Source organism: Myxocyprinus asiaticus, chromosome 31 (genome assembly GCF_019703515.2).
Source record: "Myxocyprinus asiaticus isolate MX2 ecotype Aquarium Trade chromosome 31, UBuf_Myxa_2, whole genome shotgun sequence".
Classification (NCBI taxonomy): Eukaryota; Metazoa; Chordata; class Actinopteri; order Cypriniformes; family Catostomidae; genus Myxocyprinus; species Myxocyprinus asiaticus.
Window position 1 is genome coordinate 29,601,672 of NC_059374.1, and position 144,179 is coordinate 29,745,850.

At 39.0% G+C, this 144,179-nt stretch overlaps 4 protein-coding genes and 1 long non-coding RNA gene across 8 annotated transcripts in view; all 5 read right to left on the bottom strand.

Moving 5' to 3' along the window:
- Positions 1-9,367: 9,367 nt before the first annotated feature.
- On the bottom strand, positions 9,368-13,760 carry polr1g (RNA polymerase I subunit G). The gene is made up of 3 exons (XM_051665890.1): positions 13,575-13,760; positions 13,346-13,469; positions 9,368-10,503 (listed from the first exon to the last, which is right to left on the bottom strand). The coding sequence occupies exons 1-3, from the start codon at positions 13,588-13,590 to the stop codon at positions 9,816-9,818; spliced, it is 828 nt and encodes a 275-aa protein (XP_051521850.1). The 5' UTR covers positions 13,591-13,760; the 3' UTR covers positions 9,368-9,815.
- A 16,432-nt stretch (positions 13,761-30,192) lies between these two features.
- LOC127422395 (G-protein coupled receptor 4-like) lies at positions 30,193-66,210 on the bottom strand. Its single transcript, XM_051665887.1, has 2 exons — positions 65,916-66,210; positions 30,193-34,550 (listed from the first exon to the last, which is right to left on the bottom strand). Exon 2 carries the CDS (start codon positions 34,109-34,111, stop codon positions 33,020-33,022), a length of 1,092 nt encoding a protein of 363 aa, XP_051521847.1. The 5' UTR covers positions 34,112-34,550; positions 65,916-66,210; the 3' UTR covers positions 30,193-33,019.
- A 9,802-nt stretch (positions 66,211-76,012) lies between these two features.
- LOC127422386 (echinoderm microtubule-associated protein-like 2) lies at positions 76,013-91,356 on the bottom strand. The gene is made up of 19 exons (XM_051665875.1): positions 91,231-91,356; positions 89,164-89,192; positions 88,674-88,803; positions 88,142-88,291; positions 84,949-85,018; positions 84,574-84,684; positions 84,304-84,399; positions 83,399-83,533; positions 82,094-82,193; positions 81,714-81,868; positions 81,270-81,395; positions 81,042-81,173; positions 80,759-80,826; positions 80,204-80,292; positions 79,921-80,018; positions 79,674-79,761; positions 79,496-79,591; positions 79,133-79,263; positions 76,013-77,298 (listed from the first exon to the last, which is right to left on the bottom strand). Exons 1-19 carry the CDS (start codon positions 91,245-91,247, stop codon positions 77,173-77,175), a joined length of 1,947 nt encoding a protein of 648 aa, XP_051521835.1. The 5' UTR covers positions 91,248-91,356; the 3' UTR covers positions 76,013-77,172.
- Positions 91,357-93,650: 2,294 nt separating this feature from the next.
- On the bottom strand, positions 93,651-106,072 carry LOC127422403 (echinoderm microtubule-associated protein-like 1). The gene is made up of 4 exons (XM_051665896.1): positions 105,763-106,072; positions 95,566-95,751; positions 94,762-94,888; positions 93,651-93,725 (listed from the first exon to the last, which is right to left on the bottom strand). The coding sequence occupies exons 1-4, from the start codon at positions 105,830-105,832 to the stop codon at positions 93,695-93,697; spliced, it is 414 nt and encodes a 137-aa protein (XP_051521856.1). The 5' UTR covers positions 105,833-106,072; the 3' UTR covers positions 93,651-93,694.
- A 21,422-nt stretch (positions 106,073-127,494) lies between these two features.
- LOC127422406 (uncharacterized) overlaps positions 127,495-144,179 on the bottom strand; it is a 29,113-nt gene continuing 12,428 nt past the window's right edge. For 2 of the 4 annotated variants that reach the window (XR_007894160.1, XR_007894159.1), the window contains 2 exons: positions 139,404-139,443; positions 127,495-127,768 (listed from right to left, as the gene is read on the bottom strand). This is a non-coding gene — a long non-coding RNA (uncharacterized LOC127422406). The remainder of the gene's footprint in view (positions 127,769-139,403; positions 139,444-144,179) is intronic. The other 2 variants (XR_007894158.1, XR_007894161.1) reach the window with 2 other exon arrangements.

A 144,179-nucleotide genomic window follows, 5' to 3' on the forward strand; every position in this document is an offset into this window, starting at 1 on the left:
AATTCCCATCCTCCAGATGATGTTCAGCTGCTGAGGTGACGCCCACTGAAGACAGGACGAATGCCAAGGGGAGTCATTTATCTCTTTTACTCAGCCACAAAAGGAAGAAATAACACATCTTGTGACCTTTCTAGGCAACTCACCATAGCACTTTGAAGGACCATAGAAGGAACATTTTATGGTGAGTTGAAAGGGGAAAAGACTCACCAGGACCCTTTGCTGCAGAAACAAGCAGCCGATTGACCTTGAAAATGTCACTTACTGCAGAATATACACACACTATTTTTTTCTTTCTCTAGATTTAACACATGAGCTTCTTTCTGGTTAATATACTGATAATCTATCAATGCTAATCACAAAGCCATCACCCAACTTTTGCAGTTTGATCAATTACATGTAATTCCTTAATGCTAAAAAAATCCATACTAAGAAATTGCATTTTAAGTTTTCACTACTCTTTACAGATTAAACAAAATATGACATAAGGATCTCTCCAGTGTTAGGCAAGCTACTTAAAATATGTATCTGGCTAATAAACTGACCAGCTACACTACAGAAAAATTAGCTAATATGAAAGCAAATCTGTCAAGAAAGTATCTTAACTCTACATGCTACAAAAGCAGCTTGCTTTATTTCAGCTACTTCATATTCTTAAGAAATATAAAAATGTAAATACATTGAAAACATGCATTGCCTGGCCCCAAAAAAGTTGCAGTTTGGATTTAAATAAGCAGATACTTAAGAGCCTATGTTTGGATCATTATTGCAGTGATTAATATGTTTCAGCTGGCCATAAATTTTTAACCCTAATTGATGTTAGTGTGTAACTTCTCATTTCTTAAACAACCATGTCGGAAGATGTATCCCGTGGTTGTGAAAAAGATGTTATTGTGTTTCAGAAGGGGCAAATTATTGGCCTGCATCAAGCAAAGAAAACAACTAAGAAGATTGTTGAAATCACTGGAATTGGGTTAAGAACTGTCCAACGCATTATTAAAACCTGGAAGGATAGTAGCGTAAAAGTAGAACATAGAACAAATGTCTATGTTTAATAGTGAAAGTAAGAGTATTTTCACATGCACAATGCAATGTGAATTTACAGGATTGGGAATAAACAGCTGCCACAAGAAAGCAATTTTGTTAGTGAGGCTAATCAGAAAAAAAACACTTCAATTTGCTAGGGAGCATATAGATTTGACTGTGGAGCAATGGAAAAAGGTCATGTGAGGTCTGATGAGTCCAGATTTACCCTCTTCCAAAGCGATGGGTGTGTCAGGGTAAGAAGGGAAGCATATGAAGCGATGCACCTGTCATGCATAGTGCCTACTGTACAAGCCTCTGGAGGCAGTGTTATGATCTGGGGTTGCTTCAATTGGTCAGGTCTAGGCTCAGCAATGTTATGTGGCAATAAAAAGTCTGACTGACTACCTGAATGTACTGAATGATCAGGTTATCCCATCAATGGATTTTTTCTTCCCTGATGGCACAGGCATATTCCAGGATGACTATGACAAGATTCAGCAGGCTCAAAATTGTGAAAGAGTGGTTCAGGGAGCATGAGGAATCATTTTCACACATTAATTGGCCACCACAGAGTCCTGACCTTAACCCCATTGAAAGTCTTTTGGATGTGCTGGAGAAGACTTTACAGAGTGGTTCGACTCTCCTGGCGTCAATACAAGATCTCAGCCAAAGATTAATGCAACTCTGGATGGAAATAAATGTTGTAACATTGCATAAGGTTGTCTAAACAATGCCATGACAAATGTTTTGGCCAGGCAGTGTAAAACTCATTACAAGTGTGTTTTATTCTCATGACAATCAAAGTTTCTCAGAATTGCTTTTCAAACAAGTGCCGTTACCATGGTACAGTCAGTGATTGTATTACCATGACTGCATTATTACCATTTTCATATTCTATATTTACATTGTATTCCAAGTTACTACAAAAATTAACAATATTAACAGGTAATGTTTTCATGTGCCGTTTTTATGCTTCTTTGGTCAATAGTATGGAAAATGTCTTTAGTTGAGTCATTCACAAGCTGCCAGCCAGGTGTTGATCTTACTGTATTAAAGACCTTCTTGATCATTGCCATACAATAAGATGCAGGTTTGGTTTTTTTAGGTCATTGTACTGTAGGTAAATATAACCGTTATCCAGGGTACTTTTTGTTCTTTAGGTTCATATATGTTACTGCTTAAGGAGCAGGTTTTGGAGGGTTACTGTTTAAATGTATTCCACTACAGATTACAGAACACATGCTGTAAAATGTAACATATTATTTTAAAATACTCAAAGTTACTTACATATGTAATCTTAATACTTTGGATTACTTCTTCAGCAAGAGAACAAAAGCTGCCAGTACATAATACACTTAAGTATATTAAAAATACATTCTCTAAAAAAAGCCTAATCTCTTATGCAGTGTTGCTTCTAAAACAAGATAAACAAGTAAATGTATCTTGTATTAAGGATTTTTAGTTACTGTTTTACAGGAAAACCATACACAAGTTCTAAAAAGTCTTTGCAGTACATCTTTGCCCTAATATAAAAGGTCTTACTAGAGAAAAAATATATAAGTGTCATTCCTGGGATTCAGTAATATTTCAACTTGGAAACAAAAACTTTCTGACAACATTTGATTAATTTTTTGAGTACTCCAAAATATCAGGCACATATGAAACCTCCAACAAATCATATTTTCCCACATCAGGCATCAAATCACTTTTATTATTTCCTATTTTTTTCTGATTTGGACACCTTTTTTCAGAACCCCGTCACGGACATAATGGAAGTGGTTTGAAAATGATTCTATGATCCTTATACAAATTTAATGACAACAAATATCAAATTTATGTCAGTTTTCTTTTTTTATGTGATAAAGCTACAAAAAGTCAAATTGTGTGTCTGTGGCCTCATTGTTTTTTGTAAAAAAAACAAAATTAAATTCAGATATATCAGCAGTTATAGAAATACTCAAACCAGCCCATCTGGCACCAACAATCATCCATGCGATTATCTAATCAGCTAATCATGTGGCAGCAGTGCAGTGCATAAAATCAGGCAGATACGGGTTAGGAGTTTCAATTAATGCTCACATCAACCATCAGAATGGGGAAAAAATTTGATCTCAGTGATTTGGACCATGGCATGATCATTGGTGCCAGATGGGCTGGTTTGAGTATTTCTGTAACTGCTGATCTCCTGGGATTTTCACACACAACAGTCTCTAGAATTTACTCCGAATGGTGTCAAAAACAAAAAGCATCCAGTGAGCGGCAGTTTTGTGGGTGGAAATGCCTTGTTGATGAGGGGGACTTACACAATATTAGGCAGGTGGTTTTACTGTTGTGGCTGATCGGTGTAAGACGTGTCTTCTCAGATGTCAATCAGACATTCAGCAGATTTCTTTGAGACGTTTTTGATTTAGAATGTTTCAAATCAGATTTTTGTAAGATGTTCAGTAGATGTTTATTAAAATGCAATGCTTTCCAGATGAAAAGATCTAAAAAAAAAATGGTGTTTTTAAATCTCGGAGGTTTACGTGTGATATCTGGGTTATATCTTCTGAAAACAAATTTTGTCAGCGTTTAGTAGTACACTAGAATATAGATAATCGTAAAGCTAATAGATATGGACTAAAGCAGCAAAAGTTTCATTTTGATTTCACATCTTTAAGCTGCAAAGGGAAAGTTCCTCATATCCACCTTTTCACTCATAAAAGTGTGAATGTGCCCTCTGTATGCTCATAGGAATGTAACACTTAAAAGAAATATTGCACCTCTGTTTAAACACTCCGCGGATCGCATCACCTATATATATATATATATATATATATATATATATATATATATATATATATATATATATATATATAAATAAATGTTTTCCAGCTGAATAGACTAAATATGAAATGAAACAAATGACAATAAAATGTGGAGTAATCTCCAGTAATAAAAATACTTTTTGACTTTAACTGTATTCTTATTACCAATGATTTAAATTGTAACTGTAGTGAAATATAGTTACTAATATTTTGTATTTTAAATACATACTCCACAACCCGATATGGAGTGAGAAAACGCTCCAAAAGATTCATGAGTGAGTGAGCTGTTTGAATCATTCAGACTGAATCATGAATCGTTTCAGACCTTTTTGCAAACCCGTTTGACCAACTCATTAAAAAGACTCAAAAGAGAGATTTATATACAAATCAAAAGACTCAAAAGAGTGATTCATTCACAAATCAGACACCGCTATTTCTAATTCTAAACAGCCAACAGGAAATACCAGAAATAAGACTTGACTGCTGAAATATGGTAGTTCAGAATGGCATACTACCTATAGGCTACTAATCTTACTATTTCTGCCCTGTTTACGTAGTGAGAAATAATATGGTGGTATGCCATTCAGATCTCGGCCATTGTCAGGGAAAATGTAATGTTCTAGCGAGTGTACTCTACCTTGCTTCTTAATAAATTAAATATAATAGTGGGATTTTGGCAAGAACGTGTGCTTGAAGCTAACAAAATGGTGGAAGCTAAGAGTAGCAAAATGGCTGCAATAGGGTAATTTCAGCTAAATTGGACCACTTTTTGACATTAAGATTGCTGGCAAAACTGATTGAATTTAACTGATTTCACCATGCCTTCTATTTACAACAAAAAAAAAACAAAACAAAAAAAAAAGTCAAAGGAAATAAATCATTTAAACCTACAATGATTTGTATATATCTCGTTTTGAAATCACAACTAAATGACATCATCACTGATAATTTTTCCCAAACACAAGTGTAATGATACTCCAAACATTCAATACACTCTACAGAGCTAAAATGTTTCCTCTTGTTGGTTAGAATATAGGCACAAACCTCAAATCACTGTATTTTAGTACCAGTAGAACTACTCTAAGTAATTCTCAGTTTAGTCCAAGCTACATTTCACGACAGGGAAACCCTTAATAAATTTCATTCGAATCACACATTCAACTCAGCTTCCAGTTAGCCTAATTTACCAACAACTTCCCCCTCATTTTTCCACAATTTTAGCAACAGCAGCTAACACCTGAAGGTTAAATCTAACAACAATTCCATGAGGTTATACAAAGCTCTAGTGTCCCAATTTCCATCTGCACTCCCCCTTTTATCTAGACAAGCTATGAAAAAGAGGCAGAAACAGTGAATATGTCAGTGTTGTGTGGCGGCAAGTATGCATTTGGCACTACTAGGGAGTAAGTGACCCTTGGACAGATGGTAGCACAGCATGCCTGGCAGAGATAGTGTCGGCCTACCCTAATGGGTCATGCAGTCTACCTCTGCCACTATGAACCCTGGCCCCATACAAAATAAGGCAAGTTGGGTTTTTATTGGGGAGGATTCCAGGGGGCACAGAGAGACATTTGTAAAAATATATGCAGCTAAGTTATTTAAACTCTTTGAGAGTATCTCTTTAATAGCAACGCCTGCAAACACAGCCCAGTGTTTCAGAGAAATAGATTAGCCACACAAACTGTGCCCTACTTACAAAACCATATGCTACAAATTCTCAGTGGTAAATTTCAAAATGGAGATAGCGAGAAATGTATAATGTAGGAACAAACAGTAAATCAGTATTTATTTCTGTCCATATGAAGCGAGTGGTGGGCAAGTTGTTTAAATATTTATTTGTGTAGGGCGAACGAACACTGGCATCTGTTGAGTTTGGCCAGTTTTCACTGGTTTAACTGCAGAGCCAAAAGCTGTTTTGAAATGCTGTTTTTTTAATTTTTATAATATGACCCTAAAACAATATTTCCGTCCCGGGTGTCACTGTATCCACTCCCCTCCGTTTTTGTATCCACGTGCCTCTGACAATGATGCCTGCCCACCCCCGACAGAATTTCTTGGCCACCACAGACTGATCACTGGCCCCTGCCCGGCCACACCTGTGAAAAAATCCTGGAACCACCCCTGAGTGACAGGAACACCACGCCCTTGAGCGCTTTCATGATACACACACATTCACAGCAGTGGGTAAGTTAACAATGAGGAAAAATTGCATTGCGGTTGTCATGGTGACCAGCTGAAAGACCTGCTGCTTTTATAACATATGTGTGAATTCACTTATGTGCCCATAGCAACAGTAGAATCAGACTTATTGTTTTAATGCGATGCAGAAGCCAAATCATCCAATTGCATTCTTGCAGATATGGTACAAAATGAATCAACAAATAAATACAAATACCAATCCTCAATTTCTGACACCCTCATGCTGAAATGTAAATGGAAGACTGATGTGGTGAAAATGGACAAGCAGTTTAAGTTAAAGGGACAGTTCATCACAAAATGGAAATTCTGTAATTATTTACTCACTCTCATGTTGTTCCAATCCCATATGACTCAGTGGAACAAAAAAGATGCAAGGCAGAATGTTAGCATTAGTCACCTTTCACTACATCTTAAGTCTATACAATGCAAAGTGAATGGTGACTGAGACTGTCAGTTCCAAAAATGAGCCTGACATCACCTTTTGTGTTCCATTAAATTGTTTCATCTTTTACTCACCCTCATGCCATGCCAGATGTGTATGACTTTCTTTCTTCTGTTGAACACAAACAAAGATTTTTAGAATAATAATTCAGCTCTTTAGGTTCATACAATGCAAGTGAATGGTGGCCAGAACTTTGAAGTTCCAAAAATCACATAAAGGCAGCATAAAAGTAATCCATAAGACTCCAGTGGTTTAATCCATGTCTTCAAAAGTGATGTGATTAGTGTGGGTGAGAAACAGATCAATATTTATCATTTTTTAATCACATTATGAAAGTGAAAGTAAAAATGTAAAATAAAAAAGTATTTAAAATATTGATCTGTTTCTCACCCAAAGTGATTGCATCGCTTCAAAAGACATATATTACACAACTCCGGATTATGGATTACTTTTATTTTGTTTTTATGTGATTTTTGGCACTTCAAAGGTCTGGTCACCATTCACTTGTGCACTGTTGCATTGAGTATAAGATGAGAAATATTTCTTTTTTAATGAACTATCCCTTTAAATACAGAAAGTTATACAAGTTTGAAAGGACATGAGGGTGAGTAAATGACAGATTTTTCTTTTTTTTTTTTTTAATGCCGGCCAGTTCATTGGAGAGCTCGCAGAATTCTTTTGTGCTGCAGAGGAGGTTCAAATACGGATTTTGGAATAGACTGCTTTGTGTGCGCCATGTCAACACATTAGTATGCAATCAAGTTTTTGGTGCAGTAATTCATCTCAGCAAACACTTCAGTGCCAAAATCATCAAGAAAGCATATTGAGCACCATTGCTTGAGACAGAGAATGGGAGAAAGACAATTGTGTGTCTTTCGTTCGTCACTGAAGGATGGTACGTAAAGGATGTGTGCTGAACCTCATTCCGAAAGTCGTGCAGCTCCATAGTCCTTGGCAAGTCTGCGTTGCTATGGTAACCCCCCAACCCCCCACCCCCCCCCCCCCCCCAAATGCTGCAGGCCGCTAGGAGCACACTGAAGAGGGAGCGAATGAGTGAGAGAGATCACGAGAGTAAGGAAAGGCAAGAACTGCTGCAGTGAAAAGGAGAGGGTGGGCACCGACGAGATTGGCTCAAAAAATGCATTACTCCCCCTCCAAACCTTATCGTTTGCATCAGTTTAGGGTGCACAAGGCCCATGTCTGCTTTGCAGTCTGGGCACGTTGCTTCCAAACTTCAGACTGCATTCAATTATTTATCTGCCTCACTAGACATCCAGCACTGTTCAAGCATCTCATAATGCCTATGGCATACCACGAAAACAATATTTGACGAGTTGGGGAACGGAACAATAAACTCCAGGCAAACAGGTTGTCCAAGTCTTTGTCTTAACGGTTCCACTGTGATTACCGTCCCCGATTCTGTGATAAAGTCACTAGTGACAAATCACTCGCCTTTCTGTGACTCAGAACTGAAATTATATGGCAAATGATGCAAAGTGTGGGCGCTGTTAAACAGGTGCACATTTGTGGATGATACATGCAGTCTCTTACACAAGTTTCAATATAAATTAAGCTCAGTCGACAGCATTTGTGGCATAATGTTAATTACCACAAAAATGTATTTCGACTCATCCCTCCTTTTCTTTAAAAAAATAAAATAAATAATAATAAAATTTGGGTTACAGTCTTACAATGGAAGTGAATGGGGCCAATCCTAAAATGTTAAAATGCTCACTGTTTCAAAAGTATAGCCCAAGATGTATACAACATGATTTTAGTGTGATAAAATTACTTACCTTTTCTGTGTAAGGTTATAGCCAATTTTACAACTTTGTTGCCTTGATGATGTAATGTCAACAAAGCCTAAAACGTCTGTAAGAACAATGATTTAAACAACTTCACGGCTCAAATAATACATGAGTTTAAACAAAAGAATTGATGTGTTTCACATTTCTGCCTTTAAAACCTCAAATAATTGGCACCATTCACTTCCATTGTAAGTGCCTCACTGTAACTTAATTTTATTGAACCTGGAATATTCCTTTAATATATTTCACACAAAAAAATCTGTCATAATTTACACATCCTCATGTTGTTCCAAACCCTTGATTTAGTTTCTCCTGTAAAATGCCTGTGGAAGGCAAAGTGACAACCTCAGTCACCATTCACTTTCATTGAATTAAAAAATAAATAAAATAAAACTCCAATGAAAGCAAGCTGCGAGTCCCTGACATTCTACTGAACATCTAGTTTTTGTTCCGAGGAATATGGATTTGGAACCACACGAAGTTGAGTAAATATTGGGTGAACTACCCCTTTAAATTAGTGTAATAACAACTTGGGATGAATTAATTGCTTGTTGGGTTAGGCAGTGCCAATTATCTTTTTGAGTGAATACAACTCAATTGCATCACCATTAGTAACTTTAAGGGTTTTTACTGTCCCTACAGTAAACACAATTTTGCCACTTATAATAAAGCAAATTTAAGTTGTCAGTTTCTTCCAAGTCCTCATTCTGCTAATCAGCAGGTGCAAATATTCGTAAAAAGAAAAACCAATACAAAGCAGAATCGAACAGCGCTGCATGTGTGATTTGACGTTATCCCATTGGACTCTGGGATGTTGAGCGATACCCGCATGTGCGCAGTGGGAGGGGCAGAGAAACAGAATTTTCAGGCGACTGACGTACCGGGTGCTCATTAGAAAACATGACCATACCTCAGTGCAGAACAAGTGGGCAAACCATCAGCACTCCCACTAGCCAAAGGAGATCTATCGCCACCTAACTGTGATCTGTAAATACTGCAGAACTGCAGTATTTAATGCCTGCATTAGAATAACATTCTCTGTATGGGCAGTGCAATTTCTATACAGAAGCTAGTAGTATAAAAATGACAATCAAGAATTTGATTTAAAGCAGGAGATTCTTTAAGAATCAAAACTTTTGAGCTAATACACCATGTTGTACAGAAGTGTAGAATTATTTGATGGCATACAGTTAAAGGCACAGTTCAGCCCAAAATAAAAAATTTGGTCATTATTTACTCACCCTCATATAGTTCCAAACCTGTATGACTTGTTTTTTTCTGTGGAACACAAAAAGAGATGCTAGGCAGAATGTTAGCCTCAGTCACCATTCACTTTCATCGCATGGGAAAAAAGATCCTTAAATCAAAAAGATGCATCTACTTTTGTGTTCTTTGGAAAAATGAAAAAGGTTCGGAACCACACGAGGGTGAGAAAATGACAGGATTTTCATTTTTGGGTGAACTATCCCTTTAAATATCACAATAAGCATTTATGAACATGACAAGTAATTTGAGATTTGTAGTTCTGCTGACAGTCTACTCATTACGAGCTTTCTTTTTCTTCTTTTTAGATTTCCCTGGGGTGTCAATGTCGCCATAAGACGTATCCAGTGGCTCCATTTTGAACATGAAACTTGCATCGACTGTCTCTTCACTCCGTCTGTCCTTCTCTTTCTTCATCTTTTTCTTCTTCCTCCTCATCTCTGTTGATTGATTCTCCATAGGTTCAGGGAACTGTATCTGACCACACTCAAATGGTTCCTGTTCTTGTTTAATAGAATTTTTTTCACTATGCACTTCCCTGTTCCTCTTTTCTTTCTTCCTTTTCTTTTTTTTTCGTTCCTCACCCTCATTCAGATCTAGCCTTGTTCTTTTGGGTGCTGTAGGAGAGACTATGGTGACTTGATCTTTCATGTGAGCTGCAATGGAACTACCAAAGGGCTGGAAGCGTTGCTTGAGGCCAGGTGGGATGCATGGAGCCGGAGCAGTTGGGATGGAAACAGGGCCTTTGTTCTCACTGCAGTTTCCATAGCTTTCGGAGATGTTGAGGACACCAGCGAAGCCAGAGGTTGAGAGGGAAAGGGCTTGACTGTTCTCATTGGAAACGAGCAAATGGAGGTCTGAAGGTGCCATCCTACCACTTAGAACACTGTAGTTCTGAGGTGTCTTGCCACAAGACTGGACCATCTCGACGCCTGATAAGGGCACTTTGAGTGTTGCAAAGCTGTGGAGGAAACAAAACAATTTTTGCTCAACTGATCATGTTTTACTCCTCATAAGCACTTACAGTACAAAGAGCAACATCAAGGTGATGTTTTAGAGCAAAATGAATATAGACAATGTATTTGGTGAACTGGTCAATGACGTGACTCATTTTTTGGCCTAGATCTTTTACATTTTTAAAAAAAATACATAAATACAAATCACACAAAATAATTACTTGAATACAACTCAACTATGATGAAAATGTTTTACATGTCTTGTTACGTTTATAGTGAAAAGGTAATAAAAATTACATTTTTATTTTGATATTTTGTCTAGGCCTTAAAGTCAAAAATGTTATGTGGTGTAACCCTCTAGAGACAGTATAAAAATGAAATTCTTGAAAAAGGAAATGTTGGCATGAATAATGCAGAATAATCTTTTATAATATTTCTTAAAAAAAAATAAAAATAAAAAAAAAGCAGAGAAATAGTCTGTTGTGGTGTAAGTAGTCTTTTTGTAAAAAATAAAAACAAACAAACAAACAAAAAAAACATAAAAACGACCCCTTAGACAATCAAGACTAAGTGTTAGGTTTTAAAAAATATCAGATGTTTTGACATTTTTATGAAAAGGTATATTATGTTTAGGTCATGTGGTGTAACCCTGAGAAAACTTCTTGACTCTTGAATATTTTTTAAATTCACAATGGTTTGAAAACTTTTTTTGAAATTCAAGATGCAAGGAAAGAACTCTAATAACTTTTACGTAACTGATGGTTACACCACATGACATTAAAGCGTGGTGCCTGCGAACTGCCAGACACATCATCGGAGGTGAGCTTCCCTCCCTCCAGGAAATATATACAAGGCGGTGTGTGAAAAAAGCTCGGAGGATCATCAGAGACTCCAGCCACCTGAGCCATGGGCTGTTCTCACTGCTACCATCAGGTAGGCGGTATCGCAGCATCAGGACCCGCACCAGCCGACTCCATGACAGCTTCTTCCCCCAAGCAATCAGACTTTTGAACTCTTGATCTCCCACGATCAAAATACATCAGCACTGCACTTTATTACCCTTACTCTTATATCTCACACCGGACTGTCATAAATTATATTATTATTATATTATATTATGTTCTCTCTTAACAACTGACTATCAACCGAAAGCCTGAATGTCAAAACAGTACAATACTGTACATTCTATTTATACTATATATATATATATATATATATATATATATATATATATATATATATACGCATATACACTTTTTTTTAATATATTTTTATTTTCATTTTTTATTGAATAATGTGTATCTATATAGTGCACATTGTATACTGTACAGTGTATGTTATTATTTGTATATTGTTGAGTGTAATTATGTGTATAACAGATGTTTAAATTGTGTTGTGTTAATTTGATGTTATTGTAAATTGGTATATGTCTCATCACTGTCACGACTGCTATGTTGATCGGAACTGCACCCAAGAATTTCACACACCATTGCACTTGTGTATATGGCTGTGTGACAATAAAGTGATTTGATTTGATTTTATTTAAAGTCATTAAAGTAATGTTTTTGTAGAAAATGCAATAAATGTTTTTTTTTACTTTATGAAACCAAATTAGACACAATAATTACATTTCTACAAATGTGATGTGTGTGTGTGTGTGTGTGTATATGTGTTTAAAAAATATTTCTAATTTTTATCACCTTATTTGTCAGTGACTCGAATACAGATAGAGTGGGACACTTTCAGGAAAATGCCGTTGTTTTTAAAATATGATCCAAAGACTACATCTTCATTCCCATATTAGTCAAAGGGTTAGTTCACCCAAAAATGAAAATTCCCTCATTATTTACTCACTTTCATGCCATCCCAGATGTGTATGACTTTCTTTATTCTGCAGAACACAAAAGAAGATTTTTAGAAGAATATCTCTGTAGGTCAATTCAATGCAAGTGAATGGTGATCAGACCTTACAAGCTCCAAAAATTACATAAAGGCAACATAAAAGTAATCCATACGACTGCAGTGGTTATATTCATGTCTTCAGGCAGATCAATATTTATTTACCATAGATTTTCAATTTCACTTTTGAAAATGTTAAAGAATGTGAAAGTAGAGATTGACAGTAAAAAAGGACTTAACTATTTATCTGTGTCTGAAGACATGGATTTAACTACTGGAGACTTTAGGATTACTTTTATGTGGACTTTATGTGATTTTTGGAGCTTCAAAGGTCTGATCACCATTCACTTGCATTGTATGAACCTAAAGAGCTGAATTATTATTCTAAAAATCTTTGTTTGTGTTCTGCAGAAAAAAGAAAGTCATACACATCTGGCATGGCATGAGTGTGAGTAGAAGATGAAACAATTTAATGTAACACAAAAGGTGATGTCAGGCTTATTTTTGGAACTGACAGTCTCAGTCACCATTCACTTTCATTGTATAGACTTAAGATGTAGTGGCATCTGGGATGCCATGAGGGTGAGTAAATGATGAGAGAATTTTCATTTTTGAGTGAACTATCCCTTTAAGAATCAACTACTATTGCTTATTTTCAGTTTAATATACACATAATGATAGATAAATCGTTCATTATTTCAGAAATGTAGTGTCGCACTTACATGTCTTTACCCTATTTACTGCAGTAAACTCCATGACTACTGCATGACTGTTTTTTTTTTATTTGCATTAATGTTTCAAGCGTGAAATGACGTTTATTATTATTATTATTATTATTTCCTGAAGTTTCTAGATTTTCTATGTTCTAAAACATAAACAATCACTGCAAATATCAATTCAGCATTGCCAGTTCAATAGCTCACAAGAGATTTTCATAGAATCTTTTACCATTGTGGTTCGAAACGAGCTGGGGCTTTGATGAGCCATAATTCCTTATTTACATCGTCATCCAACAAGGCACCTCCATCATGCGAAAAAGGCACAAAATCCGCTGGGCACTGATACTTAGAAACTAGGCGGAAAAAGATGGTGAGAAAATAAAGTTATCAGCATACTAGACATTTTACATTTCGGTGCAGTTTGAGTTGAGCAATGTTAGCTAGTATTTAGCACCAACCTCTTTTCTCTGCCATTGAAGTCTGTTCGTTACTGGACGACACGTCACGCGATATAATCTGGTGGCCGTTTTCTCAACTTTGCCAGATAAAATGCATTCATACGCTAGTGTCACCAATATGCTGCTCTGAGTACAAGTAAACATGTGAATCACATGTGGATAGAAGGGAATCAACTTCGACCCGGAAGCACTGCGGCTACAGCAGGAGAGCGTGTGTCTGTTATACATTTGTGTGACACCAGAGGGCGCACTTTGACAAAACGTGGTCAGAGACAAAGTAAAATGTTCTTTTATAAAAAATATATTATATTATAATTATATTATAATATAAATGCTAAATTACAGTTTTTCTCAATAGTTTTGGCTCAGTTCTCGAATGAGATTTTATTAAATTTTTTTCAACAATAAGTTCAAATATCTGAACAATTAGATTCTTGTTCACAGCAGATTTTAAATTTGTATTCATTTAAGCAAATTGTGTGCAAAAGAGTAAGTACAATTGTCTACAATTTGCACAATAACTAAATGCGCATGGCTTACTGAACAAAACTGATGAGTTGATTCTTAGTGAAATTGTCATACTCTTCACAACTTCTAAACATTCTCTCATCGTGTGAGCCATCACATGCAAAATGATCCATTCAGTTATCAAAATCTGTCAGAGATACATGTATATTCTATAAATATCTATGACATGGAATGTTTGTGATGTCCGCTAAATCTCTGGCCACACCAACAGCATGTCCACCAAAAAGATGGGAACTTGTAGTGTTACGCACTGTGAGGAGGTACAATTTAGTGTTTTTTTAAAGACATTCTTGTATAGTACAGTAAGCAGTCAGTGTCAACAAAAAAGTAGAACAAAAATTAAATTTGTATGTATCAAACATTTCCAGTGTTGACTGCCATGGTGAAAAAACATCTAAACATTTTTACCAGTACGGCTCACATGATGACAAAAAAACTTTTCATTTCGTTGGCATTGGCCAATTTATTGACACGATAACTAGGTTTTGAAGCATGAATTAAATGTTTTGGGTGAGTTACTACATTTTGTAGACATGCAATAGAGTTGTGATGTCCCATAAAACAGTTGTGACAATTGCACTTACAGTTTAGAGAATGTTAAGACTGTTTAAGGAAATGAGCCAAAGCGATTGAGAAAATCTGTAATACAGATTGCTCATTGATAGGGGAAACTGGAGCAAGTTGTCACATGAGGAAGCTGTCACTAGGGCCATGCCTCAGTAATTATACTTTTCTGAGTCAAACGTATTTTTGTGTGTGTGATTGCTTTTCTTTGAACACATAGCTATTGTGTAAACAACTGAACACTATTATATCATTCTGCTGAGTCTGTGTTCTGTCAGGTTGTGACAGGTTTTGGTGAAAAGCCTACAGACTTTTTTAATGGATTGGGTGATAAAAGTGAAAATGTTCACAAGACTTTAAGGTTTATGCCTATTCAAATAAATAAATAAAAACTACCTTGAGAAATATTAATTGAATTAAAAAATGTGACAGCCAGCCCAGTCTTCCCTATGATAAAAAGATTAATATATATATATATATATATATATATATATATATATATATATATATATATATATATATATATATATATATATAAAATTTAAAGAGAAAATAAAATTTCAAATTAAAATGAAATTTTTAGGCTGTATATGAAGATATATTTGATTCCTTGGGGTAAACATCATTTTAATGTAGCACAGAGGGTGTGGACTGGTTAGTGAAATTTTGTTGGAAGGCATAGGGCTGGTATACTCTTATACCCTGCTGCGTTTATTTTCCCAAGTTCATCTCTGGTTCAATACTGTGGGAAAGCTCCCCAGTGCAGTACAGTGCAGTTGAAGCATTTTGTAATTGGAGATGCTCCTGCAGGAAAACTCAATGCCTCCTCCAGTGCAATCCATTGTACAAGAGCCTTACAACAATATCACATATAGCAGGTCACTGAGCAGGTCGTAGAGGCCATGAAAAATAGTCTGAGGGTCAAGACTGAGGTAGATCTTGCAAGTTGAGTTAATGTTGAAATGTGTGTTTGTGTTCTGGTTGGAAAAAGCAGATTCTGTTGGTCTAGTTTTATTTTAGAGCACACATGAAAAGTAAATAAAGAAATATTGAATGAATAATAAAAAATGCCTGCAAACAAAATGTAATTAGTCCTCTCAATTTTGTCTGCACATTGGAGAAGGCACTATTTTGGAAATTTGTTTATATGGATTTTGTTTTATTTTGTTTTTCACTCTTTTATAGGATCCAAATGTTCTCAGTTGTCAGATGCATTTATCCTCCTCAGTTAGAATGGTTGGATGGACAAACAGAAGTGTGATAGATAGATAGATAGATAGATAGATAGATAGATAGATAGATAGATAGATAGATTGATTGATTGATTGATTGATTTGTGCTCAAAAGTTTGCATACCCTGGCAGAAATTGTGAAATTTTGGCATTGATTTTGAAAATATGACTGATCATGCAAAGAAACTGTCTTTTATTCAAGGATAGTGATCATATGAAGCCATTTATTATCATATAGTTGTTTGGCTCCTTTTTAAATCATAATGATAACAGAAATCACCCAAATGGCCCTGATCAAAAGTTTAAATACCCTTGAATGTTTGGCCTTGTTACAGACACACAAGGTGACACACACAGGTTTAAATGGCAATTAAAGGTTAATATCCCACACCTGTGGCTTTTAAAATTGCAATTAGTGTTTGTGTATAAATAGTCAATGAGTTTGTTAGCTCTCACGTGGATGCACTGAGCAGGCTAGATACTGAGCCATGGGGAGCAGAAAAGAACTGTCAAAAGACCTGAATAACAAGGTCATGGAACTTTATAAAGATGGAAAAGGATATAAAAAGATATCCAAAGCCTTGAAAATGCCAGTCAGTACTGTTCAATCACTTATTAAGAAGTGGAAAATTCAGTGTAAAAGTTATCGTCCAATTTCCCTGATCCAGCTAGATGTAAAAATTCTGGCTAAAATTTTGGCTAACCGATTAAGTAAAGTTATGACATCTCTTATACATATAGATCAGGTGGGGTTTATTCAGGGTCATAGCTCTTCTTATAACATCAGGCGTCTCATCAATATTATGTGGTCAGTTTCGAATGATCAGACTCCGGTCGCTGCCATCTCACTTGACGCTGAAAAGGTGTTTGATATGGTAGAATGGGATTATCTTTTTAAGATTTTGGAAATGTATGGGTTCGGGAGTACATTTATTGGTTGGATCAAGTTACTTTATAGACACCCTGTAGCAGCGGTACAAACAAATGGATTAATTTCAGATTATTTTACTCTGGATAGGGGCACCCATCAGGGTTGCCCTCTTTCCCCATTATTGTTCTGTCTTGCCCTGGAACCATTAGCAGCCGCGATAAGAAAAGATGATGATTTCCCAGGGGTGGTTGCGGGAGGTGTGGCGCATAAGCTTCTACTTTATGCAGATGATATTTTATTATTCGTCTCCGACCCCACTAGATCTATGCCTTGCCTCCACAGAATTATTAATTCCTTTTCCAAGTTCTCAGGATACAAAGTCAACTGGTCTAAATCCGAAGCTTTGGCTTTGACAGCATACTGTCCAGTAACGGCCTTCCAGCCAGGTGCCTTCCAGTGGCCCAAACAGGGTATTAAGTATTTGGGCATTTTATTCCCAACAAATTTGTCTGATTTAGTCAGAGTTAATTTTGACCCTTTAATAAAACGGTTTTCGAGCAATGTAGACAGGTGGGCTTCATTACATTTATCGATGATTGGGAAGGTTAATGTTATTAAAATGAACTGTATTCCAAAATTCAACTACTTGCTACAGTCTCTCCCGGTAGATGTCCCCCTCTCTTATTTCAAGCAATTTGATAGCATAGAGAAGTCTATGAAGTCTAGTGGAGTGGTAAGTGCCCCAGACTACATTTCAATAAATTACATAGACCGATTGACAAAGGTGGGCTAGGCCTACCCAAGATTTTGTTTTATTACTATGCATTCGGTCTCAGACATTTGGCTCATTGGTCACTTCCACCTGAAAGAGCCCCTCCCTGGTTCTGCATTGAACAAGAACTCCTTGCCCCTATTTTGCCATTGCACAGCCTTTCCATCAAACTAAATATGGAAGTTAAATCACACCCCATTATTTCACATTTACACTCAGTATGGACAAAAGTGTCCAGAGTGTTTAATTCAGATGTTTATCTAAACGTTGCCTCGAGCCTATGGCTAAACCCCAAACTATGCATTAATAAGTCCCCTTTTTGTTGGTCAGAGTGGATTGCGAGGGGGGTTAATTCACTCTGTGATTTTTACGAGAGCAGTGTGATGAGATCCTTTGAAAATCTGGTTCAATATTTTGGGATCCCCAGATCTCAGTTTTTTAGGTATCTTCAGTTACGCCATTTGCTCTGTGTAATATATATATATATATATATATTATTTTATTCTCTGTAAATGTGTGTACTTATGTAAGACCCCTGGGATGTTCATTTGGGGTGGGGTTCTTGATCGGGGAGGGGAAGTAGTGGGTGTTAATGTTGAATCACTGTATATATGTTTTGTTTTTATTTGTTTTGAAAATTAATAAAAATGTTAATCACAAGAAGTGGAAAATTCAGGGATCTTTTGATACCAAGCCAAGGTCAGGTAGACCAAGAAAGATTTCAGCCACAACTGCCAGAAGAATTGTTCGGGATACAAAGAAAAACCTAGAGGTAACCTCAGGAGAAATACAGGCTGCTCTGGAAAAAGACGGTGTGGTTGTTTCAAGGAGCACAATACGACGATACTTGAACAAAAATGAGCTGCATGGTCGAGTTGCCAGAAAGAAGCCTGGTTACAATATGCCCGACAACACCTTGACACGCCTCACAGCTTCTGGCACACTGTAATTTGGAGTGACGAGACCAAAATAGAGCTTTATGGTCACAACCATAAGCGCTATGTTTGGAGAGGGGTCAACAAGGCCTATAGTGAAAAGAATACCATCCCCACTGTGAAGCATGGTGGTGGCTCACTGATGTTTTGGGGGTGTGTGAGCTCTAAAGGCACGGGGAATCTTGTGAAAATTGATGGCAAGATGAATGCTGTATGTTATGGGAAATTACTGGCAGACAATTTGCATTCTTCTGCACGAAAGCTGCGCATGGGACGCTCTTGGACTTTCCAGCACAACAATGACCCTAAGCACAAGGCCAAGTTGACCCTCCAGTGGTTACAGCAGAAAAAGGTGAAGGTTCTGGAGTGGCCATCACAATCTCCTGACCTTAATATCATCGAGCCACTCTGGGGAGATCTCATATGTGCGGTTCATGCAAGACGACCAAAGACTTTGCATGACCTGGAGGCAATTTGCCAAGATGAATGGGCAGCTATACCACCTGCAAGAATTTGGGGCCTCATAGACAACTATTACAAAAGACTGCATGCTGTCATTGATGCTAAAGGGGGCAATAAACAGTATTAAGAACTAAGGGTATGCAGACTTTTGAACAGGGGTCATTAAATTTTTTTCTTTGTTGCCATGTTTTGTTTTATGATTATGCCATTCTGTTATAACCTACAGCTGAATATGAATCCCATAAGAAATAAAAGAAATGTGTTTTGCCTGCTCACTCATGTTTTCTTTAAAAATGGTACATATATTACCAATTCTCCAAGGGTATGCAAACTTTTGAGCACAACTGTAGATAGATATCTTTAATGTTGCTAGTACACAGGATCATTTACTAAGGGAATGGGAACATGGGAAATTCAACCACATCAGTAGCCCAGTCAACTGGGAGCGTGTCATTGCACTGACCCTCTGTCTCATACTGGACCCCCAGCAAACAGCATGACATCAGCAAGAAAGCAGACGAACCCTGCAGCGGTCATTTTGCACCTCCCCGCACAGTCCTCAAACTACCCCTCTCCCCTCACTCGAGGAGCACAATGAGGTGTGTGATACCAATCACTTAAAGTTATCTTGGTTACGAGGGTAAAATTTCATGTTCACTTCTTCCAAGTGATTGTCTTTAACCATCATTGTGGTGATATCTTAATATCTGTCTGATAAAGCTTACAAAACTCCCACACTGTTTGATTATTTAGTTGCAAATAGTTTTACCAATTCAAACAATGTTACCATTAGGTTTGTTACCCTATTTCTTCAAAATACACAAAACTACACTGTAATTTTTTTTGTCAGATAGGAAGTGTAATCTAGCTTGAAATCATGATTGCCAAGGAAACTGCTGTCAAGATGTACAGTGAAAAAGGAGTTACATTTTGGTCTGTTCTCACCCAAAACCCGCAGGAACGCTTCTAAAGATATTGATTAAACCACTGGAGTCATATGGATTACTTTTATGCTTATTGTATCTCATTTTTGGAGCTTTAAAGAGGTGATTACATTTACTTGCATTGTATAGACCTACAAAGCTGAGATATTCTTCTAAAAATCTATGTTTGTGTTCAGCAGAAGAAAGAAAGTCATACACATCTGGGATGGCATGAGGGTAAATGATGAGATAATTTTAATTTTTGGTGAACAACCCCTTTAAGTCAAAGTTATTATTCAACATGACTAAATCAACCTATTTACATTGTTACATCAACAAAGGTAAAGAACATGTAGATCGATCATTACCGAAAAAAAATCAATTAAAAAAAAATATCCCCAACTGGATGATCAAATGCCTGATGTTAAGCATTTTTATCATGTGAGAAGACTGTGGTGCAATATCAGAGATATAACTTGCATAGTTATGTAGAAAATCGGTTGCCTGGGTCAACAATCAAAAATACTTCATTCGTTTTCTAGTCACCACCATTAGGTACAACTAAAAGACATATGACATTACATAACATATTGGACTTGGCATATATTGACCAATCAGAACTAAGTTTTCCGGAGAGCTGTTTAATAAAGAATAAATGTTTTCCTCATGAAACAAAACCTTAGTTAATTATAAAATATTAGTTACTTATATCATTATTTCAAATAAATGCTCATTAGTTGTAATATATTACAGAGATGATTATATTTAACCTGTTACAATGTGTAGGTCACACTGAGTGCAGTCTAATGACCAAATACAAGAGTTGAAGGTGAACCAAGGTCACATGAGTCAACTGTGACACAAGGTCCCAAAATATTGCTTTAACCATTGTTCAAAGTGCAGTCAAACAAATTTTGATTATAGTTCTTAGCCTGTCAAGCATAACGATAAAAATACAAAACATCTCTTTTACACACTGACGCCTTTTTCTCGGAATACACCATTTTACATCTTTCCCTAATATCATGCATTCAAAATGACACAATAAGTTAATTCTAACTATGCAAGATATCCCATTCTCTACAGTGTTTTAAATAATGCATTACTGTTTCTCTTGCAATTTGGATGATGCTCAACCATCGACATGTTTTACTGCTCAAAATGTGTCTGCTGTGGTGTTAAATTGGCCCTCTTTGCTGTAGTATTCCTCTGGAGGATGGCAATGAGCGGGAGAGAATCTCTCATAGAAAATAAGGGTTTCACCTCCCAATTTGCTCTGCTGATTACTGAAAACCAACACAGTGTGTCAATAAATCAGTGACTTGTAATGCTCAGATTACACAAGTGCATTCATAAAAAGTAAGGGGGTTCATGAGATTTCAATGTCATTTTAATGCATAAATAAATACACATCGGCCAAATAAGTATATTCATTAATGAAGAAATTAAATACAAATTTTTTAAATTGCTTTAAGTGGGGACTTGAAGATCTGTTTTCCTTGAGCACGCCATAAAAATTTAGCCATCTTTTGTCTGTGGCAACAGTGTTTTCTGATAATAATATGGTAAATTTGATGTCCAGTGTCACAAAAATGTAATAAAACACAAATGGCATCTTATGCAACATACAATATTATAGTGTCTCAATGAGAACTTTCCAGTATTTATTAAAAAAGTTGTAACAAAAACAAAACAAAGGCAAGAACAGAACTAAAGACTGGACTGGACTGGACTGGAAGAAACACATGACTGACTGGACAGGATACCAATGTAACAATAACAATACTCGACAAAGCACAATGGCAAACATGAGGGTTTAAATACAAGGACATGGGCAAACAAGATAACAAGAAAACCAATGACAGGACAGAACTTATAACGAGATAACAAGACAATAAAGCAGGAACCAGTGAAAAGACAAGACTAATAAACTAAAGACCAACCATAACAGGACACATGAAACATGAGGGTAACATGACAAGACAAGGAAATCACATGACAAAACATGGAAAATAACCAAGACAAGAAACCAAAACTATATTTCAAAATAAGAGTCCAAAGATACAGACACACAGAACATGTTACAGATCCCCCTCTTCAAGGGCAGCTCTTGACGCCCTAAATAAGAACCACAAATGATCTGAGGAATCAGGAGTGGGCAGGGACCAGGGCGGACCAGGAGACCAGAGTGGACCAAGAGACCAGGGCGGAGCTGGCAAAAGACCTGGAGACCAGGGCAGAGCTGGTGAAAGACCTGGAGACCAGGGTGGACCAGGAGACCAGGGCAGACCAGGAGACCAGGGTGGACCTGGAGACCATGGCGGAGCCAGCGGAGGGTCCGGAGACCAGGGCGGACCAGGAGACCAGGGCAGAGCCACTGGAGGTACAGACTCAGGGGGTGGAGCCGCTGGAGGCACAGACTCAGGGAGTGGAGCAGCTGGAGGCACAGGCTCAGGGGGCAGAGCCAAGGCAACAGGGGGCTCAGGGGGTGGAGCCTCTGGAGATGCAGGGGGCGGATCCAGGGCAACAGGGGGTCCTGGGGGTGGAGCCAAGGCAATTGGAGGTTCAGGGTGTGGAGCTAAGGCAACAGGTCCAGGGAGCGGGGCTGCTGGAGGCTCAGGGGGTGGAACCAAGGCAACAGGAGGTCCAGGAGGCGGAGCTGCTGGAGGATCAGGAGATGGAGCCGCAGCAACAGGAGGTCCAAGGAGTGGAGCCCTTGGAAACTCAGGGGGCGGAGCCGCTGGAGGCTGGAAAGTCAAGGCGGCTAAGGACTCGGGTGACAAGTCATGGCCGCTGAGGACTTGGGCGAGGTCAGGGCAGCTGAGGACTCGGGCGAGGTCAGTGCAGTTGGAGATGTAGAGGGCTCAGTGGTCAGGGCAGCCGTGGCATGGTGGACTCTAACATGGCGACTACTGTAGGAGTGCTGAGTTCCTCTTCAGCCACTTTAACAGTGAAAGACGAACCGCTCAGCACCAGGGCATAGTCCATGAACTGAGCCAGAGTCCATGGAATTCTGCCTCCTGGCATCATGAAGCATAGAGGCTCCTTTAAGCTACCACGGAAACAGTCCTTGAGAGCGACATAGTTGAAATCCACCTCGAAGCCCAAAGCACAAAGTCGTCCACATAATCCTGTATGGGACGTTCTCCCTGGCGTAACTGCAGGAGGCAAACTGCTGGGTTCATGTTTGGTAGGGTTGAGTATTCTGTAATCAGGGTTGGAGGGTTACTTTTGAAATGTATTCCACTACAGATTACAGAATACATGCTGTAAAATGTAATTTGTAATGTATTCCGTTAGATTACTCAAGGTCAGTAACGTATTCTAAATACTTTGGATTACTTCTTCAGCACTGGTAGATTTTTTCACTTGTTTTGATAAAAACTCTGCCAGTACAGTAAGACAAAATACACATGTTAAAAATACATTCTCTGAAAAACCTAAATATCTTATGCAGTGTTGTTTCTAAAACAAGATAAATCAAAATGATCTTGTTTTAAAGGATTTTTAGATATTTTTACAGGAAAACAAAACAAAAATTATTATGAACATAATGTGAATTTTCTTGATAAAAAATCATGATCGTGCCTGGTAACATGTGCATGTAAAATGGCAAGAAATAGCATTTTAACTTAACGTAAAGCTGACAATTTACACAAGGTTTATTTCTATTTCTTCTGCTCCAAACTTACTTCAAACTTTCTTCTCTGTGTGAATGTAACACATAATAAGAAAGTGTTTCACTGCTGTTCAAATGCATGTATAAATGTTTTCCATCTGAAAGGACTAAATAGTAAAGTAATCTCTTCAGTAATCAAATTACTTTTTTAATGTAACTGTATTCTAATTACCAATGATTTAAATTGTAACTGAAGTAGAATACAGTTACTTATATTTTGTATTTTAATTAAATATGTAATCCCGTTACATGTATTCCGTTACTCCCCAACCCTGTCTGTAATGTACAGGCAGGCAGAGCAGGAACAGTTGAGGACAAGATGATGATGTTGTGAGAACCCAAGTGCAGTATTTATTAAAAAAGGTGTAACAAAAACATAAAGGCAAGAACAGAACCAAAGACTAGACTAGACTGGAAGGAAAAAATTACTGACTGGACAGGATACAAATGTAACAATTACCATACTCGACAAAGGACAATGACAGGGGGCAGAGCCAAGGTAACAGGTCCAGAGGGTGGGGCCGCTGGAGGCTCAGGGGGTGGAGCCGCTGGAGGCTCAGGGGGCAGAGTCAAGGCAACAGGAGGTCCAGGGGGCAAGAACTTATAGCTTATTGACAGGACAGAACTTATAATGAGATAACAAGACAATAAAGCAGGAACCAGTGAAAAGACAAGACTAATAAACTAAAGAACAATCATAACAGGACACATGAAACATGAGGGTCACATGACAAGACAAGGAAGTAAGAGTCCAAAGATACAGACACACAGAACATGTTACACATATACTGTAGCTGGGAAAAGGTCAACGGCAACATCCTCTAAGGAAGATATTGTCTTATTACTTATAAGGAAGTTTCATTACATGAAATCTGCTTTTGCAGACCACCTGAAAAACATAATTACACTTACAGCACTGACAATACAAAACAAAATACTACCAGTCAGAAGTTTGGATACACCAAGTCATTCATTATGATTACCATTTTCCTTCTTTACTATTTACAACATTACTATTTAATTTTTTTTTTCTATTTATGCTTTTTAAACAATATTTTGGGCACTTGTTGGCTGCTTCTCCATCCGGTTCAACTCATACATAAAAAAAATAATAACAATCAAAATTTTATAAAGAAATAAATATAGTCTGTAGACTATTTATATTTGTATACACTAGGGGTCGGGAACCTTTTTTCACTAAGGAGCCAATTTTTAAATTTTTGGTTGATGCATTTTTTTCAAAAGAGCCATAGCACAAACGAATAATTTACTATTTTCAAAAACAAAGTTTTTCAATAAAATAAAATGTTTATGTTGCCCATAGACTACTCAAAAACACAAAAACAAACAAATATGCAAAAATAAATAGGTAACGTTGCAATATGGAATTGAGTACACGTGTTTGTGCGGGTCTTCCTAAAATTACTTCATTTTACAATTGTTCATGAAAAATGTAACTTCCTCTTTGGGTTGGGCGATATGTAAAAAACATTTTAACAATAATCGGCTTTAAAATATCGCGATATCTGATTATTTGGTCAAACCCCCTGCCAAGGGTTGGTGAATATTTTTGCTTTATTGATTTTGCTTTAAAAATGTTATTAATTTATTGAAACATGAAAATCTTAAAAAGACATTTCTAAATTCAAATGGCACTTTAAACAAAATGAAAAAAGCAATTAAAATAATGAAGTGATTAAAAAATCTTATAAATAACCACCTCTCCAAATCTAAACATTTACCATCTGGCAAGCATTCGTTAACGACAACAGGTGGAAATTACTAATAGCCTACAAATTAAGATCTAAAGACAATTATAAATGTGAAGATAATAATAATAATAATAATAATAATCATAATCATAATAAATAAGCCTAATAAATTCCCTTGTGTTCCCAAAAAATGCTGCCAAATGTGTGTTCTTATCGAATATGTTTGTATTGTGTTTTGGTTATACAGTTAATGCTGCCTAAAGAAAATAAAATAGAACTCAATTTTAGGTTCAAGGTGAACGTGTCTTATATTACTTTATGATTGAATCACTTTCGTCTTTGTTTCTTTAATACAAAGATACCTGTATATATTACTGAACCTGCAGAGTTGCGTTCACAATGTGTAAGAGCGAACTGCTCCTTGGAAATAAAGCAAACTAAACTCACAGCACCTCACGAGATGATCGGAGATCATTTGCAGCATTCTCATAGACCACATTATTCTTGCAAACAGTTTTCAGTCGAATGAAACCGAGAAAAAGGAGTGATAACTCTTTACACATGCTTGTTCCACGAGACAGGGTCCCGTTGCACGCCTCTGAACAAACAGCGAATCAGACACAAGCACTGATGGCTTTTCTGTTCTCTATTCTTAAAAATATATTAAAGTGTGTTTCTTCAAGTGCGTGTCTTTGTGACTTACAGCATTTCTTGTCATGTGTCACTCCGAGACATCTTACAGGTCACCCACCTGTTGCGGGCAGATGAGCAAAATTACTACACTACACCGACGCAGAGCCAAAGTGCCAAGGCATTGTGTTTCCATAAGAAGAAATGTGACCCAGTGAACACTGACCTTGGACAGACAGGTGTTGTGCTGTACATTGGTGAGTAAGAAGGAGCATAAAGTCATGACTTCAGTCAAGCAGATTTTAAAAGGCAAATAAGTAAATATTGGCAAGAAAAGCAAGTGCTATTGAACATACTGCATCTATAAATAAACACATGGGTGATGAAGCTTAAAGGGGATTTTGCATATTTTCACTTACACAAAGACATCAGTATACTAAATCATGACACAAATTTTAACTTCATTACATAACATTTATGCATTTGGTAGATGTTTTTTTGGTCCCCCAAAGTGACTAACAGTGCATTCAAGGTATACGTTTATCAGTAGTGCGTTCCCTGGTAAATTATTTAGCCTTTTACCCATCACAATTTAAAATGTAGAGTTATAATAACTGCCCTGGTTTGATCTTGTTGATATACAGTAACTAAATTTTCTAAGTTATTGTTGGCTTAACTTGTGATAAGTTATTGAACTATTCATCTGAAATAAAAATATAAATCAAGAGAACTATGCACATTACGCTCACATATTCGGATTACCAGCATGCAATGTGGCATGAATAAATTATGCAAATGTAAGTGATACTGTCTTTTGTTATTTTTTATTTTTATTTTTTTTTTGCTGCTTTTTTTATGCTGTTGTTAGTTGTGTTTGTTGTCACTTTCAGTTATTTGTCATGAAGCAATAATTCAAAACTCATCTCTTTACTTAATGATTGTGTTTGATGATTGTGACCATCATTGTAATTTGTGTGTAAAGTGTTGAGTAGTAAGTGTGAATATGATACAGGGATCAGATGTTGGTCTGTGATCATCAATTGGCCATTTACCATCAAATGGCAATTTATTTGACCTCTGACAATGGGACAGCCCTAACTACTTCTGTGGTTATCAATAATATTACATTATAACATAAGTAATTGAAATTCTATATTCAGTTTGAATTGAATGAATTTGAATTTTGAATTGAAGTTGATTGAACTAAGAAAGTCAAGTTTACTTAAAAAAACATTAAGCTCATTTAACTTTAAATTTAATTTACTGTATATTGATTTTAGTCAACTTTATGTTCTGTTTAAATAACTTTCTTAAGTTGACACAACTGAAAATTGCAGAATGAACACTTTTTAAAGTTGAAATAACAATTTTTTTTTTTAACAGTGCATGACCTTAGGGTTGCTCATACCATGCTCTAGCAGTCGAGCAACACCAAACAATAAAATATCATCATATACTTTACATTTTATGTTTATACATTTAGCACATGCTTTATCCAAAGCGACTTACACTGCATTCAGTTTGCGTGATCACTGGGAATCGAACCCATGACCTTGGTGTTGCTCACTAATATTTGTGCAGTCAGCGTTGTTTTGAATGCAGTAGGTCCTCTAGGAATGCCTAATGCATGCAATACTACACTGACTTACTGTGCCATTATTAGTGGTGAATATCTTGACATAAATGTCCTTGACAAACATTTTTTAAATATATATATATTTTTAAACCTAAAGTGATAGCAAAACAGATCATTGGGACAGATAGGTTTTAACTTGGCTGTGTATGACATACTGGAATCAGTGGATTTAAATGGCATACATACAGTGCATACAGAGTGTATTCAGACTCCTTCATTTTTTCACATTTGGTTGCAGCCTTATGTTAAAATGCTTTAAATAAATTTTTTCCACATCAATCTACACTCCATACCCCATAATGACAAAGCAAAAATCAGATTTTTGATAACTTTGCAAATTTATTAAAAAGAAAAAATGGAAAAATCACATTGACATAAGTATTCAGACCCTTAACTCAGTACTTAGTTGAAGCACCTTTGGCAGAGATTACAGCCTCAAGTCTTTTTGGGTATGATGCAACAAGCTTTGCACACCTGGATTTGGGGATTTTCTGCCATTCTTCTCTGCAGATCCTCTCAAGCTCTGTCAGGTTGGATGGGGACCGTCGGTGGACAGCCATTTTCAGATCTCTCCAGAGATGTTCGATTGTGTTCAAGTCAACATTAAGATTCAATTACATTCACAGAGTTGTCCCTAAGCCACTCTTGCGTTGTCTTGGCTGTGTGCTTAGGGTCATTGTCCCGTTGGAAGGTGAACCTTCAGCCCAGTCTGAGGTCCTGAGGGCTCTGGACCAGGTTTTCATTAAGGTTATCTCTCTATTTTTCTACGTTCAGCTTTCCTTCAACCCTGACCAGTCCCCCAATCCCTGTCGCTGAAAAACATCACCACAGCATGATGCTACTGTGATGAGCAGTGCCTAGTTTCCTCCAGACATGACGCTTGGAATTGAGGCCAAACAGTTCAATCGTCATTTCATCAGACCACAGAATCTTGTTTCTCACAGCCTGAGAGTCCTTTAGGTGCTTTCCATCTGGCCACTCTGCCATAAAGCCCAGATCTGTGGAGTGTTACAGTGATGGTTGTCCTTCTGCAAGTTTCTCCCATCGCCACACATGATCCCTCGACTTCAACCAAAGTGACCATCAGGTTCTTGGTCACCTCTCTTACCAAGGCCCTTCTCCTCCGATTGCTCAGTTTGGCTGTGCCGGCAGCTCTAGGAAGAGTCCTGGTTGTTCCAAACCTCTTTCATTTAAGAATAATGGAGGCCACTGTGCTCTTGGGAACCTTCAATGCAGCTGAAATTTTTTGTAGCCTTCCCCAGATCTGTGCCTCGACACAATCCTGTCTCTGTGCTCTGCAAGCAGTTCCTTTGACCTCATGCCTTGGTTTTTGCTCTGATATGTATTTTCAGCTTTGAGACCTTATATAGACAGGTGTGTGTCTTGCTAAATCATGTCCAATCAATTTAATTTGGCACAGGTGGACTCCAATCAAAGTGTAGAAACATCTCAAAGACGATCCAGAGAAATGGGATGCACTTGAGCTAAATTTCAAATGTTATAGCAAAGGGTCTGAATCCTTAGGTTAATGTGATATTTCAGTTTTTTCTTTTTAATAAATTAGTTTTTTGCTTTGTCATTATGGGGTATGGAGTGTAGATTGATGTGAAAATAAATAAATAAAATTATTTAAAGCATTTTAGCATAAGGCTGTAACATAACAAAATGTGAATAAAAATGAAGGGGTCTGAATACTTTCTGAATGCACTGTAAATATTTTGGTGACAATATCTTGTGCTTACAGAATATGTGAGAATACCCCCCTGAGCATTTTTTAACATCAACTCAGTGTTCTGCTCTATTAATCAGCTGAGACACTTCATAAGCAACCTGCTTCTTCTTTACAGCATGGTGGGAGTCACACGGATTAATCTGTGATAGTACATATTGAGTTGTTCACACAAATGTAAGTTGCCTTAATGTTTGGTTGTTTATCCACTGAGTAAACCTAATGACCACATGTAGAAACTCTAAAAGCATTTTCTTTCATAAAAGCCTGGTGTTATTACCCTTGTCTGTGGGTAAGAAAAAAGTCAGAAATGAGATTAAATGAAGTGTTAATTGAAACTTTTAAGTCTTCTTCTTTCTGCTGAGAAAAGAACCCAGGAAATCTCATGTCACCACTGGAGTTTCAGAAGAGATCTCAACAATGTCACATACTGTGCTCAGATTTGCCAAAAGTCTGCAATAAAGTATCAGAGATTTTAATATAATCTCAAACATTTCTCATCAAATTCTCCAAAACCAAATAATCTGAACTAGGCTATCCTTTTTAATTTTATTTAAGGAATTGTAAGAAAAACATCTGAAATAAAGTTGATACTTCAATGAAACATGAATGTTAACTCTATTAAAGGGATAGTTCACCCAAAATGAAAAGTCTGTCATTATTTACTCACCCTCGTGTTGTTTCAAACCTGTATGACTTTATTTCTTCTATTGAACACAAAAGGAGTGTCTCAGTCACCATTCACTTTCCTTGCATCATTTTTCCATATAATGAAAGTGTATGGTGACTGAGGTTGTGATTCTCCCTAACATCACCTGTTGTTGAAGAAAAAAAGTCCTAAAGGTTTAGAACAACATGAGGGTGAGTAAATAAGACATTTTTTAATTTTTATTTTGGGGTGAAATATCCTGCTACATTCACTTTTCATTGACATATTTTTTTGTTTTGTTTTGTTTTTTGCTTCCCTTTACATAATATTTTGTGCAAGAAAGAATTAACTACAGCTTTCTAAAGAAAAGAGCTGTGCACTATACAACAAAAGAACTGAAATCATTTATTTTAGTTTGGCGTAACAGCAAATCCATTACATTGCACTTTTTAATTGTTGACATTCAGGACTTACAGTTTGGTAGGCTGAAATAGGGCAGCTGTAAAACTACTAAACAAAAAATGTAAACAACTGCAAAGCCCACCGTTTGGAAAAGTTTCCATTTTGGGTTTCTCTGTGTCACTGATCAGAAAGTATGATGTCAAACGAGACAGCTGAGAGAAACGTGTTTCTCTGGACATGGTGCTGTTAAGCCACTCAAGGCTTTATTTATAGAGTGTATTAGGATGCAGTCTTTAATATTGACATATCATAAGGCTTGTCATAGACACCATTCAAAAACAGTCTCATGTGATAATATTTGGAAAATAAATAACCAAACTTGCTACGAGCAACAATGCTTTAGTAAGTCAAAACAGGGATAGCAAAGTATATTTCCTGCAAAAACTTAAAGAACAGACACGTACATATAAAACATTCAAAAGCAGAAGGGAACATCAACATTTTGCTGTCATTGATTAATCCTCATTTCCAATTAAAAGACATCAGATTTTATCATAGACAGTGTTTCTGGGTAAAATTTGAGGTACACATCTGTTGTTAAAGTACTCTTCAGAAGTGCACCTTCATATGCAGTGGGCCTAAAACCTATTTACAATTAAGCCACGCTTAAAAATGTATATATATCATTGTATTATATAACAAAATATTGAACCAAGTGCCATTATAATATTGTTTGATATAATGTTAAACTTTCTGGTTGTCAAACCAGACATAGTTGTGATGCATCTGTGTGAACTTAACTACCTTCATACCTTCACTAATGGTGCCTTCATGTGCTATCGGAATTATCGTAAATATGAGTTTCTCACTCAGAAGTTACACACGAAAGACCTCTCAAGCCATAATTACGATTGGTAAACTCGGAGATAATTTTGATACCCGAGTTTCTAAGATGGGAGGAATCGTAAACTTTCAACATGGTGGAGGAGACTACGGTTTCTGTAGTGAATGACAGGTTTTAATAATTTTTCTAAATAAAGCTAATTGTTAATGCTTGCCGTTTCGGTTTTATATATTTATGTATATCAGTAATCATTTGATGCATGCTGTACATTTTTACACTGTGAAAATAGCTTGTAGTTGACTAAAATTCCATTATCGTCAGCAAGTTAATGAAGTAATATGTATTATAGTGTTAAAATAAAAGTTCCTTATGAAATATGTATGAATAAACCTTTCGTCATCCATGTTTCCTGTTCTTTCTGACAACAAAGCACTTGAACTCGATGTACTTCTAACTACCAGTTCAGAAGTGCGAAGTAGGATAATTCCAATACCACATAAAGGCAGCAAAAAAATTACCTTGGGAACAGTTGGTTAAAAGTTGTAAAAATGAAGTTAGAGAAGTTAGTTCTGAGGAAAGGACTTGCATTATTTCTTTGCAGATGCCACTTGGTTTAATATTTTGGTTCTAATTCAATGAAATTCATACAGTTTAAAGTGTGGCTTAAGTGTTGAAATATTTCTTGGGACCCCTTAAAGGGATAATTATCCATAAATAAAAAATATGTCATCATTTACTCACCCTTATGCTTATCAAAATTACTTTCTTTCTTATGTTGGAATACAAAAGGCAATGTATGTTAGTCCCAGTCACAATTTACTTTCATAGCATCTTTTTGCCATACAATGAAAGTGCATGGTAACTCAAGGCCCAGATATACTTCATACGAAATTGAAGAACGAACGGGTATGAAGTCATTTAGAACAAAATCGAGCCAAAAAGAAAGTGTTTTTGGATTCGTGAAAGCTCGCCTGTGCAAACTATTAGGAAAACTTCTAACTGGCTGCTAAACACCTTCTTAATGCCATTGGTTCAGTCATCGGTAGGTGTGACCTGAAGCTCCACCTACTACTTTGTTTCCATTTTTCAGTTAGTATTCAACATGAACATCAGTACGATTGTTCACGTCAAGACATTTTTCAAGAATATGTCATGCATTTTTTTTTATTAATCTACAAAAGGAATAAAATCTACTCAAATACTCTCGTGCCCATTCACTCATGTGCCATCTGCAGTGAAAGCCATTCACACATCTGCCCAAAGTAATATATGCCTTCATAACCATTCTTTTGTCTGTATTCTCTTTTATAAACCTATCTTTGCAGAAGTATCAGTGTCATCATAAATTACAATAACAGAGTGTAATCGGCCCATATTATGTCCGTGTGTAGCATGTTAGCACATTAGTGTCAGAATTTAATCAAGAAAAAATGTAACATTTTCTACTGCATACATATCACTTTAAATCATCATTGAGTGGTCAAAACAGCTTCTTTTACTGACCTCATGTGAATTCTGCTTATAGAATGAAGCATAAAGTCATTGATAACACATTTTAATGTCACATTAGTTAAGGATTTACTGAGCGTTCTTATATTTATATGCTTCTCTAAACGCCTCCCACAGCAGTGTGGCGGTTGTCTGAATGTTTGGAAGCAGTGTACCGTTGCTCGGCTGTTTAGAACTTCTTTTTACCCCTGAACAAAGAACAAATAAGATCTTCTCCGGAAGTATATCGGGGCCATTAGGCTGTCATTCTGCCGCACATCTTCTTTTGTGTTCCATGGAAGAAAGTCAGTTTGAAACAACATGAGGGTGAGCAAATGACAGAATTTTTCATTTTTAATTGAACTGTCTCTTTAAGTTCACATGTAATTTCACTTCTTAACACTGAGAATGGTCATTTGAAGGCACTCCTCTTTGAGCACTTCAATGTCAGATTTATAGGCATTACTCTTGACCTCACCATAGAAGTCTGGCTTCTTCATTGCCAGGGGCGTCTCCACGGTGATGGATGCCCCCATCAGTGCATCTTTCTGACCCCGATGGAAGAGACCCAAAAGGGTGGCCAGGGCCCGGCCCACATCATTACGGGCCCCTTCATTGACAAAGCAGTATAGTATAGGGTCTGCCACGCAATTGAGGCTGGTGAGCGCTAGAGTTACATGATATGCACCAAACAAGTCCTCCTCGGCACCGCAGTCACAGGGGTTGCTGAGGAAGATCACACTACGCCACAACAGTAGGACGTGGTAGGGAGCAAAGCAGAGGAGCACAATGAGGATCAAACTGAGGGCCAGCCTCTTAATTTTGGCCTTCTCTTGTGGCTCGGTCGAGACGTTACCTCGCACAGCTCTCAGAATACCTCTATATGCCGCCAGCATCACACCCCAGGGTGCCAAGAAGCCCAGAAAAGTGCGGTAAAGGTTCATACCAGCCACCCAGTCCTGCATGGGGTACTTCTCAAAGCAGAAGGTGTGGTTGAAGCGATCCTTGAAGAGTTCATCGTGGAATAGAGGTGCAGAGTTTGCCACTACTTCCATGACCCAGACGACCGTGCTGACCAACAAAGCTGTTTTGACCCTACGAACTTTGGCAAATTTAAGGGGATGAGCTACTGCCAAATAACGATCCACTGATATGCAGCAAAGGAAGGCAATGCTGACGTAAATATTGGTGTAGAAGATGAAACCAAATAGCTTGCATGACCCCTGGCCGTGGATCCAGTTGTCATGGTGAAGAAAATAGTCTATCCAAAGTGGCAACGTGGCTATATACAGAAGGTCAGCCACAGAGAGGTTCATCAAGTAGACACCCAGCTCATTCTTCTGTTTGACCTGCATGTAAGCAGCCCACAGGGCCATGCAGTTGGTGGGGAAGCCAAGAACAATGACAATAATATACAGCGCTGGCTGGAAGAACTGGTCAATGTTCGAGTCAACATTGCATGAGGTTGAGATGTTACACATGATCTCATTGGTTCCTCAGAGACTTATATAATCATTAAGATTGGCTGAGCTTCCTAAGGTCCAAACTCAAGCCATACTTATGAATAAGAATAAAGGGTCAAGAGGTTTATTTTTAGCTTACATGTGTTATGTTGCGATCGTAACACTGTAGCCCACCCTGTTTTAGCATGGTGGGTCTGACGTGTCATAAATCTCTTTTACATTTCATGGCTAGTCTTGTAACCTCTCTTAGAGCTGTACTTGCAAGTCAAGGATATAAAGTCAGTGCTACAAGGGCAAATGCAAGCTAGATGGAGAACATGCCATTAATCGTTGTGAAATGATCAGCAAAGGTTTTTCAGATGGAGGTCGGGGCTTTTTTTTTTTTTTTAGAAGTTTGAAACAGTCACTTCCACCATTCCCTCAGACAATGTTCTTTGGTCTGTCCAGGAACATCCATCTGTAAAAAGAGGACAAAGAGCAATTATATGAGGTTTGCACAGCACCTAGTGAGTTCTGAAGTGGCCTTTGGTAGTATTTCTCATTATTTACGATTTTAAGTTTCAATGCAATATTTGTTATCTTGGTAATTGCAGAGAAATCCTCAAGTTTCTGGGGCAATACTTGGTTGAAGAACTGGATTTGTTATGTGATACAGTGTGGATTAGAGTGTATGTTTTCATATCCCCGCCTGTAACCTTGGTCATTCCCTCATTAGCATCTCTGTTTGTTTGTAGTTCAACAGAATTATTATTTCTTTCAAAGCTCCATCTTGTTCTCCTAGGTTTGTATCTACTGGAACAAATTATCTAACTGAATTGGGCTGAAATATAACAAGTATGTGAATGCAGAAGTTTCTTACCACGCAAGCTCAATTTCGTGCATTATTGCATTCCAAAATGTTTCAGACCGCAATTCATAACATCGCAATCACGCATTCTCAACGTTGCAGCAAGGGGCACTATAGTGGATATTAGTGTGTGAACTACCTGCATTGTGTTTTCTCTTTCAAGCCAAATACTATTAAGGTGGAGCAACAGTTTGAAGAGAATATTGCTGAGCTTAAAGTCAATATATTTATATAAACTTACCTCAGCAATGACACATCCAGTATAATGACAGACTTCTGAAGGTAACTCTATCGCCCCATTGAATATTGAGGTTTGCACAGTAACGCAACGCATGTTAAGCATGTTCAACCTGACAAAGCCTTGGTTATAAGCTTGCATCTGCATAGATGTACTTGCAAGTTTTACCTTAAGGAGCTTTTTCTACCTGATTTAACCCTTAACGTGTGTTTTGTTGGTGTAACATAATGTATTCATGTTGGTTTTGAATAACATTTTTAACTTTTGACAATTTTTTTAATGTGGAAAAAAGAGAGGTTTCTGCAGATCTTGGTATGTGAAAAGCATTTTTTTCTGCTTGGACAGATCAAACCAACCATAGGTACCTGTTAAGAGTAGGGGTATGCAATAAAAAATAAACAGAATACATCTTGCTGAAACAGGTGACCTACATGCTCCTCACAGATGCAAGCCTCTTTTACAAAATGTTTCAGCTTCATAATCCTGAAAACAGAAACTATATATGGAATTAATTACAGTGTTTGTCTCAGTTGGTTTATTTTGCAATAACGACTGGCTGACTGTACATTATCCTCACACAGTGATGTGTGGCATAGCTACAGTGCCTGGAGGGAAACCAAGCTTGCTGTTCTCTTAGGATTGTTTATAAAGTCTCAGAGAAATGGATAGAGGCTTAAAAAGAAGAGATAAAATGAGAGAGATGCAAACAAACTGAATAGAAATAAGCAGGGGATGCAAGATACTGTATGTGACAACATAATCACTGACAACATGATGGAATTCCTCCTGACACTAGAATTCACTGGACAATACTATTTCACACACATTTAATAAAAAGCTAAGAATTTTTGTGTTACACAAAATGTAGCAGTTTCTTTTGTTGTTATGTGGGGCTTTACTGTAAGTGTAACAAATTGTATCATTTCAAAGCATGTCAGTATCATTTTAAACTTAAGAGGAAATACAGTACCTGAACAATGTAGAGAAATTACTCAACATGATTCAGGCTCTGAGGATAACAAGGAAAAACTCCACACCCTAAACCAGACCAGTTTTCTCTGAACCAAATCATTCTGCATTCTGCTTAATTTAAAATTACTTTGTTATATTAACAAAAACACTTTGTGTAGAAAAAAAACACACAACTTGGGTAAACACAACAAAATTAGACATGTCAATGTAATTCAAATAAATATACACTACTGGTCAAAAGTTTTGAAACACTCATTCTTTATTATAATTTTTTTTCACATTTTAGAATAATAGTAAAGTCATCAAAACTATGGAGTAACATAAATGGAACTATGGGAATTATGTTGTGACTAAACAAAATCCAAAATAAATCAAAACTGTTATATTTTAGCATCTTCAAAGTAGTCACCCTTTGCCTAGAATTTGCAGATATGTACTCTTGACATTTTCTCAACCAACTTCTTGAGGTATCACCCTGGGATGCTTTTTAAACAGTATTGAAGGAGTTCCCATCTATGTTGGGCACTTATTGGCTGCTTTTCTTTATTATTTGGTCCAAGTCATCAATTTCAAAACCTTTTTTTTTTATTATTAAATTTTAGTTTTATAATGAAATAAATTAATATGGTGGCACAATTATATTTTTGTCTACAGAACTCATTTCAAACATTTAAGCATACGCCTTCAGATCAAAAGATTTTTAAGATCAAGAGAAACATTTCAGTCAAGTGTTTCAAAACTTTTGACCGGTAGTGTGTATATATATATATATATTTTATGTAATAACTAGTAAAATTGAATGTTATCATCCTAAATACTGTTTAAAAGCACTACATGGTGTAGTTTAGTAACTATGCTATGGTTAGCACAGTAATTGCTTAACGAAGTGAGCTATCAATTTCATGTGTGACATCGACCCATCCTCATCGTTATTTCAAGCTTCATTCTTCACCATAAAGATAACCTCCAAAACTCTGGATGTCTGATCACATAATCAATTAAAGTTGAAGCTCAAATTTCGCTTATGGAGCGAGTGTTACACCTCCTTTTTAAACCCCCAAAACTAAACATAACAGAAACTATTCAAAATGTTAACATAACAAAACATTAAACACAAAAAAATATCCCCCTTTATATTCATCTTGCACAAAACACATAAAATAACACTTAATTTTAACACTGACTCTCCCTATTAAGTCCTCATCATGCTGAGAAACGGAAATTCCCTGCCCAGTTTCATCAGTGCTACACTGAAAACCCTAATAAGTTGACTACTCATTGGATTGAGTAAACTCATTCCCTCAATTGAATTAAATAATGGCCTCTCCAAAACTTGTCTAATTAAGTTAAATTAAATTGGTGCTCATATAGAATGATATTAACTATACAAGTTGAGGTAACTAGATGCAAGTAGACTTAACTCAGATTTGCTATTTAAATATTGTTGTTTCTGCTGTTGTTAATAATTGTAATCAAATTGGTTAAATTTTAGATCAAATAATAGCACATCTCAAATAAAGAACATAACTGATTCTAGGTCAGTCAGTAGTGATGGGTCGTTCGCGAACGAGTCGGCTCAGCCGGCTCTTGTAGATGAACGTTGGGAGCCGGCTCGCATATCAGAAGAGCTGAATCTATTTATACAAATATAAAAAAATTAAGATATGAATAATCAAAAGACTTAAATGAATAGAATTAACGAATTCAAAGAACGAAAAAAGAAATAAAATAATATCGGCCTAAATGCTCAAGCGCACACATTCATTCTGACTGTCTGCTCAGACTAACAGCCTCAACTGTTGTTCCTGTCAATCAGACACGCAGTGTCAACCAATGAACCAAAGATGCGTGAGGGAGGGCGGAGCCAACTTATTATGTTGTTCAGGTTGTATTCATTTGAATTGTGACATTTATATGCACTTTGTTTATATACATTAAAAAAGTTATACTTTAAATGCACATGTGTAATAGCATCCTTCTTTTTTACATTTATTTCAGTTTGTGGGATGCTGCAGTTTTGCAAATTGTTATTTATTTTTCTTTGATATGGTGCAATATTCTATTATGCTGTTCAGATTGTATTAGTTTTGAATGGTTAGATTTATATGCACTTTGTTTATGTACATTAAAAAAGTTATACTTTAAATGCAAATGCAAACTAATGCATTTTTAAATACATTGTGGTTAAGGTTGAGTATGATTTCATTTAATCATTTAATTAGAATTGTTTTATCACCAATCATAGTCAAACTATCGCAAACTGTTTGACTTGAAAAAATACAAATTTTTTTATTTTTATTTTAAAGAGCCATTTGGGAGCCAAAAGAGCCGGCTCTTTTTGGTGAGCTGAGCTGAACTAGCCAGCTCACTGAAAAGAGCCGGAATACCCATCACTATCAGTCATTAAATAAACTTAATTCTCCAAAGAATGCATATATACCTGCACTTTAACTGCACATGCACATGCAGTTAACAGGGTCAATCTTGACCACATGGGACACTGATCACCCTAATGGTGACATCACACGAAACAACCATTTGCAACAAAACAACATAAATAATACAGTAAAAGAGCTAAAACCTCTATAAATTCTTAATAACAGCCTCTATTAATTCTTAATAACTATTTAAATGCCCACATAACTTCCCTTTGACCAAGGAAACATAATTAAATAATTCAAGCACAAAGCATTGTGGGTATTCCCCATATCCTCAGTTTTGTACTCAAAAGTTTGAGCTATTAACACTTAAAATCTTAAGTCTATGGATTTTTAAGATATTTGAGTTATGTGCCCAAAACCTGATATTTCAAGTAATACTAAATTAAGACAACTTGATATTTCCAATAATGACAACTTTAGGGTTTACAGTGTTAACACCACAAAATGTATTTATGTCGTCCCAACTAATGGATTAAGTAAACTTCCTTTTTATGCATTTAAATGGATAGAATGCAATGAAATCAAGTTGTGACAAAATGTTCTAGAATTGTGTTGCTTTAGTTTAATTAAGTAAATTGAACATGCAGCAATATATATATATATATATATATATATATATATATATATATATATATATATATATATATTTCTGAGTGTGTATGTGTTCACAATATTTCTTCTTTATCAATTTCAACCTTATACTTTAGAATTCACATTGCCATTTCAATGATATGGTCAAATTGTGTTCATCAGTCATGTAGAAATATTATGATTGTGTCATATTTGTCATTGTTGCAAAGTCCTAAATCAAACTCTTGTTTGACATAAAATACACAGTTTTCACCTCAACTAAGATGGAATCAAATACCTTTACTGTTAACCTGATTTTATAGAAGAAATCTGCACTGTATTTTGAACACACTCTCTTACTGTGGTACACCATAAATACTAACAGTTCAAATTAAACAAATTTGTTTAATTTATTGCTATATTACTAGGTCAACATACAATCTGTAGTTCACATTACTTAGGCCAAATAAGTAAGCTATGTTTACTTTGTTTTTATGATTTTTAAGGCAGTTGGTTGGTATGCTCATGCTTTGTTTAAGTATGGTCAACTAATTAAATTTAACAGTCTAGTGAGATTGAATTTAAATGGATATTTAAATTGACTCATCCTTTCAGCTTCAGTCACCATTCTATTTCATTGAATGGAAAAAAGATGCAATGAAAGTGAATGGTGACTGAGACCATCATAACATCTCCTATGTGTTCCATGAAAGAAAGAATGTCATAGGGATTTGGAACAACATGAGGGAGAGTAAATGATGAGTAAATTGATGAGTAAACTATTCCTTTAAGGCTTGCATTGTGGAAAAAAGTCACTCACCATGCCATCAGATCAGTCAAAAACAGAAACAAGTAGGTCAGGTACCGTGTGCCCAAGTGAAACAGCACTTCCCTATTTTTGAGATATTTTGTGTATGAGTCTGATGCTTTCAAGCAGTAGGAAATATGAGATAAAAGCAGTGGTCTGCTGTCCTGCCTGGGGCCAATAACGGTGACGGATAAACCAACAGGGGCCTGAAAACCACATCCCTAATCTGATCTGTCATTCTACTGCAATATCAATATCTCATAGTGGCAGATAACAATGTATCCTTTAATGCAGATAAATGGAAAGCACCACAGGCTAAAGAGACTTGAAGATGATGGAATGTAAACCTCTGGAAAGTTGTCAAGCCGCCCTCATTTTCATTTGGGTAAGAACATAAAAAAAAAGGGAGGGGGAACAGAGCTGGCTGTGACAAAGCAAAAACGTTATCGCATAAAAAACTGAGTTTGTGTGCATTTTCAACTCTGATAATATCACAGTTTGCATTACACAAAAGCGGCAGACCCTTTAACACTGTTTAAACAAACATATCTGGTCTTGATCCATGATCACTGCGGTGACATCAAACATAGAATAAAGACCTGTTACTCCCCTTTTCCCTCTGTAGGCAGGTGAACATAAAGAACAAAGTGCTCTGACATTGGATCCAATCTCCAATAACCCTGGAAATGTGCCATGAATAATCAGAGACACCTGTGCCTGAGTGGTCAATGATATCACCACGCTCATCTCAATATTGACAATCTGGTGCACAAAGAAAGGAGTTTCTATAGTTCTTAATGAGACTTGAAACAAGGGCGAATTAAGGATTTCAGCTTTTAAATAAATTATTTCTTTCTTTTTTTTAAATAAAGCAGTTAAAACTGCATCTGTTTGTCTGTAGATGTATACAACATATTCACACAGGAAACCAGTCTTAGTTCCAAATATTTTTCAACCCAAATTCGGACATTCCAGAAAAGCGCCACCATTGGTGATTGTTCATGGCCCGAAAATCACCTGAGCTGTGCCTTTGATGTCACATCCCTTTTGATCTCCAGCTAGCGAGATTAGAGACTACATTTGCATGTAATTAAGTGAAAGAAGCTGTTTTGGTCTCAGTACTTTTAGGGTTATGTTTAGGGTTTGGGTAGTGGTTAGGACTATATTAATGGAATTACTACTCAGATGTTTCCAAAAATCTGAAGTGCTGTGATGTTCGGACATTCGGAAAGCATAGACTTTATAATTAGATATAATTAGATTGAAATTATATTTAAGTGACCCAAGAGAAAAATGATCAGCACAAGTAAAAAATTTTAATTTATTTTCTCAGCCCTATAGGACAGCCCTACTGGGGTTTGTTTTGCAATGATGACCGGGTGACTGTACAGCATCCCTTACATATCTTGCAGCCACTGTTTTCAGCAAACGTGAAGAGATATCACATAATCACAGATTTGAAAGGGACTGACAACTTATTTGTTTGCCCATATAATCTTTAATCTAGTAAGGTTAAAATTATTTGGCTTGCTGTCCACAGTGGAAGGGCTCGAGGAAGCAGCTTCAACTCGAGCTCTAAATTCCACCCCCCCCCCCGGGATTAATAATAGGAGATGATTACGTAGGGCGAGATGCTGAGGGTAAAGGTGGAGGGATGTTGGAAACAGCTGAGACCAAAGAGAGGTAAGCAGCTGCTTATATACTCTGGCTGTTAATTGAAAGATTAGATGGGCTCGCTCCTCCCGATATTTTTATTTTATTTGGGGGGGGGTGCTGAAATGAAAAAAGACCAGGAGTCTATTAATGCCTACAGTATGTCTTTAAATAGCGCCACGTTAGGAAGTCATCTGATAAACATCTCACATGAGAATTGATCAATGGAACCCACCAAGTCAGGAAAAACCTGCATACAGTACAAGTAAAAGGTTTAAGGTAACATTATGGAACAACATGAGGATGAGAAATTGTACAGGGCACGTGAGACAACATAAGATTTTCAATGATTTCTGATTACCTATCATCTCTCCAAGTCAAAGGGATGGACAAGCATGGAAATTTGGCTCTTTGATTAAAATCTGGCTTATCTGTTGCACTATGGTTTGACACACCAACCGAGTGAATAAGCTTCCCTTGTAGCCATGCTGACAATGACCAGGGCTGCGTTTCCCAATAATGATTGATCTTTGCTGTTAAGAGTGTTTTCTACGAGCGATTTTACGAACGTTCGTTATTTTTTACGTGTGTTTCCCAAAACTGCACTTAACATGAATATGCGAGGACGCATTTTAAGTGCTACTTAAGAGAGATGCTGTCCATAAATGTGAAGTGCTGAAATGTGACCGTATTGTGCTGCTCGTCACTGCAACTTCATTATATTTGTTGCGTAACTTTAAAAACGTTTGTAATTGACCTCACTGGAAATAATTTTCTTAAACGTACAACTTAATTCACTACATAATTGCATTTTGTTATGCAACCGTTTTGTGCAGAACAATATATTTCTTTTACACAATCACTGCTTCGCTCATCAGATGTGCATTTTAATATTTTGTTTTAAAAAATTGCTCTGTGGGTTGAGATTAAAGCTTCCAGGAGCAGTGAAGACAGCAGAGACCCTGTGTGTGGTCCTGCTAATGACAACAAGCATTAATTGACTATAACGAGGTTCACCGTTATTGCGGAGTGCAAAATAAGGAGACACGTGGAAGCTGCGCTTTAAGGACATTCACCAATCAAAGGGAGATCTGCTCTTTACTCCCAAAAGTGATAATGGTTACAGCAATGCTACGCAACATGTGCGGTACTACACAACACATGGTGCGGGCAGCGCCCTTAGGTGTCAGAGAGAAAGAGGAGAAGAGGATGAGGAGCCAATATACTGCACGGACGATTTTCATGCACGGCAGCAAGTTATTGACTTTTTTCCTTCTCTCTCTGATAGTAATTTTTACAGTTCTCTGCAACAATCATCCCACTATTTTGTTGTTACCAACTAGTCCACAAACAACTTTTATTTGTTTACATATTAATTTATCTTAAATTAATAGCCTTTTTGGTTGTGGGTCCTATTTTAAGGAATAGTTTTCCTATCAGTATCAGATTGTCACCTTCAATATCTGTCTTTAAATCTTCTCTTAAAACTCATCTCTTTACACTGGCTTTTAATAGTATGTAATGTCCTGGTCTTGAATCGTGTGTTTTTATAATTTTGTATTGTACAGCACTTTGGTCAGCCTTGATGCTGTTTTTAAATGTGCTATATAAATAAAAGAACTTGAACTTGAACTTTATCTGTTCATCCAATATTGACTAACCATTTTATGCATTCATTATTATTATTATTATTATTATTATTAGCATTTTCGGTTAAAAAATAAATAAAATAAAACATGTATACTGATATTAAATGAGCATAAAATGTAGCTATAGGTGTTTAAATTGTATCAGGTGTAATTTTGCATTTGTCCTGCAGGTGTCTGCAAAAGTCTATGTGCTTACGATGTTCTTAACGCTGTATGATTACTCCAGAGCACTTGTTAATCTAAGAGCATTTTCAAGTACTTCTTAAGTTACGATGCTTTTGGGAAATGTGCCGCAAAACTAAGATGAATCGTAAAATGGATTCTACGATCTACTTAGGCTTACGACATTTTTGGGAAATGAGGCCCAGGCCGATTCACACAGCTATAGCGTGCACACAATCTATGTGACATTACAGGTACTCTGTTTTCTAAGATCTGCTTCCAAGAACTTCTTTCACAGAAGTTCTCAGCTCTCCTTGTGTCACCCATTATTTAAATGTGTTTACAGCTGTGAGGGTGGGTCTCCGTTGTGAGAAAAACCAGCAGGAATGCCATGTGTACTCTTGTGTTGTAGTTTTCTAGCATGAGTACATGTTGCTCTTGTGTCATTCTGGCAGCAAGCACTCAATCCCACCCCCTCATTTGCCCTGTTATCTTGATATTAGTTCCACCCGCCTCCCTTGTTACCCTCCTTGTTTGCTCCCTTATTTAATCTCCCTTTGTGCTCTGTCTGGTGCCAGTTTGTTGTCTAAATGTCATATTGTCTTGATGTCTTGACTGTGTGGTTGTTTCCCGGTCAGGCTCCTGTCGGTTGTGTTTTCCTGTTCTGTGGATGTCAGTCGGTTCTCTTGCTCCAGCCCAGCCCGTCAATGTTCTTGCTGCCCTGGACTCTGTTTTCTACCCTACGGGGTAGTTTTTGTTTGTTTTGATAATAAAAGCCCTTTATTCACCACCCTGCATTTGGGTCCTCTCTCTTCGCCTCTGGCGATCCTTGACAGATAGAAATTTAAGTCAGTCACTGATAATCTTGCCTTCTACAGTTGCTCTTAAATCTGCACTATTCTGCATATTTAAACTTGACCTCTAAATTCTTCAAAACATCTGCTTTTGTGTTCCAAGGGTTGGAACAACATGAGGGTGAGTAAAGAATGTGATGACAGAAATTTTATTTTTGGGTGAACTATGACTTTTATAGGAATTGTACTCAAGAAGTCTGGGAACACTTTGAGTGAATCAGAAAGACAATTCAGTGATTATTACAGGAAAAGTTTTTTCTGTGGTGATGTGCAGGTCTTTCATACTCACTTAGTCACTTTTGACTGAATTTCTGAACTTTTGCCTGATTTCAATATGTACAATTGACAAACTCAAAGGGCTCCCTGGCAAAGACTAAGCAATAATGTCAAAGATACTCTACTGAACATACACAACTTTTTAATGACAAATGTTTCTGATATTTTAGGACATACTGCGCAACTGTACAGCATGTTGTATAAGTAACATTAAGTGTTGGGCAGTCAGCAACAAAACGCTATTTCATACAAATAATAGACTGCAGGCAATATATCATGCTTTTCCTTTGCACATACTGTATTCATATGTGATAATCGACACATGCGAAATGTTATCACATTCAGAGGAAAGCTGTTTAATTAGGTTCAATGTTAAGGGCATCTTAATGCAGTGATTATTCCTAATGGCTCAAATTGTCAAATCTTTACTGCCACTGTGGATGTGATTTTAGATTTTTTGTGTGAAACACTTTCTTGTGTGTGGAGTCAGTGTCAGACATAATTTATGCAGGGAAAATTAATGGGAGACGGAAGGCTTTGGACACTTGACCCCAGAGTGACTTGGTCTCCCAAGGCAATGGCCCTGTCTTAAAATGACAAATTTTGTTATTGTTTGGGTTTAAAGAATGCATTAATAGTTTCTGCAAAGTAAAAACATGTAATAGAATGTCCTTGCAACAATACAAATTGGATACACCTTCTAACACAAACACAACAACTAGTGGCTGACCTATATGGGCTTTTTAGATTTTTAGAAGAACATTTCAGCTCTGTAGGTCCATACAATGCAAATGAATGGTGACCAGACCTTTCAAGCTCCAAAAATCACGTTAAGGCTGCATAATATGAAAGAATGTTAAATTGAAAGTGAAGATGGTGAGATTTATAGTAAAAAAGGACTGAAATATTGATCTGTTTGTCACCTACACCTATTATATCGCTTCTGAAGGCATTGATTTAACCACTGGAGTCATATGGATTACTTTTATGCAACCTTTATGTGACTTTTGGAGCTTGTAAGGTCTGGTCACCATTCACTGTATAGACCTACATAGCTGAAATATTCTTCTAAAAATCTGAGAGTAAATGATGAGAGAATTTTCATTTTTGGGTGAACTATTCCTTTAAATTGCTAATTTAAAGGTGAAGTAATTTCTGTGCCTCAAGTGGCACCAAACGGAATTGACAAAATAATGATTGTTGTAAAGACTGGGCTGGTCAGGATGCTAAACCCCCCCCCCCCCCCCCAAAAAATAGCAATGTTTTGTTCGCCAGAATGTTTACACTTCAGGGAAATAAAAAAAAAAAAAAAAAATCTATAAATGACTTACTTATAATTGTCTCTGCATAATAAGAGAAGTATTTTAACAATAAATTTACACACTTCACCTTTAAATGAGCAATTATTTTACATTGTTTACTTTATTTTTTTTTTTACAGAATTTACTCAACATTTGCTAATAATCTGTAGATTTTGGAAATGACACAAGGCATAATGACCATTTCTGTTAATCTGCCAATTCAGCTCAGTTTTCGGGCGGTCGATGATTTCAACATGGCTAACTATCTTATGATTAATCGGCCTGACTCATATGGCATTCTTTAGATCAACAGCATAACTTTGGTAAGCTAAGAGCGACAAACTAAGCTCAGACCCAGCCAGATGGATTGTATCTGGGCTATTAACAGCTTTAAGTTTTGTGACAGTTGTCTCTGTGGTTTGCCCTGTGGGGTCTAGCTAAATAATGAGTGTAAACACAACAATTCCTGATGCGGCCTTAACAAGACCCTCTCTGCCTCTACTCTGCCCCACTTCCTGGTCCGATGGGAAAGATCCCATGTTCTTACTGCACCCTCCCAATAACAAATACAGTTAGTATTTGAAAAGAGGAGCCGGCTACTTTGCAATCAGGAGGTGCTGAGAGATGTCTTTCCTGAAAGAGCTGGACAGAGGTGCAGAGATAGGGTGAAAGAGGAAGAGAAAGAGAGAGAGAGAGAGAGAGAGATTGAGAGAGAGAGAGAGAGAGAGAGAGAGAGAGGAATCTAGAAAGAAAGGCTAAATCTAAAATAAAGCTGACTGATTATTCATTTCTTTGCTCAATAGAGGGAGATCAGATCAAGAATAGCACAGCAACTCCTTGGCAGGCAACAGACACTGGGGTCAAACAAGGTTTATTAGCATGAGGTCAAACGTTCACGGGAAGGACAAAAGGACAGAAATAATTTTACTAGATAAAAAAATAGATATAAAGCCCACATCGAAACTGAGAACAGATGGATCACAGTTTATGGATGTGCAATGACACAATTTACAGTATTGGTGAAGTTACTTTGAAACTGTATCTTTTAAAGTCGTTTAACTACACTCACTGAGTACTTTATTAGAAACACTATGGTCCTAATTTTATTTTATTACATTTTACCTTTATTTAACCAGGAAAAAAAATCTCTTTTACAGGAGTGCCCTGGCCAAGATAGGCAGCTGAGTTTGCATATACAATTATACAACAAAGTTGCAACATACAATACTAAATCCAACATAAAACATACAACCAGTTAAAAAATTTACACACCATTAATTCACTCTCTAGGTTACGTAGTAAAATTTTAAAATGACTATAAGACACCAAGTTTTGTAGCTTCATCTCCATCTGGAGAAGATTCCAATCCGAGGTGGCGGCATATTTGAAGGAAGTTTTACCAAGCTCAGTTCTGACAAGGGGCACACAAAAACTGTAACTTGATTGAGAACGTAATGAGTAATTGCCAGGCAATTTCCTTTGAATAAAACAAAGATAAGAGGGCAGATAACCCAATATGGCTTTATATATCAATAAATACAAGGGATGTGCGCTACGACTAATTTGACTGTCGTTTAAACAGAAGTTTTTTAACCGACTAGTCGACTAGTCTAAAGAGAAACCAACCTTCAGAAAACAGTAAAAAAAAGTGTGTTTATGCGACCCATTTAAAATACTTGATCTATTCCAAATCCGATGCTAAATTCCACTGAAAAGGGGCATTTATCTGCGACGTGCTCGCCTTGAATTAAACTTGAAATTAAACTCTGTATCTGCTCCAGATATCCTCTTTTTTTAAATAATATTTGTATTATTAATTCTATTTAAAATATGTAACATTAATATGACAGTAATTTAAGTGCAGCCTCTGTAAAAATATAAAGTCAAACGTAAATTTGTAAAAAATTATGATCAGTTTAATGGGGGGAAATATTAACCGACTAGTAATTCCAGTGTCGACTAGCAGCATCAGAACCGTTTAGTCGACTAGTCTTGCACATCCCTAATAAATACCAGTGCGTTTTTCTTCGAACGTTCAATGAAGGCCAAGCAACTCTTTTGTATAGTTCACAATGGTGTGTTGAAAATTTACAATCAGTTATAAATCTCAGAGTACCATGGTACAAAGCATCCAGAGAGGCGAGAAGGTAAGAGGGAGCATGCTGATACACTACATCCCCATAATCAAAAACCGGTAAAAAAGTAGCGGACACTAGTTTCTTCCTCACACTGAATAAAAAGCAAGACTTATTTCTAAAGTAAAATCCTAACTCTTTCTTGAGTTTTTGCCTCAAATAATTAATATGTAAACCAAAACGTAACGTGTTATCGATAATAATACCAAGGTATTTGTACTCCGACACTGATGTAATCTGACTCCCCTGAGAAGTCCACAGAGCAATGGAATTTTCTGAAGAAATTTTTGAGTTTGAGAAAAACATGCATTTTGTTTTTTCAACATTTAAGACCAGCTTCAAAGCACAAAACCTATTTTGGATGATATCAAAAGCAGATTGTAAAAAAGCCACAGATTGCTGCTTAGAGGGAGCTGGACAATAAATAATAGTATCATCTGCGTAAAAATGAAACCTTGCATTATCAATATTAAAGTCAAGACAATTTATATATATACTGAATAATAGCAGCCCCAACACAGATCCTTAAAGGACTCCCTTAACAACCTCCATAGGATCTGACTGAATACCTTCCACCTGTACACATTGGGTTCTTCCCTTTAAATAAGCAGTGAACCACAAAATTAAATTTTCTGATAGTCCTACCCATCTAAGCCTATTTAATAATATGTCATGGTCCACAGTGTTGAAGGCCTTTGATAAATCAATAAAGAGACAAGCACAATGTTGCTTATCTTCTAAATTTTAATAAAGTGCCAGATGTGGTCTTCTGCTGTTGTAGCCCATCTGCCTCAAGGTTCGACGTGTTGTGCATTCTGAGATGCTATTCTGCTCACTACAACTGTACAAAATTGTTATCTGAGTTACCGTAGCCTTTCTGTCAGCTCGAACAAGTCTGGACATTTTCTGTTGAGCTTTCTCATCAACAAGGTGTTTCCATCTGCAGAACAGCCGCTAACTGGATGTTTTTTGTTTTTGGCACCATTTTGAGTAAACTCTAGAAACTGTTGTGCTTGAAAATCCCAGGAGATCAACAGTTACAGAAATACTCAAACTGGCCCGTTTGGCACCAACAATCATGCCACGGTCGAAATCACTGAGATCAAATTTTTTCCCCATTCTGATGGTTGATGTGAAAATTAACTGAAGCTCCTGACGCGTATCTGCATGATTTTCTGCATTGCACTGCTGTCACACGATTGGCTGATTAGACAATCGCATGAATAAATAGGTGTACAGGTGTTTCTAATAAAGTTCTCAGTGAGTGTACATTCAAGCTACTCTTTTAGCTAAGTAATATCCTATATGTTCTTCTTTTACTAATTCTTGCAGAGATACAAATTAATCTGTGAATAGTTTTTGTGAATGATTCAACACTTGATTTACATTAACTGTCCGAATGAACCAATTCGCTAAAATAATCGAACTTCCCAAAGTTATAGAAGAGGACCATATAGAGGTGCAAACAATGTGACATAAAAGTGATGCATTGCTTTGTCATGCAACACTGCTACTTGGTGGACAAAACAAACTTGTTATTGGAAAAGGGTAAGGGTCTACAGCTTTACTGAAAATCTATTCTTGTTTTGAAAACAGAAGTTTTGTCATGCTACTGAAAAACTTAGACAATAGTGTTAGTGTTGCTACGCAAATACATAACACAAATCTTACTATTTTCAAGAATTCCTGGTTGATCAGGTGTGTGTAATTCTGGCACAAAGAAACTGCACATTTCTGAAAATTATCATACCTCTTTAAATTAAAGTGAAAGAATCTGTGGTAGGCTGAGTGTTTCAAAATTGTTCCTGGAATCTTTCAGGTAATGACACTCAGCAGTATGAGCTCAGTCAAGAACAGCTCTTAGAAACAATTTTCTTTTCATGAAATATCTCAAAAGCACTTACACCAAGTACCAACATGATCACACAGGAAGTCGGCATGTTGTTGTTTCCGAGAGTTCTGGTACCCTAGGATTGGCCACATTCTGCCGAATCACCGACAAGCACCATCTCCTATCAGACATTTTTGCATCAGCTCCAGTTTACCTTCCCCTGTGGCGCAACTGAAAGCATGTTGCATCAGCTGCGTGGGTGACCTGGGTTTGGATCCCACACTGAAACCAGGAAGTTATTGCATTCGCATAATCAGTGAGCATGATTCGGAGTTTCAATTTTTTTGCCTCTGACATTAGATAATTACTCCATTGATGGTTAGGTTTAGGTTTGGGGTTTGGATTGGGAGGTACATGTTATAAAATATGCATTCCTCTTCACTGTATCACAGCCTGTACAGCAGAAAAAAAACCTTGCTTCACAATTCACTTTTTGGTGGACATTACACCCAGAAAATGAGAAGGAAATAGCTGCAGGAAGAGCTCCAAAAAGGGGCGGGAGCTCCAAACTACCAGCAAAGATACAGGGAGCCACTAACCTAACCCTGTCACTAACCCTAACCGTGTGTGGAAGTGATGCCCCTTTTTTGGAGTTGGCGCAATCCCCTTTTGTAGTAACCCCACCACTTCTGGATTAACCCCGTCCTCTCCTGGAGATTCTGCCCCCATTTTAAGATCTCTGGCCTGCAGCTACACCTACTTTAGGAAAATGGAGCTCACATGTGCCCATAAACCCAACAACACTTACCGCTTTGGCCATTGGGGGAAGTATTTCATATTTTGGATTTTAGCTAAAGAATAGTCAACCTTCTGTTTCCGATTTCACTGTGAGATCAGTCTGTACACACACCTTGCAGGTTGTTTTACCACAGCAATTATACTGTATATATATTACTCTATGAGGGAAAGACACAGAAGCAAACAACAGTAGCTGGCAATAAAGATATGTAGATAACCCTGTTTCACGGCCGGCCCACTGGGAAAAGTCCCGGTTCTCCCTATGGCGAGTCCGCCCCTGGAGGGGAGGTCAAGTCTTGTGGTTAGCTAATGTTGATAACTGAGATTTGACACTTTGCATCTGCTAGTATCCAATACATTTTTCCCTGAATCTCTTTTAACAGAGAAAATATTATGAAAAATCACAACTTAATTGGTCAGTAACCACAAGCCACAAAACACATTGTGACATATTTAAAATCAATATATTGAGTCAAACACACTTTAAGTAATAGTTCCCCCAAAAATGAACACTTTTGAAAATATAATTTACTGACAACTCGTCATTTGAATATCTAATCTACTGAGTATGCTTCTGTGTCTAAAATAAGACATTTACTGTATATACCTTTGTGACTTAAGTGAAATTATAATATTTATAAAATTACATTTGACAGAAATTAAATTTTTGGGTGAGCTGTTTAGATGAGTTTATTAGGAGTAATTATTATTAATAATCATTGTTCATATCTACATAATTATAGTCGCCCCAGTATTCAAAGTGGCTAGGGTTACTTGTAATCAAGGCATATAATGCAGAACTGATTTGGTTGAGTCACAAAACAATATAAATGTCTTCTTTTAGTTTGTAAATTATGATATATCATACACAGAAGCATTCTATTCTGAAACACCATACAGATCTGTTTTTGCACCTGCTATTTATTTCCTCTGATGTTAACCATGAAACTATAAACAAAGGCCTTTAACGGTTGTACATGTTACAGAACAAATAACAAAAGCTTGCAGGAACTGTCTATAAAAAAAAAAAAAAAAAAGTAAAAAAACAAACCTACTGTAAAATAGGCCAACATATCAGTAAGTGGCAGTTCATTGGAAATTTGGGAACATATGAACATAATCCTGATATTACCCAGACAAATTCTCCCTCAAACAGTCTTTCCTGTCCTAGAGTGACAGTTTAGTGGAAAAAACACATTCATTTTAGTAAAAGACAAATGTAATTACAGACTTACAGCATTCTGGTCTTGCTTGGTCCACATTAGCCAATATGAAAAAATATTTTATCACAAGAGATGAACATTATGGATATTTTCCTCTAAGCCTGGCTGCTTTAAGCATGACTTCAGTCTGATGGAAGTGGTGCTGGGGATGGGGTAGCCTCACTAAACTTTTTTACTGCCAAGATGCGCCTGGCTGTTCAAACAGCAGAGGCTTTTAACATTAGAACATTGGGCAACTGAGAGGGAACTAATTCAATTGGTCTCCAACCTGTTCTGTGTGATGAATAAGCAGGTAACTAGGCAGGACACAAACTTATGGTGCCCTTTTGAGGATCATACACCGTTACTGACCATTCTGTCCACTGATTTTGCCTTCTGACTGTCCAATGTATTCTCATTACTATTCATACTCAAAGTGTAGTTCTAGCACACAAACATTAGTTTTGGATAGACACTACTACGTACAATATAAACTGTACGTAGAAACCCTTCTACATACAGTGTATACAGATATACACAAATGTTTACAAATCCTCTGTTTAGGTTCAAAGAATAAATCACATTAGTGAGACACACATTAATATAACACTATAACATCGATGGTGCGTTTTAATTGAATGTCATATTTGTTGAGCTATGATGATAATTAAATGTTATGACTTTATATCAGACCATCTGGATTTCATGCTTCAATGATTACATTTCACCATACAAAACCTGCAAATTACTTCACTTGAAAGTACTGTCTGGGTTTCATTTAAATAAATTTGCCATTAAAAATGTCTATCTTGAGCAATATTCCTCCATTATTTACTGATGAATGAGAGACTAGTATTAGTATTGAACTCTGTCACCTACAGCAATGTTCTACCAAGGTACCAGGAATACCGGTTCTGACAAGTTTTTAGAAAAAGGACAGATGATTTGTAAGTACCTGAGGTTGTATATATGTAAATGGTTTGCATTTTAGAAGCAATCACTTCTTGTCTATCCTAACATAAAAAAATAAATAAAATGAACATGGACATTTTATGCATGAATACTTCAGAATACTAATGCAATCACGTAGGACTGTCTTGTTCTGTATCAGACATTTTCTGTTGTTCTAGATTCAAAGCTAGACTGACAAAAAATAATTAAATGATTAAATATTCTGTATTTAAAGGTGAAGTGTCTAATTTCTGCGGCATTACCATCACCAAGCGGAACTGCACAAATTATTATTATTTTCAAACAGGTTTCACGAACACTTGCCCTGTCTGGCATTGGTTGGCGCAACCAAAATTCCACACCAATGGCCAGACTTGTTCGAGCTGACAGAAAGGCTACGGTAACTCAGATAACAATTTTGTACAGTTGTAGTAAGCAGAACAGGATCTCAGAATGCACAACACGTCGAATCTTGAGGCGGATGGGCTACAACAGCAGAAGACCACATCTGGCACTTTATTAAAATGGAGTCCTTAGATGATAAGTGTCAGTTTGATACTGTATGTTGGGCTGGTTGGGATGCCCCTACAAACAGAGCCAGCTTGATCTCATGAAAATTATGTGACTGTGGCAACATTTTTGCATAATGATATCACGGGGTACCTTACATATATTGCGGCAGTTCCTAGTTCCTAGAAGTGAGTTAAATGTTCTCCATAACAGATGAAGTTTTTAAGGTTAATGCTCTATCGAGTTTTAAATCAACAAAACCTACCTCCGTACCCTAAACATTAAACCTAAACCTATCTGATAGTGTCATAAAAAGCAAATGTGACTTGAAAAATGAAATGGCTGAAGCAACCATGCCATTTTATGAACACTTTCGACTCACATGCTCTTCAGGACTCATACTCCAGTCCTTTACATCACAAGTGCAACGCACTATCAGTTGAGCTACCATGCAATTTGACTGAATCTGAACAAGCTTGTAAATGTAGTTGGTTATGTAATGCAAACATAAACATTTTAAAGTGTTTAGCTGAGGAACAGGGCGAATTGTAAGAGTTTATTTTTTATTTTTATTTATTTATTTATTTTCTCCCCAATTTGGAATGTCCAATTCCCAAAGCGCTCTAAATCCTCATGGTGGTGTAGTGACTCACTTCAATCCGGGTGGCAGAGGATGAATCTCAGTTGCCTCTGTGTCTGAGACAATCAATCCGTGCATCTTATCACGTGGCTTGTTGAGTGCGTTACCGCAGAGACATAGCACGTGTGGAGGCTTCACGCTATTCTCCACGGCATCCACACACAACTCACCATGCGCCCCACCGAGAGCAAACCACATTATAGCGACCATGAGGAGGTTACCCCATGTGACTCTACCCTCCCTAGCAACCGGGCCAATTTGGTTGCTTAGGAGACCTGGCTGGAGTCACTCAGCATGCCCTGGATTCGAACTCGCGACTCTAGGGGTGGTAGTCAGCGTTTTTACTCGCTGATTATCTGATAATCTGCTGTTTTACCAGTGATTTGTGTGATAGGGAATTAAAGTCATTGTTGTTGTAGCGCCTCTAGTGTTCATTTCACCAGGACACTACCACAATACATACAGTACAACAAGGCACATACATCTTATTTAGAAAAAATGATTTTATGAGATTAGGTTGACAAAAAATGTACATATACAAAACGGAATTTCATAAATAATGATTTCAAACTTCCCCCATCTTCCATTGGTTGGACAGATAGCCCTGCCCTAAACTCATGCCATTGGTTAAGCCAATGTTGCTGTGTCGGGCTGGTTGGGATGCTCAAACAAATAGAGCAATTCTTTGATATCGCCACAGTTTGAACACTTTTCGGAGGGAAACATTCTACAAATTGCTTAAAGATGACTCTGCATATTAAGATGGAATAGGAGAAAATCTTTTAAAGGAAAAGTTCACTAAAAAAGGAAAATTCTCTCATCATTTACCCACCATCATGCCATCCCAGATGTGTATGACTTTCTTTCTTCGGCTGAACACAAACAAATATTTTTAGAAGAATATCTCAGCTCTGTAGGTCCACACAATGTGAGTAAATGGTGATCAAAACTTTGAAGCTCCAAAAAGCACATAAAAGTAATCCATATGACTCCAGTGGATTAATCCATGTCTTCTGAAGCAAACTAATCAGTTTTGGGCAAGAACAATTTCATTGTACATCTTGCCATTGCAGTCTCTAGGCACGAGTCTTATGGATTACTTTTATGCTGCCTTTATGTGTTTTTGGAACTTCAAAGTTTCAGAGTTCTGAAGAAGAAAGTCATAAACATCTGGGATGACATGAGGGTAAGTAAATGATGAGAGAATTGTCATTTTGGGGTGAACTATTCCTTTAATGTCGAAAGAATTACACACACCAGACAAACTGTTTTAAAATTCTGAATTGTGTCAAAACGAATCCCTGCACATTAAATTAAGCCATACTTAATTTGTGACCATTCAGCATTGGTCCTTTTATTTGTTCTGACTGATCGTGAATCGACCAAAATTCTGAGAGTGGCAATGTGCTTTACAAGGAACGGTCCATTATATCAGTACACCGTGTCCACATAGTAGGCTGACCAAGGCAGGTGAGCCAAGTAAGAACTACCTGTCTCCCTTGGTATTGACTCAGGGCAGGTATTTAATCCTTTCTTAACAGTGTTTCATGCTTCAGTGGAGAGGCGGCCGTGTGTCTCTAAAGAGACCAGGGCAGGCATCCTGGAAGTCGAATTAATGACTTCAATAAAAGTGCCACATTTTCCACTCAAATGCCCAGTCAAGAGTTTTATTGGTGAGGTTTAATTTGGCTTAAATTGGCCTGCTCCTGGGCATGGTCACAAATGCTAATCACCTTTGCTCCAAATTGCAATTAGAAAAGGTATCAGGACAATATGTTTTCTGAAGACAGAAATAGTGTGTAATAGTGTAGTTGTCTTGTAAAAGGGAGGGAGACATAGTTCACTCTGCAAGGTTCATGCTGTTTTATATAAAGCACAGAGGAAACACCTCCACATCTCATTTGGTGCATCTGGTCCACTTCTGCTATTGTTCTGTTTCATCTGCAATTGTGTTGACAGGCAGTAACTTGGCAGCAGTTTAGCGTTCAAGAGGAAATTACTGGCACCTGCTTAGCAAAAACCAGTGATGTTTGAAAGGAAACTCTAGATGCAGATTCATGCTGAGAAAATACTTCAAAGTAGAGAAGGATTAGTTTATGTGACACTGAAGTGGCCAAATAGTTTAGTAGGGTCAAAATAGGGTAAAGAGTTGAAAAACACAATGAAAGAGTGAAGAACGTCAAGATTGATTCATATAAATGTGAAAATATTCTTTAACCCTTCTGTGCTGTTACCATTGAAGATCCAGTATAGCTGTTACTGGGTCAAATTTACAATTCAGTACATGACAAATCACAGCTCAAGTATCACAATTTGCTGTTTGTGCCTGAGTGTGTGTGAGATAGTGACAGTGAAAGCATTTTACATTGCCATTTTCAGATTACTTTTGAGGAGGATGTCATGAAGTTGGCTGGAAAGTTGACATTATGTTCTAGTTAATCTGTGTTAAGTCTAAAACAGGTCTAAATGACCCAAAACAGCATGTAAGGGTTTTAAATGACCCAACATTCCTTACAAAAGTGTCTTCTAATGAATCCCATAATAACTGAGATTACTGTCATTTTGACCTCAAGCACCATTTTTATGTTCTTTTAAGCTTAAGAAGTTTCATTTGGTGTATCTGTGAATTATTTTGTGTTTGTTTTTGTGTGTTTTCGCATAAGTGTGTGTCTACATAAGAAACAGAGAAATCAGGAAAACAGTTGCGGGTCATTTTGCTCCCTTATGCAATATATAGTGTACACATTGAGTTTAACATATTTGCATAGTTTCAAATAAGTTCAAGTGTTTTGTACACAATTAATTAATTATACAGACCACCCATTTACAAGTAAGCCATTCGTAGGTTTATTTCCCTGAAAGGTGTAAGCTCTGTGGCACCATCAAAATTATTGCTCTTTTGTTTTGTTTGTTTGAGCATCCTGACCAGCCTGACATAGCAACACTGGCTCAACCAATGGCATGAGTATGGGATGGGACGATCTGTTTGTCAACCAATGGAAGATGGGGAAGTATTTAGGAAAACAGTCATTAAGCCAGTTTACATGCACACCTGTACAGTGATAGCTCCTAATAAACCTACGTTTATGAGATTTGAAATAATCTATCTATTTTCTGCTTTTGACCTCAAACCATGAAGAGACATGCGCACAACACTTGCGCACATTGAATAAGCTTTGGATAAGAACATCGGATAAGATGTTTACATGCAATGCGGAATCAGGATAGTGGTGAAAAATCTACCCATGTCTATCAGTTTATTCTTACGCTGTTTATGATTTTACACTGATAAAGGAAATCCGTTTAATGCAATTACATGACCACACATGTTGTTGGCTTATTAAGCATAATCCAGCCTGATCTCATGAGATTTACACGACACCGCAGCAACATTTTTGCAAATCAAAATTATGTGATTCATTACACATTTGGCTGCAGTTCACCAGTGAAATGTCCAGCGCTTGACGCCAAAAGCAAATTAAATTATGTTGTAATCAGACAAGGTTTTAAGGTGAATTTTAGATGGATATTTTAATGAGTAAAACATACCTCCATAACCTAAAACTTTAGCCTAAACCTAACAAATAGAGTTCAAAAAGATAAATGAGAAGTGAACAAAACAGACATCCTTTCCCTAAACCAACCCCTAAACCTAACTGATAGTGTTTTAAAAGCAACATGAAAAGCACATTTACTGAACCAATTACATAATTTCACATCTATGGTACTTTCACTTTACTTTCACTTTCGTTTCGAGCGTCCTTGGCTGGGTTCGAGGCTCGGTCTCAAAGTCCAAAATCCAATACTCTATGAGGTGAGCTAAAGCGCAAGCTAATTATGTTGGAATAAGTGTGTAAATGAAGATGGGTCAGTAATACAAACGTTAAAATGTATTGTTTTTCAAATGAAATGAAGTGTTTTGATATAATAACATAGCAGTGTGTGAGTAATAGAGCAAAATAAGGGTATACAAAGTCATAAACAGCCATAGTACCCATGATTTGTGTGAAAGTGAATAAAACACACAGTTGTTGTAGTGCCTCTAGTGTTAATTTCACAAGGAAACTGCAGCAAAACGTAGAAAGCGGAACATAAAAACTGTTTTGCAAAAATGTAGTTACTGTAACGTTCATTGTATGAGACTAGGTTGGCATTATCGGCGAAAGAACGTGCATGAACGCAGTATTTTGGTGGTGCTAGTGGCGCAGAAAATACCAACTTCAGTGTGTAACAGGTACAGAAAAGCTTTTTTTATGACAGCTTCTTACCCCTGATTTCCTTGAATCAGTTAGGACAAAATCATAAATCAGACTGGGTAGCTTTACTGAATAACTTCTAATAAAAGTCTAACAAGCCTCAAGGGACTAACACAAGGTCCTTCACAAGTCCTTGTTGATAACAATGTTGATAATGAACATACACCTGAAAAAAATTCACAGGAACTATGCCTAAAACAAAAAAGCTCCAAACAACCTGTGAGTTAACCCTGTACCAAAGTGCAAATATGGTCAACTGTGTCCTTGTTTCCAAATTTTAAACAACACCTACAGTTTTTAAAGATTATTGTCTCCTAAAGGTTGTTATCTCCTATTGTGCTATTGACGAAAGCCTGATAAAAGCTATACAGTAGTCATAAAGACAAAAGGAAAAGCTTTAAAAAAAAAAAAAATCTGAGCAAGCTAAATTGTTATTGATGACCTAATGCATCTCCTTATTTCATTCTTGTACGTCAATACTGCCACAAGTGACGCTTGACTAAAAGCTTCTGCTTTTGTCCTTGAAACCACAAGGGGCTACAGCTTATGGATGACACAGGACATGTTAAGTTACATCGTACTGAGTGTGGAGTGAGACAAACAACAACACGCTTCATCAGAGACCTGCTGGGTTGTTAGTGTTTTCACTTTTAAACATAACCCATGTGACATGGTGGGAATGTTTATACAGGATTCTACTGATACAGCCATTCCAAACTTCAGCTGAGATAATCATGATCCACAGTGAGGCTTGCATTCTGAGAAGTGAGATGGGAATGTAAGATAAGCAAATGCCTAATGGTGTAATAAGATATAGCTTGAAATATGGCATATTACTGCTGATGTGGGTGTCAAGTGGGATCAATCTGCTCAGATACACCAATTTACTTAGCATGCTGTGCACTTTATGACACTTTTCATGAATAGGCTACAAAATTGGGCAAAGTCCCCCCCCAACTAATAGTAAGTGAAAGCAGGTGCTTAACCTTTAGAATATGTTGATCATTCAATTTAGATGAGCTGTTTTACTGTCCATTAATTTTATATGATGTTTGGAATGTTTTGTCAATATTACCATAATTTGGGTCTAAGTAAAGATTAAAACCCTGAGAGCCCCCATTCAGTAGGGGCTAGCTAGTTTGATTTGTAGCTATTGATATAAACATAAATTTCCCATAAAGTGCAAATATCACTGCAGCATTTTTATTGTGTTTATTTAGAGTCCCACAGACACCCTACACCTACCCCTACCCCTAACCCTAACCCTGATTAATTGCATTAAAACTATGGCTTCCGCCAAAAAAACATGGTTACCACAATATTACTATTGTAAAACCATGGTTAATTTTTCCCGGATCAAAAATTTCTCTCAACTCCCAACCGTCACTGTTACCACATCACTGCGAGGCAATACACCATTATATTCATTTTTATTTATAATTATAAGTAGCATTAAAGTAAATATTAAGAGTGGAAACAGGAAACAGGATGGGTAAAAGTGGGACAAAAGGGGGTCGACCAATTGTTGATTCTGCCAATACCGATGGCTAAGGTGGTGCAAAAGGCAGATAACTGATTAATTGGATGATTTAAAAAAAATAATAAAAATTACAGAATGATAAAAAAAATAAATACAAAAAATAGTAGTCTATGTAGGGTACAGACATTGAGGCTACAAGAGTTCAAAATGAATAAAATCCCAAATGCAGTTTATTGGGTAACTAAAATCTCAATAATAACTAGAAAAATTAAGATTTGATGCATTACGGGGGACTTTAAACAAATTCAAAACTCTTATTTTGAAATGACAGAGACTTGGCTAACTTACAATGCTCTATATGCAAGTCTTCACCAAATTACACATTTTACAGTCTATATATTCACCAGATGAAGAGTTTATAAGTATATATTTCACCAGATGAGGTTAAATGATGGACAGGGGGCCTGGGTAGCTCAGTGGTAAAGATGCTGGCTACCACCCCTGGAGTTCGCTAGTTCGCTAGTTCGAATCCCAGGGTGTGCTGAGTGACTCCAGCCAGGTCTCCTAAGCAACCAAATTGGCTAGGGAGGGTAGAGTCACATGGGGTAACCTCCTCATGGTTGCAATAATGTGGTTCGTTCTCAGTGGGGTGCATGGTGAGTTGAGCACAGATGCTATGTCTCTGTGGCAACGCACTCAACAAGCCACGTGATAAGATGCACTGGTTGATGGTCTCAGACATTGAGGCAACTGGAATTCATCCTCTGCCACCCAGATTGAGGCGAATCACTATGTGACCATGAGGACTTAAAAAGTGGAAAAATCCCCCCCAAATAATTTTTTGGACAAAAAGCAATATATCAGTCTACCTCTAAATCGAAACTGGTTCAGTTTGTCTTCAATTTCTGTATTTCCACCAGACTATTTGGCTATGTTCACACAGTCAGTGTTTGGGATTGACAACCGCATTTACTTACAGGTGTGAGTCTTGAAATGTCTTGCTCATACATCTTATAGTAGCAGCTTGAATCACAACCGTATTTTAACAGCTGTATCCATAGTGACAGTGACTGAAGTAAATATTACAGATGGTGACGTGCATGTCTTATCACAATACTGCCACGCTATTAAATAAACAAGTACAAATGAGGTGTGAGTTCATTCATCAGATCATAATTAACCGACAGTGGCTTTGAATGTTTTTTAATTGGGTGCAGATTGCAGCATTTGTCTTGCGGCTCGCGATCACGAGCAGTTTCAGTGAAAGAAAGCAGTTGGATCTTTGGATGACACGTAGCTCATATCTCTGTCTCTGTGAGTTAACAAAACCCCTCATGACTAACACAAGACATACGCGTGTACAGCGCAGCATGGCTTTGCAGCATGACATGACAGACAACTAGTTATTCAGTGCGGTTCCTTTCACACAGCACTGGTTTGCCGAAAATGCGTCTGTGAATCCTGAAAATTTGCTGGTGTCAGTTCGGTTATAGAATGCGGTTGTCACTCTTGTAAATAACTGACTTGTGTGTGAACGTAACCGTATTAAGCACTCAAAACAGGACTGACAACCGTATTCTGCTGCTGTGTGAACGTGGCCTTTAAGTGCCAATAGCCACGCTGTGTGGCAGGTGCTATTTACACCTAGGGTAGTCTTGCTAAGCATCATAGGTCTAGGGTCTATTCACCTTATTCCACCCAGCCCCTTTTCCACGCTCTGCTCTTCCGAATTTTGTCATCTAACTTCCTGTTTGTATTGGAGCTACTGAGAAGAGTTAATCAAAATGGATTACGTGTGGGAACACAGAAAGTATTTTCCCCCAAAAGTTGATGGTGTGAGTCTACAGCACCCCTTTACTACGTGAAAATGCTACTGAGGTGTTTTTTCTGTCAAGTTTAAATATTCGTTTTTCCCACACCCGCAGAGGTAAATCGGACCTGGCAGATCACATTCAGACAGATATGACTCACTGCACTTTTTCATAATACAAGCATTTAATTGTTATACGTGTAATTCTGCTTAATTTTTAGGTTTCAATTAGGTAATAATTTGTGTTAAAATGTGCAGTTGGTATGACACTTCCAACAGTGACAGCTCGTATTATTACACATGCAAGTTCATAACATTAAAGAAAATTGCATTTGTACTTTTTAAAATTAATTTGTCAACCTACATTTTTTAGAGGCTTAAATGTGATTAAAATGGCTGTAAATGGAATATAAAATAAAACAAACACTTTCACATGTGTATGTGTGTGTGTGTGTGTGTGTGTACAGGTTTGGGTGGTTTACAAGGACATTTTTTTACAAACTGGTAATTACAAGGGTATTATGCTATAAATGTGGTTTATGAGGACATTTCTGGTGTCCCAATAATTAAAATCACTTAAAAAACATACTAAACGATTTGTTTTGAAAATGTAAAAGTGCAGAACGTTTTTTGGGAGGGTTAGGTTTAGGGGTGGGGTTAGGGGATAGAATCTATAGTTTGTACAGTATAAAACTATAGTTGCACCCCTCCCCTTGTTTAATGCTCAAAAAATCTACATACCTTTATAATAATGCAAAAGGTATATGACATGAGAAGATGGTCAGAGGTGTCATACGAGACATTTTAAATAACTTTGTGTTGTCTCTTGGAGACATGAGCACAGGCACATTAGTACATCCACAATGAAGGTAGGGTCTTGTGTATTTATGAAGGTACACTTTAAAATCTCCCCACTCTGCTTCCAGTTGTTATGACATCCCTTGAACACTTTAAAATACTCATGATAGCTGTTGACAACTCTATGACCTGCAAATCCACTTCACTAGCTAATTACACTTTGACATCAATACCATAGATATCTATAAAGAATTAATAGAACGGAAGTTCCAAGACAACATTTTCAAGATGGCTGCGTGCTAGTTTCTCTGGCGCATAAAGTAAATAGCCACTTCAACTGGCCAAGAACTGCCCATTTAGACAGGAAAAGCCATCTAACTGACATGTAAGGCGACCAATCACAGTTGGTTTTGTCATTAAGGGGTGTTTAGGGGCAAGGTAATCAGAGATGTATCATACCATAATAAAAGACAGACATGGGGGAAAAATAATTAATATAATAATGCGCAAGTCTCGAGCGATTGCACAGAAAACACATGTGAGAGTAGCAGAAAATGTGTAGAAAGTCTAAGTACAGCACAGAAAACCTCATTATAGAGAATTTTACAGGCATAACTAAGTAAACAAAGCAGAAAATGCAGCTCAGCTCTTGAATATCCTCTTTACTTTCTGCAGCGTACCTCAAACGAAACTCTGAATATCTTTAAAAGATTTGCTATCACTAACCTGGCAAACTTGGGCAAATTCTGTGATTATTTTTTCCTCAAAAGCACTCATTCTATCAACGCGGAACCTTGTGAACACAACTCGGCTTCCAGACGGACTGATAAAACGTCCTGTGTGCCTCTACTTGCAGAAGTTCCATTGAACCTGCCAATCAGATTTGCCCTGAATTTATCGAGAAAGTATTTTCCAGTTTTCTGTGCTATAAGAATCAGTTAGTTAGAGAACTGACTGTGGGTGGTCCGTGGACATGCCATCTGAGGCTGAGACAACACCTAGTGCATATAGTAAATTGGTGTTACACCTTAAACATTTGTTTAATAAGACCTCTTAAGTAAGACCAACCAAAATCACTATTTTAAAGAAACAGTTCACCCAAAAATGATCATTCTCATTCACATCATTTATTCTTTGACATCATTTAAAACATCTCTTACTCGTACGACTTTCTTTCTTCTGCTGAACACAAACTAAGATATTTTAATGGATGTATGATGCCTTTTTGATCATATAAGGCAAGTCAATGGGATCCAAAACTTTCAAGCTCCAAAAAGGACATAAAGGCAGCATAAAGGTAATGCATACGACTTAGGCATGTACTGCGCTCTGCAAATGTGTCGAGCCCGAGGATGTGTAATCGAGCTTCAAATCATGATCGCCAAGGAAACTGCAGATGGTAAGATTTATAGTGGAAGGAATTACATTTTAGTCTGTTTCAAACCCAAAACCCATCATTTCGCTTCAGAAGACATAGATTTAACCACTTGAGTTGTATGTATTACTTTTTTGCTGCCTTTATATCTTATTTTGGAGCTTTGGTTGTGTTCCACACAAGAAAGAAATTCATATAAGTTTGAGATGGCATAAGGGTGAGTAAATGATGAAAGAACTAACCTTTCAGTTCACTCACTTAAAACAAGACTTGTCCAACACATACTGTAGATACCTAATATTGGCATTATATTCATGCTGTACAGCCAGAGGGGAACAGGCTCCCCCAGCTGAGCCTGGTTTCTCCCAAGGTTATTTTTCTCCATTAAATAAAATCTTATGGAGTTTTGTGTTCCTTGCCACAGTCGCCTTTGGCTTGCTCACTGGAGGCCTAAAGACAATAATTTTTTAAAGCATGATTTTCAATTGCTTTATTCATTTAAACTGCATAATGAGGACTTTTAGGACATTCAGGCATTTCCTGTTACAACATAATTTTCTGTAAAGCTGATTTGAAATGATGTGTGTTGTGAAATGCACTATACAAATAAAACTGACTTGACTTTTTGGGTGAACTATTCCTTTAAGGGAAATTTCATGTGTTTTAAACTAGCTAATCTTCATGCTGTGGCAATTTTATGTTAGTTAAAATGTTGGAATTTGCACCTCTAATGCTTTAAAAACAGTAACGAGACACCAATTCCCTAATTCCCCAAACTCTATTAGTGGAAAGTGCCTTATATCTGTGAAAAAGGCTTCCCACATTTTTCCATGAAACTGCATTTCATTTATGGTGAAAGCTAAAAGGCTGACCGCAAAGAGCATTATGCAAATAATTAGAACATTAATTAACATCTACCTTTGCTGTGAACCACTTGCAGTAATACAACCATGTGTGGATGTTTCAAACTACAAATTACTTAACATATTTAATTATACACTTAAATGGTATGAGTTCATTAGCAAGTCTGAAGACAGCCACTTGTTGAGCCACCATGCCGCTGGGTTATAGCAATCTGTAGCCCAAACCAGACATTACCCTCACAAAACACCCTTATTAGCTCAGACAGGTGGCACTGGAGAAGACACCTCATTGGTTCACAGAGAGATTACTCTTCTCTTCTCGTCATGCTTTTAATGTTAGTTCTTATCTTGCATCCCCAAGAGGGCAATTACTGTTTGCTCAAAAAGGACTGATTAAATGTTCCACTTGTTTCTAAACAAAACCAAGAGGGAACGTTCCAGAGAACCATTTCACGTGCCACATTACTTTTTGCCATCACCCATGGATGAGATCAGATAAGATTCAGCGAGAAACAAAATCAGCCACAAATTACAGTGAGGAGGAGAGGAGAATACACACAAGTGCAGAGCCATGTATTGAATTCATATTGTATTACAATAACAGCTATTGAGCTGAAACCTAACTGCTTAGATATCCATTCTCATGAATACATTTTATAATTGGCAGCCAAAAATGGATATACAGTCAGTGTGTTTAACCAAAGCAATTATTCATGACAGAATTGAGTGAAAAATATCTGTACACAATGCAGCTGACATGTTGTAAACACTGCCAAGGGACATTTATAGCCTGTTAAATTGCATGTTAAATCGTGAGAACTGTGCTGTACAGTGCAGTTGCAATCAGTATAACCTACATGTGTTCAGCAGAGGAATTTCAGTGGAAAGAACACTCAGTCATCAATCTAAATGCATTAATACATAAACTATTACAAGCCTACTACTACAGGAGAACTGTTGACCTTTACAATTATGCCTCATTGCAAAGGTTAAAATAATGGCTCATTAAAAAGGTTGGCTGTTACCTAAATAAGCAGTATGCTTTAAGAAGCCACTGAAACTGCTAACTTTTATTTTGTTAATGCATCAGTAGCCTTATGTCCAGTTTCACATCACAGTTAGTGCCTTTATAATGCAATAATAGACTAGGAAAGCATTTTAAGAGATGAGTTACTGATATTTCCATTATGTTGCAAACATTATGTTGCAAAATTGTTCCGTTTTATTGTGACACAGCGAAGTAAATAGATGTTATTTTAAATTACTAAACCATTGTTGTGAGAAAACGAGTTTTTTATAGGCTTGTTTTGTCATTGTCAAACACGAAAACGACTTAAGCGAGTAGGCTTGTTTATCTTGACTTGCATGGTCCAAGAAAGAAACACAAAAGTACGATACTCACATTATTGTGTGTCCATAACTCATTCAGTAGCTGCTACCCTCATCCTTTGCCTCTGAAGGTGCCTTTCCGGGTGCCAATTGCAGAGGTGATCTCCGTATCTCCAAACCGCACGCAGCAGAGATAACCCCAAAACAACTCCTGTTTCCCTCATTTGAATGAGGATCCGTACAGATATCGAAAGCCTGCACTATTTACATTAGGACACAACGTCTTGCATGTGTGGTTCATATCAAACCAGCGGACAAGTAGAAATACTTGCGAAGTTGCAGTGTGCGAACTGAAAGTGGCAGCTAGCTGAGAGGTACGGAGAAATGTGACGTATGTCACCGAACACTGACCGTCCCGTTGAAATATTGACTGGGAATTCGAGACGGAATACCTCGAAAATCCAGAGCGAACTGGATGAGAGTTTGTCTCAAAACACATTTTTGGTTTCTTGTTTTTTTGTTTCATCCATATCAGTTAATTTGTTGTTCCTTGCAAAACACATTTTTGCATGTTACAATTACGTGTCAATATAATTAATTAATAATACCATCACAGCGTTCTAGGCACGTTCCTTTTAGGTTTTATTTTTTTTATAACCACAAACTAACCTTCCTAGAACGCTGCACAGAAGTTTTGTGTGACGGTCTAATAAGAACTTATGAAGAACATTATCTATTATTATCAATTATCTTATTTTTTGGTTTTATTTTGCATATATATATATATATATATATATATATATATATATATATATATATATATATATATATATATATATACACAGGGTTAGGAGGGTTACTTTTGAAATGTATTCCACTACAGTTTTAGAATAAATGCTGTAAAATGTAATTTGTAACGTATTACGTTAGATTACTCAAGGTCAATAACGTATTCTAAATACTTTGGATTACTTCTTCAGCACTGGTAGATTTTTTCATTTGTTTTGACAATAAAAACTCTGCCAGTACAGTAAGACAAAATATACATGTTAAAAATACATTCTCTGAAAAACCTAAATATCTTATGCAGTGTTGTTTCTAAAACAAGATCAATCAAATTGATCTTGTTTTAATGATTTTTAGATATTTTAACAGGAAAACAATAAAAATAAAATATTATCAACAATATGATTTTTGCCCTAATATAAGAGGTCTTAGTAGAAAAAAGAAATTATGATCCAACGTGATTTTTCTTGCTAAAAAAATATAATCGTGCCTGGTAACGTGCATGTAAAATGGCTAGAAATAGCATTTTAGCTTGGCGTAAAGCTGACAATTTACACAAGGTTTATTTCTATTTCTTCTGCTCCAAACTTACTTCTCTGTCTGCTCGTATGAATGTAACACATCATAAGAAAGTGTTTCACCGCTGTTCAAATGCACTTTGGATCGCATCATCTTTATGTATAAATGTTTTCCATCTGAAAGGACTAAATATTAAATGAAACAAATGACAATACAATGTAAAGTAATCTCTTCAGTAATCAAAATACTTTTTGAATGTAACTGTATTCTAATTACCAATTATTTAAATTGTAACTGTAATGGAATACAGTTACTTATATTTTGTATTTTAAATATGTAATCCCATTACATGTATTCGTTACTCCCAAACCCTGTATATATATATATATATATATATATATATATATATATATATATATATATATATATATATATATATATCATCATTTCATTGTATTTATGGTCATATTTTCATGTTGCAACACCTTAAAATAATGTTCATTTGGACTATACTTCATACTTTCACATGCAGTATTGTAGCCTGCTTGCACACTGTAACATAACACTTTATAGTGCAAAGTGTGACCAAACATATCGCTTTGAAATGTGTTTTTCTAAGCAATTTTGATTCATAAAATTCTTAGTCACACAATCTTTTATTATTAGATTAAACTCTACATATACCAGTGCTGGAAACACTATATTAGGCTCCCTAATAAATGGATACAACTCAGTAATACCGTACAGTAATAATGCAGTGACGACAATGATCTTTAGCTACTTACATAATAGCCAAAAAATCACTTAAAACCAAACTCACCTCCCAGTAGGATTGAATCACATCCATGGACTGTACATTACAATGCCCCAGGGCCTAACAAGCCCATTAGCGTCCATTAAAACAATGTCTAGGCATGTCTAGGACTCTCCTAACTGCACTCTCTTTTGGAAAACATGATTAGAGGTAGCGCCAAGTTTATAAAAAAACAATCCCTGAGTATAAATGCAGTTTGATTGTTTGATGAACAAACAAAGAATACATCACTTTCAGGGCTTCTGTACTAGTTCTGTCTTGGAAATTCACTGTCCAGTAACTTTACTTGAGAGTTTGAGATAACATGCTTTTTTATATTCAACTTGAAGGAATAGTTCACCCTGAAATGAAAACTTTGTCTTTATTTACTCACCCATGGGGTTGTTCCAAACCCATATGATGAGGAACAAACCAAAATTTAAGCTGTTATCGCTGATAATCTTCCTGTACAGTAAGCTTTTTCCTGCTGCGACTGGACCATTGAGTCAGTGTGTTGAACTTAAAGGGATAGTTCACCCAAAAATGAAAATTCTCTCATGCTTTACTCACCCTCATTTCTTTCTTCTGCTGAACACAAACCTGTAAAGATTTATAGAACAAAATCTGTTTTGTCCATACAGTTGAAGTGAATGGTTTCTGAAGTTTGAAGGTCCAAAAAGCACATAAAGTCAGCATAAAAGTAATCCATATGACTCCAGTGGTTAAATCCATGTCTTCAGAAGCAATATAATAGGTGTGGGTTAGAAACAGATCAATATTTAAGTCCTTTTTTACTAAAAATGTAGTTAACCGGATCAACGATTCATTAAAAAGATCGACTCGAAAGATTAGTTCACACACTTCTCTCATGAACTCTCCTGAAGGTGACAAAGATCACTAGTGTGGATTTCAAGATTTTTGATGAATAACGACTTAAACTTCAGTCTGTATATTCAAACGACTTTGAATATAGAGCAGGACCATTTTTATTGTACCTTTATGGTGTTTTTTGTTAATATTTAAACTTAAAGCTCCAGTCCCCATTAAAAGTAATTGCATGGAGAAGAGCGACCAGCCCAATCTTTTTGTGTTCTACGGAAGAAAGTCATAGGGGTTTGGAACTACACGAGGGTGAGATATGATGACAGAATTGTCATTTTTAGTAAACTATTTAAGTGGAAACATACAACCTTTTTATTAATGTGAATTTGAACAGGAGTTACCAGCCATGCTTTTTTCCATTACACTGACAGACACTTTTGGGTTACACTCAATCTTACAAGGTTTACGCGTTTTTTTATGCAAATTATTTGAAAGGAATAATCTCTTTTGTATGCTCATGTGCAGGGAATTAACATTTGAAAGTCTGAACGTTGCATCAGCACAGCCACTACATCTGGGCTCCATAATTCACAATAACACTAGGTCACAATAAATTTGTAATGAGGCAGTGCTACATCAAGGCAACCTGCAGCTGTGACAAATAGTATGTGTCAAATGCATTGCACAAACAAGCCTGATAAACAACGCCAGTAAAATCTCCATGGAGATAAGAGCAACAGAATTAGCATTTGGCAGCTTGAAAAGGAAGATAGATTTACTGCGCTGGCCTAATTTTTTACATCTGCGTATTCAGTGTAACTTATTGCTTAATGGTCGTATTGTTAAAGGGACAGTTAGCATCTGTCATCATGTACTGTACTCACCCTCATGTTGTTCAAAACCCATATGACTTTCTTTTATTTGGAAAACAAATGAAAAAAATGTAATGAATGATTGCTGAAATCAATACAATGGCAGTACATAATGACTCACTTAACCAATGAGTTGAGACATGATGTCATAACATTTGGAATAAGTCACATGGACTAATTTTATGACACTTTTTGGTGCTTTATTAAGAGTTGATGTTTTTTTTTTGTTTTTTTTTTTCACAGAAGAAATAAAGTTGTATGGGTTTGGAACAACATGAGTGTAAATATAAATAATTAACATTATGGCAGAGCACAGGCTTGCATAGCTTCCTTCAAAGGAGTTTATACCAGGCACTCATGCCAGAAACTTTGTGCATGGCTAATTTATCCATACATTACATGTTTATATATAGTGTAATGTTTACTAGTGAAATGCAAATCTAAATAATATGCACTATTGAAACCCATTGCATTTTAAAAAAAATGTTCACCCAATGCACCATTATTTCTGATATATCAGTGATATTTCATCTCTTTGACTGAAATCTAGTGTATTCCACATACAGTGTAACATCAATCAGCACTGATGCTCTGTCTCAGAGTGTGCTGTGGAGAAATCCTATAACAACATAATCTACCCCCAGTGTCACATCCGTAAAATATCTGTGGTGGTGTGTCCAGGCAAAAAGTGTATATCAGAATGGTGGTCAGAAACAGCATGGGATGGATTAGCACTTTCAGCTGCGGACTGAACCCGAGTTGATGCAATCTTTAAATCAGGAAGAAAAAAACTGCAATGTCAGCATATCTTTCATAGAAGACATAAATCAGTTTCCCTGTGCATTGGGAATACACTGTGGGGAATGGGAGTTCATATCTGTGAAGTGGACAGAACCCATTACACACTCACATTAGAATAGTGTTTTGCAGTGTGTTTAGGGACATCTTGGACAAATTCCCCCCCTCCCTGACACTGACATCCCAGACAATCCCAGAAGACAAGTCTGCTTATTTTTTGTTCTGTCACCTCGTCTCCAAGGAGCAAACTGAAAACTGTGACTTCAACATAAGACAAGGATGGAATGTCAGGACACACTGGAGTCTGAGTGGCTACTAAGCCTGGATGTTTTAATTATTCAGATTTCTATTTTTATAATAGCATTCTTCACTGAAAAAAAAAAAAAGAGTTTTAACCTTTTCATGAGTAGTGTATAAGTTCCTCTGCAGTGCCCCCTGGAGTGAGTTATTTTTGCATGTAACACTGCACAGCCGGTAGAGGGGGGCAGAGTGTACATTTTAAAATTTTATTTACATTTTTGATTTCTTGTCATACATTTTTTTATATAATATAGTAAACATGTGAACAAATGGGTTATGTCTGCTTTGCTTTTTTTTTGTTTTATTTATTTCATTTTTATAGCTGTAAAAAACAAATGAACAAATAATATCAGCAGTCTAGTTTGCCTAGACACTGTTTGACATCTCAGACATTTTGTGTGTGTGTGTGTGTGTGTGAGACAAGCGCTAATGTAAACAGACTTCGCTGCGTGCATCGGATAATCGTGCCCAATCAGCATGTTTTCACTGTGAGTATATGAGTTTTAAACTTTTAGCGTGGTGCTTTTGTGACAGTTTCGCTGTTTCAGAAAAAAAAAAATATTATATGCCTGAAAAGACTTTTTGAGTTGCTGTTTGTGTGAATGAAAACCGCATCTACACCTAATCAGCAGATGTGGCTGTATGCATGGGAAGATCATGTATAGATATGATGGCTGTGCATATACAAGCTGTGAACTGTTATCGTTGTACTTTGGTGACAATTTGGCTGTTTGTTACATAAAATAAACATATTATGTGCATGAAAAGACTCTTTGAGTAGCTGTTTGTTTGAAGAATGACAACCGCTACTAATGTAAACAAATGGCAGAACACAACGGAGGAAGATCGCATTTGATGTACTGACTGTGCGTATAAGAGATGTAAACTTTTTATCACGGTAATTTGGTGACGAGTTGGATGTACCCTGGTGACCAAAAGTTTGGAATAATGTACAGAATTTGCTCTTATAAAAAGAAATGAGTACTTTTATTCACCAAAGTGGCATTCAACTGATCACAATGTATAGTCAGGACATTAATAACGTGAAAAATTCCTATTACAATTTGAAAAAACAGTTCTTAAACTACTTCAAAGAGTTCTCATCAAAAAAAATCCTCCATGTGCATGGCATTCTAGCTGTCAGTTTGTCCAGATACTCAGGTGACATTTCACCCCACGCTTCCTGTAGCACTTGCCATAGATGTGGCTGTCTTGTCGGGCACTTCACACGCACCTTACAGTCTAGCTGATCCCACAAAAGCTCAGTGGGGTTAAGATCCATAACACTCTTTTCCAATTATCTGTTGTCCAATGTCTGTGTTTCTTTGCCCACTCTAACCTTTTCTTTTTGTTTTTCTGTTTCAAAAGTGGCTTTCTTTGCAATTCTTCCCATAAGGCCTGCACTCCTGAGTCTTCTCTTTACCGTTGTACATGAAACTGGTGTTGAGCAGGTAGAATTCAATGAAGCTGTCAGCTGAGGAAATGTGAGGCAACTATTTCTCAAACTAGAGACTCTGATGTATTTATCCTCTTGTTTAGTTGTACATCTGGCCTTGTTAGAGGCAGTTGTCCTTTGTCTTTGAAGACTGTAGTGTACACCTTTGTATGAAATCTTCAGTTTTTGGCAATTTCAAGCCTTCAGTGATTGACTGATGAGTTTCTAGAGAAAGCTGTTTCTTTTTTGCCATTTTTGACCTAATATTGACCTTAAGACATGCCAGTCTATTGCATACTGTGGCATTTCAAAAACAAACACAAAGACAATGTTAAGCTTCATTTAACAAACCATATAGCTTTCAACTTTGTTTGATATAATGTCAAGTGATTTTCTAGTACCAAATTAGCAATTTAGCATGATTACTCAAGGATAAGTTGTTGGAGTGATGGCTGCTGGAAATGGGACCTGTCTAGATTTGATCAAAAATTAATTTGTTCAAATAGTGATGGTGCTGTTTTTACATCAGTAATGTCCTGACTATACTTTATGATCAGTTGAATGCCACTTTGGTGAACCTCTTGTCTTTAGAGACCCAGGACCTTTTTACCCCCTCATCCATTTTTTGGATTTGTGCCCACACCTCTTTTGTATTCCTCAATCTATCTCTTATGAATAGTGTCAAATGTCAAAATTGCAAACAAAACAAACAAACAAACAAACAAAAAAAACAACAACAACAACAACAACCGTTTTTTTAAATAAAGGTACCAATTTGTATAGGTTTATTAGATAAGTTTTCTTTCACAGGATATCTATTTATTTGTTTATTACAAGAGAAATAAGTATTATGTTCATACAAATAAATACTATATCTTGTTGATTTTCCATGCAGCAATGCATGTTGCACTGTTGTTTCAATGATTGAATTGATTTACATTTGACATTGCTATTTAATGAAGAAACAACATGGAAGTAAACTATAGCAAGTACAACACATGAACAATATGATATGACTATTGTCATTTGGGTGTACTATTGAAATGATGTTATGTTGTGCATCAATTTAGACTCAATAAGTGCCTGAGAAAATACTTATGTGTAACTTATGTGTAGATATTGTGTTATGTGTAGCTCAATACTGTATGTGTTTGACATCTCATTGCGGTTCATGAAATTTCAGTGTGGAAGTAATGAATCCTGGTCTAGATTTGTCCTAATTTTTTTGCATTATCTCTTTGATATATGAAAATTGAAACATCAATATATATATATAATTTTCTAATTGTCTTGAAAATATCTGGGCATTTTGTAGATTATTTTTTTGATAGATTTATGTGCCAAGTGTTTTTATGAAATGCAAATGTGTAAATCTTAAAAATAAGCTAAAATATTTTTTGAGTGCATAACAGAATGCATGAAATATTCTATATATTGTATGAATCTACACTACCAGTCAAAAGTTTTGAAACACTTGACCGAAATGTTTCTCATGATCTTAAAAATCTTTTGATCTGAAGGCGTATGCTTAAATGTTTGAAATTAGTTTTGTAGATAAAAATATAATTGTGCCACCATATTAATTTATTTCATTATAAATCTATAATTTAATTTAAAAATTAAATTTTTTTTTTAAATTGATGACTTGGACCAAATAATAAAGAAAAGCAGCCAATAAGTGCCCAGCATATAGATGGGAACTCCTTCAATACTGTTTAAAAAGCATCCCAGGGTGATACCTCAAGAAGTTGGTTGAGAAAATGTCAAGAGTACATGTCTGCAAATTCTAGGCAAAGGCTGACTACTTTGAAGATGCTAAAATATAACTATAAAATAAAATATATTGATTTATTTTGGATTTTTAGTCACAACATAATTCCCATAGTTCCATTTATATTATTCCATAGTTTTAATGACTTTACTATTATTCTAAAATGTAAAAAAAATATATATATATATATATATATATATATATATATATATATATATATATATATATATATATATATATATATAATTAAGAATGAGTGTTTCAAAACTTTTGACCGGTATTGTATATTTAAAGGGATAGTTCCACCAAAAATGAAAATTCTTATTCACCCTTATGTTGTTTCAAACCTGTTTGCCTTTTTTCTCCTTCTTCTGTAACACAAAAGAAATGATAGGTAGAATGTTAGCCTCAGTCACCTTTCACTTTCATTGCATCTTTTTTTTCCAATTTCCATACAGTGAAAGTCAATGGTGACTGAGAAAAACATTCTGCCTAACATCTATTTTTGTATTCCATGGAAGTCATACAGGTTTGGATTACATTCTATCCCTTTATCAGATCACAGAATTACTGCAATGTGTTTTGACCTATTAATTTTATATTTATTATTCCATTCCATTTCAAAATATGGTGTTACTAACTGAATACTTATTTTGTAATAAAATTAAGTTTGGGTAATCCAAATGTTTTTGATATACAGTATTTCAGAAAAAAACTTTGATATAAAACGGTTTATGAAAATGTTTTAAACGATGTAGAAATACTGTAGGTTCAAAATTAAGGGAGTCCATTATGATATTATTAGTATATACTGTATATGTTTATTTATAGGATTCTTTTAAATTAGTATGAATTCTGCAGAATCAAATGAAAGCACACAAGAAAACGTAACTTGTGCTATTTAGATAACTCAAGGTTGATGAAAGAAATTTAGCACTCTCCATTTTTAAATTAATACTTTGCCTCAAGAAATCCCTTTATATTAACAAGAAAATGTTGTCTAAAATGTTCTGCCTTTATGGTTAATTCTTGGTTTGTTTAGCTAAGGCCATACCATTTTAAACCAGATTGCAAATGACTTCACTGTTCAAAAGAAGCCATTTTTTTGGCAATATTAAAAAAGGGGGAAAGGCAAAATAAAAAAAATCTAATAAAAAACCCAGTTTGCTCTAGGTTTTCATATTGCATCTTGGGAAAACATCCATATTTTCTTTCCATGGCAAGGGAATAAAACTACCCACAACACATATATTTGGAAAGATGTCTACTTTTTATGACTTAAAAGCAAGTCTATTTGCAGCTTCCATTGGAGTTAATCTAAGGCAAAAAAAAAAAAAAAAAAAAAAAACACTTGATGTGGTTGCTCATCACTGCTGTAGAGAAAGCTATCCGGCTAATTCTCCTCAAGAAGTGCTTGACTAAATAAAAGAGGGCAAAAAGAGCTTTTCATTTTGCCAAGAAGCAGATATTATATTAGCTTCCATTCAGTTTTTAGAGCTGTAGATTAGTGCTCCCACACATGAGGGTTTTAAAAGCCAATATCTACTGTGCCGTTGCTGAGCAACCAATTACCCAAGATTTTCACTTCCTCTTTGAAGGAAGTGATTTTGATTTTTTCTGTTTGCCATTAACGTTATGTTTGTTTTCTCTCAAGGGGACTGTGATGTGTGATGTATGTAAAGATTAAGGTATTTCAGCTTGATGTACAGTGGACATCTGAGAATTAGATCCTGGAGTGCTCAATAAATTATTAAACCTCAGGTAAAGTTGAAAATTAAAGGACAGAGGTGTTTTCTCTGTGTAAGCTGATGCCAGAGCTCTCCAATAGTGCTGTGCTCAGCTGTAACAACACAGAAAAGGGTGGATCGGTGTAAAGAAAATTTCTGGCACTTCTGCCTTTCTATTCCAAAGACACTTATGATTAGAGTAAAGGAAGGAAGAAATGGAAGGGCAGATGTTCTGCAATTTCAACTTTTGCCCTGCAGAAAGCAATTAATGTCTCACAAGCAATTATAAGAGTCTATTTATGTACCCAGATATTGAATAAAACTTATGAAAGGGCATTGAGAAAAAGTACTATGAATGAACACTTTAATTCCAAATAACTATTATGAAATAACAAGTATGCCAGAACAGGGCTGGATATGCACAATACAGAGGTAATGTAAGTCGCTTTGGATAAAAGCGTCTGCCAAATGCATAAATGTAAATGTAATGTTCTGAATGTCAACATCTTGAAATTGTAGATGGCGCTAGAGGTTGTTTATGTTGTAAGGTTTTACCTTATGACCTTTATGTCTGTCTCCATAAAACTGTTGGCTGTAAATACTGTAAACACTCTGAATAAGCTTCTACTAGGAGATACAAGCACAAGGCCATGTAAAGAAGCACAGCAACAGAGCTATGCTCCAGTCATTTAGTTAATAGGTCATAGCTGATAGAATATAATGGTTTTTATGGTATAAAGCAACTATATTGTATATATATTTCCGCACTGGCCGTTGAAAAATCTATATATGCTGACCACTTTTATATGTACACACCTGTCCTTGATATTTGCATTTTATCCAATGCTTTGAACAGGAAAAGGTGTTAAGTAAGTGTGCCGTGTCCTAGTATGTCATGCAACATTGTTGTACTTTATGGTCAAATGTAAATCAACTTATCTTGAAATGTGTTGCTAGATTGCAAAGACAAATTTTTGGGGAAAAACACATAGCTATATGAGAAACTTTAATAACAAATAAAAGGCAAAGCACAGCTTAAGCTCACCCCTAGATATGTGTCAAAAGCTAAGTGCCACAACATTATTAAAATACAACTTCCACTAAGTGACAGCATTATATTATTTCTAAAGGCATCGGCAACACAAATAGCAGCTAAAACACTTTAAGTAGTCTTAAATAGTGTCAACAACTAAGAACATGCTTCTTTCCTGGAGCAGAGCTCCTTCTAGTGGTGCTTTAGCAAAGTGCACAATTCACTTTAGACAAGAGGTTGCCCATTAGCACTAATTAAAGCTCAGCTTCCACCCCTCAAACCATCACATTAATTACTTCTTGACAAAAGACAAAACTGGCCCCACGCCAGCAGCTCATGAAAAAAAAAAAGAAAACCCAATAACATAGTACATGGGGCAAACAGGACAGTAATATAGGGAATTAGGCACAGCAGTGCTGCCCTCTAATGGGCAGGAGTCTACAATGAAGTTGCAGCAGGATTGCTCAGACATGACTAAGCAAGCACCCATTGAAGAACACTGGTGTCCTTTCCACCAGTAGAGATTAGATGTCCGTCATCATGGAGAAAGGCAACGTTGGTCACATGGCTGCTATGCCCACCATATGCATGACTGGGGGCCTGAGGATAAAAAGAGGACAGAAAAAAAATGAAACGCTGGACGATCTGATTGAGAAAAACATGGACAATATCACTAGGGCTAGGACCAGGCGCGGCTGGTCTATCCACCTTATTTAGTAACGTGGAAGTAAGCAGCGGCTGCATTTCTGGAGAATGTGTAAAAGTTCCGCTGTTATTGACCACAATGTAAATAAATAGAAGGATAATTATACCAGAATTTAGTGATATAATTTATAAACTATCACAAAACCACAGGATGTACAGCAGAATGATGGCCTGATGTTGGATAATTTTCTAACTTCAGCATTTACAGTAAGAGTAAGTGAATCATTCACTTGTTGCTGTGTGTTGTATTGAAGAGACGGTAATAAAATCTGCTTCTTACTTTACCGAGATCGTGATGATGTTTCTTGTCTCCTTGTAAACCCCCATTCATATGTACCTGCATGACCTACGATGATGCCTTTATTTGTTTATTTCCAAAGGCGATGTTTCATAAGCCATGCTGAATGCGTGATCTGCGTGTCTGTTTACTATGCACCGCTAAGAAAGAGAATGCTCTCTGACAAGAACGGAGGGTAAAATGCGTTTATTAATTTGCAAAGATGAAACAAGATGCAGTTTTGGTGCAAAGAAAGTTAAAGCAGCATTTGCCCAGTGGCTTTCTGCTCTCTGATGGTTGTGTAAAGTTTGTGGAGGCGTGTCAGATGGTGCAGAGGACTGTCCTGTCAGCGCCTGATTTCATTCATTCTGCCTGTGCAACAGTGTATGATAAAACAATGGCAAAATGCGATATACGGTAAAATTATATGCGTACAAAACCAATGAGTTTATGAAAATCATAATTAATGATAATAATATGTGGACATTTATTGCCAGCCTGTAATATAAAGCAGCATAATGTAGTATTTTTGTATCGCTAAAATAGCTGGAAGTGGTCCACATTCAAGGTTGATAATGGCGACGCCCTAGTTTTGCTGCAAAATAAGGTGGATATAGGCAAGTATGGCAGAGCCCGCCTAAATGTATGAACTGCCAACAATGTCATTTGTTTACCTGTAAATGTGTTCAAAATGCTGACATATGCATTCAAAAGCAGGCCTGGTATAAATTTTTATCCTATTTTTAAGTCGTAAAGTAGCTGAAAGCTCCATCGCACAGTGTTTGATATAGATATTCAAGCATGTGGGACAGCAAATCCTGAAATCCACAGCGCCCCTCAGTTTTCCCAATGGAAATCTTGGTCAAATATGGTACTGCAACGAGTCCTCGTTGAGACCCATTGGGGCAGAAATAAATCTGCCCTTTAAATTAGTGCCAAACCAAAGGTAACATTAGTATTAGTGTGCACCAGCAGTATGACAGATTGCGAAAATAGCGAGCACTATCGGTGAACGTGTGTAGCAGCATGTCGTTTCTATTGCAAATTCAAGACAAACTGACCATCAAACAACTTGTTCCAGAAGAGCCAGACATATAAGTTGGCAATCAAAAGATAAGGGTAGATGATAAGACATTGTATGTTTTGTATGATGACAAATTGTATGTCAAAAAGCCATGACTCTTGAAACTTTGTTTTAAATTTTACTTCGATTTAAAACATTATTATCATTATAAAGCATTTAGTTTTTTAGTACTGTGTAAATGGCATGTAGATAGTTCTGTTTCTCTCCCTCTCCTTCATGGTGTTTTTCAACAACACTTAACATTATAAAATAACATTTCAATTTAGATTTTGATCTGCAATAAGTCAAAAAATTAAGATAAATCGTTCTTATTTAGAATATTATAATCAACATTATGTTACTGGCTCAAATAAATTCAAGAATCTCACCCTTGGCTGGGAACAGGGGTTAGAGAACAAGTGCACTTTGCCAAAATCGTCAGCTGAGGCAAGGAGGTTGTTGTCATGTGACCTGCATACAGCATTAATGTCCGTACCATCAGCACCATCTGGCCAGATGCCTAGAAAAAAAAAAAAAAAAAATTAAACACAAAAGCAAAGCAAAAACAAAGAAAAACACAAAACAAATGCAACACGAAAAAAGCAAAAAAAAAAAAAAAAAAACATGTTTGAAAACATGCAGACAACATCACTTCAACATTTCACAGCAGTTTCCAGAATAAATAATTAGATGGATGCTAAAAACTTGGTTTGATGGTTTTAAATTGACTTCATGTGCAAGGCGTGACTCACCAAACACGCTGAAACCCAGCACACAGGTGGAGGTGGCCCACTCTAGGTTACGCACTGCCTCTGCACTAGTTATATGCTTCCCACTGGATGCTTCCCCTTTTTAACAGGACACAAGACACAGGCCGGTAAGACAATAAAATCTGAGCTGCCACAAGTGTATGCTAATAAAACAACTTACAGTATAAGATCTCATAGTCCCCTGAGTTGGTTACAATAAACTGGCTGTCGGTGGACCAGTCGAGGTGAGTGACAAAACTGGAGTGTCCCTACAAATGCAAGGAATAGAATATTAACTGAATGCTACAAGAGTACTATGTAACTGATCTCTTTGGTCATGACTCGTGAATATAGCATGAATCTGCTTTGGAATTAAAACAAAATGTTTGAAAATAAGATGAATTTGTTTGTTTCCTTATAGATCTCACAGTGCATTTGCCAACGCGGCTGTATTTTCTGCCGTTCTCAGTAGCAGAATAGATGTAAACAAAGTTGTCATGGGAACCAACAGCCAGGTAAGCCCCATCTGAGAGAGAGAGAGAAAGAAAGAAAGAAAGAAAGAGGATGCGAGTAGTGATTCCTGGGCACATATTGTATGTTTCATATACTTGACTGAAGTAAGTTTAAAAACAAAAGTCAAGAAACAGTCAGACTGTGAATGAAGGATAAGCCATGACTAAAGGCTCAAAGCAGAAAAAACACTGAACATACCTGGAGAATATTTAACAACTGAGATGATTTCATTCCCATCTGTATGCATAGAGACTACATCCCGTGTGTCAGTGTCCAGCACCAACCACCTAGAATAAGTAACAGGTTTGGGACAATTTATGCAGTCATGAAATTAATCAATACTACATCTTTTAATCTGCAGTTCAGAAGAGAACATTCTAATTGTATTTGTTTCCCTGATTAAAAACGTTTTATAAAAGAAACGACTAGTACTTTTGAAATATGATAAAAAAAAGAATGTAGGCTCACATGAAAAGACGACTTCAGTCATATCAGTAACCTAATAAAAGCTGTTTTATTAGCTGATCATATGACCAGTCGAATACTACTCTCACAACATCTCACTAACCCCTCTATTACTGGATACTCTTATTCCCAGAATAATTTAACCATTACTGACTGAAGACCACTACCACTACAAACAAAAAGTTACTGATTATATCTTTAGGTTTTAATTATTTTGGTTTACATCAGCTGTCAGCTCTTGATGTCACAGGTACAACCTCATTGTGAAGTTCCTATGAGCAACCTTACCTTCCGGTCATGGTGCCCACAGCAAGCACATTGCCACTGGGATGAAAGCTGACAGAACGACCAGGGTCCTGGAGCACCCCCAAACAAAAATGATCAAATGAACATTCAAATGCACATACACAAAGACAAAATTCCAGTCTAAAATATTATTTGGTCCCTAAAGTCAATGTAAACACAATAGACACGTTTCCTTTTCCACAAAAAAATAAATCCTCCACAAATGAGGAGAAAATATTTGTAACATTTTTCCATTTGAAAAGAGTTAGTTGGTGTTCACAATAACCTCAATGGTCTTGCTCCATAGAGGCAGATGGGAGCAGGTGTCCCAGAGATAGACCTGCTTGTCTTGACCACATGTCACAAACTGCTCAGTACTGGGATGCACGTCCAGACCCCACAACTCATCAGTGTGACCCTTTCATAGAGAGAATACATAGAGACCAGGGTTAGAATGGCAACTCTCCATCAAGACATCTAAAGAAAAAATCTAGTATCATCTTTCCATCAATACCTGAACAATAGGTGTGAGGGAACCAGAGAAAGAGCCTTGTAGAATAGCGTTTCGGGTTGTTCCCACAAACAGCTCGTCTTGTTTTCCCTCTGCTAAAGTGCGGACAGGGCCAAAAGCCTCAGGAACCTGATTACGCAGAGGAAATGTTAAGAATCTAATCTGTGCCTCTCGGCTACAACAAGATTTGTACACATTGTTCTAAACTGAGTGTCACTGATGCTGCTAGATCGAATAAATAAGACAAATTCAATGCCTGCAATGCATTTCAGTACTATGATAACATATCCACAATGTTCTTTCAAAACAATAAAATGAATTGCTTCCATATGTCAACTTCAATAGGAGTATGTAATTCCACTCTGCTCTCTGGATTTAATTATGAGAGTTAGGTATTCTTGAATTTCAAAGAATTGTTTTGTAAGAATAAGAAAACAATAATTCTACCTCAATCTCACTCTTTTTGCGGTAATCGTGGTCCCAAAGCAGCACTTTGCGGTCTTTTCCTCCACCGGATACCAGCGTTCCGTCCTTCAGCACACATAGAGAGAAGATCCCACCCTCATGGGCTCCCGAAACCACCTGGCTGATCCTGTTTCCACCTTTAAATCAAAGTTCATCATCAAACCAGATTAACCATAAAGTTAGTGAGTATCTCCACCAACAGCAGTCAAATGTACTGTATGAACTGTTTTGACTGTGCCTGAACATAAACAGAAGGATTACTTACAAATTTCATACATTTCAAACTAACAAACTGGCATCTGGATGAGTTAATCAGAGTAAAGAAACACTTTAAATGTATAATGGCATAATTATTCCCTGACCTTTAGCCCAGATATAGATGTTTCCGCTAGAATCCCCAGTGATTGCATCTCCGTTCTCAGCGAAAGCAACACACAGTACATACTTTGGTTTTTCATGTTTCTGAAATCACACCAAAAAATATTAGTAAAAATAAAAACGGCCAGTTCCATCATTTAATTGTTCACATACTGAAAGTTGGCCTTATTCATGAAACATGAGCTGATAACATTTCTATGTATACCAGTTGTAAACCTATTCCTAAATATGATAATTTATGTAAGAATGAATTTCTAAACACTTTACACAGAAATCCATTCTGCTTGTGATGAGCAGTGTTGGGTAAATTACTTAAAAAGAGCAATCCACTACCAGGGTCGGGAAGTAACGGAATACATATAACGCATTTAAAATACAAAATATAAGTAACTGTATTCCACTAGTTACAATTTAAATAATTGGTAATCAGAATACAGTTACATTCAAAAACTATTTAGATTAATGAAGAGATTACTTTGCATTTTATTGTCATTTGTTCCATTTAATATTTAGTCTATTCACATGGAAAACATTTATACATATAAATGATGCCATCCAAAGTGCATTTGAACAGCGGTGAAACACTTTCTTATGATGTGTTACATTCATACGAGCAGACAGAGAAGTACGTTTGAAGTGAGTTTGGAGCAGCAGAAATAGAAATAAACCTTGTGTAAATTGTCATGTGAACATTTACCTTTATGCTACTCTAATGGAATACATTACAAATGACATTTTACAGCATGTATTCTGTAATCTGTAGTGGAATAAATTGTAAAAGTAACCCTCCGAACCCTGTCCAATTAAAATCACTAAATATCTCTCTAAAATTCTATAATCTGATTACTTCAATCACAGTACTAATTACTTTTAAATTACTTTCTTAAATTCTCCACTCAACAAATTAAAAATAATGTCTGTATTTATTTCTTGTTTATTGTTACACACAAGTCATACACTTAGCACCTCACATTTCTCCTTCGCAATGACTGGCCACGGGGACATAATTCATGTATTCTACATAAATTATATATTAATACATTATAGGGTTATAATAAGCATAACCCTATAATGTACTTAAAAATAAAGTCAGTAACAGTAATCTGATTTCAAGAATTTAAAATGTAATGCATTACACTACATTTTGAATAAAAAAAGTGATTACAGTAACTAAATACTTTGTAATTGGATTACACCCAACACTGGTGATGAGGCCCAATAAGTCCAAAAATAACACTCAATACTGACAGTGTATTGCAGTCAGAATATTACAAGTTAATGATGTAAACCTCAAACAGTCCCTGGCGCTTTGTAAGAGTATTCCCTTCCGTTGTCCAAAAGTTGAGATGAGATTTTCCACAGGTGACAATCAGGTTGGCCTCCATGGGGTGGAAGACAGCACCAAGCACAGAGTCGTTGGAACACTGCAAAGTAAATTTGACAAAATAAGAAAATCTTTGTTTTCCTTGTTAAAATCAGGTTAGTGTTTTCCACCTATCTCTAAAACTAAGTGGCAAAATGTGAGAGCACATCATTCAGAAAGCTTATATGATTTTTGTAAAAACATATGATAAACATCTTAAAAGGAGTGGGAAACATCTGCTGAATGTTGTTCTAACATCTGACAGTTAATGTTTCAGCGTTTTGGAACGTGTTGCAGAAAAATGAAAGCTTTAAATTTAATATGAAACAGCATCTGCAATCCAATTTATTGAGTAAAACAGAGAAAATATGTTGGGTGAGACTTGATTTTATCTGTCAAGAATTTATTGGATGGTGAAATGTAGCCTTGTGGTTTAGAAATAAGAGAACTGGGGGACATCAGCCAAAAAGGAAAGTCGTTTCAGAGAGCAAGTGCATTTTGATTAAAGATTATGAAGACAAATTTTTATTTTATTTGGAATAACATGCACCTATTTTCATTGTCAGTTTTGATATCATGTTGAAATGATATCCTTCAGATATAAATGCACGTCAAACAGACGTCATGTGTTATACTACCAGGGTTTTAAACCACTTTGTCCGTGAACAATCAAATACTTAGGTTCCTGTTATAAGAAACAGTAAGCGTACAGTATAAAAAGACATACTGTAACACACAAACCTCACTTTGCTGGGAAATTGTACAGTTAAGGCCAGCAATACTGCTTTTTATTAACTTAAAGTATAAATCATGCAAGCCGCCCAGTCTCACCTTAACCTCCGCCAGTTGTTTTTCTTTCTGCCAGTCCCAAACAGACAAAATGTGGTCATTTGCATCGTCAACCGCACACAAATGAGCACCACCATTCTGAGAAGGGAGAGATATTAAAGCTATGTAAAACACCATTGTTCATTCAGTAGTATTCAAATACTCATTGTGTATACCCATTTGTGCACTTTTCTTGTATATTTTAGAGCAAATACTAGCAACAATAAACTGCACAGATCATTTATCAAGAATCTAAAATGGTAAGACCCTTACCGACTTGGAGAAGGCAACACAGGTGACAGCGCGGTCGAACACACCCATCCCAATCACATGAAGTGTGTTTAAACTGACAGAGTCCCAGACACGGACATGAGGCTGCAAAGGCTAATGGGAAAAAAGATTAGAAGTTATGTGAACACAATTAGACTTGCACAGATTTGTCTAAGATCTTATCTGATACACATTAGGGATAGTTCTGATTAAATTGCACTGTAAATGGCAATACTAATGTACTTTTAAAGGCAAACTGAATATCTAACATAGACTGAGATAATGAGGAATATACTAGGGATTTGTCTCTGAGTGTCGGTTAAACCCACAAGGTCAACACATTTTTATACTCCTACAGAATGTAAATGTTAACTTTACTTTGCCATCTTTGGATGTTCCAGCAACTTGTCCTGTTGCTACGGTAACCATGTCTGGATGGATGGCCAAACTGCAAACAAAACATTGTCAGGATCAGTGCTTGTCAGAAAAGATTTCCAATCTCTCTCTCCAGGGAAGAGAAAATGAATGCAGTTTGATCCCAGAAAAAGCAGAAGACTGTGACTGATTTGCAGCATAGAGATTTCAAAAGTCAAGAGAGAGCATTCCAGACATCCTTTAGCATATTCAACAGCGTTATTTTAATTCGCAACAAATTCTAATATGCTAGATTTACAACAAATAGCATGATTGCTGTGCTGACGTACTGTTTTGAACTGTTAAAAGAATAGTTTATCCAAAAAAGAAAATACAGACATCATCTACTTGCCTTAAGTGTTTCAAAACTAACTTTCTTGCGTGGAACACAAAAGCAGTTACTTGTAGCTGAATGTTCACATAGCTCTTTTCCATACAATAAAAGTGAATGGTGACCACAACTGTCAAGCAAGATTTTTTTTAACCTAAATTTCAGTCTGTTCCTCACACAAAGCTATTGTTTGTCTTCAGAAGTAATACTGGCTACTTTTAATATGCTTTTATGATGTTTTGTGTCCTTATGGAGCTTGGCAGCCCTGGTCCCATCCACGTTCATTATATAGAAAAGAGCAGATTGGACATACTGCTAAACTTCTCCTTTCAGGAGAATGTTGGATATGTGGGTGAGTAAAGGGTAACAGAATTATATTTTTGAGTAAACTGTATTACAGTATTAATACCATTAGCATTGCCTAGCAGCCAAAAAACAAAGAGAAAACAGAAGGCAAAACAGATTTCGAATCAGATTTTGATTGCAGGTTTATTTGAATATACTGCCAGATTTGCTTATCTTGAAGATAAGAGTCTGTTAACCGAAGGCAGATCTGGCTCTAAAAATGCAAATTTGCTGAGAAACTTGAAACACTTCCTGAGTACATTGGCACTTTTTGTTGCTTGACGGACAGTTGTACAATGTATTTTCTCACTTCGATGATAAGCACATTGATAACACTTATGGACCTTTAAACAATGACCTCGTTTGAGAGTAATCTGCATAAAAGATTGTGTTCCCTGTGTGACATCACAGATTGAAAAATGTATTAATATCCCTCAATAGTTTACTTAGAGACACTGAAGCTGAAGTTCCCATCTTCATATATACAGTACACACACATACAGTATAAACACACACACACACATATAAACAGTACTGTGCAAAAGTCTTAGGCACGTAAGATGTTTCACAAAAGCATTTGTTTTAAGATGGTTATTTATATCTTCAGCTTTAGTGTGTCAATAGGAAATATAAATGTTAAGACTCCCAAACATTACTTTTGCAAATAGAAAAGACTAGAATAGAAGAACATGGAGCCCTGCAACAGATATCATGGTCCCCACAAAGCCCCCCATTGAACATTGTGTCAGTCTGAGATTATAAAGATTCATAAAGAGACAGAAGCAATTGAGACAGCCTAAATAGATAGAAGAACTGTGGCGAATTCTCCAAGAAGCTTGGAACATCGTATCTGCTAACAACCAAGAAAAACTGTGTCCAGGTGTACCTAGGAGAATTGGTTCTGTTTTAAAGACAAAGGTGGTCACACCAAATATTGGTTTAGCTTTGTTTACTGGACTTTGTATGACATTAAGTGATAAATGAAAACTATTTGTCATTATTTTTGAAGACATCGTCACTATGCATCATTTTTCACAAGTGCCTAAAACTTTTGCACAGTACTGTACATGTATATATACACTGGCCCCAAAAAGTATTTGCACTTAAATATATGAATTCCAAATAAGCTTGATAGGTTTAAAAACTAAACTATACTGTTATAAAACAATAGATATACAGTACGGTTTAAAATGAAGACAAAAGTATTTGGACACTTGATAATGGCTTCATTAAAGGTTATCATTCAAGTTTTATGGTATCTAGTTTGCAATTATTTTCTTCACAGAACGTCCTAACAATGTCGGGACATGGAATCAACAAGTTTGAGTTAAAGCTGGGGTGAAAGTTTCCTCCACGTTTCAGCCACCAAAGCTTTCAGTTAATCCACACTAAAACATAGACGATCTGACATTTTCATTTCCATCTTTTCTTTCAACAGTTGGCTGGTATGCTTCGGATTGTTATACTGTTGAAAGAGCCACTTCTTTCTTTTAAATAACTTCTTCACTGATTTTTGCAAGTTCTCATCCAGAATTCCTCTTTACACTTCAGAGTTCATGATTCCATCAATGAACACAAGTTCACCAACACCACTGTAAGAGAATCAGCCCCAGACTTTGACTTTCCACCTCTGTGCTTTACAGTGGCCTTAGTTTATTGTGGCTGAAATTCTTCCCCTGCTTTTCTCCACACAAACACTCTACTTACAGACACATACAGGTTATATTTGGACTCCTTTGACAATAAGACAGTTCTTCAAAATCTGCTGTCCTTCTATGCATGTTCTTTTTGTGAATTTCATCCTGGCTTTTTATTCTTTAAGCTAATTAATCATTTCCTCCTCTGTACCCAAACTCATTGATCCTGTTTCGAATGGTCTGTGAACTAAGTCGTATCTACTAACTTTCATTGATTTCTGATGCAAACATTGCCGTTGTTTCTTGCCTTTTTCTCTTGATTTTACTCACAATTTTCTGTCCAATCTGCTGGCTGTCTTTATTGTTCTAACTGACAAGTCCATCTACTTTCTTTGAGCAAACAAATGATGCTGGACCTTTTCTCCAAACTTATTTCACTGTTCTTAGCCATTTTAACCAACTAGTGTGGCAGCGGTTTTTAGTAGATGCATGAAGTCATTTCCCCTCAAGTTCACACAGGTGTTCTAGCAGAGTAACACCAGGTATAGTTCATCACATTAAGTATGGACATGTTCCACTAACATTTGACAAACAGAGAGTGTCTAAACACTTTTTGCATTAATTGTGAACAATACATATATTGTTTTATCATTTAGAACCTAACAAACTTATTTTTGTAAAATGTTTTGCATTAAAAGTGTAGGATATATAAATGGAATAAAAATGTATTTTTAAGTGCAGCTTAAGTATCCAAATAATTTTTGGGGCCACTGTATATTTTAAACTCTATTTACATAGCAGATGCAGACAGCTCGGCCCAAGTGCTTATAATTTATATATTTACCACTTGACATCATCATTATGGCCCAGATAGTGTCGTTGTTGCTGCTCGTCTACATTGTAGAGCACCACTACAGAAGCATTGAAGTACACAATCTCTCCCGTCGGCAGCAGGTATAGGTTGGAACGGCAGTCTCTGCCCCTATAGCCGTACCTAATGGAGTGTGTTAAGAAATGTAAAGTTTGCCAAGGACTTATGTGCTCTTTAATTAGTGTTGCATTTTCCCACTCTTGCCAGGGGTCAATTTTGTTTCAGTTCAAGCTTTTTAGAAGATGAGCTTAAAGTTAATTGAAAGTCAGTGATGCATTTAATTATTAAACAAACTCACTTCAAAAATGACCTATAATTAATATTCTGCATTGGGTGAATTATTGAAAAACAGACTTCGATCTAGGAGCCTGTCAAACAAGCTTTTAGAGATGCGATCAAATATTTATGTATTTGGATTTGTCTGGTAACAAAGAACAGCATTTAAATTATTCATTAGTAACATTCAGTTTAATAACATTCAAATTTCATGGAAATACAAGGATACACCCATTGAAGCTTTAGCTTTCTTTCTGGCAGCGCCACCTTTTGATCAAGGCTGTAGCTGTCCCTAAGCTGGTCTGGAATATGCATGGTGATTGGACGCCCTCGTAAGAACATCCTCACATAACCATCATCTGTTCAAGAGGGACAGAAACATGAGTGGCAGAAACAGATGCAAGCATTAGACATTTGGTTTGTTAAATGATGATTTTTCAAATCATTGTGGCCCAACGGAGATATCAATGTTCACTTAGAAACCAACATGCCTTTACAAAATGAGCCTCTCTTGGATGCATTGTCAAATTAAATGGTTTTTATCTGTATTGTAGACAATAATCAGATCCAGTCAGACTAATTTATACGAGTCTTTTCCTATTACACAAGGTTATGTGTCTCTCTGCACTAACAACAGTTAAACAAAATAGGCCTAATACATGCATACAGATAAAAAAAAAAAAACATTTCAGAATAGAAAACACTGTATGAAAACTTACCAGCATTGAAGGTGCACTCTTTGGTTTTGCTGAAAGAAAAAGAAAAACAAGCTTTTAATTCATAACTTCATGGACCAAATAGCAAATTTAAGGCAAAAATGGCCCCACAAGTTAAACAAAATGGGAAAGTTTTGTTTGTTTTCTTTGACATTCTTCTTGTGTTTTGTGAGAGGATGACTAATTCAGTGAGCTCAGTCTTTATTTCCGACCCTGCTTTCATATGGCCTTGCTCATTGAGCTGTGCAGTTAAAGTGACAGAAGAAGAGGATCACCCAAAACTGCTATCAACTTCAATACAGGCAGTTTCAGAGCTGTGTGCAGGACACAATCAACAGATTTGGGGGGATGCCAGCACTGGGGTTGACTTTGTTCCAAAAACAACCATGCACTTACACGAACTTGCAAAGAATGTAGATTAAATTAATGAAATAAAGACAAAATGAGGTGCGAAACGAAGTTATGTGTGCATTTTGCATCAGCACACATTTTGTATAAGCTTTTCCTAACCACACACCCTTCCACTTCCTGTGTGCTGATGTAAGACTGGTTTGATTGACAGCTTGTTTCAGACAGCAAAATATACACCACTGATAATTTAGACCTGTCAATCCAGTATTGATATAAGGAATTTGCTGGAAAAGGTGTGTGAAATTCATGTACACTAATGGGGAGTGGGTGAATTGGATAGCAAATATTGTCCTTGGGTTGAAGAACTAACTTTCCCTACAGTGCAGGGCAAAGCAGAGGCTGTTATGTAAAGGAGAGACAGAATAATTGTGGGTGGCATTGAATAGAAAAAGCCCCACAATGCTCTGCTTGTGTCCTGATGATACTGCTGAAGCCATCCAAAACCTTCATTAAAGCAAAGCTTAAACCAAAGCAGTCAACACCAAGACAAGCCTCATCCTTGTGGTGTGGGATGCAAATAACATGACGTTCACACAGAAACATATTACGCCTAACTGTATAAATAAAAACATTTCTATTTGTAAATGGATCTACACGCCTGATTTTAGGCTTATAGATGGCATACAAAATGTTAGCTGACCTGGCAACAAAGCCATTTTCCTATTAGCACATACTGTAAAATTCAATTTGCCACCAATCACTCTAGGTTGTGTACGACACTCAATATAATGCTGTACATTTGTGTACCGCTAATGTGCGGGACCGCAAAGGAATTGAGAGCCTGACTATGCACTCATCCATCCATACCATAGACAGTGCTAGCAAGATATTCCGATTTGACAATGCATGCATTTTATACAGAAAAACAACACACAAGATTTGCATAGTATACACAGTTTAATGGATTAATTAAAATCTTTAAATAAGTAAATCACTGACAGCTTCCATTAAAAACATTTGCATGCATTCAATGGACATGATGTTCTGCAACCATTCCCTTTCCTGCAGCAGAGCACTCACTCCAATTTGCCTTCAAAGCTACATGTGTGTGTGTGTGTTACAGTGGGTGGGTTCCATGTTTAATACATATGGCTTAGTGACAAATCTGCACAGAATGCCAAATAAGCAATTGGCTGAGCCAATTAGTAAAACTTTTGTTTATATATGGCATGCTTCAACTTCTATTGAAGTTGGTAAATCAATAACTATCTTTTGTTTTGACAATACAGACGAGCAATCAAAGCCAGATGAAAACATGCAAGTTTTTGCAAGATGACTCATGCACAAAACCATCAGTGCAATAAGAATAAACAAATAAAACTGGATAAACCATGAAACAGGAAAGTGAACTCTGGATCTAAAAGGTTTAACTTTTACCAATAAGATTGTTTTAACATTTAAGATCTATCCTTTTGAAGTACAAAGAAAAATAAATTTATACCATGAACTCATTCCAGGTGTGCGCACTTTATATATCAACAAAAGTCTGTGGCTGCATTTTCAAAAGGACGCTGCTGAAAACATTGTGTTTGCCTAACTTTGTTTGCTTTGTTGTAGGAAGATGAAACCAACCACTCAATAACCAAACTTACCTACAAAGAAAGCTAACAAAACTTTGTCTTTTGATGGCAAGAAAGAGTTAAACAAAAAGGCTGTTACCTTGTCGACCTCTTCATGGTGTTTTTCCGTTATGTAGTTCAAGAGCTAGCTGGAATTTGCAGAACCGTCAGGCAAAAGACTCAGTTCCTTGTTTGAGTTAACTTCAGCTCTGCAGGAATATAGACCTAACTAGCCAATGACAGAACACTTCCTCACTAAACATGACAGCCCCATTCTGGGTTACCACACCCCCATGTGCTTAATGCAGTAACATCATGCACCCTGTAGTCAAGACTGTTTCAGTGGTGAGCGTGTCAACCAACTGCCTGCACAGAGCTGCCATGCACAAGAGCAAGTTTGGTCTTAACCAATCAGCAAGCCATATATAAAACACTACTATCATGAAGGATTATCTACTGTACAAACACCCTGCAGGTGCTCAGTGGAAAACTTGTTTGAACTAAAAGTTAATCATTTATAAACCTAAAGTTTTCATTTTGTTGTGGTTTAGAGTACCAACAAAGACTTAACATATGGTGACAAGCTTTAATATTTTTCTACTCGGTATTTGGGTACATAAATTACTTTAGGGAAGTTGACATGTCCTGGGCTGTGACATGCAAAACTCTATTTTTTGACTATTGAACTATGAACTACTGAAGGAAAAAAAAGGGAATTAAATTGGTAAAGAAATGATGACCAGTAATAGGGCTTAATGATAAGATACAATTTCCCTTACAGATTCCTACCAATTTTAACCTCAAATCTTTATCTTGATTAAAAAAAAAGTAATGAGTCAACACATTTCTGACCCTGTGCAATGCATTTCACTTGCTTGGCCTGAAACACTATGATAATAATAATAATAATAAAGTATAAACTGATAATACAATTTAACTTAAAGCAGTAAAGTGACTACTGGATTATTTGCTTGTTCAATTTTTAAAGAATATTCCAGGTTCAATACAAATTAAGCTCAATCGACAGCATGTTGCATTATGTTGATTACCACAAAATTTAATTTTGACTTGTCTCTCCTTTTCTTTAAAAAAAGAAGCAAAAATCTGGGTTACAGTCAGGCACTTACAATGAAAGTGAATGGGGTCAATCCATAAACGTTAAAATACTCATTGTTTCAAAAGTATAGCCCAAGATGTAAACAATATGAGGGTTAACACGTTTTCAGTGTGATAAAACCACTTACTGACTTTTTCCTGTGTTAAGTTATAGACATTTTTAAAACGTCATTGCTATGACGACGTAAACAAACCCTAAAACAACTGTAAAAATGACGAATTAAACAACTTTACAGCTCAAATGAAACACAAGTTTTAACAGAAGGATTAAATGTTAGTGCTTTTATAAAATTATAAGCTTCACATTTCTGCCTTTAAACCCTCCAAATATTGGCCCCATTCACTTCCATTGTAAGTGCCTCACTGTAACCTTGATATATTTTTATTTTTTTTAAAGAAAAGGAGGGATGAGTCGAAATTATTTTTTGTGGTAATGAACATTATTTCACAAATGCTGTCAACTGAGCTTAACATGTATTGAACCTGGAATATTCCTTTAATGAGAGTTTTCTAGTAGTGGGAAATGCTGGTGGCTATACAGCTCTGTTAGTATCTCAGTCAATAACACTGCTGTCTACCCTGAATATCAGGTTTACCTTCTATCCTGGAACTCCATGTAAACACATCCTAAAATATTAATGACTATTTGTTCATTCTTCCTAAGCCTCCTTTGTGCATCCACAACAATGCACCTCTAGAAGTGAATATATCACTTTCTGTTAAAATATAATGTATTTTTTAATGAGGAACAAAACAGCACATAATGGAAACCTAATAAGTACTGGGTGTCTCCCTGACCAAAGGGCTGACGTTGTCATCTAATTAGACACTGAGGCATAGACACAGTGGCTATTTTTATCTGTTTTGACCCAACATCTTGAGAAGAACAGAATTTACATGCCTGTTTTCAATGCACCATATCAGTTTCTAGAAAAATTATTTACAATAGTTTAGTGCACTTTAGTTAGATACAAAAGAGTGAGTTGACTATATTGAGCTATTGTCAAAGGGTCCATAAAGTAAGACCGGCTATATATTATTCCACTTACTACATGGCTACTTAGCAAATAAGTAAATAAAAGGACATTACATTTTCATTACATTACATGCAGAAGTGTAGGAGGTAGTGAAGGAGTTGGGTTGCCAGGGACAATTGTCAATCAAATCGTCAATAAAATTGTCAGTTTTAGTGGTCATTGTACAAAAAAATTCTGACCGCAGAATGCTGTGATTGACAGCGATCACAATCAAGTATTCCAGAGAGCATTGTACTAATCACAGATAGCAGACACTACAGTATACACTGCAGAAATGTCAGTACAAGAGAAATGTGATGCATTCTCCTTAAAGAATGAGTTTATGCTATCGGTGTGATTACCTGTCTCTCTTTCCGCAGGTTGAGCTGCTGGATGAGGTGGTTCTGCTGCGGGAGTCGGCCATCTCCTTCTTCACTGTGGACAGACGCTCTGTGGACATGCTCTTCCTGACACACAGAGACAAAAGCATGAGATTGAACAGAACAGGTGAGGCACACAATGAGGTGGGAAGGAAAGAAAGACATCAAAGAAATAGGAGAAGATGAGAGAGAACAATGCAGACCTTGGGCTTGGCTGATAACATAATACAGTCATGGTTTTAGCAATGAATACTGAACAACTCTTTTAAGACTTCACCTGCCTTGAGGTATTACCTTAAAAGACATTCAGAGGTTTGCTGTGTTAACAATAGTATACAATCATACTAATAATGCAACATATAAAAAATTAGCATGCACATTTATCTGAATACTGTGCACATTTTATTGAATTCGGTGTGCAGAATTGTGTACTATTTCAAAAGAAGGCGTGCAGTACAGAGTATACAGATGTAGTAGTCAGTATGTAGAATGCTAGTATAAAAACAAAGGCTCAGAAATGTTCAGAAAAGCATACTACCATATAACTTCAATACTTTCTGCAGAATGCATACTGTACGCAGGATGCAAATTTTTTAGTATGCATGGAATGGGATGACTAACATCTGCTTAAATGGGCACACACAACAGAACACATTGATGGCATGGAATACTGTATTCCACAATGAAGTGTGCTCAAGCTGACATTCCATTTTCAGTGTGACGAGTGAACCAGTGGAACGCTACAATCTCCTTCTTATTATTTGATCAGACTGCCAACACAAAATTAGAATTACAAAATGAAAATCAACTGTTTTTTATTACAAAGTACCGGTAACTGGATGCCACTTGTTTAAACATGTAACATAGTGAGGTCATGGGACAATGTAGCATACTACTTAATTATCCAAACGTTTGTTTTATTGTATACTGCCACCCTCAGGTCAAATAGCAATACTGCACAGATTTCGTTAAATAACTAAGAACTAGAGATGTAGAGATTTTTTTCAACATTCTAATGCTATTTTGACATCTGATACCAGAATGCCTTTTTACATTAACAAAATGTGTAGAGATAATATGCACTAAACAATGTTCAGACATCCTGCATATATCTCTCACCTTTTGATAGATATCAACACCTCCTTCTTAGGAGAGGAGGGAGAGGAGGGATAGCCACTCAAGCGTTTTGACTGGACATAGCCATTGGTAAGAGGCTTGGATGGCAGAGCTTGCAGTATCTGCCGAACTAAAACAGAAAGGAAGAAACAGAGGAACTCAGGTGAGATGACATGCGAATGAAATTCACCTCCCACATGGAATCTTTTTATGGCAACTTAACATTGGAAACACTACTTTACATATTACATTACATCCCTAACTTACTAAGTAGCCTAACTTGCTAAGTTCTATCAATAATGTACACTTGAGAAAGGGACCACAGGTTGCCCTCCAGTTGGCTATTGCTTTGGCTCTAAGCAAAGTACAAAAACCTGGTTGACCTCTATGATTAAAAAAATAGGTTCTAATTACTGTGTTGTGGACATTGCCACACTTTCAATGCGATAATAATGGGTTTGGTTGGCTTGTGTGGTACAGTTAACCCCTGCTGGTAGGTGGCGTGATTATACCTTTCAGTGGGCAAAAATTATCATTCTCAATTGATGGCCATTCAAAAGTAGCCATGTATTCTGATTATTTATTTATTTATTCCAAGAAACATATAAATCACACATATTTCATTATAGTAAATGTTTTGCCAGTAACTGATTTTTTTGGAGGGCTGAAATTAAATTCCTGTCTGCTACCTTTCATCAGAGCTCAGGATAGTCTTAGGAAAGGGCTTGGGACAGTGTGTGTTCTTGCCGTGCCATCAGCTACTAAAGCTGGAATGGTTTAAATAGATAGGCATGACGGAGTTCTGACCTTTAGTGGGTCCCCCTTTCTTGCTGCTGGCCTGTGTGATCTCCTCACAGCAGCCCAGCCGTCTCAGAGCATCTGCCAACGCTGCCTTCAACAGCTGAATCTCATCCTCCTGCAGCTGCACCCTCTGCTCCAGATGAGATAGACGGTCATCCATCTCCATCCCACTCCCGGATGATACGTTATCATCTACGCACAAGAGAGAAAGAGAGAATGAGGGAAACAGACAGATACAGTATAGTGTTAAAATTGGATGCCATTTTATTATTAGCATTTAGCATGTTTATCACAGGAACTGTGTTCCTGTAGTTTAACTGGTAAAGCATATGGCATTAGGCAACACCATGACCATCAGTTTGATTCCTAGGGAACACAACTACTGATAAAATGTATGAACGCACTCTAAGTTGCTTCAGAATCTTCCAAATCTAAATGATGGATTTTGTTTGAAAAGCCACCATGTCAACTTAAGGTGAAAGCCAATTTTATTGTGGGATATTATGTCAAAATATCTGTGGTAAAAAGAAAGATTACATGATTGATTAACCAAAATACATTTTACATATCAATAAATAATCAAACAATTTATATCAGTAGTTCTCAACTGGTGGATAACGACTCAAAAACAGGTCACAGGTCTATTCTGATATGGTTGTTAAAGGGATAGTTCACCCAAAAATGAAAATTCTCTCATCATTTACTCAGCCTTATGTTATCCCAGACTTGTATGACTTACTTCTGCTGAAAAAAATGAAGATTTTTAGAAGAATATCTCAGCTCTGTAGGTCCATACAATGAAACTGAATGGTGGCCAGAACAGAAGAATATGATAGGTGTGGGTGAAAAACAGATACATTTTTAAGTCCTTTTTTTACTATAAATTCTCCTCCCTGCCCAGTAAGTGGTGATATGCATGAAGATTGTAAGTCACCAAAAACAAAAGAAGAAGAATGTGGAAATGAAAGTGGAGATTTATAGAACAAAAAAGGACTTAAATATTGATCTGTTTCTCACCCAAACCAATTATATAAATTCTGAAGATATGGATTTAACCTTTTTGGACCTTCAAAGTTCTGGCCACCATTCACTTGCTTTGTAGTGACCTACAAAGCTAAAACATTCTTCTAAAAATCTTCATTTGTATTCAGCAGAAGGAAGAAAGTCACACATCTGGGATGGCATGAGGGTGAACTATTGCTTTAACAGCAGAAATACAACAATATACAGTAGCCTACATAGTCATACATAGTCAGGATAGCAAACTAAATATACTTACAGTATGAACTTTTGAAAGGGAGGAGAAAATCATGTTCCCTGTATCTTTTGTTCTTGTCCCTGTATCTTTATGGTATTTTGGCTCATCTGGCTGTCATTTTTTCATTTATTTTTTAATTAAATTTTTTTTATTGATTCATATATACACCACAAAGAAAAATCCATCAAATATACAACGACTCAACATTTCACATTCAAACCCCACTAATATCCCTCCCCATTCACCAACCCCACCCTGACTCCCAACGAACAACCCTGTGGTCCCACATAATAACACACACACACACACACAACCAAAAAATAAAAATTAAATATATAATAAACATACATAATTAAACTAAACTACACTCTCCACATCCCCTCCCCGAGAGTCCCCCCAAAAAACTACATAACTGCCCCATTTTTTAACAAATAAGTCCCAAAACCCCAGCCTTCTACTTACCACTTCCTCGAAAGTAGCCACCCTCCCCATTTCCACACACCACTCCAAAAAAGAGGGCACTCCATCCGACTTCCATCCCCTTAAAATTATTTGCCTGCTGATCACGAGACTGGTCAGAACCCAATTTTTAATGTGATTATCCCCCAAATTTATGACCGCCCCATCACCCAAAATACAGAGTCTGGGACAAAGTAAACTTTGATTGCTCAAAACGTCACACATACAACTCTGAACTTTCAACCAAAATTCTTGAATCTTAGCACACCCCCAAAAAACATAGGATTTTGTCTTCATCTTCTGATTGGCATCGCCAGCAGGTGGGTGTGTCTTTAAGACCAAGCCTATATAATCTAGAGGGGGTCCAATAGAATCTATGTAAAATCTTAAATTGCATAAGGCGAACCCTTGCATCTCTAGATGCAGACTTGCCATTTTTTAGAATCCTAGCCCACACTTCCTCCTCTAATACCAAGTTTAAACCTTTCTCCTATAATCTCCTGATAGAAGTTAATGCTCTGTCCCCCAGACACTGAATTAACAGGGAGTAATACACTGATGCCTCATGACCTTTTCCAAAAGCAGTAATCACCTCTCCCAGAGTATCTGCCGCTTTAGGGGGGTGTGAGCTACTCCCAAAACATATTACAGAGCAGGTGGAGCAGCTGTAAATACCTATAGAACTGAGATCTGGGAATCTGAAAATGCTGAACCAAATTTTCAAAAGATTTAAACACTCCACTCTCATATAGGTCACCAAGTGTAGTAACCCCCCCCCACAATCCACTCTGACCAGTAGAAAGGGGACCTTTCAATACATAATTTAGGGTTCAGCCATATGCTCGAGGCAACATTTAAATAAATGTCTGAATTAAACACTCTGGACACTTTTGTCCATACCGCGTGCAAATGCGAGATTACGGGGTGTGATTTAACTACTCCGGTTAGTTTAATAGAAAGGCTTTGTAATGGCAAAATAGGGGCAAATACTTCCTGTTCAATACAAAACCAGGGAGGAACTCTCTCAAGTGGAAGCGACCAATGAGCCAAATGTCTGAGACCGAATGCATAATAATAAAACAAAATCTTGGGTAGGCCTTGCCCACCTTTATCAATCGGCCTATCTAATTTATTAAAATGTAATCTGGGACATTTACCATTCCAAATGAAGGACTTCGCAATACTATCAAATTGCTTGAAATAAGAGAGGGGGACATCTACAGGGAGAGACTGTACCAAGTAGTTAAATTTCGGAAAACAATTCATTTTAATAACATTAACCTTCCCAATCATAGATAAATGTATTGAAGCCCCCCTGCCCACATCACTCGAAAATCTTTTAATTAAGGGGTCAAAATTAACTCTAACTAAATCAGACAAAGTTTCTGGGAATAAAATGCCCAAATACTTAATGCCCTGTTTGGGCTACTGGAAGATGCCCGGCTGGAAAGCCGTTACTGGGCAGTACGCTGTCAGAGCCAAAGCTTCGGATTTAGACCAATTAACTCTGTATCCTAAGAATTTAGAAAAGGAATTAACAAATCTGTGGAGGCAAGGCATAGATCTAGTAGGGTCAGAGACAAATAACAAAATATCATCTGCGTAAAGCAAAAGCTTATGTGCCATACCTCCTGCCACCACCCCTGGAAAATCATCTTCCCTTCTTATCGCGGCTACTAACGGTTCAAGGGCAAGACAGAACAATAATGTGGAAAGAGGGCAACCCTACCAGGTGCCCCTATCCAGAGTAATAGGGGCTGTCCTTTTCCGCATATCGCTGCCCCCCTTCCGCATATCGCGGCGCCATTTTGTAGCGCGTTCTGCATAATGTGGCGGCCCATGTGGCCCCATTTCGTGGCCGGCCCACCGGGAAAAGTCCCGGTTCTCCCAATGGCCAGTCCATGCCTGCTCAGAATCAAGAGAATTTTTTTTGCTCCGTCGTCAGTTTAAGGAGTTCTAATGGTCCACAAACTTTCTAATATCCTCATCAGTAGACGAAGACATGGAACTATAGAGATCAAGATAGAATTCTTTAAAGCATTATTAATATCAATGGCCAAGGTAAATATTTTACCACCAGCAGATTTCACTGAGGGAATGGTAGAAAAAGACTCTCTCTGCTTTATATATCTAGCCAAAAGCTTCCCTGCTTTGTCCCCCGACTCAAAGTATGACTGTCTTGCCCTGAATAGCCAAAACTCCACCTTCCACGACAAAATAGTATTATATCTGTATTTCAATCGGGTCAATTCTCTGAGGCCATCAGACGACATTTGACGCTTCAGCTCTGCCTCGACACTTTTAATATTCCCTTCCAACTCCACGAGTTCTCGTGCTTTGGATTTTTTTGTGAATGTGGCATACTGTATGATCCGACCCCAAAGTAATGCCTTAAGTGCCTCCCAAGCCACGCCCACAGAGGATACTGAGGACCAGTTGGTCTCCATATAAACATTGTTTTCAGCCTTTAATGATTTATTAAATAAACATTGTTTTCAGCCTTAAATGATTTATTTATTAATGATATATGATTTATTTGTCTCCATATGTGGCAATACCTCTAAACTCACCAGGGCGTGATCTGAGACTTAGATGTTTCCAATTGAACAATCAACAACAGATGAAATGAGGGACTTAGAGATATATATATATATATATATATATATATATATATAAAAATCTATTCTAGAATAAATCTTATGGACTGATAAAAAATGTATAGTCTCTACCAGATGGGTTCAAAAGTATCCAAATATCTGTAAGACCAAGATTTTTACACATCCTGTGAAGCATCAATGTTGCTCTAGGGGGCTTACACACTTTTGCTTCACTATAATCAAGGACTGAGTCCATCAAAAATGTAAGTCTCCTCCCAATATTATATCATGAGGGGTGCCAGTGGCTTACAACATCCCTTCAATATCTATAAAAAAGCCCTGATCATTAGCGTTAGGTGCGTAAATATAAGCCAAAATCAACCTTTGCTCCTGAATTTCTGCTAAAATAATTATGACTCTTCCTAATTTATCTTTAACCCGTTTGAGATTAATTCCCAAAACTGTATCAAAAGTGTGTTCCTCCACAAAACAAGTTCCAGCCGCTAGCGGAACCAGCACAAAAACAAAAAAAAAATCTGTTCAGTTTCCTCTGAGAGTCAAACGAATGTTCAGTGAGCCGGCTGTTCATGAGTGCAGCAGATGACTTAATCTTTCCAATGTCCTGCAAAAAAATACTCCACAAAATCAACTCCAGCCAATAGGAGGCATAAACACAAGGAACATGCAGATTCATCCATAACTGTACTGAAGGAGTGTTATTCCACAAAACAAACTCCAGCCACTAGGCGGAACCAGCACAAAAAGAAACAAAATGGTGCCAGCTTCCTCAGACAGTCAAGAGTATATTCAGCAAGTTAAGCTAACTCGGGGGCCACATGAGAAACACCAAATGTCTTACTCACCCCATTGTCTCTATGAAAGACAATGCTTGCTGTGGGCATGTAAATATTTTGCGGCCATCCTTAGTAGCTATTCTCAATTTGACCGGAAACATCAGTGCAATTGCGATCCTCCATCGATGCAAGAGTTTCTTGAAGGAGTGTTACTACACTAAACAAACTCCAGCCGCTAGGCAGAACCAACACAAAAAGAAACAAAATGACGCCCAGCTTCCTCAGACAGTCAAGTGTATATTTACCAAGTCAAGTTCACTTGGGGGCCAAATGAGAAACACCAAATGGCTTACTCACTCCAATGTTTTTATGAAGGACATTGCTTGCTGTGGACATATAAATACTTTGTGGCCATCCTTAGTATCTATTCTCAGTTTGGCCGGAAACATCAGTGCAAAAGCAATCTTCCGTTGATGTTCTGTCTTGCATTCCTTGAATCGATCACGATTCTCTCGTTGAATTCGCAAGCAACACAAGATCTTTATCGGATCTCAGAAATTTGTCCAGAATTGTCTCCCTCAATGGATCTCCGATCCGGGACTCTGTGAGCTCGCTCAATTGCCATTTTATGGCCTGTTATGTCAAGCAGACTTGGGAAGAGCTTGTCTAGGAATTTCACCATATCTCGGCCTTCCTCATGCTCAGGAATTCCAACAATTCGGACTTGTTTCATCGATTACGATTCACCAAATCCTCCAGTTTTTCCCAAATGCATTCCAAATCCACCTTGGTCGCTAGCGGATTAGCAGCTAATTCCCTCTCCGAAGACTCCAAATAATCGATCCACCTCTCAACGTCTGACAATCTTGTAACCAACTCAGTGAATTTCATCTCCAAGGAAGTAATCGATCAACGTATTACAGCAAGATCCTACAAATCTGCAACGACTTTCGCCAGCATTGCCGACACATTCATCAATTCAAGCAGGATATCTTTCAGTTCACTGTCCGAATTGAGTCCAGGGCTTTTGGTCTGTTGCTCCGGGCAATCAGCCCAAGTATGTAAGTGTCTTTTAATATTTCCAGAGCCCGAGGATTTTGAATTTTTTGACATATTGTCTTCCTAGAACAGTTAAGAATAGTAATAAAATTAGCAAAGTACGCAGAACTCGCCATTCACACGTCCGCTCCTCGCATGGCGTCACGTGACTCTCCTCTGGCTGTCATTTCTTAAGATCAGCAGTCAAACACAATATTTGATAATAAAGTATACTGAATTTTTAGGCAAAATTTTGTGTTATTGTAGGCTGGTAAATCAATGTTTGCAGGGTCAGGAGGGTTCCTTAAAATGTATTCCACAACAGATTACAGAGTACATGCTGTAAAATGTAATTTGTAACATATTCTGTTAGATTACTCAAGGTCAGTAATGTAATCTAAATACTTTGGATTACTTCTTCAGCACTGGTAGATTTTTTCACTTGTTTTGACTATAAAAAACTGCCAGTACAGTAAGAAAAAAAACACACGTTAAAAACACATTCTCTGAAAAAAACCTAAATATCTTATGCGGTGTTGCTTCTAAAACAAGATTAAGCAAACTGATCTTGTTTTAAGGATTTTTTTATATTTTTACGGAAAAACAATTCAAAAATTCTCATCAAGAATAAGATTTTTGCCCTAATATCAAAAGTCTTACTAGAGAAAAAAATATATATAATCTAATGTGTATTTGATCAAAAAAAAATGCTTGTGCCTGGTAACAGGTTTGTGTAAAATGGCTAGAAATAGCATTTTATCTTAGCATAAAGCTATATGTTCACATGACAGTTTACACAAGGTTTATTTCTATTTCTGCTGCTCCAAACTTACTTCAAATGTACTTCTCTGTCTGCTCGTATGAATGTAAAACATCTTAAGAACATGTTTTACTGCTGTTCAAACGCTCCTCGAATCGCATCATTTATATCTATAAATGTATTCCATGTGAAAAGACTAAATATTAAATTGAACAAATGACAATAAAATGCACAGTGATCTCTTTAGTAATAAAAAAACTTATTTGAATGTAACTGTATTCTGATTACCAATTATTTAAATTGTAACTGTAGTGGAATACAGTTACTAATATTTTGTATTTTAAATACGTAATCTGGTTACATGTATTCCGTTACTGCCCAACCCTGAATGTTTACTTCTGTGCGATAAACAACTTTGTTACTGTGTTGGGTCTCCACAAAACCAATGTGAACCAATGATCTATACAAACAATGTGAAACAATTTATTAAGCCAACAAATGAGACAGAATCTTCAAACAACCGAACAAGTTCCAAATGCTAACAATGCTGATTCACTGTGGCCCCCATCAGACCATTTTCATTTAAATCTAAAACCTTCCATATACTGTATTGCATATGCATATATTACAGTAAACAAAGCCAAAAACGATTACTGTTAAATTTACATTTTTCTAAATATCATATTTCAGAGTGGCTGATTGTCTCAGTTCCAAGGGTAATGCAACGGGCTGCACGATAAGTGTGCATATCTAATAAACCTCTTTTAATGCCTGCACCTGCTAAACACACTGAGATCACAGTCGTAAAGCACCATCAGCAGGTGGCAAGTACGCCAACTGCAATAATGAAAGTCAAACGAGATGGGAGGCAAAAGTAAAAGGTAAGAGAGGGGAGGGGAGAGGAGAGGATGGGAGATTGAAGATGAAGGTATAGGGATGCTGAAAGACAAAAGCCGTCTGGAGGAAACCGGATGCTCAGTGACCAATCCAGCTGAAATATTCATTGATCCTGCTGTGCTTGTATTTCCACTCCTACCTGCCATTCCAGTCAGTACTATGTCTGCCTGTCAATCACCCGCTCAGACAGCCTGATCTGCTGTAGCTCTCTAGGGGTTTCCTAAAGGTGATAAATGCCTTCCCGGCCAAGGCTTCGCTCTCCCACCTTCCCCTTGCTTGCCGGATGACTGATCCTGTGTCTGGACCTCCCTTGCTCTCCCTCCCCCACACTTTACCACTCTGTGCTGTGAGTAAAGACAAGGGTGATGTTTGTAACAGGACACTGTTCTTCACTGCCGTCTCCTATGCGGTATAAAACTGCTGGTGGTGCTGTTGTTGGAGAGAGAGGGTTGGCTGGACTCCAGACCTGTCTGATGCATTGGCTAGGCACTACCAGGAAGTGCACTGACCAGCCTCTCCAATAGCACACAAAACGTGTGTCCGTCTGTTTGACAATATACAACATTTTGTTTTAAATCCCTGGGGTGTATGCTTGTTTTCTTACAATCTGAATCAATACTATTCACATTAGGGATTATTGCTGTAACAATCAAATTGCTACTGTCACAGACAAACCTCAAATGTCTTTTTCCAATCTTTACAGACCCAGGGACCCCCGCATCCAGACTCTCTGCCAACCCATGGACCCCAAAATAAGATATATCATTAGCTGATGTGCATTCAAATTGTTAGAAATGTCATGACATTTTTTTTTTTTTTTTTTAAGAAAACAGACCCCCAAGGGTTGAAGACCCTGCATCTAAAGAGTAGACACAGACCCATGACAGAGCATGTACCATGTATTGTTTGATGTGCACTAATGGGGCTGTACAGCATGGACTGACATTCTCTCTGACACACCAGACTTGAGTCTCATCATATGATGTCCCATCCATCTGTCGTTCAGCCAAATCATCTGTCACAGATATAAACCTACAGGAAAACCCAAACAATGACCACAATGTACTGACAGTGTGATGTAGAGCCACTGATACTTCAGCTCAGATTTCTGTCCTTGAGTGACTCTGTAATTCACAAAAACGGTTTTGAAATAGTCGTTTCTAAGAGAAGACAATACTGTAAGCTATAACAGTATAGGTTGTGTATATATCTATATAACCTGTGTACAGTGGTTGCTAGCAAGAAGACTCCACAGTGATAATACACAATTTAATAAAATATCTTCAGTGACTTGAAATGAACATGTTAATGTTTTGTTTTTTTAATAAATGCCTTTTTATTTTGCTTTATGCATTTTTATGTATTTATCTTTCACATTTAATCATATAATATTTAACTTATTCTTGTCTTGCTATGCATTTTGTTAGTAGTTTTTCAGTAAATTAATTCAGTTTTATATTCCTAATAGCTTTGAAATAATTCCTTATAATTCCCTAAGATGTACAGCAGTTTGGCTCAAACTTCTGTTGTTTTTAAATGTGCTTTAGACCCATATATAAACACAGCTTGACTAATGTTTCCTAATGCTTACATCGTCTGTAACTATATCTGTGATTGAGGGCTTTGGTAAACTCACTGATCATCAAGACATAGCTATCACCAGGGATACAAAACTTCTACCTATAGCTACATTTCCTTCTGAGAGAGGCAATATTATACACTAGATTAGATTAATATGTTAGTGTCAAAATAAATAAGTAACTCAGTGCATTCTTTTCACTAAAACCTTTTTCATAGCTGAATTCAATTATCAAATGCCCAGTAATTTAGCAAGCCAAATCGGGTGTGCTGTCTTAGAAAATGAGGCCTGAATCAAACCAACAGTTGATGAGGGGCACCTGCTTCACATCACACTAGAAAATGTAAACACACAATCTTGAATTCAAACCATAAAGAATTATAGACTTTATGCTAACAGAAATATTTCACATCATTCAAGAGCCTGTATGAATATGAGTAGATTTTCTTCCTTTTACCTTTACACAGACAAAACTATCTGACACCCAACCGCAGATATGCGATCATAAGAAAATGTGTTTTAGGGGAGTGTGAAATTTGCATATATACAAATCTGATAGGTAATTTAAACAAATATAGTCGCCAGTAATAGCAATGAAACCGTTTCTTTTGTTGAATCCGCGCAGAGCGTGACGCATTGTGACACGTCAATTCCATAACATTGCTGGAATGTTAATGTAACATTCTGAATGGCCTCATAATGACAAAAACCCGCAACATTCGAAACAATATTCGAATCAATCACACCTGCGCGTGGGACGAAAACAAACTCTCTCGCGCGCATTCATTATGTACATTCAGTCAAGTCGCTGCCAAACTTACCATTGCAATATCGAAGCAGAAGGTTGTTTGTATCATACAGGTTCCCACATGACGCTACTCGCTCCGACATGTCGTTGTCTTTTTTTATCAAATCCCTTAATATTCCTTTCTTTTTTTTATTTTTTTAAATTTTTTTAATAACCGGTCTCCAGATCCACCTGCCTAGCTAGCACTTTCCTGACATACGCGTGAACCTTCAATACCTTTCCCCCGAACAGCTAACGACTACCTGTGCTGCCTGCGTTTCTATGGCAACAGCCTCACCGCTGATCTGCTACCCTAAGGGAACGAGAGCATGTTTACTTTTGGAGTCCCATAATATGCAACTACTTCCATCACGAGCATGATGTATCAAAGTCCTATCATGATATTTGACTATGTTGCACAGGCATATAAGGGATTAACATCATTATTTCCTAATGTAACTGCTCGAATGATTTACCAGCGAAATAAATGCAAATTATTTTGATGTCATAAGAGCCTTTGCCCTTAAAGGGATAGTTTCCCCAAAATGAAAATTCTCTCATCTCCAGATGTTTATAACTTTCTTTCTTTTTAGAAGAATATCTCAGCTCTGTTGGTCGTTTCAATGCAAGAAGTGAATGGTGACCAGAAATAAAAAAAAAAAATAAAAAAAACACATAAAAGCAGCATAAAATTAATCCAGAAGACTCCACTGGTTAAATCCATGTCTTCAAAAGAGATATGATAGGTGTGGGTGAGAAACAGATCAATATTTAAGTCCTTTTTACTATAAATCTCTACTTTCTTGCACTTTAATTACTTTTATATTGCTTTTATCTGCTTTTTGGACCTTCAGATTTCTGGCCACCATTCACTTCTTGCATTGAAACGACCAGCAGAGCTGAGATATTCTGCTGAGACATTCTGCAGAAGAAAGAAAGTCATACACATCTGGGAAGACATGAGGGTGAGTAAATGATGAGAGAATTTTCATTTTGGGGCGAACTATCCCATTAACAGTCCAACAATAGCTATTTTTTATTATCTAACAGCAGAGGGCAGTGTAGGGCTTAGTAAAACATTTGAAGTACCGGTACAGTATTTGTAATGTTGACTCACACTCGCCACAGAGGCTCTCAAGACTGAATTTTGTTTTAAAATAAAAACATTAGCTCCAAAATTGTATACTGTACATGAATAACAAGTTATTTATTATTAAATCTAATTAATCACATTACATGTGTGATACATAGTTGATCTCTAATTGCTTATAGCTCATGAAATTGAAATAATTGATGTCTGTTTTGCTCTATTTGTCTTGTCTGACATTGATTAATGTTATCCTGTTTATTCCTAAGATTGAAAGTGTGGTTGAGCTCTGGAAAGGTGCTATATAAATTAAACATATTATTATTTTTATTATTATTATTATTATTATTGTTATGTAAATTATTGAAAACGCTGCTTCTACTCCAGCCACAGCTTGATGAGGGCCTGATGTTGGCTCTGCTGGATGCTGGCGAGGGTCTTGATCACCTCGCCCAGTGGTGAGGACTCCATGACGACACGTCTCCTCAGTTCCCGGGTTTCGGAATTAGTGTAAAGGATCTACGGGTTCGGGTATGGAAAAGGAGGAGACGGGGAGCAGTGACACGCTTCAGGTAGCTTTTATTCTCTCTTTTCAGTTCGTTTGAGTGCCGCCTTCTCAGGGCTTTCTTATTCCTCATTTCAAAGCAACAAAAAGTCTCAAATAGTTCTTCGAACACTTCAGCTTCACAACAACAATAATGATGATGATGATAATTTAAAACACACAATAGGGCATGCCAGTCACTGCGCTCTGGTGTCATTCTCTCTCTGCCTTCCTCAGGCGTTCGGCTGTTTTAAAGCATCTCTCCGCTATCACTGTAATGAGAAACAGCTGTTAGAAATTATGAGAAATTATGTCAACCAGCTTGATAAGCCACACCACTCCCTCTCTCCTGCAGACAGACACACGACCACGCCCCCACCACCATGCCCGACTCAGGCCGGGGCAACATCCAACAGAGTAACTAGGCACAAACCTTTGATAGTAGCCAGCCAGCCCCAGAAACTGTCTCACCTCCTTTTTGTCTTGGCGCCGGGCAGGCCGTGATCACTGTGGTTTCGTTAATTTGGGAACGCACCTGCCCATGACCCAAGTGGAACCCCAGATACCGAACTTCCACCCGCCCAATTGCATACTTTTTCGGGTTGGCCGTGAGCCCCGCCCGCTGCAGTGATCTCAGGAAGGCTCTCAGATGTTGCATGTGTCGCCACCAATCATTACTATAAATGATGATATAATCTAGATAAGCAGTGGCATATGCTGTATGTGGCCTGAGAATTTTGTCCATGAGAGGCTGGAACGTGGCGGAACAGAACAATCCAAACGGAAGAGTCACAAATTGGTGTAAGCCAAACGGTGAGGAAAACTCAGTTTTTTCTCGGGAGATCAGAGTTAAGGGGATCTGCAAATAACCCTTTGTTAAATCCAGTGTCGAATAAAATTGAGCCACGCCCAACCGATCAAGCAATTCGTCAATCCAGGGCATTGGGTACGCATCAAATTTAGACACTGCATTCACTCTCTGATAGTCCACACAGAATCGTACTAACCCGTCGCTTTTAGGTACCTGAACCACCGGGCTGGCCCAATCTCTGTGTGATTCTTCTATTACGCCCATCTTGAGCATTGCCTCTAATTCTTCCTGAACTACCTTTTTTTTGCTTTTTTTGTGTTCAGGAAGACGATAGGGGCGGCTACGATCCATCACTCCCGGGGTGGTCTTGATGTGGTGTTCTATGATGTTCGTGTGACCGGGGAGAAGCGAGAACACGTTCACAAATTCCTCTTGCAACTTGGCTACCTCTGTGAGCTGCGATGGTGAGAGGTGGTCACCTCTGGCCCAAGCTCCGCCCTCTTGGGATCTACCATCGCCAAGACCACAGGGACCGCCTCCCTCCATGATTTTAGGAGGTTGAGATGGTAAACTTGATGTGCTCCACCCCTATCCATTCTCTTAACCTCATAATCGAGATCTCCGACTCGCCGTGTGACCTCAAAGGGCCCTTGCCACTTGGCGAGTAATTTAGAGCTTGAGATGGGCAGCAATACAAGCACTTTATCTCCCGGTGTGAATTCCCGTAGTCGAGTGCCCCTGTCATACAGCCGGCTTTGACGTTCCTGAGCTTGGAGCAAATTCCCCAGTGTTAATTGACCCAAAGTGTGGAGTTTTGCTCTAAGATCAAGAACATATGGAATTTCGTTTTTACTGTTTGAAGATCCCTCCTCCCAAGCTTCCCATATGACATTGAGCACGCCGCATGACCAACACCCATACAGCAGCTTGAATGGGGAAAACCCTGTGGAGGCTTGTGGGACCTCTCGCACTGCAAATAACAGGGGTTCGAGCCACTTATCCCAATTCCTAGCATCCTCGTGTATGAATTTACGGATCATGTTTTTCAAGGTTTTATTAAATCGTTCCACCAACCCATCGGTTTGTGTGCGGTAAACACTGGTTCAAATCGATTTAATACCTAATAATTCATATAGTTCGCGTAGTGTTCGAGACATAAAGGTAGTGCCCTGGTCAGTGAGGATTTCTTTCGGAATCCCCACTTGGGAGATTATTCTGAAGAGTGCCTCCGCAACACTGCGTGCTGAGATGTTGCACAGGGGCACTGCTTCCGAGTATCGTGTTGCATTGTCCATCAGAACTAATGCAAAGCGATGTCCACGTGCGGTCCGTTCAAATGGCCCGATGCGGTCCATACCAATTCTTTCGAAGGGGACCTCGATTAGTGGTAGAGGGCACAATGGCGCTTTTGGGGTGGCCAGTGGATTCACCAGCTGACATTCACAGCACGCCGTACACCACCTGTGAATGTCCCCGTGAATGCCTGGCCAAAAAAACGGACCATTATTCGGTTGTGTTCTTTTCTGTCCTAAATGGCCAGCCACTGGATTATGGTGAGCCACCTGGAAAAGCGCTTCACGACGGCTCTTCGGGACTAATAACTGGGTTGTATTCTCTTTTGTTTGAATGTCCTGCATCACTCGATACAACCTATCTTTGATAATTGAAAAACATGGGTATGTGAGTGCTCTGTCAGGCCGGAGTCCTTGACCATCGATTACTCTTACTTGGTCAAATACGTAATTGAGGGACTCATCACTCGACTGCTCCAGAGGAATTCCCTGAGGGTGGGGACCTCCTCCCTTGCATCATCCTGATGCAGAACAGACGTAGACTGTCCTGGCACCACCTCTTCAGCCATAGCATCACACATCACACACCAAGACATTATTTCACAGGACCCATCCTCTCAAATTTCCCTTAATAAATTCTTAAAATCAGGCCAGTTCATCCCCAAAATCAGTGGAAGGGTGAGGTGGGAATTATGCACGGCCTCCACTTTATGTTTTCTCCCCCTAAATAGTATTTCAGTGGTAACCACCGGATACATGTGAATATCCCTGTGCACACACCGCAACTTCATCTGATTATTTGTGTCCAATGCCCCGTCTTGTACAAACCATTGGTGGATGGAGGTTTGAGAACAGCCAGAATCCACCAAAGCTTGATATGTATCCCCCTGGGTACTCACCGGTATCCGATATGTCCCAGCTCGATCGGGGGCAGAATGTGGAGCGTCGGGAATCCAGACCAGAGTGCCCACCTCCATTATGAGGAAAGAGTCCTAGAAATGCCCAGGATCCCCACAGCTCCAACAGACCGGCCCAGGCCCCCCTCCTACACCTGTGGGGATGGACTCGCAGGAACGGGACGGAAAGAGGAGGGGCGGAAGCGGGGTTTGGCGGTAGGAGAGAGAGAGAGACAAGACAGAGAGAGAGATGATGGAAATGCCACCATGTAGTCCTCAACCAGCTGGATCGCTTCCTCCAGCAATGCGAGAAGGTGGCACTGGACCCACTCGGCCATCCCACGGGGCAGCTGGGCGATGAACTGTTCCAGTACCACTTTGTCTACAATGTCCTGGGTGCCACGGGGATCCCCCGCCAGCAACCTTTTCTGGCAGGCATCCCGGAGCTGCTGTGCAAAGGCTAATGGGTGGCCGTGTTTGCCCAGCTTCAGGGCACGGAAGTGCTGTCGGTTCTGTTCGGGGATCCAGCCAACCCGCTGCAGAATGGCTCTCTTCAAGTCTGCATACATGAGGAGGTTGGCTGCAGGGAGCTGTTGGGCCACAAGCTATGCTTCACCGGAGAGTAGTGGTAACAGGCGGGCCGCCAACTGGTCATGTGGCCATTCCCACACCTTGGCTGTCTTCTCGAAGAGATCGAGGTATGCTTTGGGATCATCGGCCGGCCCCATTTTTACGAGGCTGACCAGTTGGACAGCCGGGGTGGGCTCTGGGGCTGCAGCAGCAACCCCCTCGTGTCTGACCAGGGTCCAGAACACCTGTCGGTCCTCCGCTTGGGCCTGGAACAGGAGTTGAAAACGCTGCTCCTGCTCCAGCCGCAGCTCGACGAGGGCCTGATGTTGGCTCTTCTGGATGCTGGTGAGGGTCTTGATCACCTCGCCTGTTTCGGAACCAGTGTAAAGGATCTACAGGTTTGGGTATGGAAAAGGAGGAGACGGGGAGCAGTGACACACTTTAGGTAGCATTTATTCTCTCTTTTCAGTTCGTTTGAGTGCCGTCTTCTCAGGGCTTTCTTATTCCTCAGTTCAAAGCAACAAAAAGTCTCAAATAGTTCTTCGAACACTTCAGCTTTACAACAATAATAATGAATATGATCATATAAAACACATAATAGGGCACACCAGTCACTGCGCTCTGGTGTCATTCTCTCTCTCTGCCTTCCTCTGGTTTTCGGCTGTTTTAAGCGTCTCTCCACTGTCACTGTAATGAGAAACAGCTGTTAGAAATTATGACAACCAGCTTGACGAGCCACACCACTCCCTCTCTCCTGCAGACAGGCACACATTGGCGAATTCTCAGGGCCAGCAAAGCCTTCTCTGCTGGCGTAACATGCCAAATAAATAAATATTTTTCATCCTTTCATTCTCAATCACCTTTTTGCCTATGTATTTTTAATCGCTTTCCACCCATAATTAATCAACAAACAAATAGAGAAAAACGAAAAATTTATCCAGTCAGAATTTATTCTTTGATGCTTACAAGCAAAGTGTGACAACTGTTTCACAAATCACATGCCCAAAGCCAAGCTCGTTAGCTGAAGCATCGCATGAGTTTGAGCTCCACCCCCTCAGGTCTTCAGAATTTCCACAGAATCCCTCAACACTGCAAATGAATGGGCAACTAAAGTCAGACTGTCAGATTCATCAGCCAGTCAGATTGATTTAGTTGTTCTTGGTGGGTGTGATCTTTAGGATATGTCCCGGTCGAGGCCTTCTAGCTGGCCTTGAGTGACACAGTCACGCTTTAAGTGATGTAATTTGAAAGCGAAGAGCGGCAGATCTTGCTGATGAGTTGACTGTCATTATTGCCGCTATCACCACTGAGAAAGAGATCCTTATGGATTTAAAAACACAAGATGTTCTGCATGACCGTGCGATTGCTTAATTTATTAATCAGGAAAGGAGGACTAATTTTCACTTCAAGCAAACTGGTAAGTGCTTTTTGCTTTGTTATAGCAACATCAGGTGTTTTTTAAGTGTAAATTAGGCTGCTTCAGCATTCAGTGTCAGTTTTTAAAAGTAGTGCTGCATTCCATTCAACTCGGAAAGTCAGATTTTACAACTTCCTACTAAGAAAAGAGCAATGGAATGCATCTTGAAGTAAGAATTACAATTTGTAGGCTCGTGCAGAAATTCTCAACTCCGATTTCACTGAGATGCAGGGGCATGATGTCACACAAACATGTCAACACTCGGGGAGATATACAAAGTAAGTGATAAACATTCACTTTATTATGTAATATTGATAAATGAGTTTGTTTCCACATTACATGTTATTAAAGCTTGTTTAACAAATGCCTGCAGAAACAGGTGTATAAAACATTATAATCTCTTTTGGTAATCGTACACCTGTAGCACAAATGCTAGTGCTGCAGCATTGTTTATCAGTTGGGTTGCTAGGAGACATCTCTAATGAGAGTCAAACCCCTGCTAAGCTAACAGAAGCGTTGCAGTTCCGAATATCGGGGAATGGAATGCATTTATGGTCGGAGACATCAAGTAGGAATATCCCACATCCAACTTGAATGGAACTCAGCATAACCATGCGAGCAACATTTAAATCTCAAATATTATTAGATAGATTTTTCCAGGTATTATAGACCTCCTTGTTAGATTCATATGAAAAAATATGATTTTTGAATATCTGTTCGGGAGACAATGCTGCAGTTAAAATTAGGCTTGCTTTAGCATTAAGTGTCGTTTCAAGTTCTGGCTTTCATGCGTAGACGTGTTTTTAAAATGTCAGTTGGTCTTATTAGTTAGCTGTGACATAATGTATGATGCCCAAAGGCATAGCGTGTCTTATTCATTGTGAAACTGTGTTTTCTTAATGGCATGAATCACACTGAAGGCCTAGACTTTTAATGCACAGCCGCCACTGCAGACACACGACCACACCCCCATCACCACATATTATTATTATTATTACATTAGGCATATTAATCAGTTTATTGTATGTAAATGGAATGAAACAAGGATGTTTACAGTTTCAGATAAATTACCAATAGGGGTGACCATTTTATCTAGAAGGTGAGAAATGCAAATGTGATTCAGGTGTGAAAAAGTCTCCTGACAGACAGCTATGGCCATAGCATGGAAGGAATTGTCAGCCACTATACATCCGAAATGGTATATAAATGGATGTATATGGGCCTGTGGAATTTGACACTCCCGACCAGTACTTTTCCGAATATATCCAAAATTCAGCGCTTTATACAGGAGTCTACTTGTCCAAATACAGCTCTTTTAATGCAGTGCATACTACTAAGTTAATAATGTATATACCTTAATTAATGTGTTGAAAACATGGGTTGCACTATTTGTCAGCCTGAAAATACCAGGGTGGGCATACTGCCACCTTTAAAAATGTGTTAAAAGCACATTAAAAGAACAGATATGTTGTGTTGGCATGCCAAAAAATTTAATGTAACACAGGTTTCCCATGGTCGTGGAAAACCTAGAAATATCAGGGAATTAAAAATATTATGATTTCCAGGCTTGGAAAATTTATGAAAATGAATATAATCAGAAAAGTCATGGATATTTCCAAAGTGAATATAAATTTTTCTAGTTATATGCTGCTCTGAAATATATTATCATCTAGATTTTGAATAGTGTAAAACTCGCATGCCAGCATGATAACATTCACATGGCTGCAAATGTTTATAGCTAATAAACTGACATTACATTAATAAACTTGACTATCAGACACAAAGAAGTCTGCTTTAAGGATTTCAGTCTTTTAATTCCAAGGCTTGGAACAAATGAAAAACAGCCCAATATTTCTCTACAAAATTATTGGTGAAAATCCTTATCCTTAATAGTAATTTCAAATGACTGGAAATGCCATAGAAATGTCATGGAAATTCATTGGTTTAGAAAGAGTGGAAATTCTGATAACAGCATTTAATATCACCTTTTCAATTGCTGTTTTAATGTACTGTACTTAATTATTTACTGTATCATTATAGGTCTTTGGTGTGTAAGAAATTATTCACAATGTGCATTGTACAGTATCAAAATCCATGCCAATCCAGTTTCAATGGTTTCTGCTGACTGGATATGACTGAAACATACAATATATGTCACAGCAGCTGAAATACACCTTTCTCATATTCAAAGAATTATCATTTCATGCCATAAATTCCTGCATTGTAAAATTATTAATTTTGATACAAAAAGAAAAGACTGGTAATTGGTTTCCTGTAAGTTACCTTACCTTATTTATAGGGGGAAAATTAGATTTCACTGGACAATACATGTAATTTTACTGTAAAATACTGTATTAGTTTTTTTTTGAGGAAAAGTTGTCTTTTAGTTTCATTTCAAGTTATTTTGTTACTCCATATGTAACATTTCTGCTAAAAAATGTCCATAGTTTAAGGAGAAAGAATGTAAAAATGCTACAGTAAAAAGAAAAAAAAAAAAGAAAAAAGAAGTTAATTGGTTAACATGTAGCAACATATACAGTATAATTCACTTAACTTTCTGAAGCTTATGTTCCCAGCATGCACCGGGCTTGATAATTAATAAGCTTGCATAGTTCACTGTTTGCGAGTTGATTTACGCAAATTGTATTGTTGATTTTATTGTTACATTTGGTAACTTCTTGTTTTGTGAAGTCTGAAGTTCATTTTCTACTCAAAATAACCTGTTCATGATCAGAAAAAAGTATCTATTGATTGTCACCATCGTCGTGTTTTGTGTACCAAGTGTTGAGGTCTGCGTGAGCAGCTCTGGATCTTGTTTTTTATCAGCATTAAAGCAAGGTGATATTGTCTAATAGACTACAAAGCATGCATTAAGCTTCCGTATGGAAGCATTAAGCTTCCATGTGGTACATGATTAAGTGTACGTACATTTTTTTTTGAAATGCCAGTATGCTTTTAAAAGCATGGCTTAATTCAGAGATACATTGCTCAAGTAAAATGTGCAAGCAAAAAGTGAGTAAAATGTGTTTGAAACAGAGTATTGCAAAGTAAATATTACTTGAGAAGTTCTAATTAAAGCCACCTAGAATTGTGTGTAGCCTTTACTTGAAAATACGGTCTGTTAATTTTCCTAGGTTTTTTTTAGGTAAACCCCACTCCAAAGACAATACATGTAATTTTACAGTAAAATATTGTAAAAATATATATTTTTTGTATTCCCAGAAGTACCTGCATGACCAATCGCATTTCATTATATTTTATGGAAATAGTTGTATTTCATCTTATGTGTGATATCAATTATGTACACTGGGTTATTATGTTATTGTGGAGGTGAGGGCGAGGTTGAGTGCCCATCTGGGGAGAGAGAAAGCGGTAAGGACATCCACCTAAGATGATTTGTGACAATTACGTTTCTATGTTCACAGTGAGAGTTGGGGGAGATGAAAGACGGCCCAGTCCAGAGAGAGAGGGAGAAATACAGACCAGAGACTATGCGACTGTTTCCAGAATGTTTATATAGAGTGTTGTGCTGAAAGCAGACCTGTCTCAGCACCTACTGGCGGTGGGTGCTGGCTGAGGAGCCCAGCGACGTCGGGCATGTCATCGATCTCGTGGTGCTGGAGCAATTCATCTCCTGACCTACTGAAAGGATCAGCGGAGTGGGTCCAGTGCCACCGCCCGGCGTCGCTGGATGAAGCAGTACAGTTAGCGGAGGATCTCTGTGATCCCTCCACCACCCCCTCCCCTCCTGCCTTGTGACCTATCCCGTTCCCCCGGAAACAGTGAAACAATCCCCCGACTGGTGCCCCGGCCTCGGGGGTGTATTAACCCTCCTGTTTCTCTCTCCCCTGGCTCTACCCATTCTTCCTCTCAGGTGGGGGAAGCTGCTGCCATTAGTTTGGGTGTGAGGTTTGGGCCGGTCTGTTGGAGTTGTGGGGAGCCAGGTCACGTCTGCGAACAGTGCCAGGTGATGGAGGTGGGGATGTTGATCCGGGTCCCAGACACTGCACAGACCGCCCTCGATCAAGCCGGGATGTACCAAATACCCGTGAGTATTGGGGGGATACATACCAAGCTTTGGTGGATTCAGGTTGTAACCAAACCTCCATTCATCAGTGCTTGGTTCAAAATGGGGCATTGAATACAAATAATCGGATGAAGGTGAGGTGTGTGCAAGGGGATATTTACGATTATCCTGCAGTGACCGTCACTATTCTATTTCGGTGTTAAAAGCATAACATTGAGGCTGTGGTTAGTTCCCACCTCACCCATCCACTAATTTTGGGTACTAATTGGCCAACTTTTCCTGAATTGTTAAAAGGGGTGTGTGTGGATGGGTCCTTTAATATAGTGGGATGGTGTGGGGTGTGCAATGTGCTGACTGGGGAGGCGGAGCTGGGGCTGTCAATGTCAGCTCCATGTCAGGATGACGTAAGGGAGGGGGAAGCCTCGACTTCCCCAACCCTTAGGGGAATTCCTGCTGGGGATTTTCCTCTGGAGCAGATGCAAAATAATTATAATTTTCTTTATCACACATTATACATTTGCACATATACAGTGAAATTCTTCTTTTCACATAACCCAGCTAGGCTGGGGTCAGAGTGCAGGGTCAGCCATGAAACAGCGCCCCTGGAGCAGGTAGGTTCAAGGGCCTTGCTCAAGGGCCCAACAGTGGCATCTTGGCGGTGCTGGGGCTTGAACCCCCGACCTTCTGATCAGTAACCCAGAGCCTTAACCGCTGAGCTACCACTGCCTACCAGTACGGGACTCTTAAGCACGCATTTGACCAAGTGAAAGTAGTTGATGTTCAACACCTTCAGCTGCGCATTGCACTCACATATCCGTATTTCTCAATTATAAATGACCGGTTGTATCCAGTGACGCAAGATGCTCAGACAAAAGAAGATACAACCCAGTTGTTAGTACCAAGGAGCCGTTGGGAAATGTTGTTCCAGGCGGTTCATCATAGTCCGATGGCGGGTCATTTGGGACAGGGGGAAAACACTAAATCATCTCATGGCCCGTTTATGTTGGCCGGGCATTCGCAGGGATGTTAGCAGGTGGTGTGCGACATGCCATGAATGTCAGCTGGTGAATCTGCTGGCCACTACAAAAGCACCATTGCGCCCTGTTCCCTTTGACAGAGTTGGCATGGACCTTGTCGGGCCATTAGAATTGTCGGCACGCGGGCATCACTTTGTGTTGGTTCTGGTGGACTTGCGTGTTGATGTGATATCCGGAAGCAGTGCCTCTTCGCAACATCTCAGCACGTAGTGTTATGGAGGCACTCTTCAGAATAATCTCCCAAGTGGGGATTCCGAAAGAAATCCTCATTGATCGGGGCACTACTTTCATGTCATGTACACTATGCGAACTATACAAATTATTAGGTATTAAATCGATTCGGACAAGTGTGTACCATCCACAAATGGATGGCTTGGTCGAATGATTTAATAGACCTTAAAAAATATGATTCGTAAGTTTGTGCACGAAGATGCTCAGAATTGGGATAAGTGGCTCGAACCCCTGTTATTTGCAGTGCGAGAGGTCCCGCAAGCCTCCACGGGTTTTCCCCATTTGAATTATTATATGGGTTTAAGCCCTGTGGCGTGTTAGACGCCATGAAGGACAATTGCTTCACAAAGCAAAAATGAAATTCAATACGTTTTTGACCTGAGAGAAAAACTCCACACATGGTGGTGTCTATCACAGGATAATTTGCTACAGGCTCAAGTACGTCAGTCCCGGCTGTATAACAGGGGAGCTCAGCTACGGGAGTTTGCACAGGGAGATGAAGTACTTGTATTACTACCCACATCAAGCTCTAAATTACTTGCAAATTGGCAAGGGTGAGATCACATGGCGAGTTAGGGAAGTCAGCTATGTCAGTTCACTGACAGACCCTTGTGGAGACCACCTCTCACCGTCACAAAGTACGGAGGTTACCAGATTGCAAAAAAGTTTCTCTGACATATTCTGCCTCTCCCCGGCCGCACTAACCTCATATTCAATGCCTCGTATTGATGAACTACTTGATCGGTTGGGCATGGCTCGCTTTTATTCGACACTGGACTTAACAAAGGGTTATTGACAGATCCCCTTAATGCCGATGTCCTGTGAGAAAACGGCCTTCTCCACACCGTTTGGATTACACCAATTTGTGACCCATTCGGTTTGTTTGGGGCCCCGGCTACATTTCAACATCTGATGGCAGAGTCCTCAGACCGCACGCTGCATATGCTGCTGCTTATTTGGATGATATCATTACTTACAGTAATGATTGGCAGCGGCACATGCAGCATCTGGGGGCCATTCTGAGGTCGCAGGCAACGAGTGGGGCTCACAGCAATCCCGAAGAAGTGCGCAATTGGATGGGTGGAGGTACGGTATCTGGGGTTCCACTTGGGGCATGGGCAGGTGCGACCCCAAATTGATAAAACCACAGTGATTGCAACCAAAAAGGAGGTGAGACAGTTCTTGGGGCTGGCTGGCTATTATTGAAGGTTTGTGCCTAATTATTTGGGCGTTACCAGCATGCTGACTGATCTCACTAAAAAGGGAGCTCCAGACCCGGTCCAGTGTACGGAGCTGTGCCAACGGGCTTTCACACATGTAAAAGCTGCACTTTGTGGTGGGCCGCTTCTGCATTCCCCTGATTGCTCTCTCCCTTTTGTTTTGCAGATGGATGCATCGAACAGGGGGCTGGGTGCTGTTCTGTCCCAAGTGGTGGAGGGGGAGGAGCACCCACCATAGAGATGGAGTGCTTGGCCATCAAGTGTGCGGTCCTCGCTCTCCGCTACTATTTGTTGGGACGAGCATTCACACTCTGTTCGGACCATGCCCCGCTCCAATTGCTCCACCTCATGAAGGATGCCAACGCCCAGATCACCCGTTGGTATCTGGCACTCCAGCCATTTAAGTTTGAGGTGGCCCACAGACCGGGGGCACAGATGGCTGTCGAGGACTTCCTCTCCAGAAAAGGGGAGGGGGGGGGGAGGCAGTCAGGACGGTTCCCCCGGCCTGAGTTGGGCAGTGGGGGTATGAGGAGGTGAGGGTGTGGTCGATCGCCCGTCTCGGGAGAGAGAAAGCAGTAAGGTCATCCACCTGAGATGAACTGTGACTAATTACCATTTCTATGTTCACAGTGAGAGTTGGGGGAGATAAAAGACGGCCCAGTCGAGAGAGATAGGGAGAAATACAGACCAGAGACTATGTGTCTGTTACCAGAGTGTTTATATAGCATGTTGTGCTGAAAAGCAGACCTGTCTCATCTTTTATGCTGCAAAGCAGACTTTTGGTTGAGTGTGAAGCTGCAAAGCGATTTTCTATTATTTTTGTTAATAAAACTCTGACTCACGTGGACTGTGAAAACCGGCTCTCACTTCCTCCTTTGATCCAAATACGAACCTTTGCTACAGTTATATTTTATGTAGTTTATTAGTTAATGCTATTGCATAATTTTCATGCCACTTGTGGTACTGTGATGGTGTTTTGTGTTTGTGTGAGTGACTGAGCACTGTCTCTACATGTGTATTGGTCATTGCCCCTGGAAGGACCACTCTTGATGAACATTACATCATTATGTGACCTTTTGTTGTTACTACAGTGTTTAACAATATTATTAAATGAAAAGCAGATTTTTTAAGCTCCAGAAAGTTGGTACATTAAGTTTATATAATTTAATAATATAAACGGTTGTGATCCGTAAAATATACAGGCACAAAAATGGCATCACATTATGCCTGAAACATGGTCATTGTATTTTTCATGATGAATTATTGACAACCACAGCTGCCGACATTTTACCGTAAATGTAACAACTTTTTTTTCCTTATTTTCTTTACAGGTTGTGTTTTGCTTAAGCAAGCATTTTAATGACTTTTTAATACGTATCAGTATTAATATATATTTAATATATCTGACTAAGTTCCTGATATGGATGGGTTTGTGGCCTTTCAGTTAACATTTAATATTTTATGTGAGTGCAGCACTCCAGCTACTTGGAAACAAGCTTTAGTTCATCACTCCAGGATGCCTTTCTGCCTTCCTTTGTTTGACATTAACCTCAACTATGAAAAGACATGACTGGACATGATGGGGTCACCCCATTTCCTTTTCTTCTTGTGAACATCCCTCCATTAAAACTTAATGTCTTATCCACCCCTCCATTTGTCTTATCCACTTCTCATTGTATTTCAGTGAAAGTTAGATAATTCTCTTGGCAGATACAAAACAACTTGCATATGGCTTGTTGTAACGATTAATTTGTAGATGCTATTTTCTAAAATGAAGTCAACAAGTGCTTTAAATCAAGTTCACCAAAAAATTTAAATTCTGTCATAATTTACTCATTCTGATGTCATTTCAACCCTGTATGACTTTCTTTTGTAGACCTCAAAAGGAGATGTTAGGCAGAATGTTAAGTATTAAGTATTCATTGCCACTGGATCTTTTTTCCATAAAATGAAAGTGAATAGTGACTGAGGCTGTCATTCTGCATTACATATTATATTTCACGAAAGAAAGTAAGTCATACAAATTTGGAACAACATGAGAGTGGGTAGCCTAAATGATAACTGTACTTTCATTTTTGGATGAACTATCCCCTTAACAACAAGCTGCCATTGGGTGTGTAGAAGTTACAATAGAAGGGGAAAGTGTTAGGTTAGCTTTTGTTTTTAGGCATTGTCAGACCAAAGGATGTTTTTTACAGTATGTAATCTTAGAACTATACAGTATGTAAAGGTGTGTACTAAGCTTGCACCGAAACTAAATGAATGAGTCAGCGGTTCTAATTAGTGTTTGTATAACCCCGATTTTACTCCACTATGTAAGCTTTAGCAAAGCTCAAAAAACCCCAAACGGAGGTGGTCGGCCCCTTCTTATGAGTTACAATATAAGCATACAGTGTAGTTTGGTTCAGGCTGGTACCACTGATTAGGTGCCAACAAGGGGCATAAACATCATTGTCAGTCTTGAGAGCTGTATGTTGAGGTGGCATGAATTTAAAGGTGGGATTAAGGTTTTTAGGTTACCCATGCATGACAGAGTAAGCACCACTGCATTGCTGCATTACGCTTTTAGTACTTCTAAACAGATCTATGTGTGTGTGTGAGCGTTAAAGGAAGAGTGCAACCCAACAATGAAAAGTCTGTCATCATTAACTCACCCTCGTGTTATTCCAATCCTGTACGACTCTCTTTTTTCCATGGAACAGGGTGAGTAAAGGTGGGGTGAGTAAAAGAAGACACATTTTTTGTTTTTGTTTGAACATTCTCTTTCAGGCATGCTATGGATGGAAACTGAATTTTGTCTAGCAGTAGGTAAAACACAAACCAGTTTGCAAAATACATGCTTTCCAGTATAACAGTTTTGTCACCCACAAAAAATTAGATTTTGAAAGGGCCCTACCCATGCATACAGTGAACTGTTGACTATTCTCTCAATACACAAGTGAGTCAGTAAGAAAGTTTTCATTAACTGCTAGGACATCTACCACTCATAACTCAGGCAAAAGGACTAATCACCTTGTTACACACACACTGCCAAGGAGGAAGTTGCAAAAGGACACAATCGTTACATTTTCAGCCTTTTGAATGTCTGTTTTTATACACCTGTCAAGAGTTCTTTGTGCATGTGGCAGCGTCACCCTGGCGATGGTAAACAAACAGAGCCGCCAAGCAATAACTGGAAACACCTGAACACCTGCTTGTCTTGATTTCCAATTCTAACTCTTGCCAAAAGTTTTTATTTTTTTTGGCAAAGTGGGATACTTCATAGTTCTCCACCTTCACATAGAATCTTCAGCTATAGTTGATCTGGGATCAGCTATCCCCCTTTCAAAAGCAAATATTAAAATAATTAATCTCTCAATTCTCCAATGTCTCCAAAGCCCTATCAGTGCTCCACTTTTTTCTATAAGGTGAAAAAGAAGTGTTAAATGAGCATAAGAACCGCAAGCTCTCTTCCAAGCTACCTCTCTCCTGCATTGGCAAACTCATTGAGCACAAAGGTAAAGTGTGTTTTGTATCCACATTAGATCTAATGATCTAGTGCCCTTGTCCATTATAAAAAGCTGCTTTTCCGTAATCAGGTCGAATGGTTTTGAGCACGGTCAGTAATGGTACAAGTAGAATGGTTTGATTCCAAACTGTTCACCACACAACAGATTTACCAGTATGGTTAGCTAACTTTACTCAGGACAGAGAAATGCTCTGGTGGAACAGCTTCAGTGATGTGGGGACAAGCACTACACAGATGCCTTTAATTGTTGCTCACTGTTACCATGTCAACAAATGCGTCTCCCGCTGAAAGCTCTTAAATGCGCTCCTCCGGTTGGGCCCCATGGGAGTTGGAGGCCCTTGGGCTTCAGCCCGTATAAGCCCCTGTGTTAATGCACTCCTGCCCATCAGACGTCTTTGCATCAATTCAAATGTGTTTACCTTTTCTGTGGTTCTACTGAAAGTGTGTTGTGTGAGCAGCCTCAGAGAGATGGGTTTTTTGGTCCTATGGAAACCAGGAAGTAATCACATTCACATAATCAATAATGAGTGCGATTCGGTGGTAGGATTACAGTGAGATTAATTCTATAAAATATAGAATATTGGGGGGGGGGTCACTCCAAAGGGGAAGACACCGCGGAGACCACACCCTGCCCGAGGGGGAGGAAATTGTGTGGAAATACGTCACATGGTCTTACCGAGTCTTGTCAGCAGTGTCTCATGTGGAGAAGCCCCGTGGTAGGTCCTACCTGGGGGGGAGGAGCTCTACAAACACAGTGGCCGGGGGCAGAGGGGCCTCTGCCCAAGGAAGACACAGGTTCACCAATGGGGAGATACATCACACGGGGTTACATATGGGCAACCAGCGCATGTGGAGTACCTACCCCAGTACAGGGCCAAGTTAGCACACTTACTGGGCCGGCAACGAGTTTCTCCGCAAACTCACCTGCCACAGGGCTAAGGAGGAATGACATCCAGGGTCCACAACTTCGTGAACATGACTGGAGGTAAAAAGCGCACGTCTTCGCCTCTGGGAGGGGAAACCTGAGCACCTCTGCTATATATTCTTTTTTTCTACAAGACCTGACAAGAAAGGTTCTAGTCAAGAGAGTAGAATGGAGGATAGCCGTGGAAAAATTTATTTCAAGAAACAGGATTAGGACTGTTCTTTCTGAAGAAGAATGAGCATCTAGTCAAAGTCTGCTGAAAGCTGTCCCCCCACAGATAAATTATTTTGATAAGAAAGCCCAGGCAATCAAGTGGGCAGTGTTGGGGCTGTGCTGGCCTGTGGGGTGTTGCACTCATCACAGAGCACACTCCACTCCAGTGGATGAACCACCTGTAAAACTTTGCTCTAATACATCAAAAGAAGACAGCCAATGGGAATGCTGATGGGCTGGTATGGGTGAACACTGAGCCCATTTACATGCACACCAATACACTGATTACTCTTTAAAATCAGCTCATTTAAAAAATCTGATAAGGCAAGAAATCCGTGTTTACATGACATTTAAAATAATCACGTTATTCTCTACTTACCAGATGTGGTTGTTTAATATTTCAGTTCAAAAGTATTGGCATTAATCCACCCCTATGCTGATATAGCAGCTTCCAGTCCTTATTCCACTAAATGTTGGAATCCTGCAGGGATTTTCTCCCATTCAGATACAAAAGTATCAGTGAGGTCAAGCACTTACTCTGGTAGATGCATTCAAATTCATCTTAAAGGTGTTCAGTGGGATTGTGGTTTGTGCAGACCAGTCAAGTTCTTCCACACCAAGCTCAGTAAGCCATTTCTTTGTGGACCTTATTTTGTTAACAGGAGCATTGTCATGCTGGGACAGAAAGTGCCTTCCAAGAAAGTTGTTGCCACAAAGTTGGAAGCAGCTTCTCTAGAATGTTAATGTATTATTTGATTTCAGTGAAATTACTGGAATTATCACACCTGTTATTTAGAAGAACGTGTCCATATACTTTTGTTCATATGGTTTCTAAGTCACAAATGATCAAATACAAAAGAAGTGGGTTGCTTGTCTTTCTCAGAGCTGCATGGCCCTTTAGAATAATCTACAATTACAACACCAAACTTTGTTTGACATATCATCAAAGATAAAAATGGGTCCGTTCTGACATTTCCCAACAGATGTTAACAGCCCTATGGGGGTGTCATGGAATGGATGATAAAACCTAAACTTTGGAGTAAATGTTATGAAAGCAGGTTGCAGGATCACTAGAAGGAATATTTTCAAAGGCTTTGATTAAATTAGAGAGAGAAAAAAATTACAATGTTTTCTATTGTCCACCTCTGTCAGTGTGGATTCTGGTGATTAGTCTGGGTTCTAGGCATAATAGTGCCAGATACTGAGGTAATGGGAATTAAGAATGCAGTAAATCTCCACTGGCAAACAAGACTAGTCAGATCAACTCACAGACTCATGGATGTGTTCCAGAAAGGAGCTTAGCTTAAATTGAGCGCTGAATTCCTCTTGGAAGATGTTTGCAAATGAGCAAATCTCAGTTTGACCAAATGTTTTCTGTTATCACACTAGTATTTTGTAATTTTATATCATTTATGACACTGTGGGTTGTTTACTGTATGTGAATCATTATGTTTTCAACTCAATCACTCAACAAGTGTGTGTGTGTGTGTAGTGGTTTGCTAGGAGTTGCTGTATGTAAAAACATACAAGAATAAAACCAAATGCCTTTATTTAGCTTAATGTACTGTAGAGGTCAGGATCAATAATTTTGTAAAGGTAACATTTTATTCATAGATTGGAATTTTTAATACAAATCAGGGTTCTTCAAATGGTGTGCACTAATTTTTGTTTGATTGCAAACTAATGTTTGTGAAAAAATGTAAACGTGTTAAAAAAAAAGTAAACTTCAACCAAAACATCTCAGTTACTGATGTAACCTTGATTCTCTGAAAGTAGGGAAAGAGACGCTGCTTCAGTAGCTGATGCTGTGGGAGCTCCTCCTAGGGATGGTGACCTTGAAACCCTATACCATCATACTAATTTAATTTGCAAGTGATGCTTGGCACTCCACCCTATGTATGCATCACTGCAGGCATATAAGCCAGAGCCCAGCACCACACCATCAGGATTTTCCAACTGATGGAAGGAGAGCGCATCTCTCGGTCCCTAAACAGTGAAAAATCAGTAGTGCAGCACAGCTACAAAGCGTTCCCTACATTCCGAAAACCTAGGTTACATCAGTAACCAAGACGTTCCCTTTCAAGTCAGTAACTTTGACAACTTTGACTTCATATTGAAAAATAAGAAGGAAAGTAGAGTAACAATAAACCATACAGCTTGATGCCAAGACAGAGACACTTGGTAGTGGTCCAATGTCAAGAGTTGATGACTGAAAAGGCATCAAGGTCCCCAACACATCTGACTAATGCCAATGTGAGTAGCAGTACAGTCTTCAAAGAGAGTATGCGTAAGCTTACCGCTTCTAGTGGCTCAAACAGTAACCTGTAAGTGTGTTTAACACCAGTGCTAAGTCCCAGAATGGGATGGGAGCAGGGCAAAATGGTCTTAGCCGTCTCATACCATGCAGAAATCTGCTGATCCCCCTGGTGTTTGTTTACAGATAAGCCCGCAGGGGTCATGAGTGGTCATTATGGCAGTAACGCAAACTCGCGAGCGTGGATGGAGTGAGTCCTGCATCCAAATGCTCTTGCTGAAAAAAGACCTCGTCTGCATAGGGCAATGTGTTAGGTCCTCACCTCAGGTGGAACACCAATTGGCCAAAAGTCGCCATGTTAAGGCATATACAGCTGCCTTGTTGAGGGAGCCCTGGCATGTCGTATAGTGCCTAGCACCGGTTGTGACAACACACTTATTTTAGATGAGCCCAGTTCAGAGTCCAGACATACAATCTCCACAGATCTGGCTGAGGATGCCAGATCGTGCCTCGAGCTTGCAAGAGCAGATTCGTTCTCATAGGATTTTCCCAGGGGGAAGCATTCAACAACTTTACCACCTATGGAACCAGTGGCTGTTGGGCCATTTTGGAGCAACTAGTATCACTGTTTCCTTGTCTTCCTGTATCTTGCACAGTAATTGATGTTGCAAGCATACAGGGGGAAATGCATATTTGCGTTTCGTTGGTCATCTGTGAACTAAGGCATTCAAGCCTAGTAGAGTTTGTGTCATGGAGTACTAGAGGGGACAATGCATGGTCTACAGAGAGGCGAACAAGTCCACTTTGGATTCCCCAAATACCTCCCAGATCCTCTGAGGGTGGAGTCTCCATTCTCCCATCCTGGCACCCTGACATGAGAGTAAATCTGCTCCGCTGTTCAGGTGGCATGCAATGAACATATTGATAGGAGACATGTCTTGCTACAGAGGAGAATTTGGCTTGCCAGGTTAGGCATTTATACGCCACAACTGCAGTGCTGTCCATGCGAATCAGAACATGAAACCTTTGACGTCTGACCGAAAAGCTGTCAGAGACAAGAGGGCTGCAAGTAGTTTCAGGCAATTTACGTGCCACACAGTTTGTGCACCTTTCTGGGTTATTGCTCACTTTTATGAACATATTTGAGATCTTGGTGGCTGGAATGCCAATTGTCCCGATTCCCATCCCTAGAGGAAAATATTTAAGTGCCTCACCTGAGCACATACACATCTCGCTAATGAACCAGTGATACTGTACAGCATCCCCTTCATCTCCACTGACTGTGATCGGATCATGCACACCTATTGTGTTGCACAGATTGTTCAGGCGAAGCCACGTAATATTGAGAAAAGGAGGCATGCAAAGCTTGAGCTGGCAAAAAAAAAAACCCTCCTAGAATTTCCACACTCTGCATCCTATCTTATCACGTCTCACTCATACGGTCCCTCATGAGCTGCAGAGGTGCACGCGGGAGGAGAGGGAAGCAGCTTTGTCTTTCCGAACAAAAGGGACTTTCTAGAGCCAAGCGTCATGAGTTACTTGTGCTCACATTGAGCAATCGGTATCAACAAGCACTCTTAGAAAACAGCGCTCATGCTTGTCAGACAGAGAGATAAATTGCTTTTTTTCTTGTGGAAATATTAGCAAAAATGCCACCTGCAACTCAAAGCAAAAAGCTGTTTAATTTCTTTCAATGAAAGAGAACACACAATGCAAACAATGCAATAACACAGGACATGCTTTTATTTGTTGGAGCACACAGGGAGAAAAAGGAGTTCTCTTCTCTGACCAAGTGCAAATTAGAACAGCGAAGTGTTGGTTTAGGGTTCCAGAGATGTCTACACGACCCTGAAAGAGGAAAATTCTGATGATGTGTCACTGGGCTCCGGCTTATAGGCCTGTGATGATGCAGAGTGCCAAGCGTCGCCAGCCAATCATATTGGCGAGATGGTATAGTGTTTTCAAGGTCACCACCCCATGGAGGAGCTCCCACAGCATCAGTTACTGACTTGAAAGGGAAATAAAGTTTAGAATCTAAGCATAGCTATACAGTAGAAGTTTCAGTGTCTCTTCCACATTAAATTGTACAAATATATGACTCTGTACATCAAAAAGGATTATTTGGATTTCTTTGCAATGTAAATAATATTATTATAGGCCAGCCTTAAAATGCAACACTTTTTTGACACTGTGACATTTTTTTACATAAGATGTAACAGGAGGTCCATGTTCAGTCTGATATATTAACCTGATATAAATTATGTGAATCATTCCTTTTCCACTTCACCTACAGCTAACAAACTGACTTGAAAGTTGTCTCTTACAATAATTACATGAGCATTTATTTAATGTTATGTCATAATGGTGAGTTAAAACATAACATGCAACATGACACAACATGTTACAGGATTTCCACTCTATCTTAAATGTTGAACAATTTTTGTTGATTTACCAGTGTTTCAAATAGCAAGTTCAACATAATTTTACACAGGATGTAAATTCTCTCCTGCGAACACACACAAAGAGTCACTCTTTGTCTTTCTGGGTACCATCTATAGAGTGTATTTTTGGCCACCATGCTTGCCTGGAACCCTGCCAGATGGAGAGTATAAACCTCTCATGGATCAGTGAGAAAGTCCTCCGCAGTTTTAATTTGTCTACTTTATTAGCCAGCTCTGCACACACACAAACCTTGTGCTTACAGTTTCAAATTAAATGAAAGCTTTGTTATTGCTATTCCATTACATGCATCTGTAAGTATCAACTCCTACTGTAAAATGTAAAATATTTTAATTGCTGAAGAGCCATTTCATGCATTTCTGTGAAACATATTCATAAACCAAACGTTTCTTTAGTCTCTGTGCTGTCAGAATACAGTATGATGCCATAGTCAGCTGTGAAAATACATTTACAACCTATTCTAACAATTTGTGATGTGTTTGTGATTACTCAGTGCAGTGTGTAATCTAATTATTTGTCAGCACTGAAGTACTGGACAGAATAATTAATTAAAACTTAATTGTTCTGTTTTGTTAAAATAGTTTTGTGACTTTTAGTCCATGTCCACAAGCTTTGAATCCATCTAAATCCTAGTGTACTCCTGAAAGTAAAACATTTAGCAAATATACTATACATAATTAAAATGTAAATGTTTTCATTCTCATTATCAACAACAGTTTACACACAGTGTAGCCATGTAATTAACTTGGCTTGTGTTACTTGCTTCATATTGGTTTACTGAATCTGGAGATACTGTAAAAATGAAGTAGTAGTCACTAGTCAGATAAAGGTCAGGGCACATTGCCCATTCAAAAATTTCTTCAGCAGTGCTATAATACATACCTCTGTTTGATTACCCTTATGCTGACATCCCTGACTTTGGATAAAAGTACTTAGCTACAGCAACAGTTGCCAAGTGGATTTAGGTCTTTTGGGAATCAATGCAAATTTATTCCACTCAATTGTGCCATGAAAGGGGGTATTTGCAGTTAAACTAAACATATTCAGTGTCTAATGCATGAGTGGAACTAGGATATGACAAATAAAAAAATCTGCCCTATCTCAGGCCCTTCCTCCAAACTGGCAACTTAAAATGTAATTTTGTCAGTTGGACATATTGGACATAATGTATCTTGAAGTTGCAGGATGGTTTCGCCTTACCATAATACAAGCCTTCAAGGGACGTTTTTGCTCAAGCTTTAAATGGATACCTATGAAATGTAATTTTTAAATTCTTCTTCTTCTTCTTTTTTATTATCATAAATCAATAATTGATGTAATCTTCATGATCTACTAAACAATAAACATGATTTCTAAAAGAATATCTACTACGTTGATTTACAACACAGGCTAATGTTTTAAGGTTGTAAAATATACAGTAATGCAGTTTTAATACATCACAGACATTATCAATTATTTTCAATTAATGGATCACAAGTCAGTTTCAGGAAAGACTAGATGGAACTAGAAAAGCACTTTTCTGGAGTTCTTTTTGGAATTATGTCCTTATAAGGCTAGACTTCAATCTAAAAATTAATATCTCCTTGTAGCTTAAAAGAAAGTTTGCACTTTCTTAGTTCCTAAAAATCAAATAAAGTTAAATCTGATTACATTTATTTTGTATAGCATTTTTCACAATACATACCGCAGTGTTCCAAAGCAGCTTTACAAAGAATAAGGATGCAGGCAGTGTATGACACTGTGCGCTAATCTGTGAGGTTTGACTAACATTCTTAAGCATACACCAACAACTGCCTGTATAAATGTATTTTTAATATATTCATAGGCAAAACACTGCAATGGGAAAATATTTGCTATAGTTGTGTCACACATGTCATTGACACCTGAATGCTCCACTGAATTCCATTATCCCATGTCTGTCAGCTGCTCAATAGTGAAATATCTCAAAGGGAAAATCTGGTGCCGCGATAATAATATCTGACATTGTGATAATCCAGAAAACAAAGAAAATGAATGCTTAGTTCATTCATGTTTCAGCGCTTCCATAGCATCTTATCTCTACTTGTCAGTAACACACATTTAGACACAATGTTTTGATAACAAACTAGGGAGTCTTTTCATAATGGTGGTAGTAACTGTGTTATGTACTGTGTTCAGCATGAATTACAACTTTAAATGTTCCTTGTCCATAGCCGATAGTGAAACATTTAGTTAAACAAGGTTGTGAATGTTAACATTATGCATTAGGTTTCAAAAATGTATAAACAATATTATTCACACCATTTATTAATCTTGGTTCATGTTAATTTATAAATATATTATTGTTCATTGTTAGTTCATTTTAGTTTATAATGCATTAAGTAATGTAGTATGTAGAAATTAACATTAACCAAGATTATGAAATATACTAAAAGTACAGTTCATTGTTAGTTCATGTTAACTATTGCATTAATTAATGTTAATGTATACAACCTTATTGTGAAGTGTTGTAGTACCAACATTTATATTGTTAGGATATGTTTTTTTTTAAACCACAAAGACTTACAAATACGCATTTGTATGACCTAGAAAGGTCAATCTCCAGCTAGTTTTCTTTCATGCTTACTTGGGACAAGATTGATACCCTGTCAGGGTCAGTGTGAAGATTAATAATGGTGTATATACAGTACTAAACCAATAGATTTAAACTATCTTCAAGTTGAAGATTGTGTGGATCTGAATTAATATACTCCCCAGTAAGACATGATTTGTAAAAGGGTAGGTATGACATCTCTGACCTTTGATTCACCATTGACTAATAGAGCTTTAATTTTGGGCCCTTTGACAGGCTTAAAATAAAATGAAATAATGTTTTATACTGCCTATTCCCTCAAAACACACAGAAAGTAGCATGAACAGTTTTGGCATTGTTTATTCTCTTCCAGTATCAAATTCAGAACAATATGTTTATCTCCTTTTTCCCTGATTTAAAGTATCAAATATAGACAGATTCAATCATACATTTTTAATCAGTATTTTTGTCTTATTTTCCAGTAAAAAAAATAAAATAAATCTAAACATCCTTAAAACAAGATTAATTTACCTGAGAAGCTCTTGTGTTCAGATAATTTATCTTGAATATTGTTAAATAAGTATTTTGTCTATGTATTTTGTATTACAAGGGGATTATAGGCTATATATTGTCAGTAATACCAAGGTTTCTCCCAATACATTTCCTGAGCTGATAAAAACACTATGCTTCTGCTCCTTTTATGCTTGAATACTGTAGGCACTGTGTTCAAAATCTCAAATTTTATCCATAAGCCCATCATTATGTAAAGCCATGTGAGCAGTCCTTATTTTGCTTTAATCCAGCAGTAATAGAATAAAGAGCTAAATTGTGGTAAACAAACACTTTGACAGGTTGACCTACCAACCTCAGACTGTGAGGAATTAAACTGTCGCAAAAGTTCTCACTGCAAACATGTGTACAACATGTAGGATATTGGGTACACTTTATAATAAGGTCCCATTCGTTAACATTAGTTAATGCATTAAGTATCATGAACAAACAATTCATATTTGTTTTGCATCATTCATTAATCTTTGTTAATGCTAGTTAATAAAAATGCAGTTGTTCATTGTTAGTTCATGTAAGTTCATAGTGCATTAACTAATGTTAACATATACAACTTTTGATTTAAAAAATTTATTACTATATGTTAAAATTAACATTAACCAAGATTAATAATTACTGTAAAAGTATTGTTCATTTTTAGTTCATGGTAACTAATTGTGGTGGTGGGGGCATGGTTGAGCAGCGGCTTGTGAATGGAGAGCAAGATCAGGAGATGAGAACGTCATGGTTACTGGTGTAACCTCCGTTCCCTGATGGAGGGAATGAGACATTGTGTCGATGTAAATGAAAATTGACGAGTGGTATTTGCATGCCACTCCCCCGGACATATGGGTATAAAAGGAGCTGGTATGCAACCACTCATTCAGGTTTTATGCTGAGGAGCCGATATAAGGTCCGGCCATTTCAGCGGGTAGTTCAGCGTTGTGGCAGGAGGGACACAACGTCTCGTTCCCTCCATCAGGGAACGGAGGTTACACCAGTAACCATGACGTTCCCTATCTGTCACTCACTCGACGTTGTGTCGATGTAGTGACACTAGGGGTCCCTATACGAAACGCCACAACTGGCTGAACTGTGTTACGTGAACTGGCGGTGTGTGGTGGGCAGACTGCTGTGTGCCTCATAGCCAGCGCACCAAGTCGACACGTAACCTCCCCCAACATAGTTATGAGTGTCGAACGGCCATTTTTGGGGACAAGTCGACTACCCAAAGATAGAGACAGGCTTAACCCAGTCGTGGCCTCTTTTCCCCTTCTCTTTTTCCACTCCCTAAAAAAGAAGGGGGATTATCCGACTGGGCCGCCAGGTCTAGTCCGGGGGTGTCCCTCCCAAGGGGAAGACACTGCGGGGACCACACCTCGCCCAAAGAGAGGGGGGATGTTGAAGTGGAAGAATACATCACATGGTCTTTCCAACCATGTGGAGTGCCTTCAAGGTAGATCCTGCCCAATGGGGGAGGAGTTACTACAAACATGGAGACTGGGGCAGAGGGGTTCTGCCAAAGGAAGACACAGTTTGCCAGCAGGGAAACGAACTAGCGGAAGATATATATCGCATGGGGTTAGCCATACAGGGAACCGCCACATGCGGAGCACCTACCCCAGAACAGGGCTTTTAGTTAGCGTGTGTACTGGGCCAGCAGTGAGTCTCTCTGAAAACTCGACTGCCACAGGGCTCAGAGGAAGTCAACCAGGGAACAAAGTTTGTGAACACTACTGGGAATTAATGGCACACGTCTTCAGTTCCAAGGGAGGTGGAAGGCGCTATGTGCAAGCGATACACCCGGCCAGCTATCCCAGACTTATCCGCTTGTGTTGCGTGCCACTACCTGGGACAAAACCGGTTCCACCCGGAGGTTGTAGAACCTTGCACAGGTGTTGGGTTTTGCCCAGCCCGCTGCTCTGCAAATGTCTGTTAGAGAGGCACCCCTGGCCAGGGCCCAGGGAGCCGCTACACTCCTGGTAGAATGGGCTGGTAGCCCTACCGGGGGCGGCATGTCCTAGGCGACATATGCCATAGTTATGGCGTCAATGAGCCAGTGGGCGATCCTCTGCTTGGAGACAGCACTTCCTTTCTGCTGTGAACCAAAGCAGACAAAGAGCTGCTCAGAGATTCTAAAGCTCTGCATGCGATCCAAATAGACACGTAAAACGTGCACCAGACACAGCGACGACAGGGGTGGGTCTGCCTCCTCCTGGGGCAACGCTTGCAGGTTCACCACCTGGTCCCTAAAGGGGTGGTGGGAACCTTGGGCACATAGCCCGGTCAGGGTCTCAGGATCATGTGAGAGTAACCTAGACCGAACTCCAGGCACGTTTCACTGACAGAGAACGCTTGCACCTAGGTCACCTACCCTCTTGATGGAAGTGAGCGCAGTCAGAAGTGCAGTCTTCAAGGAGAGAGCCTTAAGCTCGGCTGACTTCAAAGGCTCAAAGGGGGCTCTCTGTAGACCCTGAAGAACTACAGAGGTCCGATGAGGGAACGAGGCGCAGTCTGGAGGGATTCAGCCTCCTGGCGCCTCTTAGGAACCTGATGATCAGGTCGTGCTTCCCTAAGGACTTACTGTCGACTGCGTCGTGGTGTGCTGCTATGGCGGCAATGTACACCTTCAAGGTGGAAGGGGACAGCCTCCATTCCAACCTCTCCTGCAGGAAGGAAAGCACTGATCCGACTGCGTATCTCTGGGGGTCTTCCCAACGGGAAGAACACCACTTAGCGAACAGACGCCACTTAAAGGCATACAGGTGCCTTGTAGAGGGGGCCCTAGCCTGAGTGATCATGTCTACCACCGCAGATGGTAGACCGCTTAGGTCTTCCGCGTCCCGTCCAGGGGCCAGACATGGAGATTCCAGAGGAGGGTGCCAGATGGTGCCCCGTCCCTGAGAAAGAAGGTCCTTCCTCAGGGGAATTCACCAGGGGGGAGCTGTCACGAGGAGCGTGAGGTCCAAGCACCACGTCTGGGCAGGCCAGTAGGGTGCTACCTGGTCGACCTGCTCCTCGTCCTCCCTGACCGTGCACAGGGTCTGTGCAAGCAGGCTCACTGGGGGAAATGCATATTTGCGCATGCCAGGGGGCCAGTTGTGTGCCAGCGTGTCTATGCCGAGGGGGGCCTCAGTCAGGGCGTACCAGAGCGGGCAGTGGGGAGGATTCTTGGGAGGCGAACAGATGCACCTGTGTCTGTCAAATCGACTCCAAATCAGCTGGACCACCTGAGAGTGGAGTCTCCACTCTCCCCTGAGGGTAACCTGTCGTGACAGCACGTCCGCTGTAGTGTTGAGGTTGCCCGGGATGTGAGTGGCTTGCAGCGACTTGAAGTGCTGCTGACTCCAGAGGAGGAGATGGCTGGCGGGTTGTGACAAACAACAAGAGTGCAAACCGCCTTGGCGGTTGACATATGCTACCCTTGTCATGTTGTCTGTCAGAACTAACACGTGCTTGCCCTGGATCAACGGCCGAAACCTCCGCAGGGCGAGCAGAATTGCCAACAACTCGAGGCAGTTGATGTGCCAATGCAGTCACGGCCCCGTCCAGATGCCGGTGGCTGCATGCCCGTTGCAAACAGCACCCCAGCCCATTTTGGAGGTGTCTGTCGTGAGCACGACGTGCCTGGAGACCAGTTCTAGAGGAACACCTGCCCATAGAAACGAGAGGTCGGTCCAAGGGCTGAAAAGACGGTGACAGACCGGTGTGATGACCATGCGACATGTCCCATGGCACCATGCCCATCTCGGGACTTGAATCTGGAGCCAGTGCTGAAGCAGCCTCATATGCATCAACCCGAGCGGGGTGGCCACCGCCAAGGATGCCATATGCCCCAGGAGCCTCTGAAAAAGTTTCAGTGGAACTGCTGTTTTCTGTTTGAACGCCTTCAAACAGGCCAGCACCGACTGGGCGCACTCGTTCATAAGGCGCACCGTCAAGGAGACTGAGACCAACTCCAAACCGAGAAAAGAGATGCTCTGAACTGGGAGGAGCTTGCTCTTTTCTAGTTGACCCGAAGCCCTAGTCGGCTGAGGTGTGAGAGCACCAGGTCCCTGTGTGCGCACATGTCTCGAGAATGAGCTAGGATTAGCCAGTCATCAAGATAGTTGAGAACGTGAATGCCCACCTCCCTTAACGGGGCAAGGGCAGCCTCTGCGACCTCCGTAAAGACACGAGGAGACAAGGACAGGCCGAAAGGGAGGACTTTGTACTGATACGCCTGACTCTCGGATGCAAACCACAGGAAGGGTCTGTGTCGAGGAAGGATCGATACGTGGAAGCACGCATCCTTCAGGTCTACCGCCGCAAACCAATCTTGATGCCAGACGCTCACCAGAATGCGTTTTTGCGTCAGCATCTTGAACGGGAGTCTGTGCAAAGCCTAGTTCAGAACTCACAGGTCCAAGATTGGCCGCAACCCACCGCCTTTTTTTGGTCCGACGAAGTAGGGGTTGAAAAACTCCTTCTTCATCTCGGCTGGAGGGACAGGTTCTATCACGCCCTTCCGTAGGAGGGTAGCGATCTCCGCGAAAGGTAACAGCGTTTTCATCCTTCACCAAGGTGAAGTGGACACCGCTGAACCTGGGCGGACGCCCGGTGAGGTGAATCGTGCAGCCGAGTCGGACGGTCCGGACCAGCCCTTGCGATGGTCTGGAAAGCGCAAGGCATGTGTCCAAGTTCCGCACAAAGGGGACCAAACGGACAACATCATCAGACGCGCCGGCAGGTGGGGCCTCGTGGCGGGGTGGAGCTCGAGCTGCCACCCCACGTCATGGCCGTGCTGAGTCTAAGGACATCGAAGCACTTACCTGGCTCCTTGTGACCACCCCCGGAACAGCCTGGGACGGGGGAGGAAGAGGCCTGTCCTCGTGACCCGTGGAGACTGTCACATCGGGGGCGGATTTGTGCCACAGCTGGGTGCTCAGGGGCAGGAGTGGTGGACGGTGGTCGTGATGACGGCCGTGCACACCGGATACGTGACCCAGGGAACAAGGAAACTGCTCTTGCTGAGCTCTTGAGTACTGCAGCCACTTGGGCATGCAGTGCAATTAAATGCAAAAGGTAACAAAAAGATGGAGATCTGCTTACCAGCAGCGGGTTTCGTTGTCCCTGGGTCACCCGTCTCAAGGGCACTTTGAAGCCTTTCATGGGTTCTGGGCGGCCGTGAGACGGGTGGCGTCTGCTTCCTGCGGTGGGCTCCATGCCGGGGCCAGGCCGAAGGGGCGGGCTGCGGCAGAGCCGGTGCAGTCACCACAGGGGGACGCCCTTGGCGATGAGTAGATGAGGTACGGAATCTTGAGCTGCGCCGGGGCAGGATATGCCGGCTAGCATCCATCTACTGCTCTACCATCGAAAACTGCTGGGCAAAGTCCTCGACGGTGTTGCTGAATAGGCCCGCCTGGTAAATGGGGGCAGCAATGAATCGTGTCTTGTCGGCCTCACTCATCTCGACCAGGTTGAGCCAAAGGTGGCGCTCCTGGACCACTAGTGTGGCCATCGTCCACCCGAGAGACCGCGCCATGACCTCCGTCGCTCGGAGAGCGAGGTTGGTCACCGAGCACAGTTCCTGCATCAATCCTGGGGTGGAACTACCCTCGTGCATTCCTTTAGCTCCTTCGCGGACTTGCAGGAGAGCCATGGTGTGCAGGGCGGAGGTGGCTTGTCCAGAGGCACCATAGGCCTTGGCCGTCAGAGACGACATAAACCCACAGGCCTTGGACGGGTGCTTTGGGCACCTGCGCCAGGTGGCGGCACTCTGCGGGCATAGGTGCACCGCTAGCACCTTTATCCACCGGGGGATTGCCGAATAGCCCTTGGCCGCCCCACCATCGAGGATAGTGAGGGCAGGGAAGCTGAAAAGATCGGGACCGGGCAGTAAAAAGTGCCTCCCGTGACCTTGTCAGCTCTTCATGCACTTCCGGGAAGAAAGGAACGGGGGCGGGGCATGGCTTTGAGCGGTGCCGCAAGCCAAGGAACCAATCACCGAGCCGCTAGGGTTCAGGGAAGAGCAGTGAGTTCCACTCTAGCTGACGCTCGCGGCTGTCCGGGAAAGCATGTCGTCATCTCCGCGTCAGCCTTTGACTGGGCAATCAACCCCGAAGGGAGGAGCCCAGCTGAGGCTTCCGACAGGACGAGCCCGTTCTCCGATGCTGCGCTCGAGAGCTCATCTCTTCCGCGGGCTACGAATAAGAGGTCGAACTCGCCGTGAGACGAGCTGGCGGACTCATCCGGAAGCCCGATCGGGGCAGACGAGCGTGCTGGAGAATGGGAAATCTGCGGGGGGATACCCGGCGGAGGCGGTCCCATTGGGGTCCCCAAATCGCCCCCAGTGCTAGCCGCGCTGGCCTCATACCTGTGGGTAAAAGGACCGAGGCGGGAGCCTCTGGGGTGGCTCGCTTTCTTATGAAGGCGAGCCGTGACCACAACGTTGCCATGGACATATTCTCGCAATGAGAACATGACCATCCACGAACGCTGTCTCCACGTGAGCAGTGCCCAGACATGAAAGACAGTGATCGTGACCGTCAGAAGGCGAGAGATAATGAGCGCAACCAGGAATAACACACAATCGGAAAAGCATCTTTAAAAAGATGCGTCTTTAAAAAGACGTTCTGTGTGTGCCGCTCTTTTAGAGAAATATACTCTTTTATTTCTGCCGAAGTGCCCAGGGGCATTCTCTGCAATGCACCAGTGCAGAGGGGGGAGAAGCCGCTGAAATGCACTGTCAGATCCAGCAGAGGTGAATGAACATTAGTATTCAGCTCAGTGAGCATGACCGTTCGGCTCCAAAGAGAAAATCTGAATGAGTGGTTGCATACCAGCTCCTTTTATACCCGTATGTCCGGGGGAGTGGCATGCAAATACCACTCGCCAATTTTCATTGGCCTTTTATCAAAGACCAGAGGTGTCTTGGGCTCCCAAGAGTGACCCCTAGTGTCACTACATCGACACAACTTCGAGTGAGTGACAGATATGGAACAGTAAGGATCATCGCATGGTAATGATTGTCTCTAACAGCTGTTTGTCATTGCAGTGAGAGTGGAGACGGGTTTTAAGAGCGAGCCAGATGCCAGTGAGGAGAGAGAAAGCTACCCACGCACGCACACCCAGAGAGAGAGTGTGTTGACGGTCTGCTGAAAACTAGTTTTTTGAGTGTAAAATAAATTACCTTTTGAATTGAATTTCGCCGTCTCCCGCTTCCTCCTTTTACCTGATATTGTGCTAGTCAAATCGCAGCACATATCACTGTGCTAACAGGATAGCAACTTTGTGATTTCTCAATTAAATTACATTTTGTTTTAATTATAGATAATCACACAATCACTGTAAGTTTTGCCTGCAACTGTTACATTGGCTTCATCAACGGGACATTCACAAATCTGAGATTCATAGTTGTTAGGAGTTCTACAGAGGCAAATACTAAGGATTGTGGGATGAATTAGTTCAATTCAAATTTGCAAAGATGTAAAAGAGGAATGTTGAGTATTTGTAAAGATTTGCTGTTTTTAAGCTCATGAGACTTAAAGCTTTCAGCTGCTGAACTAAAGCCACTCTAGACAAGTTGATTAAGCAACATGCTGGAGGTTTTCTGATCAGGAGCTTTTTGTTGTTTTACTTTCTCTTTATTTAGTTTAATGGTCTAGACTAGAGAATGATTGGGAGGTAACCCCCCACCCCAATTTTAAAAACAAGCATGTACAATGTTCAAGCCAAATCAACACCCTTATACACGTGCCAACTGTTTTTTTTAACAGTTTTGAACTGTCATGTTTCATCCAGACAGGAGTATTTGAAAGTAAACAAGCAGAGCACAACATTACTGTGGCATTTAAATACAATTTAATGGCTTAATACTGAAGTGTTTATGAAATTATTTTAAAATCCTATTTCAAAGAGATAAACCTCACAAATAGGCAAGCAAACAGGGCATGGCATATGGTATTATTGTCATTATGCATGTAGGGTGAAATAGATTAATCTGGGACATTTTTTGTAATTTACTGTGATTGCTACCCCAACACTTAAGGCCAAACTTAAAGAAATAGTTCACCCAAAAATTTAAATTATCTCATCATTTACTCACCATCATGCCATCCCAGATGTGTATGACTCTCTTTCTTCTGCTGAACATAAACAAAGATTTTTAGAAGAATTTCAATTTTGTTCAATGCAAGTGATTCTTGCTTTAGTCTTGCCTTCATTAGGAATAGAAATGAACATAAATCACTACTCCTGAAAGTCTGCTGATCATTACTTCTGGCTCCACTGTTCATCTTCTTAGGCATTTTGAGCTCATCAAATAGGGCCATTGTTTGTGGATGTCAGCCATGTGTCTCATGATCCAAATTTCCTGAGAATAGTCCCTTATAAGTTTTTAAGAGTGTACTCTACACCAATGTCTTGTTTGTCTTAACTGCTGGTCATTGCTCTTTGTATAACTGGTAAATAATTTATGTACAGTATGTTTTTAAGTCTTCTGTTGTTGCTTGACAAAGGTTCATCAAGAATACACAACAAATAGCATTACATCATGGACATCACCATCACAGTTATGGTTGCTCTGGAATTGTGTTACTAACCTACAATCTTTAGCATTAGACTACCACTGCCAAAACTAATGTATGGCTGTCACCGATTGAGAAGAGATTTTTATTTCTTGTAAATTCTTATCCTCTCAAAGCTCCACTGTTACTTTTATTGGCAGCCCCACTGGAAAGTGTCAGCTAGTGGAGAGTAGACCTCAACTGTAGGAGCCAAGCACCTGTCCCTGGGAGCGATCCCTGTCCCCAACGCCAACTACAAGTCAGGCATATAACTAGCAAAATAGCATTTTGTCATGAAAGATTTTAAACCACTTAAATTGCCAGCTTTAACTCTGATGGGTTGGATTGGGTGTATTGGTTCAAATTTATATTAGCAGAACTAGAGTTAATGGATTTCATTTCAGCTGTAAATTGTGAATTTCTTTTAAGGAGTTAACAATTACACCTCTCGTGTAATGGATGGTAGTTTCCCCCTAAAAATAACAACTACTGTGTCACCTGTTTATAGTCCCATTCAAGTCCAGAACTCCAGACTGAAAGCGCATCAGTTTACCTGTGCATTCTCTGATTTAGCACTGCAGATTAGTGATTACACTGCATTGTTTAATTTATTAAATTTTTTTCTTTTTCTTTCTTAATTAATTTTATATTCTCAGTTGATTTAAAACTTCAGGTTACTTGTGTAACCTCCGTTCCCTGATGGAGGGAACGAGACGTGTCGATGTAGTGACACTAGGGGTCACTCTTGGGAGCCCGAGACACCTCTGGTCTTTGATAAAAGGCCAATGAAAATTGGTGAGTGGTATTAGCATGCCACTCCCCCAGACATATAGGTATAAAAGGAGCTGGTATGCAACCACTCATTCAGGTTTTATGCTGAGGAGCTGAGACAAGGTCCCGGCCAAATCAGCGGGTAGTTCAGCATTGTGGCAGGAGGGACACAACGTCTTGTTCACTCCATCAGGGAATGGAGGTTATACAAGTAACCATGATGTTCCCTATCTGTCACTCACTCGACGCTGTGTCGATGTAGTGACACTAGGGGTCCCAATACAAAACGCCGCAATTGGCTGAACTGTGTTACATGAACTGGCGGTGTATGACAGGCAGACAACTGTGTGCCTCGTAGCCAGTGCACCAGGCCAATATGTAACCTCCCCCAACATAGTTATGAGTGTCAAACGGCCCTTTAGGGACAAGTCGACTACCCAAAAGATAGAGATAGGCTAGCCCAGTCGTGGCCTCTTTTCCCCTTCTTTTTTCCACTCCCTAAAAAAAGGGGGATTTTCCGACTGGGCCAACCAGGTCTAGTCGGGGGGGGGGGGGGTGTCCCTCCCAAGGGGAGGACACCGCGGAGACCACACCTCGCCCAGAGAGAGGGTGTATATTTAAGTGGGAATACGTCAAATGGTCTTGCCGAGCTATGTCAGAAGTATGTCATGTGGGGAAGTCTCATGGTAGGTCCTACCCAACAGGGGAGGAGTTACTACAAACATGGAGACTGTGGCAGAGGGCCTCTGCCAAAGGAAGACACAGTTTGCCAACAGGGAAACGAATTAGCGGAAGATATACATCGCATTGGATTACCTACCGGGGACCGCCACATGCAGAGCACCTACCCTAGTACAGGGCTTTTAGTTAGCATGTGTACTGGACCGGCAGTGAGTCTCTCTGAAAACTCGACTGCCACAGGGCTCGGAGGAAGTCAACCAGGGAACAAAGTTTGTGAACACTACTGGGAATTAATGGCACACATCTTCAGCTCAGGGGAGGTGAAAGGCACTATGTGCAAGCAATACACCCGGCTGGCTATCCCAAACTTATCTGCTTGTATTGCGTGCCACTACACGGGACGAGACTGGTTCCACCTGGAGGTTGTAGAACCTCGCAAAGGTGTTGGGTGTTGCCCAGCCCGCTGCTCTGCAAATGTCTGTTAGAGAGGCACCCCTGGCCAGGGCCCAGGAGGCCACTACACCCCTGGTAGAATGGGCTCGTAGCCCTACCGGGGGCAGCACGTCCTGGGCATGATATGTCATAGCTATGGCGTCAATGAGCCAGTGGGCGATCCTCTGCTTGGAGACAGTGCTTCCTTTCCACTGTGCACCAAAGCAGACAAAGCGCTGCTCAGAGACTCTAAAGCTCTGCGTGCGATCCAAATAGATGCATAAAGCACGCACCGGACACAGCAACGACAGGGCTGGGTCTGCCTCCTCCTGGGGCAGCACTTGCAGGTTCACCACCTGGTCCCTAAAAGGGGTGGTGGGAACCTTGGGCACAGAGCCCGGTCGGGGTCTCAAGATCACGTGAGAGTAGCCTAGACTGAACTCCAGGCACGTTTTGCTGACAGAGAACGCTTGCAGGTCTCCTACCTTCTTGATGGAAGTGAGCGCAGTTAGGAGGGCAGTCTTCAAGGAGAGTGCCTTAAGCTCAGCTAACTGCAAAGACTCAAAGGGGGCTCTCTGTAGACCCTGAAGAACTACAGAGAGGTCCCATGAGGGAACGAGGTGCGGTCTGGAGGGATTCAGCCTCCTGGCACCTCTCAGGAACCTGATGATCAGGTCATGCTTCCCTAAGGTCTTACTGTCCACTGTGTCGTGGTGTGCCGCTATAGCGGTTACATACACCTTCAAGGTGGAAGGGGACAGCTGCCCTTCCCACCTCTCCTGCAAGAAGGAAAGCACCGATCCGACTGCGCATCTCTGGGCTCTTCCTGTCGGGTAGAACACCACTTAGCAAACAGACGCCACTTTAAGGCATACAGGCACCTCGCAGAGGGGGCCCTAGCCTGAGTGATCGTGTCTACCACTGCGGGTGGTAGACCGCTTAGGTCTTTCACATCCCGTCCAGGGGACAAACATGGAAATTCCAGAGGTCTGGTCATGGGTGCCAGATGGTGCCCTGTCGCTGAGAAAGAAGGTCCTTCCTCAGGGGAATTCGCCAGGGGGGGGAGGGGGGCTGTCATGAGGAGCGTGAGAACCACGTCTGGGTGGGCCAGTAGGGTGCTACCAGGATGACCTGCTCCTCGTCCTCCCTGACCTTGCACAGGGTCTGTGCAAGTAGGCTCACTGGGGGAAACGCATATTTGCGCAGTTCAGGGGGCCAGATGTGTGCCAGTGAATCTATACCGAGAGGTGCCTCGGTCAGGGCGTACCAGAGCGGGCAGTGGGAGGATTCCTGGGAGGCAAACAGGTCTACCTGTGCCTATCTGAATCGACTCCAGATCAGCTGGACCACCTGAGGGTGGAGTCTCCACTCTCCCCTGAGGGTAACCTGCCATGACAGCGCATCCACTGCAGTGTTGAGGTCGCCCGGGATGTGAGTGGCTCGCAGCGACTTGAGGTGCTGCTGACTCCAGAGGAGGAGATGGCGGGCGAATTGACAGTTGACATATGTTACTGTTGCCGCGTTGTCTGTCAGAACTAACACGTGCTTGCCCTGGATCAATGGCCGGAACCTCCACAGGGCGAGCAGAATTGCCAGCAACTCGAGGCAGTTGATGTGCTAATGCAGCCACGGGCCCGTCCATAAGCCGGTGGCTGCGTGCCCATTGCAAACAGTGCCCCAGCCCATTTTGGAGGTGTCTTTCATGACCATGACGTGCCTGGAGACCTGCTGTAGGGGAACGCCTGTCCGTAGAAATGTGAGGTCGGTCCAAGGGCTGAAGAGACGGTGACAGATCGGCATGATGGCCACGCGATGTGTCCCACAGCGCCATGCCCATCTTGGGAGCCAGTGCTGAAGCGGTCTCATATGCATCAACCCGAGCGGAGTGGCCACCGCTGAGGATGCCATATGCCCCAGGAGCCTCTGAAAAAATTTCAGTGGAACTGCTGTTTTCTGTTTGAACACCTTCAAACAAGTCAGCACCGACTGTGCGCGCTTGTTCGTGAGGCGCGCCGTCAACGAGACTGAGTCCAACTCCAAACCGAGAAAAGAGATGCTCTGAACCGGGAGGAGCTTGCTCTTTTCCCAGTTGACCCGAAGCCCTAGTCGGATGAGGTGCGAGAGCACCAGGTCCCTGTGTGCACACAACACATCCCGAGAGTGAGCTAGGATTAGCCAGCCATCGGGATAGTTGAGAATGCGAATGCCCACTTCCCTTAGTGGGGCAAGGGCTGCCTCTGCGACCTTCGTGAAGACGCGAGGGAACAAGGACAGACTGAAAGGGAGGACCTTGTACAGATACGCCCGACCCTCGAATGCACCTGCAGGAAGGGTGTGTGTCGAGGTAGAATCGAGACATGGAAGTACGCGTCCTTCAGGTCTACCGCCGCGAACCAATCTTGATGCCGGATGCTTGCTAGAGTGTGTCTTTG

Coding starts and splice junctions, on each gene's coding strand:
- LOC127422395 (XM_051665887.1), bottom strand. CDS start 34,111: ATGTGTAACATCTCAACCTCATGCAATGTTGACTCGAACATTGACCAG.
- LOC127422386 (XM_051665875.1), bottom strand. Junction 84,685..84,948: donor GAACATCCAAAGATGGCAAA/GTAAAGTTAACA, acceptor TTTTCCCATTAG/CCTTTGCAGCCTCATGTCCG. Junction 79,264..79,495: donor GCTGGGTTTCAGCGTGTTTG/GTGAGTCACGCC, acceptor TTTTTTTTCTAG/GCATCTGGCCAGATGGTGCT.
- polr1g (XM_051665890.1), bottom strand. Junction 10,504..13,345: donor GCTCGTTTCGAACCACAATG/GTAAAAGATTCT, acceptor TTTCCTCCACAG/CTTTGCAACACTCAAAGTGC.
- LOC127422403 (XM_051665896.1), bottom strand. CDS start 105,832: ATGTCGGAGCGAGTAGCGTCATGTGGGAACCTGTATGATACAAACAAC. Junction 94,889..95,565: donor GAAAGGGGGACCCACTAAAG/GTCAGAACTCCG, acceptor TTTCTGTTTTAG/TTCGGCAGATACTGCAAGCT. Junction 93,726..94,761: donor GTGTTGATATCTATCAAAAG/GTGAGAGATATA, acceptor TGTGTCAGGAAG/AGCATGTCCACAGAGCGTCT.